This window comes from Equus przewalskii, chromosome 12 (assembly GCF_037783145.1).
Source record: "Equus przewalskii isolate Varuska chromosome 12, EquPr2, whole genome shotgun sequence".
NCBI classification, from domain to species: Eukaryota; Metazoa; Chordata; class Mammalia; order Perissodactyla; family Equidae; genus Equus; species Equus przewalskii.
Genome location: NC_091842.1, coordinates 8,080,415 through 8,224,593, shown reverse-complemented (window position 1 = coordinate 8,224,593; position 144,179 = coordinate 8,080,415). Strand labels below are relative to the sequence as shown.

General features: G+C 42.0%; 2 protein-coding genes and 2 pseudogenes across 14 annotated transcripts; 3 read left to right on the top strand and 1 right to left on the bottom strand.

The window, feature by feature from the left end:
• Positions 1-24,199: 24,199 nt before the first annotated feature.
• LOC103544533 (paired immunoglobulin-like type 2 receptor beta) lies at positions 24,200-72,165 on the top strand. 13 transcript variants are annotated; one of them, XR_011524348.1, is made up of 10 exons: positions 24,200-24,474; positions 24,775-25,164; positions 42,185-42,397; positions 45,781-45,811; positions 46,906-46,977; positions 64,591-65,559; positions 70,604-70,695; positions 70,978-71,253; positions 71,777-71,944; positions 72,031-72,165. XR_011524348.1 is itself a non-coding variant. In XM_070566272.1 (6 exons), exons 1-5 carry the CDS (start codon positions 24,339-24,341, stop codon positions 46,946-46,948), a joined length of 813 nt encoding a protein of 270 aa, XP_070422373.1. In that variant the 5' UTR covers positions 24,200-24,338; the 3' UTR covers positions 46,949-46,977; positions 64,591-68,747. The 13 variants fall into 13 exon arrangements, 6 of the variants coding, with proteins under 6 accessions (XP_070422373.1, XP_070422368.1, XP_070422372.1 ...); XR_011524344.1 differs by lacking the exon at positions 46,906-46,977; XR_011524347.1 differs by lacking the exon at positions 72,031-72,165 and having other exon boundaries at positions 70,978-72,017.
• On the top strand, positions 69,492-72,610 carry LOC139074968 (NXPE family member 3-like; annotated as a pseudogene).
• Positions 72,611-73,548: 938 nt separating this feature from the next.
• LOC103541895 (cytochrome P450 2G1 pseudogene) lies at positions 73,549-75,011 on the bottom strand (annotated as a pseudogene).
• Positions 75,012-98,691: 23,680 nt separating this feature from the next.
• On the top strand, positions 98,692-124,796 carry LOC103541894 (paired immunoglobin like type 2 receptor beta). The gene is made up of 6 exons (XM_008508806.2): positions 98,692-98,892; positions 99,212-99,601; positions 119,011-119,208; positions 122,806-122,836; positions 123,992-124,041; positions 124,469-124,796. Exons 1-6 carry the CDS (start codon positions 98,847-98,849, stop codon positions 124,471-124,473), a joined length of 720 nt encoding a protein of 239 aa, XP_008507028.2. The 5' UTR covers positions 98,692-98,846; the 3' UTR covers positions 124,474-124,796.
• The last annotated feature ends 19,383 nt before the right edge of the window (positions 124,797-144,179 follow it).

Here is a 144,179-nt window from a genome sequence, read left to right as displayed (position 1 = left end):
AATAAACAAGAAAAGTCTCAGATAAGCAATCTTAAACTACACCTAACAGAATTAGAAGGAGAAGAAACAAATCCCAAAGTCAGTAGAAGGAGGGAAATAATAAAAATTAGAGCAGAAATCAATGAAATTGAAACAAAAAACACAGTAGAAAGGATCAATGAAACAAAGAGTTGATTCTTTGAGAAAATAAACAAAATTGACAAACCCTTAGCCAGCCTCACTAAGAAAAAAGAGAGAAGACTCAAATCAAGAAAATTAGAAATGAAAGAGGAGAAATCACAAAGGATACCACAGACATACAAAAGACTATAAGAGAATACTATGAAAAACTATACGCCAACAAATTGGACAACCTAGAAGAAATGGATAAATTCTTAGACTCTTACAACCTCCTAAAGCTTAATCAGGAAGAAATAGAGAATCTGAATAGACCGATCACAAGTAAAGAAATTGAAACAGTAATCAAAAACCTCTCCAAAAATAAAAGTCCAGGACCAGACGGCTTCTCTGGAGAATTCTACCAAACATTCAAAGAAGATTTAATACCTTTCCTTCTCAAACTATTCTAGAAAGTTGAGGAAGATGGAGCATTTCCTAACACATTCTATAAAGCCAACATCACCCTGATCCAAAAACCAGACAAGGACAACAGAAAGAAGGAAAACTACATGCCAATATCACTGCTGAACATAGATGCAAAAATCCTCAACAAAATTCTGGAAAACTGAGTACAGCAATACATTAAAAAGATCATACACCATGATCAAGTGGGATTTATACCAGGGACACAGGGATGGTTCAACATCCACAAGTCAATCAACGTGATACACTATGTTAACAAAATGAGAAACAAAAACCACATGATCATCTCAATAGATGCAGACAAAGCATTCGACAAGATTCAACATCCATTTATGATAAAAACCCTCAATAAAATGGGTATAGAAGGAAAGTACCTCAACATAATAAAGGCCATATATGACAAACCCACAGCCAACATCATACTCAATGGGCAAAAACTGAAAGCTATCCCTTTCAGAACAGGAACAAGACAAGGGTGACCACTCTCACCACTCTTATTCAACATAGTAGTGGAGGTTTTGGCCAGAGCAATTAGGCAGGAAAAAGAAATAAAAGGAATCCAAATAGGCAATGAAGAAGTGAAACTCTTTCTGTTTGCAGGTGACATGATCTTATATATAGAAAACTTCAAAGAATCCATTGAAAAACTATTAGAAATAACCAACAACTACAGCAAAGTGGCAGAGTATAAAATCACTTAACACAAATCAGTAGAATCTCTATACTCTAATAAGGAACTAACAGAAAAAGAACTCAAGAACACAATCCCATTTGCAATTGCAACAAAAAGAGTAAAATACCTTGGGGCAAATTTAACCAAGGAAATGAAAGACCTATACAATGAAAACTACAAGACTTTCCTGAAAGAAATTGATGACAGCATGAAGAGATGGAAAGACATTCCATGCACGTGGATTGGAAGAATAAACATACTTAAAACATACCAAAGCAATCTACAGATTCAACGCAACCCCAATCAGAATCCCAATGACACTCTTCATGGAAATAGAACAAAGAATCCTAAAATTCATATGGGGCAACAAAAGACCCAGAAGTGCTAAAGCAGTCCTGAGAAAAAAAGAACAACGCTGGAGGCATCACAATCCCTGACTTCAAAACATACTACAAAGCTACAGCAATCAAAACAGCATGGTACTGGTACAAAAACAGGTTCACAGATCAATGGAACAGAATTGAAAGCCCAGAAATAAAACCACACACCTATGGACAGCTAATCTTTGACAAAGGAGCTGAGGGCATACAATGGAGAAAAGAACGTCTCTTCAACAAAAGGTACTGGGAAAACTGCACAGCCACATGTAAAAGAATGAAAATTGACCATTCTTTTTTATCATTCACAAAAATAAACTCAAAATGGATCAAAGACCTAAAGTTGAGACCTGAAACCATAAGGCTTCTAGAAGAAAATATAGGCAGTACACTCTTTGACTTCAGTATCAAAAGGATCTTTTCGGACACCATGTCTTCTGAGACAAGGGAAACAATAGAAAGAACACACAAATGAGATTTCATCAGGGTAAAGAGCTTCTTCAAGGCAAGGGAAAACAAGATTGAAACAAAAAAACAACCCACCAATTGGGAAAAAATATTTGCAAGTCGTATATCTGACAAAGGGTTAATCTCCATGCTATATAAAGAACTCACATGACTCAGCAATAAAAAATCAAACAACCCGATCAAAAAATGGGCAGGGGACATGAACAGACATTTTTCCAAAGAAAATATACGGATGGTCAATAGGCGCATGAAAAGATGCTCATCATCACCGATCATCAGGGAAATGCAAATCAAAACTACACTAAGATATCACCTTACACCCATTAGAATGGCAAAAGTAACCAAAACAAAAAGTAACAAATGATGGAGAGGTTGTGGAGAAAAAGGAACCCTCCTAAACTGCCTGTTGGGAATGCAAACTGGTGCAGCCACTATGTAAAACAGTATGGAGATTTCTCAAAAAATTAAAAATAGAAATACCATATGACCCAGCCATCCCACTACTGGGTATTTATCCAAAGAACTTGAAATCAGCAATTCCAAAAGTCCCATGCATCCCTATGTTCATTGAAGCATTATTCACAATAGCCAAGACGTGGAAGCAACCTAAGTGCCCATCAATTGATGATTGGATAAAGAAGATATGGTGTATATATATACAATGGAATACAACGATCAACCATGTGGAATGGGCACTCCTAGAGCTCTGATTATGGTCTTGAATTATTTCCCATCAAAAGCAACAGAGTCTTGTTGGAGAAATGCTTGATTCCAAGGGTGGGATGGAAAATGGAAAAGGTTTGCCTAGAACATCTTACCATGCATTCCTCAAAAAGTTACACATGGAATTATCATAGGAACCAGCAATTCCACTCCAGGGTATATACTCAAAAGAATCGCAAACAGGTACTCAGATACTTGTACACAAGTATTCATAGAAGCTCTGTTACAAGAGCCAAAAGATGGAGACAACCCAAACGTCTATCAACAGATGAATGGATACACAAAATGTGGTATCTATATCCAATGGAATATTAATCAACATAAGAAAGAATGAAATTCTCAGACATGCCACAACATGGGTGAACCTTGAAGACATTATGTTAGGTGAAATAAGCCAAACACAAAAGAATAACTATTGTATAATTCCGCTTATATGAGCTACCTAAAATAGACAAATGCATAGAGACTGAAAGTAGGTTAGAGGCTACCACAGACTGAGGTGAGTAATGGAAAAGTTTTATAAATAGATAGTGGTGGTGGTTGTACAACATTGTGAGTGTAAGTAATGACACTGAATTGTACACTTAAAAATGGTTAAAATGGATAACTTTGCTATGTATATTTTACCACAAGTTTTAAAAATTAATAATGTAATATGCCAAAAACCAGTCAATTGTACACTTTAAATGAGTGGAATGTATGCTATGTGAATTATATCTCAATAAAACTGTTTTTTTTTTTTAATGGGACCAAAAAGTCTTAACTATGCATTCTTAGAAATGAAGAGACACTCCCTTAATTAACTTGTGGATCAAAAAGAAATTAAAAGAGAAATAGTAAACCACTTAGAAAGTAACAAGAAGGAAAACATGTATGTCTACCATAACCTGGGGACACAATGAGAACTGTACGCAGAGAAAAGTGTCCTATCTTAAAGGCATTTGTGACTAAAGAAGAAAGACGAAAAATCAAATGAATGAAGAATGAAAAATGAAGTGTGGGGGTCTGGCAGAGACTGTTACATATTCCTCAAAACCTAGATTCTTTCCCACATGGTTAACCAAAATGAGCAGCTTTATGAGGCAAAAATGAAATTTTAATGAAAAAGAGGCTTTATTAAAACGTTTGCAAACCAGGGACGTACACCTCAATCAGCAAGTTGAGAGGTGAGTCTCTTCCTTGGTCTTCGGGTGGCTGGTTTTTCAAGGCAAAAAGCACAAGCTTTGCAAGGCTAAGGCTGGCTCCAGTTCTGTTTGGTCGCCCTTCCCAGCTACAGTGTATCTTGGGTCCAGGGCTTTCTAAATGTCCTAACTGCAGGGAAAGACTACTGCATTGTTCTCTGGCCATCTGGTGACAGTCAAGGTTAAAATGTAATTTTTTATTTCTGCCCATAGATCAGCCTTGATGTGGTCATGGTAACCATCATGTCAACTCTGGCCTCGTTATTTTCTTTTTCTTTTATCATTTTCCCCTTTCAATCATAGGTTCACCAAGGTGACACCTTTGATCAATTCAGGGAGTATTCAGGTGCCTCAAAGTCCAAATGCCCTCTTGGCTGCTTGGGCTCTATCTAGTCCCACATGAGCGGCATCAGAGTGTGGCATGGGCTCAACATAGCTGGTAGCTTGAACTAGCGTCATGTGGGTTTCCAGGGGTGGGGTGGCATCCAGATACTGCTGCACAATGTTTGATCAGGTGAGCAGGGGAACTGTCAGCAAGCTGCTCTCTTATCAGAGGTCTTCCTGTTGTTCTGCAAAACAAGCTCAGAAACTATGGTTAATTTGATTCCTATCTCAACCTTGTGGGCATGAGGCACGGTTTTACCCTAATCCAGGGAAAATTTTAACTCTTTCATTCTTGGTTTCAATCTCACTGTTTTATGATCCTTCCTCACTCTTGAGGAATGGGGGCAAAGACCTCTCTAGCTTCTTATTGCTGTGAAAGAGAAAAGATCAGAGGAATGAAATTGTTTTACCTTTATTTTAAAATATTTTGGATACCAGGTGGGGAGAGTGAGGAATGGTTTTATGACTAATATTTTAGTACTCTGATCAGTGGCTTTGGAGAAACACTTAAGTCCCTATTTTATAATTACACAGATGACCACATATATTAGCAAAATATCCCAAATTTTAGAATCCCTTCCATAATGGACCTCAATCCTTGGGGAATCCAGTAGGAAAGGCCTCTAAACTAATCAAGGTTAGGGCCTGGAAACTCAAGTGAAACCTTATGAAACAAAAAGAAAAACAAGGTTAATGGTTGGAGCATATTATAAATTAATTCTTGAGCCCAAGGGATAGCCAGCCAACAAGATTTCTAGCTGTCAGGGTCAAAGCATGCTTTGCAGTTTGAAATGTCTCTGATGTGATGTCATCAGAAGTTCAGGTAAACTTTTTCAGTCGCTTATACAGCAACAGGCATCAGATTGTCTAAACATGGGCCATCATAGTGATCTCTCTTAAGTTTATACCAAGCTGTCCAGTTTTAGTTCGCAGAGGCCTCAGGGAAAAAGGGTGGCCTCAGTTCTCAATGATTTCAAATGAAAAGGATGGAAAAAATTGAAAACATTAGTTTGGAGATTTCTACCAGATTTTTGAGGAAACTAGAAGAATTCAGGATCCAGTACAGTTTGCAGGTAGAGAACAAAAACCTCAAAGATAATTAATAGAACTAGAATCCATCATCTACAAATGTGTATTATACTTTTTCCTGAAACATAATTTTTTTCTCCATAAATTACACTAATTTTTAACAAAAATAGCCAAATTAAGACTCATGGGTTTGCAAAATGTCTAGTTTTAATAAACTTGGCCCCATTATTTACACAAGTACAGCAAGAAAAGTAATTGATCATATAGGATCTTTTAAATCTGCTTTCCTGGAACTTTTTATAAGGAATCTCAGATTGCACTTGAAAGGCTTCTTGAAGCTAGGAAAGCCAAGCCAAGGACTTGTCATCAGACTCCACCTATAATACCTACATATCTGGGGGCATTTCTCTCTTCTCAAGGTCCCCCAAATACCCTGAGGTTCTTGCAGCTGCCAGGGAAGTGACCTTCTTTAGTCACCAGGTAAAGTTGCTGGGGATCCTGTGAGCAAGGTACTTGGCAAATATTTTCCAAGTGCCTTTATTTGTTCTGTGAAGTCAATCCTTATTCCTCAAAGCTGTTTGGTTATACCTGAGTTTATGCATGCTTTTCTCAAATATGACATTTCAGTCAAAGTCTTGGTAACATCTCTAGTGTTTCCAATTGTGCTATAAGGAGAACAGATTCTTATTGAACTCGTGCAAACAATTCTATTGCCACGAAAATAAAGATACTCACTTATCAAAAGTTTTCAGAGCTAGCCCTGACAGCCTACTGGTTACGGTTCAGCACTCATCACTTTGGTGGCCCAGGTTCACTTCCCAGTCCTGGAATCACACCACCTGTCTGTCGGTTGCCATGCTGTGGCAGTGGCTCACATAGAAGTAATAGAATGATTTACAACTAGGATATATGACTATGTACTCGGGCTTTGGGGAGGGAAAAAAGAGAAAGATTGGCAACAGATATTAGCTCAGGGTGAATCTTTCCTTGGGAAAAAATAGTTTTCAAATTTTGGAGGGATCAGATAAGGAGAAAAAGACAAATGCTTCAATTCTGCTTACAAATTGCTCTAAGTCATAGTTAACAGGAAAGATTTCTTTAAATCTGGACAAATGAAACATTAGAGCATCTTTCCAAGTTCACATAGTCCCATGTAATTTAACACTTTTTTCTCCTTGAATTCAGTTCTTTCATTAGTGTTTTTTAACTTTATCTGATGATTGGGGATGACAGGAACCATGAAGTTTGAAAGTTTTTCATTACAGTTTGTATGATTCACTCAGTGATGTGGGTGCCTCAGTCGCTGGAGACTGTGGAAGGTATACCTCAATCTTTTAGTAATTTCTCTGCCATTGTGAGATTATCACCACAAGGGCAAGGGAGGGCTTTAATCCATCTGGAAAACATACAATAACAGAAACATAATAATAACCCATACTAGGTAGCATTTGAATGAAATCCAGCTGCAAGTGCTCAAAGGACCCAGAGGGAGAATTCTGAGGCCTCTGGGGACAGAAACAGTTTTTCTTAATGCACTGAGGTGAGTGAAAGAATGCAAAAACAAAAACAGGAAGAACCAAGTGGGCATCCTGGGTTTCCCATAGCCTGGAGTGTTTAATTTACATCCATGGTTCACCTACCTTAATTTTTCTGATTTAGGAGCAGACTGTCACCAGGTGACAAGGATATCAGGATGGCAAAAGTCCGGCAACGAGGGGTCGTTTTTGTGGGTTTTTTTGCAAGAGAAGCGGAATGGATTTTACCTATATGTGTCATAACCTTTATAGAGATTGTTGCTGCTGTCCTTGTATGAAAGTCTGCTGAGGAGGCTTCCCTGATGTTTAGTGGGAGCCTCACACTTTTGATGACAATGTTGTATACAAGGACATGTTAGATTTTCAGGAATTTCATATAATTTCTGGAAGTCTTATGACATACATTTATGAAGACATAAAAATGTAATTTAACATATCAAACGAGTCTAATTAGTATAATATTTCTCTTTTCATAGAAAGAGAGAACAAATTCTCTGAGAAGTCCCAGGGCTGATTGTAAATTTTCAAAGTTCACTTTTAAGTCAAAAGAAAGATTTTGCCTAGGACTTGAAGCCTGGGGGAAATTTGTTAAAAATATCAAAAGGTTTAAAAATATTTGATCGAAAAGGATCACAGATTTTTATGAAACAATACTTAATTATCAATTTAACCAAAGTGAGAAAGAGATTTGAAAGGCAAACATACCAAGTTGCATACTTCTGAGCAAAACCCACAGAGAAGCTTTGTTTGCTAGGCAGATTACATCAAAGGGAAAGAAACTTTGTTTCAATTTTTTGCTAAGAGGAGATCAGTAATCTGAGAAGACCTTGTCTTTTAAGAGAGAGAAAAAGCAAATTTTAATTTTTGTACCAGCTTATTTTTTATTTTAAAACTTTTTAAAAATAAATTTAATCTTAGCCAGTTTGACCATGCATAAAACTCTCTCCTCAGGGTTTTACTTCCACAAACCTTTTGTCACTAGGTTTTTACATTCAGAATTTGTCCCATGCCTTCTTTCCCTTTTTCTTCCCTAGTGCTTGGGAACAAATTTATCTTTCTTAACAAAATAAAAATATTTCCATTTTTTAAACTTTCTGACTGAAGACAAATATTTTATTGTCTAATTTTTATATGCAGTCATTTTTTCAATTTTAAAACTTAAGAAATTTACCTAGAAAACAAATAATGCATGGCAGTTGTTACAGAACAATTAAAGATTTTACTTTTAGAGGATAGCATAATTACCTATGCACTACATTAAATGAATATAAATTTCTCATATATAATATAGTTAAAATAGACCCAGGCTTTTTAGGAATAACAGTATAAGATTCACTTGTGTCTATAGGTTTATCCTGACGTTGCTCTGCTAAACTGGGCGTGATAGAACAGGCAGAGGCAAGAAGATCCCCACATTATTGCTGAAGGGGGTTGCTCTAAGCTGAGTAAGCAGAATAAAGACTTGAAAGATGGAATAACAGCTTTGACACTGATGGCAGAGCTACAAATATCTGGGAAGCCACCACCAGAATTTTTAGCTCTGCAAGTGGTTATAAGAAATGGGGGAAGTTCTTTTAAACAAAGATTATTGTTTGGCTGTAAATCTGAAAAGACAAGGCAAGAGAGTTTGAGCCTGCCAGAGAGTGATAACAGCCTGGCCTTGAGGAGTTACCATTGTGTGTACAGGACAGAAGCCTTGTATTAGTTTCGCCATTTGGCTGCATAGACCCTGCTGTTGCTCAATTTACTGTGGTGTAAGAGTAGTGGCTTTCAAACACGTTAGATCATTCCATAGCAAGAAATACACTGTATATTATGGTCCAGCATACACCTGTATGTGTGTGTGTATATATATATATTTATAAAATTATATAAGGTATATGATATATATATGTTATATATATAATTATAATTAAATAAATGTATATTATATATGTAATTATATATATAATCATATATGTAACAGAAACAAATATTTAATAAACTTACATGTATTTTTTATTTTACTACCTGCCATACATATATTTTATGCAATTATTTTCTTTTATTTAAATACACATATTTAATAATAAATTTATCTATGTATTATAACTAAAATGGAAAATATATATTATCCACTAGTCTATAATGATATAAATGTAGATGTCACATACTTTTTTTATTTAAATAAAGGTTATTTATAATTTCTCAATGGTCCGTGACTATAGTTTGAAAAATAAGAAGTTACAGTAAATCATTCCATAGTAGGAGAAAGCTCTTACAAGGATTCCATTGTTTTTTACCTTTTAAAGGAGCTCATGCTGCTTTGTCTGCACTCTCTCAGCATCAATGCACCCGGTTTGTATAGAGTCGATTTATGTTTATTACTCTGAGTTTTCACATTTTTTTCTTTGATTCCTTTTGTATCTTCAGCTCTTTTTCCAACTTTAAAAAATATTTTAACTATTCATAATCTTTGCTTTCCGATGAAAACTAGGAAGAAAGAATTGTGAACTCTCTATCATATATTAGCATCTTGTAGTAGATTAGCAAAGCCATAACCATATTTTATAGTTTCTAGAAGCATGTTTCTCCTGATAGAAAACTTTTTAATGTGGCACAAAACATGTCAATTGATAGATCCAAATATTTTTTGTCTCTGTAAAAAAAATTAGAAAGCCAAGACTAAACAAACTTATGTTTAGCAATGTTTCAGTATATCATTCTATCCAGAAATTATTTAGATGTTTAGTGAATATCCATTATTTAGTTTAAGTTGGTATAAGCTTATATCTTATTTACATTTACTTACACATTTGTTTTTAACAATTATGCTTGGATTAGACATTAAATAGTTAACCATCATCTCAAGTAATTTTTCCTGCCAACAAATTCCACAACAGAAACAGCAGGAGCCCATCCAACCAGAAACCCAGGTAGAAAAAGTTGTATGTTTGTTATCATATTTAACATTAATAACTCTGAAGACAAGCCCGTTTTTGTTAAACCAACAAATTTAAACAAGCTTTTATTTACCAAAGATCATTTTTATATCATGTTAACTTGAAAAACATCTGGGCTAACTTCTATTACATCTAGAAATAATTTATATAAGTGCTTACTTTAAGCCAATTAAATAGAGATCCTTTAGAAATTTTACCGTCCAGAGGCAGACAAACTTATAGAGAGAGAGACTTACATACATGAACATACACATCCAGATAGACACGGAGATCTTACAATTTTATCCATGTCTCAGGCCCAACACTCAAAAGAATAGTTGGAACCAAATTGCTCTCTGGCAGATGGACCTATTCAGATGGCCAAAGATTTCAGTAAAAATTTGACTTCCTTTTGCTGTAAGAATCCTTTTTAAAGCTGTTTGCGAAGTCATTTTGTCTTTTAGAAACATATGCATATTAATCAAAGAATGCATTCCTTTGTTTCTGAGAGGTTTTGAATCCTCTCTTTTCCAAATGAGTGCATAAATAAACCAACTGGGGAATATCGAAGGAGCTCCATTGTGGCCAGTGTAATTTTAGATCACCTCTAGTAATATGGACCTAGGTGACAAGGAACTTGCAAGTATTTGGTCCACAATTTTTGTATATAAAGGCCACAGGAATGGTGGTAAGTGGCTGGCCATTTGCTGTTTTTCTAGAGCAATCTTTAGAACAAAAGGTGCCCATCCTGAATGGAGACACCTCCCTGAAGAACCATCCCTGTAAACCAGCTGCTGCTGAAACTTATAAGGGAATCCCTCCTCAGAAGTTGAAGAAACCCCTTCCTTAGAAATTGAGGGGACGTCTTCCTTAGAAATTGAGGGAATCCCCTTCTTCAAGAGCCTCTAAATCTTTACCAAAGCATGGGAGCTCGAGTATGCCAGAGGGCCTTACCTTGGTGACCCTTCTGAGGTCACTGGAGATGTGGAGGAGCAGTCAAAGGGCTCTGGGCTGCACCGGCATGCAGTGTCCAGTCAACCCCCAGGAGGAGATCAGGTGGCTGCTTCATATCCCATCCTTGTCACCAGAAAAGTTAACCCAAATGAGTAGCTTTATAAGGCAAAAGTGAAAATTTAAAGAAAAAGAGGCTTTATTAAAAGGTTTGCAAACTGGGGAAATACATCTCAACCTGCAAGTTGATAGGTGAACCCCCCTTAGTCTTCGGGTGGCTGGCTTTTCAAGGCAAAAAGTGCAAGGTTTGCAAGGCTAAGGCTGAGTCCAGTTCTGATTGGTCATCCATCCCAGCTACAGTGTATTTTGTGTCCGGGCCTTGCTAAATGTCCTGACTGCAGGGAAAGACTACTGCATGGTTCTCCAGCCATCTGGTGACAGTCAAGGTTAAAACGTAAAATTTTACTTCTGCCCATAGTTCAGCCTTGAACTGAACTATGTGATCATGATAGCTGTCATGTCAACTCTGGCCTCGTTCTTTTCTTTCCCTTTTATCATACCAGACACACAAAACTGTGGGCTCCAATATACATATTTTCATGTATTTTTAATGATTAATTTTTAACAGAACATTAAAGAGTTGAAAATATATTGAAAACTTGAAAATGATGCCTATTAAAACTCATGATACTTTAAAATTTATTTTATTTATACCCAAAACAGAGTTTATTATAATTTTATTTCACTGGCTTTAATGGAAGCAAATTCGTCAATATTACTTTTTAAATCTACTAGGTTTTTTGGCATCCCCTTAAATCTTCCATCTGAGCGCAGTGCCTCATTGCCTAACCCTAATCCTGGTCCCACAAGGAAATGCACTTTCTGGCCTCTCTGGGACAGGTGGGGGTCAGACAACTGATTTCCGGCCAGCGCAGTGTGAGAGGAACTGACGTAATCACCTCCAGAGGAAGTGCTGTAAGACATCTTGTGCAATCTTCCACACTCTGTCTCCTCATTTGCCAGATGAATGGAGAGGACCCTTAGGAACTAGAGGAGATGAAGCTACGGGAGGGAAGAGCCTGGGTCTCCAAATCACTGATTGGAGGAGAGATGCCCAGGAAGCCTTTGACCAGGAACATCCACGCTGGAATGCTATATGGTCCAGGACTGAACTTTCACTGTGTTAAACCACAGGCATTAGGGTTTATTTGTAACAGCACAAGTAGGATTTACTTCATCCCGTGCACCTCAGGTCCGAGAATGAAAACTCATAAGATACAATTTCTTTTGTGGACTAGAAACCCCTTTTCTTCCCGTCCACATTTTCAAATCTGCCTTGTGGCTCTGCTCTCCTGTAGCAGGCGTTCCAGCAATAAATAGGACAAAGAGCCATGGAGCACTTCTCCCCTTATACCCACCACACGTCTGCCAACAGCGCACTCATACTCCGCGTGCCTTTGTCCAGTCATGAAGCAGGGCTGGTTCTGGTCGGAAGCAGATGGCTCTCTCAGATGAAGGCAATTGGAAGAGAGCTTAAGAAGGGGAGTACTTCTAGAGGAAGGAGTGGCCAGGGGGCAGGAACACTGTAAGGAAGAGAGTGGTGGCCCAAGGACAGTCCAGCAAGTCTGCAGTTACATCTCCAGGTCACAGTGCACAGAGAAAGAGGGGGAGGGGCAGCAGGGAGGGAGCACACTCTATGCAGAGAGGGCTGCTTGACAGGGGCTGCGACCAGCACTGCCCTTAGAGTCAAGCAAGAAGGACCCCACTCTGACCCCAGGCTCTAGAAGATCTTGGACATAAACACACAAGTGGATTTATAGAAGACACATGAACATCTGGGTCACCTGGTGTACAGCACCCAGTGCTGGCCCAGGGAAACCTGTCACCTATAAGGAAGGATCTCATGACTGACACCCTGCAATACCCAGAGAAGTGCTTCTCCCCACAGTAGCCACATGTCCTGACACAAAGGGGACTGAACAAAAATCCCATAAGGGTCTGGGAGTTGTGACCTTGCTGACATAAAAGACTGTCTTTGCATGGGCCTGTGTGAAGGAAACAAGCAGAGGAGGTACATACGTAACAGAAAAGACAAATTAATTAACTTGTGAAATCTTTTTGTCAGACAACTTGAATGCAGTAGATTTTTTACAACAAATAATTGTCTCCTAGTTGAGTCAAACATTCACTTCTTTCTTCTCTTCATGTTCCAATTCAGGGTTCCAGAATCACTCACAAATTAGCATCCTGTGCATAACAGTTGCAAATGGCAACTGCAGAACATTAAAAAGTCCTTATTACGTATCTACATATATGCATATGTGTGTGTATATATATATATACATCTTATAAGCATATATAATACATACGGGTTTGACATATGCATGAAGCAAGCTACCAATGTTGCTTTAAAAAGTGGTTAAAATCATGATAGAAGTGATAACAATTTAGATCATGAAATTAAAACACTGTGTAATATTTTCTGCAATAATAATATCTTATGATATATGACCCCACTGTGACACATCAATATGTTGTGTAAAATGCGTGACGTTTCCAAATCTAAGGATTCCTTTAAGAATAGAATTGACGGTTCGAGTTGTTGCTGCCTCAACAGAGATAAGTTTCTCCAAATGAAAATTAATAAAACACAGCTACCTCAGAACTACAATGATTCAAGAAAGCTTGTCTAATTTGACATTACCATCAATAGCAAACAAATTATGTGAAAACATAGATTATAACAATTTAATGATATTTAATGATTACTGATACTGAGATAAGGTAAAAAAATAATTTTTAACAAATAAATATATAATAATTTAAGAATTCATATGTCTTAAAAATCCTCCAAATATCACCAGCCCATTAACAGAATATCCAGTCTCCTGCAACAATATTTAGAAAGAGTTGTCTCTGTTTTGCTAACTTTCATTCGTATAAAAACACATATTTCTCAATTTTGTATTATAAAGGTGTACTTCTCGGGACAGACAGACAAGAGCATCTGATTAACCAGTTTGTGAAGTTGATTGGTAACTTTAAGATGTTTTGGAATAAGGCATGTATACCCCTAGCTGTGTTCTGGCAGGGTCCCACGGGTAGGGCAAGCCTACTGTCCGAAAGGAGGGTGGCCAGCCTGCAGTGACCCCAAGCACAATTCTGCTGTGCACACCCAGGGAAGGAGCCAGGAGACATCCCCTCGGCCACCTCCCCCCTCAACCTTCCTCTGATCAGCAGCCTGCTGGTTCCCATTGTCTGAGCACAATGTGGGGTGCGTCAATCCATCAGCCCCAGTAAGAGCAGGAGGGACAGGCATGCAGGGTGGAGGTGGGAGGGAAGATGGGCTACGTCCAGCACTTCAGGGCCAGCAATGTCATCCTGGGTCCAACAGGGGGACTTGCATCTTGTTTTGCTACAGGAGGCACAACGCTGAGTCATACCCAGTGATTTTGGCATCTTCTCCACCTTTAGAAACAAATCAGTACTGAGGAACATTGTTTTTCGTTTGTACCCAATACTTAATTTTCTACAGAGACCACAGTTTAATAAAGTCCTGTGACAGTTTATGTACAGGGGACAAGGATGGCAGCGGTGCTAACTTACAGTTTGCAGCGATCAGCCCTGGACTTTGGAGAAGACTTTGTCCTCACTCACTCGTCTCAGCAGACACAACCTCCCTCCCTCCGTCCTCTCCTGGTCTCAGTCACCGTCACCTGCATGGTGTTGTCTGCATTTCGGTGTTAACTATTTTCATCATTACTTTTTTTTATTTTTTATTTTTTCCTTTTGCTCCCCAAAGCTCCCCGGTACATAGTTGTTTATTCTTAGTTGTGGGTCCTTCTAGTTGTGGCATGTGGGTGGCTTGATGAGTGGTGCCATGTCTGCGCCCAGGATTCGAACTGACGAAACACTGGGCCGCCTGCAACAGAGCATGCAAACTTAACCACTCGGCCACGGGGCTGGACCCTCATCACGATTTCTATGTACCCTTCAGTGTACCGCCCTAGAGCCCTTGGTCCACTTTTGTGAACTGGGAATATAGTGAAGCCCAGTCGTAACACTAAGAAGTAGACGTGGGAGTGAGTGATGCATCTACAAGCCAAGGGACACCGAGGAGAGCTGCAGCCACCAGAAGCCAGAATAGGCAGGAAGGATCCTCCCCGAGAGCCTTCAGAGGGAGCATGGCCCTGCTGACACTTGACACCTTGATTTTGGACTTCTGAGCTCCAGAATTATGAGAGAATAACTTCTGTTATTTTAAACAAAACATAAATAAATACTGTGGGCCGGTGACAGGCAATGACATGAAGTTCTGTGGCCTGAGATGAGCTCACCTTCACCTCAGGTGAGATCGATTTGCCGGTTCAGGCCCCGTAAGCACATGCTCAGCCTTTCAGAGTGAAAGTTGACTAAAAACATATTACAAAAAAGAAAAGAAAAAGAAGGATTTATGCGTGAAATAATTCATCTTAAATTTGAATTCTGTGAAATGCACATAAACAAAATCATTTCACGGCTTTTCCTTCATAAAGTTGTCAAGCCACCTGAGGAACACTTAGGGGAACCCTAGGGAGAGGGGTGTGCTGGAGCCAATTGTTAAATTTTGTGTAATGTTGTGAACCAATTATTAAACAAAGCCGTTATTAAAAATCTAATAATATGTGCACAACAGTCTGAATATACTAATGCCAATGAACTGTACACTTAAAAATGGTTAAAATGGTAAATTTTATGGTATGTATATTGTACTATAATGAAAAATTTTTTTGATCACAAAGAATTTAAATAATATGTGGTTACAATTAAATAAATCATACAAAAAATGAAGGAAACATCATTTCCTACTTATTTTTCCATGTCTTACTATCATCTGTGACTTGAGGTTGTCATGCTCTTGTGTCTGTGCAGTGGGAACACTAGACAATGGCGTGTGCTGCGCATTTCCGCCAACTCCACATTCAGTGACTTCACACTGGTAGTTACATTAGTCTGCTCGGCTGCCATGACAGAATACCACAGACTGGGTGAGTTAAACAGCAGAAATTTCTTTCTCACAGTTCTAGAGGATGGGAATCCAAGATCAAGGTGCTGCCAGGGTAGATTTCATTCTGAGGTCTCTTCCCTCAACTTATAGGCGGCTGCCATCTTGCTCTGTGTTCACATGGCCTTTCTTCAGCGCCTGTGGGTGAAGAAAGAGAGAGCAGCGCTCTGTGAGATTTCTTATAAGGACATTAATCCTATTGGATCAGCACCACCTCCATGGCCTCATTTAACCTTAATTGTTTCTTTAGAGGCCCCATCTCCAAATGCAGCCACATTGGGGGTCTGGGCTTCAACATATGAATTTGGGGGGGACACAACATTCAGTCTGAACACGAGTCCTATCACTATTGTGGGAGTATTTACACCATGGAAACTGGCAGATCCTACAAATCAGGCCTTCTTTCTGGAGAGCTGTTTGTTGGACATTTGCCAGCACACCACTGCTCTGAGCAGAAGGGAGACAGAGATCTCCTGTTTCCATTCTTTGTGAGTATCCTTTCTCTTCTTTCAGCTGGGGGCTCAGCAAGGTCAGGGATAAGCCTTCCTTCCCAGTTCCCAGGCCTCTGCTCTCATCCCCTAGAAGCTCAGTTGGCATTTGTCAGATAGATCAGGAGCTGAAAGGCAGCCTGGTGGCATGAGAAGGAGGCTGACAGGTGAGGAGGTCTCACTTACATGAGAAATGAAACTTGTGAAGATGACAGAGGCAGAAACCACAGATGGCAGGCACTGGAGTCAGACTGCTGGGGAAATGACTTCCTTTCCCAGAGCCTCAGTTCTCTCATCTATAAACGCGGGATAATGACAGTACTTCCCTGAGAGGTTCTGAGTGAGGATAGAGTGAGGTGACAGAGAAAACACTGCCCACAGCCTGGAAAGCTACATGCATTGCCTTTGCCTGATACGCATCCTTTAAGGGCCTCTCCATTCTTTCTTTCCACACATATTCAGTCAGCACTGACTGCCCCACGCACTATGCCAGGTGACGAGGACACAAAGCTCCATGAGCCAGTGCCCCAGTCAGTCCTCAAGCATCTCCCTGTGTAGCAGCAAGACAACACAGAAAAGGGACACTTCATTGTTAAAGTGGCCCAGAGGGTTGCTGACTATTGTCACTGCACAGGGAAGTGGTCAGGAGCACATGCTCTGGTCTCAGGCCCCAAACCACAGCAAACATTTACTGGCAATGTGAATTCAGTCAAGCTTCATAATCTCACTTTCGACCTCAGTTTCCTCTTGCGTAAATGAGGACCATAACTGACCCTGCTTAACTCCTGGGCTTGTTGTTATTTTAAAACACACCCTGGATTTTTAAAATCAAGTATGGTATGACTCAGAGACACAGAAATGACTGTCATGAAGGAAGGAGTTTATACTCACAAATCCCTGGAAACAGGAGTCACGGGACTCCATGCAGGGCCATGTGGGGAGGTACCAGGATCAGGCAGAGGACAGAGGAAGCAAGGGGAAATGTGTGGAGGAGACTTTGCTGTAGTTTCTGGGGAAATCAAGGTGAGGATGAGTAGCAGGTTTAGGGTTAACTAGTTAGAATAGTTTATGTGTGTTCTGGGGCTGAGTGGCTCTCCCTGGTTTTTGGTACCTGGCCCTGGGGTGAACAGGGCAGAGGAATATTGCCCTCCTGTGGCATAAGAGCCCAATAGAGAAGGTGTTTCTCATGTGGGCTCTGGATGGATTGGTCTGCATAGGAAAGGCATGCTCCTGGGCAAGTAGCTTGCTATCTCTAAGAATTCACTAGCACTGGGAGGGGTGGTCTCTGCCTGGTCACTGAGGCCCCAGATGTCAGAGCATCAAGAATCAGCAAGTAAGAGGACACAGTTAATAGAATTGCAATGCACCCAGTGCACAGAAGTGGGAGATGTTATCTCTGCCTGTTTCAACATTAATTTTGTGAGGCCCGAGCCTCCCTCTACTTGTTTCACACGAGGGTCCTCCCTTCCCAGCTGGACTCTGATTCCTGGAGGGCCCGCTGCCTGCCTGCGCCCAACCAGGGGCAGGAGAAATTCTCTCTGGGCCCCTCCTCCAGGTGGAAAACAGGAGGAAGTAAACAGAGTGCTGATGTCAGCAGAGGCACCCAGACGGCCCACTTGTCTTCTTTCTGTGCCTCAGGTGGACTGCCTCATCTCAGGGGCCACACTCACATCCCTCCTGCCATTGTTTCCCTAGGCCTTGATAAGTGGCCTTCTGAATGAAGCACCGATGGACCACTCTCTCTAGGAAGGGCTGTGTGAGAAGAGGGGAAGGGAGAGAGGTTAAACTGTCAAGGGTGGGAGCAGTCATTTGGATAAGCACCAACCTCACAAAGCAGACAGACCTGAGTGTAACCCAAACTCTAGACTAGCCCAGTGGAGGGAACCAGAGTGAGTGAAGTGGCCTCTCTGAGCCTCAGTCTCTTCTTCTCTCAGGTGGGAATAAACTTCCTTCATCTCACAGGGTTGCTGTGAAAAGTAAAGGTAACACACAAGGCAGGTGTCCTCAGTCAATGTCAGTGTCCTTGACCCAGGACAGTGGTCCTCAAACTTCACCAGGTTGAGGTCAGGCCTGAGAATTTGCGTTTCTAACAAGCTCCCAGGTGATGTTGACTGCTGGTCAACACTGTGATACCTGTGTGTAGTATGACTAGGTCATATACTAGGTGTGGGTTTAACTTTGGAAGGAATGGCCGAAGTAGTTGTACTGTTTCACATTCCCACTAGTGGCATATGAGAGTTCCAGTTGCACCACATCCTTGCCAACAGTTAGTATTGTTGGTCTTTTAATTTTAGCCATTTAATAGATGTGTAATGATATCTCATCGTGGTTTTCATTTGCATTTCCCAAATGATTAGTGATGTTACATATCTTTTCATGTGTTTATTTATTACCTGTATATATTCTTTGATGAAGCATCTATTCAAATGTTTGCTCATTTTTTTTACATTGAGATTTTTTTTTTTCACTTGAGGAAGATTTTCCCTGAGCTAACATCTGTGCCAATCTTTCCCTGTTTTGCATGTGGGTCACTGCTACACCATGGCTGACAACGTTTGGCATATGTCCACCCCTGGGAACCGAACCCAGGCCACCAAAGCAGAGCAGGCTGAACTTAACCACTAGGCAACCAGGCTGGCCCCTTGAGTTGAGATTTTGTTTTATCAAATATTGAGAGTTCTTTATATATTCTGAATACAACTCCTTTGCTAGGACTTGAATACAAGTCTGAATACAAGTCCTTTGCTATATTTGCAAATCTTTTTTCCCAGTTTCCCCATGATTCATTTTGAGTTAATTTTGTATATCATGCAAAGTATGGATTGAAGTTCATTTTCTGTGTATAAATATCCAGTTGTTTCAGTACCATTTGTTTAGAAGACTATGCTTTTTCCATTGCATCTTTGTTGGAAATTAATTGACAAATATGTATAGGTCTGTTTCCGAATTCTCTGTTCTGTTCCATTGATGTATTTATCTATCTTGATGCCAATACATCTTTATTACAATACCTTTATAATAAGTTTTGAAGTCAGGGAGTATAAATCCTCCAACTTTATTCTCCATTTTCAGAGTTGTTTTGATTGTTGTAGGTCCTTGGAATTGCTATTGGAATTTTAGAATTTGCTTGTCAATTTCTAGAAAAAAGCCTACTAGAATTTTGATTGCGCTTGTGTTAAATCCACAGATTAGTTTGGGGAGTATTGACATCTTCATAGTATTCAGTCCACTCATAAGAATTTATGGTCTTTTTAAATTTGTCTCAGCAATGTTTTGCAGTTTTCAGTGTACACATCTTCACTTATTTGTTCCTAAACATTTCATATTTTTGATACTATCATAAACATTATTGTTTTCATTTCAATCTCCAATTCCTTGCTGTTAGTATTTGGGAACACAACAAGATTTTTGTATATTGATCTTGTATCCTGCAACCTTGCTTAAATTACTCATAATTCTAGTAGAGTTTTTGGACATTCCATTGGGTCTTCTACATAAACCATCTAGTCATCTGTGAATAAAGACAGTTTTCACTTCATCCTTTCTGATCTGGATGTCCTTTGTCTCAATTGTTGTACATGCAGGATTTTAATATATAGAGGCGACTGAGTGATGACACAGAGAGTCTAATGCCATTGAAAGAAGGCTTTTTTTTTATTTTATTTTTTTTTAATTGAGTTAATGATAGGTTACAATCTTGTGAAATTTCAGTTGTACATTAATGTTTGTCATTTGTGTTGTAGGTGCACCACTTCACCCTTTGTGCCCACCTCCCACCCCACCTTTCCCCTGGTAGCCACTAAACTGTTCTTAGTCCACATTTTTAAATTCCTCATATGAGTGGAGTCACACACAGATTATCCTTCTCTAGCTGGCTTATTTCACTTAACATAGTTCCCTCAAGGTCCATCCATGTTATTGCAAATGGAATGATTTTGTTCAGTTTCGCAGCTGAGTAGTATTCCATTGTATATATGTACCACATCTTCTTTATCCATTCATCTGTTGATGAGCACTTAGGTTGCTTCCATGTCTTGGCTATTGTAAATAATGCTGCAATGAACATTGGGGTACATAGGGCTTTTGGGATTGCTGACTTCAAGCTCTTTGGATAAATACCCAGAAGTGGGATGGCTGGATCGTATGGTAGTTCTATTTTTAATTTTTTCAGGAGTCTCCATACTGTTTTCCATAGTCGCTGCACCAGTTTGCATTCCCACCAGCAGTATATGAGTGTTCCTTTTTCTCCACAACCTCTCCAACATTTGTTACTATTAGATTTAGATATTTTTGTCATTCTAATGGGTGTAAGGTGATATCTTAGTGTAGTTTTGATTTGCAATTCCCTGATGATCAGTGATGATGATCATCTTTTCATGTGCCTATTGGCCATCCGTATATCTTCTGTGGAGAAATGTCTGTTCATGTCTCCAGCTCATTTTTTGATCGGGTTGTTTGATTTTTTGTTGTTGAGTTGTAAGAGTTCTTCATGTATTATGGATATTAAGCCTTTCTCAGATGTATGACTTGCAAATATTTTTTCCCAGTTAGTGGCTTGTTTTTTTGTTTCAATCCTGTTTTCATTTGCCTTGAAGAAGCTCTTTAGTCTGATGAAGTCCCATTTGTTTATTCTTTCTATTGTTTCCCTTCTCTGAGAAGGCATGGTGTCCAAAAAGATCCTTTCAATACTGATGTCAAAGAGTGTACTGCCTACGTTTTCTTCCAGAAGCCTTATGGTTTCAGGTCTCACCTTTAGGTCTTTGATCCATTTTGAGTTTATTTTGGTGAATGGTGAAAAGAATGGTCAATTTTCATTCTTTTACACGTGGCTTTCCAGTTTTCCCAGCACCATTTGTTGAAAAGACTTTCTTTTCTCCATTGTATGCCCTCAGCTCCTTTGTCAAAAATAAGCTGTCCATAGATGTGTGGTTTTATTTCTGGGCTTTCAATTGAAAGAAGGCTTTTATTAGTTACATTTCCTGAGGGCAAGGAGCACACCACACCATACAGGGTCCTCTGGGGAAGCAGTAGAGTCAGTCAGGAGACAGAAGCAAGAAGGAGAGGGAAGAGTACACTACAGCCTTTATTGTATTTTCCACTAGAAAGACAAGGCAGGACAGGGGAAACAGCTTAGGATTGGCCAATTTGACAAATTCTGGTGGGCTTTGGGCTATAGGTGCTGTCTCTAGTTGTCTGGTACCTGGCCCAGGGTTGATTTAGGGCAGAGGAAATATTGCCTTGGTGTGTGAGTTAGATAAAGGAGGTGGTTTAGAGTGTGGGCCCTGGATTGGTTAGTTTGCATATGAAAGGCATGCTCCCAGGAGAGCCCTATGCTGTCTCTAAGAATTGGCTAGCCCTTGGAGGGGCAGTCTCTCCCGTCAGTGAGGCCACAAATGCCAGAGTATGAGCAATACAAAACATAAGAAAAAATAGTTAATACAATTGGCCCTGCTTTGAATGGATGGCAAATACATGTGCACAGAATATTTTTTTTTCTTCCCTTATGGCATGGGCCACATCCTTCAACACAGTGAATGAAGGTAGTGAGAAGAGATGTCTTTGACTTATTCCTGATCTTGGGGGAAATACAGGAGCAGGTGAGGTACCACTGAGAGGCAAGGAGTTGGGGCAGTGATGGATGTGGCCAGTGAGGAAGGGAGAATGGTAGCTTGGGAGAACTTGGAGAAGATCTAAGACAGTGTTCTCAAAACGTAGTCCACAGCTCCTGCCCTCACTCTGTCCTGCTCCTGATCACACTGCTTCTGACTCCTTCCCCATGACCACCCACTGGGCTAAAGGGTTACTTTTAGGCTCTGCCCATCTTTGAATCACAAAACTCCAGGCCCTCCTCTTCCCAGAAGCCCCTCTGTGAGTAGAGCCACAGCTCAAGGCTCATTCCCAGACCCTCTCATTTCTGCTGGCAAAAGGAGGATGAACAAACCAGGAGACCACACACCATCCCTGAGCAGAAATCACACCTCACAACTTCTAGACTTATGGGCATCCAAATGGGTCCAAGGGCTTAAACGTGACATGAAATGTGCAACTTGCCTCTAAGGAGACCATATGGGGAAGGAGCAGAGCCCGAGGCACCTGAAAAGCTGTTACTATATGAAAGTTATCCAGAACCTCTTTTGTAAAAGTTTTCCGGTACTCAACAGAATGGGCAGTGACACCCCTGATGGGGTCCTGCACCCTTCTAGGACAGCCTGGCAAGGAGGAGACCAGCCAGCCAGGCTCCATGGCCAGTGAGATAAGGCAAGATTGGAACCCAGATGTCATGCCTCAGACAGAGCAGGCCACCCTCCAGAGGCCCTACCAAGGAGTCACTGGGTCCCTTGTCCTCTCTTCTGCCTACCATTCCAATTGTTTCCAATTCACCCAAGCACCTTTCATAGCCCAGAAGACACCATGCCATTAAGTTTCTGTGACTCTGTTTCCTCATGAGTAAAATGAAGATAATGATACGTCCACCACAGAATGTAAAGCTGAAAATGAGGCAATGGATATTTAAGACCTGACTCAGATAAGGGGACTCCATGAAAATGCAGAACCTCTCTTCTCAGGCCTGGGAGGAGGGATAAGAAAAGCAGACACAGAAAGAGAGCTGGGGCTGCTGGGCTGGCCATGGGAGAAGCAAGGAAGAAAACTATTAAGACGGAGGAGGAAACTGAGAAAAGGAGAAAGGAAGTCCGTCTGCTTGCTTCCACCTCCAGAAGACTCAGGCCAATTCCTCTGATGAAATCAAGTCCCCTCACTCCCACTGACTTCTCAGTAAGCAGATTCCAACCTCATCCTGGGACGGGGGTGAGGCAGAGCCTCCTACAAAGCCAGCCCTGTGGGCCACGAAAGGTCCCAGGCCCCAATCTTTCACTCCAGTCCTCCACCAGTCACAGGCTGGCAGTGTCCTCTATTCCAGATGGTCCCAGGGACTATCACCAGGATGACATTACTGCCGTGAGTCTTCATTTCCTGCTCTGTCCAAGGCAGGCCCTGGATTAGCCAGGGATCTCACAGCTGTGAGTGGAATCGCCTAAGCAGCATTGTAAAACTACAGCCTCCTGGGGCTCACCCCCGGAACACTCCGTTTAGAAGTTGAGGCCCAGAGATTCTGTGGTGCAACCATGTAGAAGTATCTAGAAGGAGCAGAAGGCTCTGTGGACTCAGCAAGACTGGAATGTGAGTCCTGGACCAGCAACTTGAGACCCATGGACCTGGGCAAGGCTTCTGTGAGCCTGGTCTCCTCATCTGTGGAGTGGCAAGGAAAGAGTGTCCTGCAGGTCCAGTCTTGCCTTCTGTGGGTCAAGGTGTGGCCTCCAGAAGGTCCACTCCCTGGGGAGGTGAGAATGTCAGCCCACCCTCACCTCTTAACCTCAGGGAGGGTGTGAGACTGCACGTAGGGAGCAGACCAGGGGCAGGAAGGGGTTTGGCCAGCTTTGGTTCTGCCTGGAACTGCAAGGGAGCCCCTGGTGGCACTGGGGCTGGGGCTGAGGGTGTCTGACCACCATCGGCGCCCTCCTCCTTCTCTCTATGGGGCTGCAGCTGGGTAGAGACTCATGGCCGCTTTCCTCTCACTGAAGACCCTGAGCTGTGCTGCTGCCGACCCCTCCCCTGGGATGAGAGAGAGAGACAGAGACTGGGAGACACTGAGGGAACCAGAGCAAAGGAAGAGAGTGAGAGACAGAGAGAGACAGAGACTGATGCCTAAGGAGATGCCAAGGGGGCTGGCAGAGGCAGGGAGTTGAGGTGGGAGAGGAGAGGCTCCAGCCAAGGTCAGGACCACGCCCTTCAGCATGAAGATGGGGGCTGGGGATCTATATCAGGCTCTCTTTGCACTGACAACAAGGAAGCCTCTTTTGAAACACAGGAAAAGGAGAAGCCAGACTGATGAAGGAAGTGCTGGTCACTTGGGGGTGGGCACGTTTGAGGAAGCCTCCCACCCTCCCTCTGTCCTGTAGAGAAGGCTGATCCTTGCTCTCCAGATGCCAAGATTTCCCTCAGGTGACCCCTCCATAGGGCCTCCCTACAGTGCTGCTTGTCTTCTCATCTCCCTGGAGGAGAGCAGGGCGGTGGGGCTGCCCCTGCTGCTGCTGCTGCTGCTGGCATCTTTGCAGGCTGGTGAGTAGCTGGGACCACCCTGGCTCTGCCTGAGGCCATGGGAGGAGTCCCTGGAAGGGGCTGTCTGGGGTTGCCAGCCAGGCCTCCCACCCCTAACTAAGGGCTGTTCCCGCAGTGCTGGGTCCCCTCCAGCCCCTCACCTCCTCCCTATCCCAAGCCTGGAGAGGGGTCATCCAGGCCAGAGGGCCTGTCCTACCATCTGTCACCCTAATGCCCGTGGGCGAAGGTGCCAGACCCCCTGGGGTTATCTTTGTCTCTCCCAATGGCTTCAAACTCTCTCCTCCTCCCTCTCTCCTCTAGGTAGCTTGCCAGGATCCAATCCAAAGACTGGCTATGGGGTCGACCAACCAGAGCACCTCTCAGCCCCCCAGGGTGGCTCCATCCACATCCCCTTCTCCTTCAATCGCCCCTGGGAGTTAACCGAGGTTCACAACTTGAGTATATCCTGGAGACGGAAGCACTTCCATGGGGAGTTCATCTACAACATGACCCCTCGTTTCATCCATAAGGATTATGAGAACCGGCTCTTCCTGAACTGGACGGAGGGTTCAAAGACCGGCTTCCTCCAGATCTCGAACCTGCGGAGGGAGGACGAGAGTATCTACTTCTGCCGTGTCCAGTTGAACACACTGATTGGCCGCAGGGAGGTGTGGCAGTCCATCCTGGGGACCAACCTCACGATCACCCGCGGTGAGTCCAGCTGCCCTGGCAGCTGCCACGCCCACCCCACTGAGGCTCCTGCAGGCCACAGACACCCTCATCCCCCAGGCCTGACCCAGGCCCTCTCTCCCTGACCCTTCTCTCAAACTCCTCTCCCTCTCTCCTCCAACACTCTTCCCCAGGCCTCTGACAACTTTACCCTTTTCACCTAAATCTTCTCCAAACCTGGGCTGCCTTCCTTTCCACTTCTCCTCATTGCCCCCTCCAGGTCCAGCCCCCATCCTCACTCCCCAGGCCTCAGCATCTCCCAGGCTCCCCAGTTATCCTCCTTTCTTGCTCTAAGCTGGGGCTCTAGCCCTGCCCCTTCCCTCCCCCTACAATGGGGAACATGAGTTCTCCAGATGTGCCATGCCTCCCCTTGTCTCTGTGTGGAACTCCAGTTTGCCCCTTATCGTCTCCCCACAGCCAGGAGCTCAGCCCAGCACACACAGTTGGTCCCTAGTTATGGCCCAAGCAGCCTCTGTCCCCTGGCAATGCCCATCACCTGTTTTCCCGACCTCCCAGCTTCCTCCACTCACCCGGCCCCACAGAACATGGCCCTCAACTCTCCTGCCTCAGTCCTTCCTCTTTTTTCTACTTTCCCATCTCCCTCTTCCCCTGTGTCCATCCTGTTTACCCTCCTTGCCTCCTGCCACCACCTCTCCTTGTGTTGTTCTACTCACATTGTCCCCATTGTCCACTGTGATCCTGTTCCTCTGTGCTGGTCACTAAGAGGCATGTCTGCAGCAGCAATAATGTTCTCAGATAAGAGGACTCAATGCTTGATGCACATAAAAAGCCAACGTATTATGCCACTGGCTTTTGAGAAAAGAAAAAGCTTTACTGGGAAGTCAATCAGCAAGGAGACAGGAAGCAAGGCTCTCACATCTGTCTCACCAGTCCAGGTTTGGGGTGAAGCTTAAGGGATTAAGGAGGGCTGGCTGGTATGTGGAAGCGCTGGCAGGATGAGTTTCAATGGGCGGGTCACAGTTTTCTCTTCTGCTCATGCTCCTGGCTGGCTTGCTGCCCCCGAAAATCAGCTTTAACACTCTGTTGTTGAGATGTAGTCAGTTATAGGAGGTTACCAGGAAAAGCACAATAAATGAGTGAAAAGTTGTTATACAGATTTCAGTCCTTGCCTTCTCCATGGGCAAGAGTTTCTAGAGATTTACCTCATCCTTCTCTTCCTGGCACAGGGAAGGAGACACCCTTACAAATGGAGATTTCTTTTATAAATGTAAATTTTCCTTACAAAAGGGTAACTTCTACTAGGTTTTCAGAGCTTTTTCTGTGTCTGCTATTTCTTAACAATCATCAGCTCAAAATAATCCTTATACCAAAGAGGCATATTTTGGGGTGGCAAATTCTGTTTCTGGTCCTGTGTTTACAAAAACGTCCCCTCCCGCTCACAGTGCACTGTGTCTGGCTGAATGCCTGGGTGTGCATCGCCCCAGTTAACCTGCACTGTGGCCCCACAGTAACAGCAGGTACTACTCTCCTCTTCCCTTTACAGATAGGGAAACCAAGGCTCCCAGAGCCTAAACACCTGCTCAAAGTTACCCTCAGGGTACAGGCGGGATCTGACCCCGGTTTAACCCCAGACCCTCCTCTCTTAACCAATTGCTTGGCCTTACCCACTGACTTGATCATCTTGTTGTCCTGACCTGTTTTAAACCTAATAATCCATGAGTTACATAATACATCTTCCTCTGTTTCTGGGTGGGGCGTGGGAACTTGAACCTGGGTTAACTGTCTCCAGAACAGTTGGGGAGGGATCTCTCCCAGGCGCTGGCAATAGGGGTGCATTGTCTGTAGAAAATCTTTTGGAAAACTAAAGATCCTCTAAGTCGGTTTGCTTTTTATAATGACTTGGGCTGGCAATTCTAAACAATGTCAGTGCTGCATATCTGTTCCCTTGGGAAGGATGCTCTCCATGCCTCCGCTTGTAAACTCCTGCCCCGTCTGCACCACTGGGCTGGTTTTAGGGCAAACAGAAAGTGGCTCATCCTGATTAAGCCTTGGATTTATACTGCCTGTCCCTCCCTGTGTTCCCTTAAGTGGCTTCTGAGAGATGTGGCCTCTCCTTAGGTCCCTCTGCCTCCTTCCTGAATCTTCCTCACTTTTCTCATTTCTCCTCTCAGTCACATTCACTATGAGATTTTTCATCAATAAATTCATTCTTTCAATTAATGCAATTCATTGCATATTTATGATCATTATTTTTAAAGAAATACAAGAAAGTAACAAAAAGACACGTTTTTAATCCAAGTGAAGTACCACCATGCAAGGACATCACACTAAAGGGATATTTGTACTGAATATAAATGATAAGTTTGTGGTTGGCTGATTGATTTTTTTTACATACAGATATTTTATTTTTGTGGCCGAATCAGTTGTTCTCCTTTGTAATTGTTCTCTTTTATTTCTAAGGCCCAAATTCCATACTCCACTGGGGGTTGAAGATATTTTAATTTCTTCTAATTTTTGTATGATTTGATTACTTTTCACAATAAAATTCTTTCATATAGTGAGAATTTCTATTCGTGTTATCGCACAAAATTGGGGTTCTCTGCCCAATGCACATAAACAAGCCAATTAATTAGGCAGCAGCCTTGGGAAAAGAGATCAGCTTTATTCTGCAAGATTGATCCGAATGGAGACAGGGGGCATGTGCCCTCAGATCTGTCTCCCCAGTTCAGGATTTGGGGAAAAATTTAAGGTGTTAGAGAGAACAGGCTGGCACATGGAAATGCTGGTGGGACAGGTTTTGATTGGTGGGCTTCAAGCATTTATGCTAAGATTTGAAACATTCATGACAGGGTTATAGACATTATGATGGGGCTCCAAACATTTCTGATGAGATGGGGAAGGAATTTTAACACCAGATCTTCCTGAATGAGGGACCCCTCGCTTTTGATAAGAGTCCGACTTCCGAGTTCTGGTCGTGTCCTGGTCCTTGGGTCCCATAGGGAGGAGAATCTTTGGTTCCAAGGGCGTTTCAGCTCAGGACTTCTTCTTTTGCACATGGCCTGGCTACAGGACTTTGCGTATTTTCTGAATCTTAACCACTCTGTTGATAAGAGATGGGGTCAGCTGAACTGGTCCTGACGGGCCTGCTATTACATAGGTACATGGTGTGAGGTAAAATTAAATTGATCTTTATATCAAGAAACAAATCAATTGTCCCCACCCCATTTATTGAATATTTTTTCTCTCCTCCATTGATTCGTAGGCCTGGCTTTTAAGTTCTTTTGTTGACCATTATCCATTTCTGGTCTGTCTGTCCTATTTCACTGGTCTGTCTTCTCTTAAATCACTCCCTCACTGTTATAGTTATTGTGACCTTATCATATTTCAATGGCTGATAAGACTATTTCCAACTTAACCGCATTACTTCTTCCTCAAAAGCTTTATTATTGTTGCCTGCCTGTTCTTTCACGTGGATGTTAGAATAAGTTTCCCCAGTCCTGAGAAAAACATTCGTGGGGGTTTTTTATATCACAATTACATTAAATCTATAAAGCAATTGACAAAAAATGGAAATCAGTGTAATATACAATCTTCCCACCCAGGAATGGGTCCCATTTTATTTCACTCAGGAGACCTTGGGGGTGTTCTTCCAAAGATTATGTAAATATCTCACAAGACTTTTCCTCCATATTCTTTCTTTGTATTAATAATATGCAACATTATTTTTGAATGTTTATTTTTTATAATTTTTATTATAAAGATAAGGCATAAATTCTGGCCAAGCTAGTGGGTTATGTGCACATGTTTACCTCCCTGCCTCCCCAAATTGACTAAAATGACAGCAAAGGCAATTTTTTAAGACAAATATCCACATGGACAGAACTATGTGACCTGGGTGGACAAAAACAAAATTTGGGAAGCTGGAAGCAGATAGACTAGTGTAACTGGCTTAGGAGACCAAAGGAGCTAAACCCTAAGCCATCAGTTGGGAAACCCTGAAGAAAGACGATTTATACTGCAAAACCCCCCAAAGGTCTAGGAATGGCGGCCACAAAGACTCCCAGAAGTGGGACAGAAAAGGGGTCTGAAAACTAGAGGACTAGTTGAAAATCACTTTAAGAAGCAGGAAACCTCCATCCCCCCATCTCCCACCCAGCGGAAGACTGGAGATGGGCTTTCCAGAAAGGATGAACTAGACAGACACTGGGGGGAGTACCCTGGGGATAGTGGGGGCAAGGGTTCAGTATTTAAAACTGGAGATTTGGTGAACTGATGAGATGCTACAGACTTCAACCCCCTCAGATGCCGCCCAGGACTCAGGCAGCCAGGCTGGTGTCCCCCCACCACGGGCAGAAGATCAGGGGATTCTTCTCTGGGAAATCTATCTGATGGGCCAAAAAAGACCTAGAAATCTAACCGATCACCCTACAGCCCACTAACTGACAAGCACTTTCTCCCACCCACACACACAGCTTCCAGTCAGCCGGCTCTCTGCATGCTGGGAGCCAAGGGCACAGGGAGAGTGGGGTCTTGGCCTCACACCAAATCCCCCAGCACTGTGGATGCACCAACGCCTCAGCTGTGTCTGGGATGCCGAGGTTAAACATCCCATTTTAAAATATGCTTAGACTAAACATTTAGGGAAAGCTTCTCCCATGAAAGGCAGAGAGCAAAAGAAACCAAAACAATGGAGGGAAAATAAAACTTTCAAATAACCATCATTGTCAGGAAGTTAAGAGGTCGCATACGTGTCACAAGAAAGAGTGCTTCACAAAGGAGCTTTCCAAACAGTAAAAGAGCACTTGGAAATTAGAGACGTAATAACACGGATGGAAAACTCAATAAAAGGATGGAAAGACAAATTTTTTAGAAATCTCGGAGAAAGTAGAATAAAAGCTCAAAGATTTAGAAACTGTAGCACGTTGAATTGAGGCCCCCAAAGATACGTCCACATCCGAATTTCCAGAACCTGTGAATATTACCTTACATGGTGACAAATGTGACTCAGTTAAGGATTTTGAGATAGGATTTTATCTGGGATGATCTGGGTGGGACCCAAATGCAAACGCCAGTGTCCTTAGAAGAGATGTGCAGAGGGATCTTGACACAGACGGAAGAGCAGGCAGTGTGGCCACGGAGACGGAGACGGGAGTGAGGCGGCCGCCAGGAGCTGGAAGAACAGGGAACAGACCCTCCTCAGAGCCTCCTGAGGGCGTGCAGCCCACTGGCACTCGATCCCCGGCTGCTGTCCTAGGCTGTGGGAGATTGAACTCTGTTGTTGTAAGTCACCCAGACTGTGATGGTCCGTTACAGCAGCCACTGGAAAGTAATACAGAAACTAAAAGGTAAGATAAGGAAAATTGAGGATTGGTCCAGGAGGTCTCACCTCTGACTTAACAAACACTGACTGAGTGCCTGCCATGTGTCAGGTGCTAAGCTGGGCACTGGGCAAACAGCAGTTAAAAACAAAACAAAACAAAAAAGGGCTCAATGATGGAACGTACACTTGAGTGTAGGAAGAAGACTAAAAAAAGCAAAGAAATTAATTCTGCCTGTATGTCAGCTGGTGGTAAAAGGAGAAAAGGAGGAAAAAGAAGCAGAATCAGTGGGATGGAGGTGGCTAGGGTGTTACTTCATTCAGATGGGACAGGGTAGGCCTCTGGGACATTAGTCAGAGTCCTGGCAGGAAAAACCACTCAAACTGGGTAACTGAGGAGAGTTTTGAGTTGGACACAGGGTAGGGAAACCAGTGGGGGATGGTGAGACTCCCGGGAGCAGCCACAGGCCTAAGGAGCAGGGGAGGGAGAAAGTACTGGTACCCAGAGAGGACTGGAGTACATGAGAGGGCCCCAGAGAGGAGCTGTGAGCCTCTAGGAAGATGGAGTCAACATGATGGTTAGTTCTAAGTGCCAACTTGACTGGACTAAGGGATGCCCAGATAGCTGGTAAGATATCATTTCTGGTTGTGTCCTAGAGTGAGAGTGTTTTCAGTACAGATGAGCAGTGGATGGGCATCATCTAATCTCTTGAGGGCCCAAACAGAACAAAAGGGTGGAGGAAGGGCAAACTTGCTCTCTGCTTGAGCTGGGACATCCATCTTCTCCTGCCGTCGGACATTGAAGCTCCTGGTCCTCTGGCCTTCGGAATGAGACTAAGACTTAGAACATTGGCCTCTCTGGTTCTCAGGCCTTCAGTTTTGCACTGGAACTACACCATGGGGTTTCCTGGGCCTCCAGCTTACAGATGGCAGATTGTAGGACTTCTCAGCCATCATAATTGTGTGAGCCAATCCCTCATAACAAAACTCTTTCTATATGTCTGTGTATCCTATTGGTTTTATTTCTCTGGAGAACCCTGACTAATACAGTGCCTGTCAGGAAGGGGGACAAGAGCTATGCCCTGAACTACCCTCCTCTCTCTTCTGTCTCCCACTGGTGACTACTACTGGCCACTGAATAGGAACAAGAAAGCAGGAGAGCCAATGAGTGGAGTCCACCAAGACCAGCCTCCAAAGGCACAAAGCAGGGTAGAGAGGGGTTGGGGGCTGGATCTAGAGAAGCCAGCAGAAAATTCCAGCCTAGGCACAGATCTGTAGGAAGTGAGGGAGAGATCTGGAGAAGAATATCTGGTCAAAAGGGAACAGCAAGGGCAAGGCCATGAGGTGGGACAAGTGTGGCTAAAGCAAGATGAAGACACTGAGGGTGGCAGGAGTTGAGATCAGAACAGGCAGTGGGGGCAGGTCCTGTGGTGGCTTTGAAAGTCAGGGGAAGAGCTTTCACTCTGAGTGTCACGGGAGCCTGTGAGGGTTTCCTGCAGAGGAGTGCCGTGATCTGATCTACATTGATCTGATCTACATTGTAAAAGTGTCCCTCTGGCTGTCTATGGAGAGTAAGACTACAATGATGAGCAAGATCAAGTGAAGGGAGACCAGTAAGAGATGATGTGGCTTCAACAGGGTGACAGCAAGGGCAGGTGAAAAGTAGCCAGATGCTGGTGATATTGTGAAGACAGAGCAGACAGGATTTGCAGATGATTGGATGTAGGGGGTGAGAAAGAAAGAAGAACCAATGATGATTCTAAGGCTTTTGGCCTGAGCATCTTGAAGAATGGAGTTGCCATTTATTGACAGGGAGAATGGGGGAGGAACAGGTCTGGGAGGGAATCCAGAGTTCTGTTCAGGACATTTTAAATTTGAGATGCTACTGGAGAAAGTAATGGAGGCCATGAGGCAGTGAGATGCAAGCAGTGAGATCTGAGTCTGGAGCACAGAGGGAGATATGGCTGGATGTGTAAATTTGAGGGTCATCAGCATATCGCTGGTAGTTAATGCCCTGGGACTGGAGGAGCTTGTCTGGGAAGTGAGTGTAGACAGAGAGGAGGTCCTAGGACTGAACCGTGACTGGTCCAGGTGGGAAGACAAGGAGGAGCCAACAAAGAAGACTCAGAAGGAGCTGCTAGGGGGGCAGGAGAAAAACCAAGAGAGAAAATATTGTCCCAGAAGCCAAATGAAGACCTGCTTCATGAAAGGGATAAAATTAAATGCTGAGAAGTTGAGTAAGATGGAGAAAATGTGGATGTAAGAGATCTAAATCCTCAGTTTCAATATTGGAAGTGAATAGATACCACCCAAAACAACAAAATCAAGCAACAGCAGTGTGTGCATGTCATTTAGAAATACGAGGTTAATGCCAAAGGAAATAGCTAAAGGTGCTGAAAATAGTTGCCTCTGGGGAGTGGAAAGGAGTGAGGAGGCTTATGCAGGGTCGCTGTTTTTATAAGCTGCGTGGAATTTGCTGACTCTGTAAATTATGTGCCTATACAACTTTGATAAAGATAAATATTGCATTTTGAAAATAATAAAGGTACTGGTAATACTTGCACATAATAAAAAAAAATGCTCAAACGACACAGACAGGAGTCAAATGAAAAGTAAAATCCTCCTTCTCAACTTTATCTCCCCGGCCACCACCTCCTTCCGTGGAAATGTTCACCTTACAGACATAGATACAGATGTAGATTTAGATGTAGATATAGACATATGACACAGTAGAATCAAACTGCACACTATTCTGCTCTAAACTTGCTGTTTCTACTTCCTGTACCTCAGGTATCCTTCCATTTCAGTACATAGGCATCTGTGCCTGTTTAAAAAATGGCTGCCGGTCTCCCATGTACAGTGTATCACATTTACCTAATCAGTCTCCTATTTAAGGACATTCAGGTTGTTGTCACATCACAAACAAAGCTGCAAAGAGCACCCTTGAACACAGACCTTTGAACACGTGCACAGCATTTCCACGGGATAAATTCCTAGCACTGAAATCACCGGGTCAAAGGGCATGCACGGATCTTTCACATTTTGATAGATAGTCCCACACACATTCCCAAAGGCTGTGCCAACTTATATTCCAGCTGTGTGAAGGTCCTCTTTCCCCAAATCCTCACCAATACTGGGGATTTTCCTCCTCTCAGATCAGTTAAAAAAACACCTATCCTTTGTTGTTTTAATCTGCATCTTTAAAAATTATGAATGGATATTAGCATCAGGGTTATGTTACCATTTTATGAAGTGAACTAGAATTACATAGTTTTCCATATTTCTCTCTGTTCTAGAATCTTCTATGTGGGAATAATCTGTTCCTTAAATTTTTACAAGAATTTACCCATAAAACCTCCTGAACTTAAAATCTTTATGAAAGATAGTTCTTTCATAGCGTTCTTAACATCTTCTTTGTCTACCTGTCAGTTATAGTTTACTATTGCTTAAATCAACTTTTTCAACTTTCTTATTTTTTTAATTGCAGTAACATTGGATTATAACATTATATAGCTTTCAGATGTTCATCGTAATATATTTCAAATTCTGTGTAGATTACATCATGTTCACCACCCAAAAACTAATTATAGTCCATTCCCTCACATGTGAACCTAATCATCCCTTTTGCCCTCCCCCTCTTCCTCTGTGGTAACCACCAATCCAATCTCCATTGTTATGTGTTTGCTTGTCGTTGTTTTCATCTTCTATTTATGAGTGAGATCATACGGTGTTTGATTTTCTCCCTCTGCCTATATTCATTCAGCATAATGCCCTCAAGTTCCACCTATGTTGTCACAAATGGCCAGATTTCATCATTTCTTATTGCTGAGTAGTATTCCATTGTGTATAAATACGACATCTTCTTTATCCATTCATCCCTTGACGGGCCCCTAGGTTGCTTCCAAGTCTTGGCTATTGTGTATAATGCTGCAATGAACATAGGGGTGCATGTATCTTTATGCCTTTGTGTTTTCAAGTTCTTTGGATAAATACCCAGCAGTGGGATAGCTGGATCATATGGTAGATCTATTCTTCATTTTCTGAGGATACTCCATACTGCTTTCCACAGTGGCTGCACCAGTTTGCACTCCCATCAGCAGTGTACAAGCGTTCCCTTCTCTCCACATCCTCTCCAACATTTGTTGTGTCCTGTGTTGTTATTATAGCCATTCTGACCGGAGTGAGGTGATACCTCATTGTAATTTTGATTTGCATTTCCCTGATAGCTAATGATGTTGAACATCTTTTCATATGCCTGTTGGCCATCCGTATATCTTCTTTGGAGAAATCTCTGTTCATATCTTTTGCCCATTTTTTAATTGGTTTGTTGGGTTTTTTGTTGTTGAGATGTGTGAGTTCTTTGTATATTTTGGATACTAACCCCTTATCTGATATATCGTTTGCAAATATCTTCTCCCAATTGTTAGGTTGTCTTTTCATTTTGTTGATGGTTTTCTTTGCTGTGCAGAAGCTTTTTAGTTCAATGTAGTCCCACTGATTCATTTTTATCTTTTGTTTCCATTGTCCGGTCAGACATGGTACTTGAAAATATGCTGCTAAGACCGATGTCAAAGAGCATACTGCTTATATTTTCTTCTAAAAGTTTCATGGTTTTGGGTCTTACATTCAAGTCTTTAATCCATTTTGAGTTGATTTTAGTGCATAGTGTAAGGGAATGGTCTACTTTTATTCTTTTGCATGTGGCTGTCCAGTTTTCCCAACACCATTTATTGAAGAGACTCTCCTTTCTCCATCGTATGCTCTTGGCTCTCTTGTGGAATATTAGCTGTCCATAAATGTGTGGGATTATTTCTGGACTCTCGATTCTGTTCCACTGATCTGTGTGTCTGTTTTTGTGCCAGTACCATGCTGTTTTGGTTGCTATGGCTTTGTAGTATATTTTGAAATCAGGGTGTGTGATACCTCCAGCTTTGTTCTTTTTTCTCAGGAATCCTTTGGCGTCCCAAACTGGCGCTCGGGGTCTTTTGTTGTTCTATATAAATTTTAGGATTCTTTGTTCTATTTCTGTGAAAAATGTTGTTGGAACTTTGATAGGGATTGTGTTGAATCTATAGATTGCCTTAGGAAGTATGGACATTTTAACAATGTTAATTCTGCCAATCTAAGAACATGGAATATCTTTCCATTTCTGTGTGTCTTCTTCAATTTCTTTCAAGAATATTTTATAGTTTTCAGGTTTTGGTTAAGTTTATTCCTAGATATTTTATTCTTTTTGTTGCAGTTGTAAATGGGATTGTATTCTTAATTTCTTTTTCTGCTAGTTCATTGTTAGTATATAGAAATGCAACCAATTTTTGCATGTTTATTTTGCATCCCACAATTTGATTGTATTCATTTATTGTTTCTAAAAGTCTTTTAGTGGATTCTTTAGGGTTTCCTATATATAAAATAATGTCATCTCCAAAGAGTGACAGTTTTGCTTCTTCTTTTTCAATGTGGATCCCTTTTATTGCTTTTTCTTGCCTGATTTCTCTGGCTAGGACTTCCAATACTATGTTAAATAAGAGTAGTGACAGTGGGTGTCCTTGTCTGGTTCCTCTTCTTAGAAGAATAGCTTTCAGTTTTTCTCCATTGAGAATGATGTTTGCTGTGGGTTTGTCATATATGGGCTTTATTATGTTGAGGTATTTTCCTTCTATACCCATTTTATTTAGAGTTTTTATCATAAATGGACGCTATATCTTCTCAAATGCTTTCTCTGCACCTATTGAGATGATCATGTGATTTTTATTCTTCATTTTCTTAATGTAGTGTATCACATTGATAGATTTGCAGATATTGAACCATCCCTGCATCTCTGGAATGAAACCCACTTCATCATGATGTATGATGTTTTTAATGTATCGTTGTATTTGATTTGCTAGTATTTTGTTCAGGATTTTTGCATCAATGTTCATCAGTGATATTGGCCTGTAATTTTCTTTTTTTGTGTTGCCCTTGTCTGGTTTTGACATCAGGATAATGTTGGCTTCGTAGAATGAGTTAGGAAGCCTCCCCTCCACTTCAATGTTTTGGAAGAGTTTGAGAAAGATAGGTATTAAGTCGTCTTTGAATGTTTGGTGGAATTCACCAGGGAAGCCATCTGGTCCTGGACTTCTAATTTTTGGGAGGTTTTTGATTGCTGTTTTGATCTCCTTACTGGTGATTTGTCTATTCAAATTCTCTACTTCTTCTTGGTCCAGTTTTGGAAGGTTGTGTGTTTCTAAGAATTTATCCATTTCTCCTAGATTATCCAATTTGTTGGTATATAGCTTTTCATAGTATTCTCTTATTATATTTTGTATTTCTGAGGTGTCCACTGTAATCTCTCCTCTTTCATTTCTGATTTTATTGATTTGAGCCTTCTCTCTTTTTTTCTTGGTGAGTCTAGCTAAGGGTTTGTCAATTTTGTTTATCTTTTCAAACTCTTGGTTTCATTAATTTTTTCTGTTGTTTTTTAGTCTCTATTTCATTTATTTCTGCTCTGATTTTTATTATTTCCTTCCTTCTGCTGATTTGGCCTTTGTTTGTTCTTCTTTTTTCCAGTACGTTTAGATGCACTTGTAGATTGTTTATTTGGGATTTTTCTTCTTTGTTGAGGTAGGCCTGAATTGCTATAAACTTCCCTGTTAGAACTGCTTTTGCTGTATCCCACAGATTTTGGCATGTCGTATTCTCATTTTCATTTGTCTCCAGGAATTTTTTGATTTCTCCCTTGATTTCTTCATTGACCCAATCATTGTTCAGTAGCATTTTGTTTAGTCTCCAAATTTTTGTGGCTTTTCTGGTTTTCTTCCTGTAGTTGATTTCTAGTTTCATACCCTTGTGGTCAGAAAAGATGCATGGTTTTATTTCAATCTTCTTATATTTATTGAGATTTGTTTTGTGACCTAATATGTGATCAATCCTGGAGAATGTTCCATGTGTGTTTGAAAAATAATATGTATTCCGTGGTTTGGGGATGGAATGTTCTGTATATGTCTATTAAGTCCATCTAGTCTAATGTGTCCTTTAAGGCCAGTGTTTCCTTACTGATCTTCTGTTTGGATGATCTACCCATTGGTGTAAGTGGAGTGTTAAAGTCTCCTGCTATTATTGTGTTACTGTCTATTTCTCCTTTTACGTCTGTTAATAATTGATTTATATCTTTAAGTGTTCCTATGTTGGGTGCATAGATATTTACAAATGTCATATCTTCTTGCTGGATTGTTCCCTTTATCACCATGTAGTGCCAGTCTTTGTCTCTTGTTACAGTTTTTGTTTTAAGTCTATTTTGTCTGATATAAGTATTGCTACCCTTGCTTTCTTTTCTTTGCCATTTGTATGGAATATATTTTCCCATCCTTTCACTTTCAGTTTGAGAATGTCTTTAGGTCTGAAGTGTGTCTCTTGTATGCAGCGTATACATGGATCTTGTTTTTTATCCAATTGGCCACCCTATGGTATTTGGTTGGAGCATTTAGTCCATTGACGTTTATAGCAGCTATTGATAAATATGTATTTATTGCCATTTTGTTACTTTTTTTCTGAGTGTTTTAGTAGTTCTCCTCTGTTCCTTTCTTTTTCTCTTGCTCTCTTCCCTTGCAGTTTGATGGCTTTCTTTAGTAATATGTTTGATTTCTTTTGTCTTACTTTTTTGCTTACTTATTATAGGTTTCTCATTTGTGATTACCATGAGGATCCTATTTAATATTTTATGTATATAACAGTCTATATTGAGTTGATAGACTCTTTACCTTGACCTCTAAGAGCGCTACTTTTTCACTCTCCTCCTGCCACACTTTATGTTTTTCAAATTATATATAGTCTCTTGTTTAGTGTGTGTCTATCCATTACCCTCTTATCATTGAAATAGGTGATTTTAGTACATTTGTCTTTTAACCTTCATATTGTCTTCACAGGTAGTTGACCTGCTACCTTTACTATATTTTTACCTTTACAAGTGATTTTATTGCCTGGTTTTTGTGTTTTTTTTAAATAATTTTTTAATCTCTATTTGTGGTCATTGCTTTCCCACTTAAATAAGTCCCTTCAGCATTTCTTGTAGAACTGGTTTCTTGGTGATAAACTCCTTTAGTTTTTTGCTTGTCTGGGATGCTCTTTATCTCTCCTTCAATTCTGAATGACAACCTTGATGGATAGAGTATTCTTGGCTGTAGGATAGAGTATTCTTGGCTGTAGGTTTTTTTGCTTTTAGCACTTTAAATATGTTGTGCCATTCTCTTCTCGCCTGTAGGGTTTTGGCTGAGAAGTCCGCTGATAGCCTTATGGGCTTTCCTTTGTATGTCACTTGTGGCCTTTCTCTTGCTACTTTTAGGATTATCTCTTTATCTTTAATTTTGGACATTTTAATTATAATATGTCTTGGTGTGGGCCTCTTCGGGCTTCTCTTGTTTGGAGCTCTCTGTGCTTCCTGTTCTTGGATGTATGTTTCCTTCCTTAGGTTAGGAAAATTTTCATCTATTATTTCTTCAAATAAATTTTCTGCTCGTTTGTCTCTCTCTTCTCCTTCTGGAACACCTATAATCCAAATGCTAGCGTGCTTGATATTGTCCCGGAGTTCCCTTAGACTGTTCTCATTCTGTCTAATTCTTTTTTCTTTTTTCTGTTCAGCTTGTGTGATTTCTTCCAGTCTTTTATCTGGCTCACTGATCCATTCTTCTGCATCCTCTACTCTCCTATTGAGTCCCTTTAGTGAATTTTTCATTTCCAGTATTGTATGCTTCATTTCTGATCGGTTCTTTTTTATATTTTCTAGTTCTTTGCTGATGAGCTCACTGTGTTCATCCCGAATTCTCGCAATATCTGTGACCCTCCTTATGATATTTTGTTTGAACTCTTTGTCTAGTAGGTCGCTTGTTTCTGTTTCATTTAGTCCTTTTTCTGGGGTTTTGTCCTGTTCCCTTGCTTGGAAAGTATTCCTTTGTCTCCTCATTATGCTTCTTTCTCTATGCTTATTTCTATGTATTAGGTGAGTCGGCTACATCTCCTGATCTTGGAGAAGTGGCCTTATGTATGAGATGCCTTATGAGGCCCAGAAGTGTGCTTGCCTCTCATCACCAGTCAAAATGATCTAGGAGTGACTCCTTTGTGGGCTACTTGCATCTTTCTGCTGTGGCAGGGTTGCTCTTACTTCAGGTGCCCAGGGAATCTAGTCTTTCCTTCCCTGGCCAACTGTTTGTAAATCCAGTTTGGGGAGCCTCAGCACCATTAGCTACAAAGTCTGTGAGCACATTCCTCTTTCAGTTTTCCTCTTAATTGGTTGCTAGGCTCAGGGGCTTACAGTTGTGATAGGCTTCAGGCCTACAAGGCTGTTGTCAGTTCTCTTAGGAGTGCAGCTGAGTGGGGCTGGCCTCAGGCATGGGAGCACTCAGTTGTTTCAGGCTTTGGAAGGTGGGGCTTATCCTTTTTATGGCTATTTGTGAAGCACAGGTCTGCTGCTGCTGCTAAGCCTCACCCCCCACAGGACCACACACACCTGTCAACACAGTCTGGTCTGTGTACACTTGCCAACTCCCTGGATTGTACCCTGATGCTGCACAGCAGAGGTCCCTGCCTCTCTACCAATGCCCCCCACAGTTCACCTGGTCCTCACACAGGCCCTGCCCCACAGAGGCAGACACATTCACCTGTCTGTAGAGGATCAAGGCACCCAGTCATTGCAGGCCAAAAAGTACCCTGAGGACTTGCTGTTGGGTGGGGCCGGTCCCTAGGGTGGGCTGCCTGCCCTGGATTAAATCTGTGCTCTACTGGGTGTGGCAGATCCCTGGGCTAACAGGCAAAGGGAAGAACCTCAATGGCGCCCACCTGGGGTCTGTGTCAGCACACCTGGACCAGCTCAGAACAATGGCCCCACCAATGTGTCAGTCTCTGGAGAGGTCCCTCCTCTCATCAAGATACCCCCAGAGCCCACCAGGTGAGTCTCATTTCACCAAAGGACTGTCAGCCTTCTCTCTGGTGATTTTAGTTTCCTGCAATGAGTGAGTTTGTGTGTGGGCCCTTTAAGACCCAGGTCTTTTCGGCTTTTGGCCGACAGCCTTTCTGAGGGTATCCTCGCTGCAGTTAATAGCCAGTGAAGCCAGACAGTAAGACCCTTGTCTCAGTTGGGCTGAGTCTGAAGGATGCTTATAGCAGTATCGGCCACAGCTCCGGACCTCACTCCTCCAGGGAGGGCTACGTACCTTAGGGTGGCTCCCGCCTGGCCAGCTGAGATGCTCCACTGCTCCCAAAGGTGGCTTTTTTCCTCTCCAGCAGGAATTTCTGCCTCTTCTAGCTTAGTCAGGGCTGTCACTTGTTCTGGGTGTTCTTTTTTCCAGTTTTCAGTTTTCTCTCCAGAGTAATTTTTCCAAAAATAGTTGTAACCTGGTTGTGTTCATGGGAGGAGGTGAGTTCAGAGTCTGCTTATGCTGCCATCTTAACGAGATCTCCTGTCAAATTTTTTATTGTTTCAGAAAATAATCCACTTCACAGAGGTCCTTAGACTTATCAACCTGTAACTGAGCACATGCTCAATCATGATTTCAATGGCCTCTTTCTTTCTCGTTAGGTTTGCAAGAGTCTTGTCAGTTTTTTTGTGTTTTTTCCCCTAAATAACCACTTCTTGCATTTATTATTCCTACCACTGTTCTACTTCCTAATAAATTTATTCCAACATAGGTTTTCATCACTTTCTAACTCTGAGTTTCCTTAGGGCTGGCTCCTCTCTGTTTTTGGTACATTTTCTCTGGAAATTGAAAATTTCACTTTTAATATTCTTTGCACCTAAAATAATGAGAGTGTTTACTACTGTGAAGTTAACTTTGAGTGTAGCTTTAGTTTTGTTTTGCTTTTAATATGCATTACTATCAGTTTTATTTTATCTGACATGTTACTATATTTTTTCTTTGATTATATTTTAATTTTTCAATTGAGGAATGGTATTAATATTTTTATTATTAATTTCTAGTAAGAGTGGACAGTGAATTCCATCCACACTGACCTGAAGGTAATATTGGAATTGGATCTTTTTTCTTTGGCTGAATATTTGGTCAATTTTTTATGGTCCATTAAAAGAAGGTACAATCTTTTTCTTGGACTTAAATGTGCATTTAACCTTAAAAGCACATTCTATATACACCAGGTGCTTTGTAGATGTTTTTTCACATATTAAAACAACCATGTTTAAAGGACAAATACTGTTTGTTTCCACTTATACGTCATCTCTAGAGTAATCAAATTCAAAGACACAGAAGGTAGAATGGTGGTTTCCAGGGGCTGGAGGAAGAGGGAATGGTGAGTTAGTGTTTAATGGGGACAGAGTTTTCAGTTTGGGAAGATGAAAACACTCTGGAGATGGATGGTGGTAAGGGTTGCACAACAATGTAAATGTACATAATGCCACTGAACTGTACACTTAAATATGGTTAAAATGGTACATTTTATGTTCTGTGTCTTTTACCACAATTTAAAAATTTTTTTTAATCCTGAGATTTAGCCATTTCATCCCGTGATGAAATGAGGTTCTGTGGTCACAACAGTGATTGGTGGGAGAGTCAGGATTTAAACTGCATGATCTGGACTCTAAGCCTTCAGCATTTCCCCTGTTACTCCCCTCCCTTGTGAGAGCTCCAGAGAGTTGCTCCCCACCCCCAACATTCCCCAAACTAGGGAACAAGATGTGACAGTTTCACCCAGATACTGCCACACCCCCAAGGGAGAATTTGCTTATATCTCATGTCTTTTCAGCCGTCAAGACAACCACCCTGGGCCCTACCACCACTGCTGCCACCACCACTGCCACCACGACCACAGTCGACTGCAGGGACTCAGGGGGCAAGAGGAACTCAGAGTCTCAGTCCCCGAGTCTGGAACCTGTGGTTGGGGTGGCACTGGCCAGTGCTGTGCTGAAAATCACAATTTTGGGACTGATGGTCTACCTCAGGTGGAAGAGAAGGAAAGGTAAGTGGTCCGGAGCCCCGCCCTCTCCCCTAGCTTCCCAGTTGGTGTTTCTCAGAACCCACCTGCATCAGAATGACCCCAGGTGCCCTTAAAAATGCAGATCCCTGCTGGGCTCGAGGTCAGGGGTCATGGGGGAGGATCTGAATCTGCATTTGTAACGGTCTCCTCAAGGGGAGTCTGTGCATGATCAAGTTTGGAGAACCACTGATCAAGACCAGCCCCTCTCCACAATCTGATCATTTTATGCTTCTTGTCTCTTGACTTAATCATTTCTCATCAGTCCTTACTCTTGGTTCACGGGGAGGGGAGGGTCTGCCCTGGAAAGGTAAGGAGAGAGCTGAAGGCACAGGAAGTTGGCTCTGCTCAACAAGTATTGGTTGAGTGCCCATTTTCCAGGGCCTGGCTTATAACTGGAGATAGAAAAGTAAATAAATCATAGGCCCTTCTTTCAAGGAACTCAGAAGGAGAAGAAGAAGGAGGTGGAAGCTGGTTCAAGGGCTAATTGCCTCAATTGGAAAGACCTATGCTAGATTGGGACAAAGGAGAGGTGATCAGGGAGGACTTCCCAGAGGAAGTGACACCTTCAAAAAGTCTCAAAGACTAAAAAGGCATTAGCCAGGCAAGTGGTGAGGGTTGGATAGAGGTCACTGTCCATCCAGGGGGAGGAAGCCATTCTGGGACCTATAAGTAGCTCAGTGCTGTGGAGCAGGCAGCAGCTGGAGGAGAGGACCTTGTAAATCATACCAAGAGCCTGTGGTCCAGAGGCAACGTGAAGCAGCAAAGTGGCAACCTCAGCTTCACCTTACAGATACATCAGTCTGTGGTGGAGGGGCCAGAGGTGGGCCAGGCTGGGGTCAGTCTAATGCCCTGGCCGTGCGGATGGAGGGAATGGCCAGATCCTGGAAAAGTTTAAGAGGGGAACCAGTAAGACTTGGTGATGGGCTTGATGTGGGGCAAGGAATTGGAAATAAGTCCCTTGTTTTCAACGTGGGTGAATGAGGCTATGATGGAACCATCAAGTAAATTAGGAAACAAAAGAGGTCAAGACCATGTTTGGAGAGAACGAAGATTCTCTAGTTTGGGTACTTTGTGTTTGAGATACCTGTGTGGCATCTGAGTAGAGATGTCCATCAGAAATTTGGATGTATGCACTCACAGCCCACAGAGAGGACAGGGCTGGAGGCATTGATTATTTATACCCCAACATCCTCCAAAATGGATTTGAAATTACTTTAAAGAGAATTTGCAACAAGACTAGATTAGCCTTATCAGATACTAAAGCACAGAGGTGATGAGCATAGAATGTGGATATAATTATATATATATATATATATTACTAAACATATATGACTGCCTGCCGTCAATCCTGTCTGACACCCGGGGTGGGCACACCCTGGCACATGGTACTATTATCTTTGCCTCAACTTACTCATCAATAAAATGGGAATAATAATAGTACTTCACTGGAGGTTGTTATGATGATTGAACGTAACGCACTTGGAATAGATTCTGGCACAGAGTAAGCACTAGATGAGCATTAGCACTTATAATTACTAAGCTACAATAATTAAAATGACTTGACACTGTCATATTAATACACAGAAAAGCCAATGGAAGGGAAGAGGAAAACCCAAATACAGGCAGGATGTAAACAGGCCCAAATACATGCAGAATTTAGTAGGTTAAAAGGTAGCGTTTCCAATCAGTGCAGAAATATGGTTAATGTAATAAATGGTGTAGAGGTGGAACAATTGAGTAGCCATCTAAGAAAAAATGATCTCCCTACCTCATAATTTGCACCAAAACAAATTCCATTTATTTTGGAAATCAAAGAATCAGATGAGGAGAAAACTAACCCTAGTGCTAGAAGAAAGCATGTGAGACTATTTTATAACTGTGGAGTGGCGAAGACCATCGTAATTATGAGATAAAACCCACTAGCACCAGAGACCAGAAGTGATAGTGGCTTAAATGACCTTGAGTTAATTTTTTCCCTCATATAAAAGCATCTGGAGGCAGACAGCAGAGGCCACTGTCCCTAGGCACTCAGGCTCCTATGTTTCTGCTCACTGTCCTGGATACTGGCTTCTATCCTGAAGGTTGCCTCATGGTCCAAGACGGCTGCGAGGACTCCAGCCCATTATTTCTGAATCCAGGCAGGAAACAGGAGAAAGGATGAAAGGATAAAAAGCGTATGCCCCAGCTGTCTGTCCTCCTTTTAAAGAGCCTTCCTGAAAGTCCTAGCCACGACTTCCCCTGACATTTTATTGGCTAAAATTTAGTCACACATCCCACATCTATCTGTAGGGGAGCACACTGCCACTACAAATAAAATCCAGATTCTGTAATTGAGTAAGAAGTGAATGGATATTGGGGAAGCAAATAGCATTCTCTGCCATGGGACACATCCAGGATGGGAGATTTGTCAGCTGGGTGTGGCCCAAGGACAGGGAACACAGGAGGCCAAGGAGCTAGTGAGAGCAGGATGGAGAGTGGAGGGCTCAGCAGGGAGCTTGGATAACCTGGAAGAGAGTGGATTATCAAGGGACAAGAGCTCAGTGAGGTCAAAGCACAGGTATAGCAGAGAGAGAGAGAAAGCTGGAAGGAAAGAAAGTTGTAGCATGAAAATGATACCAGCACTTAATATTTAGAGTTCTCAGTGCCAATAAATGAAAAATAAAAGTGCAGGGAATGGCTGAGTGGAGTGGAATTCACTGGAGTGTGTTCAGAGGGTTGTCACCATGCATGATGAGACCTCCAAGATGGTGATGGGTGGTGGAGAGGAGGTCTGTGGACCAGGGGCCCATTCCCTGGGAAATACTGCAGACAGACTTGAGGAGGATGTGGGGGGAGAGGGCACGGGGAGACAGCAGAGGGTCAGTGGAAGATGATGGAGAGGAACGGGCTGCAGTGCAAACACGGATTCCAGTCATGAGGTTCACAAGGTGGCAGAGAAAAACAGCCACAACCCAGAAGGAAAGCACAAGAAGCTGGTTTGTCAGGGCAGGAGTGAGGGGTGCCTGTGACAAGAGGAGGGAAGGAGCGGCCTGGGGGGGCCAGGGTTCGGCAGTGGAAGGAGCAGACTGGGGAATGCAGGGGAGTCCAAGGAAGGGAGAAAGAAACAGAGGGAACGGTTGGGAGAGAGGGCAAGGCAAAGGGGGCGCATGGTGCAGAGAAGAGCTGCTCTCCTCATGTGGTGCTGGGGACAATGGTAGAACAGATGTGGGCGCGGAGTCCCAGGCCCTTCCCAGAGGGGTTTCAGCAGAGCTGCTCGCTGCTCTGGTCTCTCCAAGGATGGTCTCAGAGTAGGATGGAGCAGAGAAGGCAGGAGGAGAGATGCCGTCCGTGGATGGCACACTGACACCCTGTTTGTCCCCCTACAGGTCTGCGGACTAAAGCCAGAACCCCAGACAGGTGAGTGCTTGTCCTCCAAGGTGGGGCGGGGTGGGCAGGGGGCGCTGGTTTGTGAAACAGGGAGTTTCCTATGAGAACAGCAGGAGTAAGCCTTTCACAGCTGCTCCCATCCTGACTCTCCAGTCTGCATCCTCAGGTGTCCGCAACAGGCCAGGCCCTTCACTTCCTGCGGCTCTGTCTCCTAAAGAAAACAAAAAACAAAAACGAAACCCTGAGAACAGTGGACCGAAGGGTCCAGCACTTTCTCTGATTCTTTCCCAGTAATGGCAGAATGCTTCCCCCTCATCCTTCTCTGGTGCCCGCTTTCCTCCGCCTTTAGTCCCCATTTCTGTTTGTCCTTCTGTGCCTCCTGGTTTCTCTCCACGTTGAACACCATGCTTCCCAAACACCTCCACCTCTTCCACGTTCTTCCTCTTTCTGCTTGTCGTCCAGTCTGTCCTTTCCCTGTGACCTGGGTGAAGGGCCACAGATCCTCTGCCTCCAGCTCCTCCGCTGCTGTCTTTTCTCAGAGCAGCTTCCCTCCTCAGCTCCCAGCCTCGCCTCCTCTCCTCTCGCCGGGCTCCCCTTCCATTCTCAGCCCTGGTCCTTCACACCCTCCAACCTCCTTCTCTTCTCCAGCCTCTGTTCCCATTCCCACATTCTCCCTTCACACAGACCTCTCCCTCCTTCCTCTCCCTCCCCTAATCTTGCCACTTGCCTTCCTTGGGTCCCCCCCACCCCCCACTCCATGGCATCTCCTCCCAGGACTAGGGCCTGAGCACCCACCCAGAGGACCTGAGATTAGCTTTGCTGCTTTTCATGCTGTAGATTTTAGGGAGGCAGTGCCAGCAGAGAGGACAGGAGCTCAGCCTGATGATTTCTCCTCTCTGCCCCTTCAATAAAAGCCACGTCACTAGAACAATCCGCCTTCAGTGCGCACTCAGCGACCTCTGCTGGGCTACACTGCAAATTGCTTCTCAGTCCTCTTCCTGGCAGCCTCCTTCTGACCCTACACCACTGCATTCATCTTCTGAGCCTCTCCAGGCAGGTCGCAGAGCCCCCCACAAAGAGAACCACCAGATGCGGGTTTTAACTCCTTCCTGCCCTGCCTCTAGGCACCCTCCTGTTCCCATGCAGGGGATCCTTCCAGAACACTGAGGAGAAGTATGAGAATATTGGGAATACAGGTAAGTCCTACCACCATCACTCCCCACTGTCCACCACAGTCTTCCTTCTTCCCCACACACTCCCTACCCACACAGGTGCCCCAGTATTTTCCTCTTTCCTCACCCACCATCCCACACGACTCTGATCCTGACGTAGCAGATAACCTCAGCACTGGAGCCCCCTGCCCATTTCTCTACCCTGGATGCCTTGCCACCTGACCCCAGCAGATCTTAGTTTGTTCCCAGCACAATATACAGGCCCCAAGCTAGACCAGAGATAAGCGGCTCAGACTAGGGCCAGAAAGAATTAAAGGGAAGCTTGGAGAAGGTGGGGTGGAAGGAATAGAGGGATGTGGTATCAGCAGGGCACTCAGGTGTGGGATCGCTGCTCTAAGATGGGGACAGCTCCCCACTTCACTGACCAACCCCCTTCTCTTTCACTGCCCAGGATGACATCATCCTCTACGTCTCCCTTGCCCTCTCCAGCTAGACCTCACCAGCAGCACCTCCCTGCCCCTCTCCCCATGGGAGCCCCCAGGAAGAGACCCTATACTCTACCTTGAAGGTCTAAGGAGTGGACTGAGTGACAAGCTCCTTAGAGTAAGCTCTGCAGAGGGTCTCAGCTTCCAAAAATAACCCTGGCCACACACACGACTCAGAAGCCAGCAGGTGTTGAAGGCCACCAGGGACCTGAGACAGAGCCATCTGCTCCAGTTCCCTCTTCAACTTCCTAGCCTTACCCACCAAAATAAAAGTACCCAGAGAATTTGCCTGAATGCATCTAAGGAGAAAACTGACATCCCCTTCACCTTCTGTCCTTCTCGCCAACAATGAATTCTAATCGATAGCTCACAGCCAAGATCCCTCCTCCAGTACTTTTGTTCAGTGACCGCCTCAGGCCAGGGAACAATAACCCCCAAAATCCCCTGTAGCCAGCCTGGAACTCAAAGACTGCCCCCAGTCGAACCATTCTCCTTCCCTAAGGAAAATAAGTAGCAGGTATCGTGTAAGTGCTTCACAAGCGTCACTTCATTTAAACATCATCAACGACCCTATCTGGTATTAGATGTTCTCACTTGAGGCATGAAAACAAGAACCAGAATGGCCACAGTGCTTTTCCTAAGGCCACATAGCTAGGAGGTGACTGAGCCAAGATTTGAACCCAGTCTCGATGTCCTTCTCCCAGGACTCAGGGGTCACTGCCTTCCCAGCTTCCTATACTGAGCAGGCCTCCCCCAAGAAACAATGATGTGACATGGTGACATGGAGGAGGAGGGAGCAAAGCCAAAAGGAAGCACCTGGTTAGAGATGAACCAAACCAATTAAAACAATAACCCGTTTTATTAACACATAAACTGTGCAACTCCAAATTTAGCCAATTAACCTTGGGGCCAATGAACAGCCCCAGCACTTATCAGCTTCTCAGGGAGCATCTGAGAGGCTGTCCCTCCTGCTCCCAGGGAAGGAGGGTGAGACAGCAGGAAGGAGAAAAGAGCGCACAACTATTCCTCAAAGAAGGCCATGATGAGCTCCTCTGCGTTGTCTCTATGTGGCAGCTCCTCCCGCTGCTCCCGCTCTTTTCCAACATCTTCCATGAGTTGGTCCAGGTCCAGATCACTGGAGGCTTCATCGTCAGGGAGGAAATTTCCAGCCTCCTGACGTGGTGGCTCCTGAGATCCAGGCCCTCTGTCCACACCGCAGGACAGGCCCTGCGATGAGCTGGTGGGGTCAGGCCCTTTGGCACCATTCTAGCTTCTTTTTCCTCCAAGAAGCTGGTTACCAAGGCCTTGCGTTCAGGAGTTCTGATTTTTTTCTTTCTTAATGAAAAAGTGATGAAACTGAGATTCCTGATAGATCATCTGTTCTTACCTTTTAGAAGGCAAACTCCTTAATTTCTACTCCCAAAAAAGTTTCTGGAAAAGATGACCTTTCTCGGTAGAAAGAATATGGCCTTTGGAGGGAGAAAGATTTGGATTCAAGCTATGGGTCGGCCATATGCTAGACATGGGTCTTAAGCCAATTTTACACCGTTTGAGCTTCAGTCTCCTTATCTTTAAAATGGCTCTAGTTATAGAGATTTTGAAAGAATTAAAGGGAACAAGCATGGAAGTCTTTGTCTACCAGCCCACAGCAACACTCCATAAATGTTAGCTCCTACCTCCTTAACATTCTCCTGTCTCTAGATCAAATCAAATCAGTAACCATTATGTTTCCATTGTGTGTACTGTGTTTATATAAAATGTTCAATGAAAACCCCAAAAAGCAGAAAAGGAGTAGAAGACAAAAACAGGAACAAAGAACAAGGGCAACAAATAGAAAATAATAACGAATATTATAGATATTAATCCAACTATATGAATAATTACTTTGACTGTCGGTGGTCTAAATGCATCAATTAAAACACAGAGATTTCAGATCAGATCAAAAACCATAGCCCAACTACATATTGTCTGCAAGAAACCGAGTTTAAACATAAAGACACATATAGATTAAAAGTAAACGGATGGAGGAAAATATACCGTACCAACACTGATCAAAAGAAGGCAGGAATAGGTATATTAACTTCAGACAAAGAAGACCTCAAAGTAAGAAAGTTATCAGGGGTCAAGAAGGCCATTACATAATGCTAAAGGAGTCAATTCTCCAAGAAGACACAGCAGTTCTTAACGTGTATGCACCTAACAACAGAGTGTCAAACTACATGAGGCAAAAGCTGATAGATCTGCAAGAAGAAATAGCTGAATCCACTATCACAGTTGGAGACTTCAACACCCCTCTCTCAGAAATAGATCCAGCTGGCAGAAAATCAGTAAGGACATAGTTGAACTCAACAACACCATCAATCAACTGGATATAATAGACATCTATAGACTACTTCATCCAACAACAATGGAATACACATTTTTCTTAAGCTCACATGGAACATTCACCAAGACAAACCATATTATAGGCTTCTAAACATACTTCAACAAATTTAAAAGTACAGAAATCATACAATGTCTGCTCTCAGACCACAATGGAATTAAACTGGAAGTCAATAATAGAAAGATAACTGGAAAATTCCAAAATATGTGATGATTAAATAGTATACTTCTAAAATGACACATAGGTCAAAGAAGAAATCACAAGAGAAGTTTGGAAATATTTTGAACTAAATGAAAATAAAAACACAACATATCAAAATTGTGAGATGCAGCAGAAGCAGTGCTGAGAGGAAAGTTTATAGCATGGGATGCACTTTTTTTTTTTTTTTTTTTTAAGATTTTATTTTCCTCCTTTTTCCCCAAAGCCCCCCGGTACATAGTTGTATATTTCGTTGTGGGTCCTTCTAGTTGTGGCATGTGGGACGCTGCCTCAGCGTGGTCTGATGAGCAGTGCCATGTCCGCGCCCAGGATTCGAACCAACGAAACACTGGGCCGCCTGCAGCGGAGCGCGCGAACTTAACCACTCGGCCACGGGGCCAACCCCCGGAATGCACTTTTTAGAAAGGAAGAAAGAGGGGCTGGCCCCACGGCCGAGTGGCTAAGTTTGTGTGCTCCGCTGCAGGCGGCCCAGTGTTTCGTTGGTTCGAATACTGGGCACGGACATGGCACTGCTCATCAAACCACACTGAGGCAGCATCCCACACGTCACTAGAAGGGCCCCCAACGAAGAATATACAACTATGTACTGGGGGGCTTTGTGGAGAAAAAGGAAAAAATGAAATCTTTAAAAAAAAAAAAGAAAGGAAGAAAGATATAATATCAATAATCCTAGTTTCAATCTTAGGAAACTAGAAAAAGAAGAGCAAATTAAATTCAAAGCAAGCAGAAGAAAAGAACTAATAAGAATTAGAGCAGAAATCGATGAAACTAAAAACAGGAAATCAATAGAGCAAATTAACAAAACAAAAAGATAATTCTTTGAAAAGATCAATAAAATCAACAAACCTCTAGCCAGGCTAACTAAGAAAAGAAGAGAGGGGAGACAGATTACAAACATCAGGAATAAAAGAGGGGATATCACTACAGATCACATGGACATTAAAAGGATAATAAAGGAATATTAGGAAAAACTCTATGCCCACAAATTTGATAACCTAGACAAAATGAACCAACTCCTTGAAAGGCACAATCTGCTAAAACTCACACAACAAGAAAGAGACAATCTGAGTAGGCCTATATCCATTAAAGATATTGAATCAATAATTAATAACCTTCCAAAACAGAAATTACCAAGCTCAGATGGGTTCACTGGTGAATTCTATCAAACATTTAAGGAAAAAATTATACCAATTCTTTACAATCTCTCTCAGAGGCTAGAAGCAGAGAAAATAATTCCTAACTCAAACTATGAGGCCAGCATTACCTTAATATCAAAATCTGACAAACACATTACAAGAAGGAGAAAAAAAAACAGATTGTGGGGCTGGCCCGGTGACATGGTGGTTAAGTTCACACGTTCCACTTTGGTGGCCTGGGGTTCACCAGTTCAGATCCTGGGTGCAGATATGGCACCACTTGGCAAGCCATGTTGTGGTAGGTGTCCCACATATAAAGTAGAGGAAGATGGGCACGGATGTCAGCTCAGGGCCAGTCTTCCTCAGCAAAAAAGAGGAGGATTGGCAGCAGATGTTAGCTCACGGCTAATCTTCCTGAAAAAAAAAAAACAGATTGTATCCCTCATGAACAGTGATGTACAAATCCTCAAAAAATATTAGAAAATTAAATCCAACAATGTACAAAAAAAAAAATTGTACACCATGTACAAGAAGAAGTTATCTAAGGCATGCAAGTCTGGTTTGCTTTTGAAAATCAATTAATATAACGCATAATATCAACAGACTAAAAATGAAAAATCACATGATCATATCAATAGATGCAGAAAAAGCATTTGACCAAGCCTACACCCATTCATGATAAAAAAAAAAAAAAAAAAAACTCCCAGTAAACTAGGAATATAATGGAACTTTCTCAACTTGATGAAGACTATCTACAAAAAACCTACAGCTAACATCATACTTAATGGAGAGAAACTCAAACCTTTCCCACTAAGACCAGGTACAAGGCAAGGATGTCACCTCTCACCACTCTTTTTCAACATTGTACTGGAAGTCCTTGATAATGCAATAAAACAAGAAAAGGAAATAAAATGTCTACAGATTGGGGTAGGATTTCATAAAACTGTCTGTTTGAAGATGATGTGATTGTCCATGTAGAAAAATTGAAAGACTTGACAAAAAAGAATCTCCTGGAACTAATAAATGATTATACCAAGGTTGCAAGAGACAAAGTTATTACATAAAAGTTAATTTCTTTCCTATATACCAACAAGGAACAAGTGGAATTTGAAATTAAAAACACAATACCATTGACACTAGCACCCCCAAAAATGAAATACTTAAGTATAAAACCAACAAAAGGTATACAACATCTATCTGAGGAAGATTACAAAACTCTGATGATTGAAATCAAATAAGAACTAAAGAAATGGAGAGGTAATTCATGTTCCTGGATAAGAAGACTCAAGATCACCAAGATGTCAGTTCTTACCAACTTGATCTATAGGTTCAATGCAATCCCAATAAAAATTCCAGCAAGTTATTTTATGAACATTGACAAACTTAATCTAAAGTTTACACAGAGAAGCAAAAGACCCAGAGTAGCCAACACAATATTGAAGTACAAAGTTGGAGGACTGACCCTAGCCAACGTCAAGACTTACAACAAAGCTACAGTAATCAAGATGGTGTGGTATTGATGAAAGAATAGACAAGTAGATCATTGGAACAGAATGGAGAGCCCAGAAATAGATCCCCATAAATATAGTCAACTGATCTTTGACAAAGGAACAAAGGGAGTATAATGGAGCAAAGATAGTCTCTTCAACAAATGGTCCTAGCAAGGACAACAGGATGGTCACATGCAAAAAAAAAAAAAAATGAATCTAGAACACAGATCTTACATTCTTCACAAAAATTAACTCAAAATGGATCATAGATCTAAATGTAAAATTCCTAGAAGATAACATAGCAGAAAACCTAAATTACCTTGTATGGGATGACTTTTTAGTTCTTTTTCTTTCTCCCCAAGGCCCAGTACATAGTTGTATATCCTAGTTGTAAGTTCTTCTAGTTCTTCTATGTAGGACACCACCACAGCATGGCTTGATGAACAGTGTGTACATTTGCACCCAGGATCCGAACTGGCGAACCACAGGCTGTCAAAGTGGAGTGCATGAACTTAACCACTGTGCAACCAGGCCAGCCCCTGGTGATATCTTTATAGATAAAACACCAATGAAATACATGCAACACTAATGATCCATGAAGTAAATAATTAATAAGCTGGACTTCATTAAAACTAAAAACTTCTACTCTGCAAAAGACAACATCAAAAGAATTAGAAGACAAGTCACAGACTAGGAGAAAGTATTTGCAAAAGACACAACTGGTAAAGCACCTGTTATCCAAAATACACAAACAACTCTTAAAACTCAACAATAAGAAAACAATCCAATTTAAAAATGGGCCAAATTCTTTAACAGACACCTCACCAAAAAATATATAAAGATGGCAAATAAGCATGTGAAATGATGCTCCACATCCTATATCATTAGAGAAATGCAAATTAAAACAACAATGAGAGGCACTACACATCTATTAGAATGGCCCAAATCCAGAATACTGACCACACCAAATGCTGGCCAGGATGTGGAGCAACAGGAACTCTCATTCATTGCTGATGGGAATGAAAAATGGTACAGCCACTTTGGAAGACAGTTTGATGGTTCTTATAAAACTAAACATACTCTTACCATAAGATCCAGCTATCACACTCATTGGTATTTACCCAAAGGAGTTTAAAACTTATATCCACACAAAAACCTGTGCACTGATATTTATAGCAGTTTTGTTCACAATTTGCAAAACTTGGAAGCAAACAAGATGTCCTTCAGGAGGTGAATGGGTAAATAAACTGTTTACATTCAGACAATGGAATATTATTTGGCACTGGAAAGAAATGAGGTAGCAAGCTATGAAAAGACATGGAGGAATCGTAAATGTATATTACTAAGTGAAAGAAGCCAATCTGAGAAGGCTATATACTGTTTGATTCCAACTATATGACATTCTGGAAAAGGAAAAACCATGGAGACAATAAAAATATCACTGATTGCTGGGGACAGGGGTTGCCAGTGGGGTGGAAATGAATAGACAGAGCACTGAGGATTTTTAGAGCAATGCCAATACTCTATATGATATTATAATGATGGATATATATCATTATACATTTGTCCAAACCAATGGAATACACAACACCAAGAGTGAACCTCAGGTAAACTACGGTCTTTAGGTGATTATGACGTGTCACTGTTAAAGAATATACCATCCTAGTGAGTGACATTGATAATAATGGGGGCGGGGGGTGCTATGTATGTGTAGAGGCAGGGGATATATGAGAAATATCTGTACTTCTCTCCCAATTTTCTTGTAAACCTAAAACTGCTCAAAAAGATACAATCTTTTAAAAAAACTATCAGAAATTTAAACAGTCAGTAGTTATTTGATATATGAAGGAATTACTGGTATTTTCTTGAAGTCTGATGATGGTATTGTAGTTATTTTTTTTAAAGGTTTTTTAGTATACACTGCGTATAACAAGCACACTAAATACACAAAATACAATGTACATCTAAGTATACATGGTGTATGCGTACTGAAATGTTCCAGATAAAATAATATGATTTCTGGAATTTGCTTTAAAATGATATGTGCTTCCACACCTAACTGAACTAGAGAAAAAAGAACAAATGAAGCCCAAAGTCAGCAGAAGGAGAGAAATAATAAAAATCAGAGCAGAAATAAATACTATTGAAATGAAAAAGGCAGTAGAAAGGATCAATGAGACAAAGAGCTGGTTTTTTGAGAAGATAAATAAAATTGACAAACCACTAGCCAGACTTACAAAGAAAAAAAGGGAGAAAGCTCAAATAAACAAAATCAGAAATGAGCGAGGAGAAATAACAATAGACTCTGCAGAAATACAACAGAGTATAAGAGAATACTACAAAAAACTATATGCCAACAGAATGGATAACCTAGAGGAAATGGATAAATTCTTGGACTCCTACAATCTCCCAAAGCTCACTCAAGAAGAGGCAGACAATTTGAACAGACCAATCACAAGGAAAGAGATTGAAACAGCAATCAAAAACATCCCAAAGAATAAAACCCCAGGACCAGATGGCTTTCCTGGGGAATTCTACCAAACTTTCAGAGAGGATTTAATACCTATCCTTTTGAAGCTATTCCAAAAAATTAGGGAAGATGGAACACTTCCTAACACATTCTATGAGGCCAACATCACGCTGATACCAAAACCTGACAAGGACACCACGAAAAAAAAGAACTATAGGCCAATATCACGATGAACATAGATGCAAAAATTCTAAACAAAATTTTGGCAATCAGAATTCAGCAATTCATCAAAAGAATCATACATCAGGATCAGGTGGGATTCATACCAGGGACACAGGGATGGTTCAACATCCGCAAATCAGTCAACGTGATACACCACATCAACAAACTGAGGAATAAAAACCACATGATCATCTCAATAGATGCAGAGAAGGCATTTGACAAGATCCAACAGCCATTTATGATAAAAACTCTGAACAAAATGGGCATAGAAGGAAACTACCTCAACATAATAAAGGCCATATACGACAAACCCATAGACAACATCATACTCAATGGGCAAAAACTGAACCCCATCCCCATGAAAACAGGAACGAGACAAGGATGCCCTCTATCACCACTCTTATTTAACATAGTACTGGAGGTCCTGGCCAGAGCAGTCAGGCAAGAAAAAGGAATAAAAGGAATCCAAATAGGGAGGGAAGAAGTGAAACTCTCGCTGTTTGCAGACGACATGATCTTATATACAGAAAACCCCAAAGAATCCATTGGAAAACTCTTAGAAGTAATCAACAACTACAGCAAAGTTGCAGGGTATAAAATCAATTTGCATAAATCAGTAGCAGTTCTATACTCCAGTAATGAACCAACAGAAAAAGAACTCAAGAATACAATACCATTCACAATCGCAACAAAAAGAATAAAATACCTCGGGGTAAATTTAACTAAGGAAGTGAAGGACCTATATAATGAAAATTACAAGCCCTTTCTGAGAGAATTGGATGACGACATAAGGAGATGGAAAGACATTCCATGTACATGGATTGGAAGAATAAACATAGTTAAAACGTCCATTCTAACTAAAGCAATCTACAGATTCAACGTCATCCCAATCAGAATCCCAATGACATTCTTTACAGAATTAGAACAAAGAATCCTAAAATTCATATGGGGCAACAAAAGACCCCGAATTGCTAAAGCAATCCTGAGAAAAAAGAACAAAACGGGAGGCATCACAATCCCTGACTTCAAAACATACTACAAAGCTACAGTAATCAAAACAGCATGGTACTGGTACAAAAACAGGTGCACAGATCAATGGAACAGAATTGAAAGCCCAGAAATAAAACCACACATCTATGGACAGCTTATCTTTCACAAAGGAGCTGAGGACATACAATGGAGAAAAGAAAGTCTTTTCAACAAATGGTGCTGGGAAAACTGGAAAGCCACATGTAAAAGAATGAAAATTGACCATTCTTTTTCACCATTCACCAAAATAAACTCAAAATGGATCAAAGACCTAAAGGTGAGACCTGAAACCATAAGGCTTCTGGAAGAAAACGTAGGCAGTACACTCTTTGACATCAGTATTGAAAGGATCTTTTTGGACACCATGCCTTCTCAGTGAAGGGAAACAATAGAAAGAATAAACAAATGGGACTTCATCAGACTAAAGAGCTTCTTCAAGGCAAATGAAAACAGGATTGAAACAAAAAAGCAACCCACTAACTGGGAAAAAATATTTGCAAGTCATATATCTGGCAAAGGCTTAATATCCATAATATATAAAGAACTCTCGCAACTCAACAACAAAACATCAAACAACCCGATCAAAAAATGGACTGGAGACGTGAACAGACATTTCTCCAAAGAAGATATACTCATGGCCAATAGGCACATGAAAAGATGCTCATCATCGCTGACCATCAGGGAAATGCAAATCAAAACTACACTAAGATATCACCTTACACCCGTTAGAATGACAAAAATATCTAAAACTAATAGCAACAAATGTTGGAGAGGTTATGGAGAAAAAGGAACCCTCCTACACTGCTGGTGGGAATGCAAACTGGTGCAGCCACTATGGAAAACAGTATGGAGATTCCTCAAAAAACTAAAAATAGAACTACCATACGATCCAGCCATCCCACTACTGGGTATTTATCCAAAGAGCCTGAAGTCAGCAATCCCAAAAGTCCTGTGCACCCCAATGTTTATTGCAGCACTGTTTACAATAGCCAAGACGTGGAAGCAACCTAACTGTCCAGCAACAGACGATTGGATAAAGAAGATGTGGTACATATATACAATGGAATACTACTCAGCTGCAAAGCAGAACAAAATCATTCCATTTGCAATAACATGGATGGACCTTGAGAGAATTATGTTAAGTGAAATAAGCCAGCGAGAGAAAGATAATCTGTGTATGACTCCACTCATATGAGAAATTTAAAACTATGGACCAAGAACAGTTTAGTGGATACCAGGGGAAAGGTGGGGTGGGGGGTGGGCACAAAGGGTGAAGTGGGGCACCTACAACATGACTGACAAACATTAATGTACAATTGAAATTTCACAAGATTGTAACCTATCAATAACTCAATAAAAAAATGGTAAAAAAAAAAAAAAAAAAAAGAATGGTTGATTTTCATTCTTTTACAAGTGGCTGTCCAGTTTTCCCAGCACCATTTGTTGAAGAGACTTTCTTTCCTCCATTGTAGGCCCTCAGCTCCTTTGTCAAAGATTAGCTGTCCATAGATGTGTGGTTTTATTTCTGGGCTTTCAATTCTGTTCCATTGATCTGTGCACCTGTTTTTGTACCAGTACCGCGCTGTTTTGATTACTGTGGCTTTGTAGTATGTTTTGAAGTCAGGGATTGTGATGCCTCCAGCTTTGTTCTTCTTTCTCAGGATTGCTTTAGCAATTCGGGGTCTTTTGTTGCCCCATATGTATTTTTGGATTCTTTGTTCGATTTCTGTAAAGAATGACATTGGAATTCTAATTGGGATAGCATTGAATCTGTAGATTGCTTCAGGTAGTATGGACATTTTAACTATGTTTATTCTTCCAATCCATGAACATGGAATGTCTTTCCATCTCTTTATGTCGTCGTCGATTTCTTTCAAGAAGGTCTTGTAGTTTTCGTTGTATAGATCTTTCACTTCCTTGGTTAAATTTATCCCAAGGTATTTTATTCTTTTTGTTGTGGTCGTGAATGGGATTGAGTTCTTGAGATCTTTTTCTGTTAGTTCGTTGTTAGCATATAGAAATGCTACTGATTTATGTATGTTGATTTTATACCCTGCAACTTTCCTGTAGTTGTTGATTGTTTCTAATAGTTTTTGTATGGATTCTTTGGGGTTTTCTATATATAAGATCATGTCATCTGCAAACAGCGAGAGTTTTACTTCTTCGTTGCCTATTTGGATTCCTTTTATTTCTTTTTCCTGCCGAATAGCTCTGGCCAAAACCTCCAGTACTATGTTGAATAAGAGTGGTGAAAGTGGGCACCCTTGTCTTGTTCCTGTTCTGAGAGGGATGGGTTTCAGTTTTTGTCCGTTGAGTATGATGTTGGCTGTGGGTTTGTCATATATGGCCTTTATTATGTTGAGGTACTTTCCTTCCATACCTATTTTATTGAGGGTTTTTATCATAAATGGATGTTGAATTTTCTCGAATGCTTTCTCTGGATCTATTGAGATGATCATGTGGTTTTTGTTTCTCATATTGTTAATGTAGTGAATCACGTTGATTGACTTGCGGATGTTGAACCATCCCTGTGTCCCTGGTATAAATCCCACTTGATCATGGTGTATAATCTTTTTGATATATTGCTGTATTCGGTTTGCCAAAATTTTGTTGAGGATTTTTGCATCTATATTCATCAGTGATATTGGCCTGTAGTTTTCCTTCTTTGTGTTGATCTTGTCAGGTTTGGGGATCAGGGTGATGTTGGCTTCATAGAATGTATTATAGAGTACTCCATCTTCCTCTATTTTCTGGAACAGTTTGAGAAGGATAGGTATTAAATCTTCTTTGAATGTTTGGCAGAATTCTCCAGAGAAGCCGTCTGGTCCTGGACTCTTATTTTTGGGGAGGTTTTTGATTACTGTTTCTATTTCTTTACTTGTGATTGGTCTATTTGAATTCTCTATTTCTTCCTGATTCAGTTTGGGTAGGTTGTATGAGTCTAGGAATTTATCCATTTCTTCTAGGTTGTTCAGTTTGTTGGCATATAGTTTTTCATAGTATTCTCTTATGATCCTTTGTGTTTCTTCGGTATCTGTTGTGATTTCTCCTCTCTCGTTTCTAGTTTTATTTATTTGAGACTTCTCTCTTTTTTTTTTAAGTAAGTCTGGCTAAGGTTTTCTCGATTTTGTTAATTTTCTTGAAGAACCAACTCTTTGTTTCATTGATCCTTTCTACTGTCGTTTTTGTTTCAATATCATTTATTTCTGCTCTAATTCTTATTATTTCCCTCCTTTTACTGACTTTGGGCTTTGTTTGTTCTTCTTTTTCTAATTCCGTTAGGTGTCGTTTGAGATTGTTTATGTAAGGTTTTTCTTGCTTATTGAGGTGAGCCTGTATTGCAATGAATTTCCCTCTTAGGACTGCCTTTGCTGCGTCACAAATAATTTGGTACTGTGTGTTTTCAATTTCATTTGTCTCCTGATAGTATTTGATTTCTTCTTTAATTTCTTCAATAATCCATTGTTTGTTCAGTAGCATGTTGTTTAGTCTCCACATTTTTGGCCCTTTCCCAGCTTTATTCTTGTAGTTGATTTCTAGTTTCATAGCATTGTGATCAGAAAAGATGCTTGATATTATTTCAACCCTCTTGAACTTATTGATGCTTGCTTTGTTTCCCAAGATATGGTCTATCCTTGAGAATGTTCCATGTGTGCTTGAGAAGAACGTGTAACCTGCTGTTTTTGGATGAAGTGTCCTATATATATAAATTAGGTCCATCTGATCTAATTTTTCATTTAATTCTATAATTTCCTTGTTGATTTTCTGTCTGGATGATGTGTCCATTGGTGTTAATGGGGTGTTGAGGTCCCCTACTATTATTGTATTGCTGTTGATGGCTCCTTTTAGTTTTGTTAATAGCTTCCTTATGAATTTTGGTGCTCCTGTGTTAGGTGCGTATATATTTATAACTGTTATGTCATCTTGGTGGAGCGTCCCTTTTATCATTATATACTGCCCCTCTTTGTCTTTCTTTATCTGTTTTGCTTTGAAGTCTACTTTGTCTGATATAAGTATGGCGACACCTGCTTTCTTTTGTTCATTATTAGCTTGGAGTATTGTCTTCCACCCCTTCACTCTGAGTCTGTGTTCGTCTTTGGGGCTGAGGTGTGTTTCCTGGAGGCAGCATGTTGTTGGGTCTTGTTCTTTGATCCATCCTGCCACTCTGTGCCTTTTGATTGGAGAGTTCAATCCATTCACGTTTAGTGTGATTATTGAAACGTGGGGGCCTACTGTTGCCATTTTATCACTTGTTTTCTGGTTCTTTTGCATTTTGTCCTGATGGAGAGCTGTTACTTTGTGTTATTGACCTTCTGCTTATCTCCTTTGTTTTGGATTTTGTAACCCCTTTCCTTTTTTTGATTTTTCAGGAATGAGTTTCTTCCTGAGCAATTCTTGAAGGGGAGGTTTTGTGGTGATGAACTCCCTTAACTTTTGTTTATCTGGGAAAGTTTTTATTTCTCCATCGTATTTGAAGGATATTTTTGCTGGGTAGAGTATTCTTGGCTGCAGGTTTTTGTCCTTCAGAGTTTTGAATATTTCATTCCAATCTCTTCTAGCCTGTAAGGTCTCTCCTGAGAAATCTGCTGATAGCCTTATGGGGTTTCCTTTGTAAGTTATTTTCGTCTGCCTGGCTGCCCTTAGTATTTTCTCTTTGTAGTTGACTTTTGCTAGTTTCACTGCTATATGTCTTGGGGTTGGTCTTCTTGCATTAATAAAGTTTGGAGATCTATTGGCTTCTGTCACGTGAAGTTCCATCTCTCTTCCCACGTATGGAAAGTTCTCAGCTATTATTTCTTTGAACAGGCCTTCTGCCCCCTTCTCCTTCTCTTCTCCCTCTGGTATACCTATAATCCTTGTGTTGCATCTCTTAATTGAGTCAGATAATTCTCGGAGAGTTTCTTCATTTCTTTTTAGTCTTAATTCTCTCTCCTCCTCTGCCTGCAGCATTTCTATATTCCTATCCTCCAGATTGCTAATTCTGTCCTCCATATTATCGACCCTACTGTTCAGAGAGTCTGGATTTTTCTTAATCTCCTCCATTGTGTTCTTCATCTCCAATATTTCTAATTGGTTCTGCTTTATAGTGTCAAGCTCTTTTGTGACATAGCTCCTGAACTCATTGAGTTGTCTATCTGAATTCTCTTTTAGGTCGTTGAGTTTTTTCATAATGACAGTTTTGAAATCATCATCATTTAGGTTATAGATTTCATTATCTTTGGGATTGTTTTCTGCATGCTTATCATTTTCCTTCTGTCCTGGAGATTTAATATATTTTTTCATACTGCTTGATGGCATGGATTTGTGCCTCCACATAGGGATAGAGTTTAGTCGCTGCTTCCACTTGTTGCGACTGGTGTGGGGGAGGGACAGCTTTTTAGACTGCCCCAACTAGGAAACCTGTCAGCTGTTACTGACTGGGCCTGGACCCCTCCTCATAGTCACAGTGGCCCTGTGGGGTCCCTCGTCAGTTGTGGGGGCAATTGCAAGGGGGCCTCAGGCTGCTGGTACCTACTGCTACAGCCCACCTAGACGCACACCCTCCTTGTGGTCTGCAGCAGTGTTGTGGGCTTTCCCATCAGCCAGGAGCAGGATCACCTATAATCTCTGATTTGTCCCTAACAGAGCCCACCAGATCACACTTGTCCACTATAGGTCCCAGCAGAGCTATGGGTATCTTCTGCAGTCTGTCGTTAGCTCACCTAGCTGTGCTACTTTTGCCCCAGGGCCTTCCCACCTTGTGATTGCCAGTCGGGACCTCTCCACTAGTGCTGTGCAGAGGCTTTCACTGAGGCTGCTGTAAGAACCTGGAGTTCCCCCCGGGCTACGTAGCCATTTCACTGGAGCTCTACTCTGCCCCACTTCACTCTCATGGGATCTCTGGGAGCCCCTTGCCTCGTCTGGGACACGGCCAGAGTCTGTGGGCCTGGCAGTGGCTTGTAAGCTGCTGCCTTGTGGGGAATTCTGCCCTAGGGAGCTTCCCTGTGTTCCAAATGCTGGGCGGAGCCTCCCTGCCAATGGTGTGCAGCGGCCCTCCCTGCTGGGGGGATGTGGGACCCTGGAGTGAACCCCTGGGCTGCAGAGCCGGGTGTTGGAGCTCCACCCAGTCCCCAAGTGTGTCCATGGGATGTCCAGGCACCCCCTGCAGCGACCCATGCACTGGAGACCGTGAGCCCAGTGGCAGCTTGTAGTCTGGACATGCCCCAGGGGATCCGCCCACCAGGAGCTCCCCTTTGTCCTGGATTCTGGGTGTGGCCTCCCTGCTAATGGCGAGCAGAGGCTTTCCCTGCTAGGGAGATGCGGGACCCTGGAGCCTTCCCCCATGCTGCAGAGCTAGGCACTGGAGCTCCAGCCGTGTCCCTAAGCAGGTCTACAGGAAGTCCAGGTGCCCCTGCACTGCACCGTGCACCTGAGACCGTGAGCCCAGTGGCAGCTTGTGGTCTGGAGCTGACCCGGGGGATCGGCCCACCGGGAGCTTCCCTTTGTCCTGGATTCTGGGCGTGGCCTCCCTGCTAATGGTGAGCAGAGGCTTTCCCTGCCAGGGAGGTGCAGGATCCCCGAAGCCTTCCTCTGCGCTGCAGAGCCAGGCGCTGGAGCTCCAAACGTGTCCTCAAGCATGTCTACGGGAAGTCCGGGCGCCTCCTGCACTGAGCCGTGTGCCAGAGACCGTGAGCGGTCTGGTGCTGTGCCAGGCCTGCCAGGAGCTTCTCTTTGTTCTGGCTTCTGGGTGGGGCCTCCCTGCTAATGGCAAGCAGACGCCTTCCCTGCTGGTGGGTGTGGGACCCTGGGGAATTCCCTCTGGGCTTAGGTGTGATCGCGGGGGGCTTGGGTAGGAGTGTTGTCACCTGTTTCCACCGTCGCTCTGCTGGTGAGTGCACACTCCTGCCCTTGGTGTGTGGCGATGCTATGGGGGAGTCTGCTGGAAGAGAGCCTCCTGCAGGAACTAGGCTGTCCAGAGGTTGGGGGTCAGGGTTCGGAGAGTTTTCACTTATTTCCACCTCCTCCCAGGGGGAAGTCCGTCCGCCTTCTGATGTGTACTAGCATGAGACTTTTAGGTGTCTTGAGATGCTATCTGGATATCCTTTGTTAATCGGTGAATGTCCAATTAGTTGTAGATTCAATGGGGGAGAGACAAAGAAGACCTCTCACTCCGCTATCTTGGTCCCGCCCCCTTGATCAATAATCTTTTGATAGAAAGCACTGCTGATCAAAATATTGTCTCTCGGTGCCAGAGTGGTTGTTGCCTGCCCTGGGTCCATCATGTCCCTTAGTGTTAAGCTTTTACTTTGTAGTAATGAAGTTTTCTATCTCCTTGTGAGTCGGTTTGTGCACAGTTATCTAGAAATGTGTCTATTCTGCTTAAATATTGAAATTTGTTGCCACAGACATATTATCATTTTTGTATCTGCATCAGCTATAGTTATGTCTCCTTTTCCATTTCTGAAATTGGCCCACTCCCGATTTCTCTCTTGTTATTTGAGAATTCTTGTCAGAAGTTTGTTAATTGTGTGAGTCTTTTCAAAGAGCCACATTTTGGCTTTATCTATACTTTCTATTTTATGTTTGTTTTCTATGAATCTGCTCATTTTGTCTTTATTATTTACTTCTTTCCACTTTCTGTGGGTTACTTGCTCTCCTTTTTCTAACTTTTTGAAATAGATATATAGCTCAGACCATTTCAACCTTTTTTCTTTTCAAATAGAAGCATTAAGGCTATAAAGCTTCCTCTAAGCACTGCTTTAACTGCATTCCCCAAGTTACCATGTGGTCACAATGTTACCTGATACCCATTTGGATTTCTGCTTTGATTCATGCATTTTTAGAATTCTGTTTCTTAATTTCTCCAAATGACTTTGTCTTGTTATCTTTTTGTTATTGCTTTCTGCAGGGGAGATGGAGATGTTGGAAAGCAAGAAGGCCATTCTTACAAGAAGGCAGAGATGATACCATTATTTTTTTTAACTTGGAAAAAAACCTATAGACATAAAGTTTTCCTTAAGGAAGAACAGTTTTTACCTTCAAATAGATGAGATAGTGACTCAGACACCAGGCTGATGAGTGACAGACAGCCTGGTGCTGGCAGGACAGAAATTCTGGGTCCTACCTGGCAGAGGGGACTAGCTTTGATGAATGGAAATCTCCTTCTGAGAACAAAGTGAGGGAAACACAAACCACTGATAGATTCTTCCTTCTCTACCCACAGATCTTCTGTATCAAGATGTCCTGACCTGACAGCACCATGCCTCGGCCCCCAGGGCCTCACCCTGCCTCTACATCTGCCTCCAAGTCCACAGAACCTTCCTCCCTCTTGGACCTTCTCCCCCAAGAGCTCTTGGATCTGACCCATCTTCTCTACTGGCCTCCAACCCCAGGGGATGAAGGGGACCTTTTGGCCTCCACCAGCCCCCAGACCTCCACCTACCACCTGAGAGGTCCTGCCCAAGCCAGCTGTGCCCTGGGAGGATTCCTGGAGGTTATCCTTGTGGCCAGAGACCACCAGGGCAGACCCAAGACCCACAGTGAGGATCTATTTTGGGCACAGCAGCTGACTCCTGATGTGAAGGTTGGATCCCTGGGGATGTCCAGGTTCTGGAGAATGGCACATACCTGTTGTCCTTCCCTCTGCTCTGGCCTGGAAATGCTCAGGTGCAAGTCAAGCTGTTCCACTCCAACAAGGCAGTTGGAATTTTTTGGAGAATCTGAAGAAAGCAAAGGGCCACAATAGATTTCATGAGGTATTTCCAGGGAATATGAAGATAGGTCAATAGAAAGTACCAAAACTGAAATACAAGGGCAGAGAGAGAGAGAACAGAACGTGAAAGAACTTTTGGTAAATACTCAAAGGTCTAGGATATGGGTAATTGGAATCCCAGGAGGAGAAGAGAGAGAAGAGTTGTGCAGAAGAAATATTTGAAAAGACAATGGGTAAAAAATTTCTAAAAATATAAACTATTAACCCACAGATCCAAGATATTGAGTAAACTCCAAGAAGAACACACACACACACACACACACACACACACACACACAACACATCCCCTTAAACAAATCACTTTTAAACCAATGTAAACCAAAGAGAAAGAGAAAAATCTTCAAGGTAGCCAGAGGAAAAATATGGCAACTTACATCAAGAGGAAGAAAGATATGAGTTACAACAGAATTACATCTTCAGGTAAGAGGCTAAAAGAAAATGGAATGACATCTTTCAAGTGCTAAAGGAAAAAGCTACCAACCCAAAATTCTATACTCAGTAAAAATGCCTTTTTCTGACAAACCAATGCTGGGGAGGATATGGGGTAACTGGAATTCTCAAACACTGCTGATGGGAATGCAAAATGGTACCGCCATTCTGGAAACAGTTTGGCAGTTTCTTATAAAGTTAAATATTACACTTACTATACAACCCAGAAATCATACTCCTGGGTACTTGCACCAAAGAAATGAAACCTATGCTCATACACAAAAGCCTGTGCATGAGTGTTTATAGTGACTTTATTCATAATCACTCAAAACTGGGAACGACCCAAATATCCTTCAAATACAACACCAATATAAACAAATTGATACATCCTTACTGTGGAATACTACTCAGTAATAAAAAGGAACAGACTACTGTTAGATTTAACAACATGGATGAATCTTTAACATATTGTGCTAAGTGAAAAGAAGCCAAACTCAAAAGGCCACGTATTCTATGATTCTATTTATATGACATTCTGGAAAAGGTAAAACTCTTTGAAAAGGAAACAGATTAGTGGTTGCTGGAGTCTGGAGATGGAGGGGGAGAAACTGACTACAAACGATCATGAGGGAAGTTTTTAGGGTCATGGAATTGTTTTATGTCTTAATTGTACTTGCAATTACACGACCATATATAAGTGTCAAAAGGTATAGTTATGACACTACAAAGAGTAAATTTTACTCTATGCAATTATACCTCAATAACACCAAAATTTTTTTAACGACAAAGATATTTTTAATATGTTTAAATCCATTGATAATCTGTCAACTTTTAAGGAATTATCAGAGGGAAAAATCTTAGTGAGCCTGGGAACCCAGAGACGAGGGTGGTAATAGACCACTGAAGCTTACTTTCCCCTTGGGGGCATTTGCCAAACTCAGCAAACTTGAGATGGGTGTTCAGGAAGCCAAGAGCAGGAGACAATGTGGGGAGCCTTGGACAATGTGGGTAGTCTTACAAGAGATTGCACACCGGCGTAAAGCCAGGGTCTCCAAGTTCTACACCTTCAAACTGTGTGAACTAGAAACCACCACCCTACATCTAACCAGAAGACAGCAAAGAACCTGACTGTCGTGGACAGACCATGGTCCAGAGTGGTCAGAAAAATGTCTTCCTAGAGAATTGATACCCACAAGCCAGCCCTCAGGTGGATGTGCAGCCCAAATTCACAAACCAGAGTGGTCTGGAAAATCTCAGGCTGTGTTAGCTTAACAGGGTCTGGGAACTTATTGGCCTAGATTTTTGGCAGAAGCAAATACTAATTTCTTTACAGAATCCCATTATTGCCTGGGATTCTTTCATGCCAGTTTCGTAACCTCTGAATCCAGTACCAAATTAATAAACAAGGGATCTTGTTTGTGTCACATTTAGATTAACCATAAGGTGTTAATACTAATAGAGGTAACTTACCAAGAACAAAACACATTTATGACTTAGATCCATTATCTGTTTTTTTACATTCTTTGTGGGCTTAAAACCATCTTTCCCATTGGTTACTTTTTGATCTTCCTCTTTCCAATTTCTTCTTTTATTTTTTTTGCTCTTGTTAGCAGCTTCAGCTTAACTTGTCATTCCAATGTCTAATATTAAATTAACTCTGACTCGTGCTTCTGTTTTTATTCTTTTTCCACCCAGCTTTATTGAGGTATGATTGACAAATAAAAATTGCATACATTTAGGTTGTACAACATGATTTCTTAATGTGTACAATATGATGACTTAATATATGTATACATTGTGAAATGATTACCACAGTCAAGCTAATTAACCCATTTATCACCCTCACAGTTACCATACTCTCATGTGTGGCAAGAACAAAGATCTCCTCTCTTAGCAAATTTCAAGCATGCAACATGGTGTTATTAACTTTAATCACCAGGCTGTACATTAGATCCCCGGAAATCATTCATCTTATAACTGGAAGTTCGTACCCTTTGACCAACATCTCATTTCCCCTACTCCTCAGCCCCTGGAAGTCACCATTTCATTCTCTGGTTCTATGAAGTTTTTTAGATTCCATGTATAAGTTAGACCATACAGTATTTGTCTTTCTGTGTCTGGCTTATTTCACTTAGCATAATGTCCTCCAGGTTCATCCACATTGTCACAAATGGCAGGATTTTCTTCTTTTTTAAGGCTGAATAATATTCCTCTGTGTGTTTCTACATACACACACATATATCTCACATTTTCTTTATCCATTCATCTGTTAATAAACACTTAGGTTGTTTCCATATCTTGGGTGTTATGAATAATGCTGCAATGAACATGGGAGTGCAGATATCTGTTTGAGATACTGATTTCATTTCCTTTGAATATATACAAGGAAGTGGGATTGCTGCATCCTATTGTAGTTCTATTTTTAATTTTTTGAAGAAAGTTCACATGATTTTCCATAATGGCTATACCAATTTACACTCTCACAAGCAGTGTACAAGGGTTCACTTTCCTCCGCGTCCTCTCCAATACTCACTGAATCTTGTCTTTTTTATAATAACCATCCTAACAGGTATCAAGTGATATCTCATTGTGGCCTTGATTGCATTCCTCTGAAGATAAGTGACACTGAGCACCTTTTCATGAACCTGTTGGCCGTTTGTATGTTTTCTTTGGAAAACTGTCTTTTCATGTCCTTTACCAATTTTTAAATTGAAGTATTTTTATTATTTGGCTATTGAGTTCTTTATATATTTTGGATATTAGCTTCTTATGAGATATATGGTTTGCAAGTGTTTTCACCCATTCCATAGGTTACCTTTTCATTTTGTTGATCGCTTCCTTTGCTGTACAGAAGCTTTTTAGTTTGATGTAGTCCTGTTTGTTTATTTTTGCTTTTGTTGCCTTTGCTTTTGGCGTCATATCCAAAAAATCATGACCAAAACAGATGTCAAAAAACTTTTTCCCTATGTTTATTTCTAGGAGTTTTACAGTTTCAGGTCTTACATTTAAGTCTTTAATCCATTTCGAGTTAATTTTTGCATATGGTGTAAGATAAGGGTACAATTTCACTCTTTTGCATGTGGATACCCAGTTTTCCCAACACTATGTCATTATTCATAAGACTGAGTACTATATGTGAAAATGAATTACAGCTATCCACAATAAATGAATAAACCTCAGGATCATAATTTTAAGTGATAAAAAGAAAGTTGTAGAAGAATATTTACAATATGATTTCATTTATTTTAAGTTCGAAAACATACAAAAATAATCCTTGTGTAGAAATGCAAACACATTTGGTAAGACTACCAAAAAATTCAAGGAAATAAAGAACCCCATTCAAGATAGTGGTTGCCTCTGAGGGGCCAGGAAAGTAATAGGATTGGAGAAAAACATAATGGAGACTTCAAAGTAATGATAATATATTTTTCTTAAATTGGGTGGTGAGTATGTTGCATTATGGTTCTTCATACCTTTTAGTCTAGAGATGTTCTCGTGACCAATCAACAACAAAAAAATTTATTTAAGGTGCGTGAAGAGAAAGAAGAGCCCTCAGTATGGACTGAGAGGGAAGTGGGCAGTAAGTGCAGAATGGAGCAGTGTATGGTCAAGGAAGCCAAGGGGGCATGTAAGTTTCAAGAAGGAATGTCAAGTGCTACTAGGCAGTCAGGTAAAATGAGCACTAAGTGTCCCATGGAGTTGGCAATTATGACGTTCATGAGCAACTTCGTCCAGAGCCCTTTCAGTGGAGTGGTCAGAGTGGGAGCCAGACTGAGCAAGACAGAGAATGGAAAATGCTGAAAAGGAATCAGCAAGGATATAAAGAAAATGTCTAGTAGGAGAGTGGGGGACTGCTTCTCTTCTGGAGGTGAGCCTGGGTGCAGATGCTGACAAGATTTCTGGTAAGGTGTCTTGAAGCAGAGATGGCTGGAACAACGGTCTTTGCTTTCTCTGTGAGGTTAGAAGTGCTTCCTCCTTCTGGGGCTGAGGAGGGAATGGTGTGGTGTGATTGACAGGACTGCCTTGGGGAATGGGAGAAGGCATAAAAAATGTGCATTTAAGACCTATCTACAACTGGAGATGGTGAACATTTAGCATCACCAATTCATGCACACACCCATTGTGGTAGATCGCAACCACGAAAATCTCCACAGATCCTTTACAGCTCCTTCCATCTAGAGCTGGAAGCTATCTCCTTATTCCTGAATCTGGACTGTCATTATGACTTGCTTTGACCAACGGAATGTGGTGTAAGAGATATTGTGTATTTCTGAGCCTAGACATCAACTGGCTTTACAGCTCCTGCTCGAGCACTGGGAACGCTTCTGCCACCATGTGAAAAAGCCTGAGCTGGCTTATTGGAGGTTGAGAAACCATACAGAAAGGGCCCTCAGCCATCCCACCAATTCCAGCTGAGGCCCCTGATGCATGAGTGAGGCCATGATAGACCACTCACCTCCAACCGAGACAGTCAGATATAAAGTCCAGAATTGTAAAAAATAATAAACGTTTGTGGTTTTAAGTCACTAGGTTTTGGGGTGATTTGTTATGCAATAAAAGCTAATTGGTATACCATCAGTTCACTCAACAATTTTTAAAGCACACTCATAACTGCCTGGTTATTTCTAGTCATTTTCCTTTTGTCTGAGTTTTCATCCACTCCTTGATCCTTTTAGAATGCAAACTCAAGAAAAAATTTCTCCAAACAAGCTCATATGTCTCCTATTACTAGAAAAGGAAAACTATGAAACATTATTTGTGAGTGTGTATTGCTAGGAGGTTTAGGGCCAAATATAGTTTTCAGTTTCAGGAAGTGTCCTGATAAAGCTCCCAAGTTCCTGATAAAATTATCTTTGCCTTCTACCTAGTTTCTAATCTCTCTTTTAATCTTTAATTATACCATATAGTATGCATATATCTATGGTGGCCACTTGGAATCCTTTTTGGAAAAAGGAGTAGTTAAAATTACGAATAATATTCTCGTACCTGAACTCAGGCTTTCAGCCCCTCACCATCACCTTCATTCTTGTCACAGACACTTGCCTCTTCAGGAATGTGACAAAGCTCTCCTTCGGATTCTTTCTCTGATCCACAGCCAGATGGCAGCCAAGAGAGGCAGCAGCTTGGGTGAGTGCATCTGGGATAGTTAGGGGTAGAGGTTAGCCCACCTGGAGGGTTCTGTCCATAACTGAGATTAGCCTCTCCCTGCAGTGGTTAAGGGATGGGCAGTGGAGTCTGGAAGCCTGCATTCACATGCATGCTCTGACATTTACCAACTCACTTCACTTAATTTTCCCATCTAATGTTAAGAGGATGGTTAAAGTATATGCATCTGGAACAGAGTAAACACTCAAAAATTGTTAGCTCTTTTGACTAATTTAGCCTGTTCCATTTTTCCCATTCCTATAGCCCTGTCCCTGTGGCGCCTGTGCAGCTCTGAGTTCCTGGTCCCAAAATTCTCTGGCTTCTATCACTGAGATGTGTAGTGCTCACTGTCCTGCTCTGGCCACTCCTCCTCCACTGTTGACAGCATCCTGGGCTGCCTGACTGACTGCTCATCCACATGGTGGGGGACTCCACACTTCGGCAGTGGTGGGAGTATCTGAAGGAGGGTGCAGGCGTGTCTGGAAGGCAGCAGGCAGTCCAGCCAAACTGGAGCGGAGAGTCTGCCTTGAGGAGGACTGGGTGAGAAAGTTTGGGTTATTCTGCAGGCCTTGTGGAGCCATTGAACATTGCGAGTAGAGGAATCTAATCATATGGGTCAAGTTTTCTTAAGAGGTTTCACAAAAAGAAGCTTGAAAGAAACTTCTAAGAGGACAATCGCTCTGAGCCCAGTCTCCTAATATCTTAAGCACTGCTTTCCCTGTCATCAACCCTTCTCCACACCGTCCTCACTGCCTCCCTGTAATGGATCATTTCCACCAGTGTTTGCATCCATTCAGGGCTATTCTTGTTGTAAGTAACTGAAGACACAGTTAAAGCAGCTCCGGGAGGAAACGAGTTAATTGGCCCAAGTGGCTAAAGAGTTAAGGAGTGAATCTGGCTTTCAGCAAAGACTGAAGCTGGTCATCAGGTCTGTTTCTCTTAACTGCTCACTTCTGCCCCCTTCTGTTTAGCTTCATTCCTGGTCTGCATTTGGTGGCCCAGCAGCAATGGGCTCTTCCAAGAAGGTGGCAAGATGACCCATCCTCCCATGTCTGTCTTGCAGGAAAGAACTTGACTTTCTTCCACTAGCTCCAGCAAAAACCCTCGGATTATCAAGACTGGACTAGTTTAAGTGACCCATCCATCCTGAGGACAATCAATGGGGCCAAAGCAATGTGTTGCTCTAGATGACGAGGCCTGAGTAATGGGCAGAATATCCATGTTCTGGAAAGTACGTCGAAACTGGAATTTTTGTTTGTACAGGTTGAGTGCATAGCTCTAAATAACCAGCTCCCTCCTCTGTCATCCTCCCCATAGCCCTGAAGCTGGTGGATCTACATGCCAGATATCAGATGGGGCCCCTGATGGCCGTGGAGATCACTCGGGGCATAGTGCTACACTGGCGAGCCCACAGCTGGCCCCTGTGCTGCCTCTGCACACCAGGGGCCTCTCTGCGCTCCATGGTCTGGGAGCCTGGTGACCAAGCTGGGGGCCCCTGCATGTGGTGGTGCTGGACCTGGGTGCCCACTTCACCACCTTCCCCACACCCATCTTTGTGCAACAAATGGCAGGGACTCAGGTTGCTGCAGCTGCACTGCTGGCCCAGGAACCCCGTACTCTTGTGATCATCAAACTGGCCAACAATGGCTACCAGTCTGTGTATAGCAGTGACTAGTTCACCTGCCAAATGAATTGGCTCCTCTCAGGTGCCTTTGCTGACCTCCATGTGGACTTTGTGGATACCTGGGAAATGACCTCCAGGCTGGCCCTGCCAGACAGCATCCACTCAAGGCCACTCATCATCCACAATGAGGTGGACTTCCTCCTGTCCTTCATCTGCACCCCCGCAGTGCTTCTGCAGGTACTGAGCTGGGTGGGTGGAGAGCTGGGGCAATGATCAAGCCTGGAAGCCCTTCCCCTCAGCTGACTGTACCTCTCCTCTTACCTCCACCTAATGCACAGGCAAAAAATCAACCAGCAAGAATTGGGATGTGGGTGGTGGCAGGAGAGGGAAGCCTGGAAGTGGTCCAATGCATCTTAAAAGGTTTAGTTCCCATGTGGAAAAGCAGTGCTGAGGGGATCAGAGGGTGGGAACAGAGTCAACAACATCTATCACATCAGTACATATGAGGACTGTGATATTCTGTGCCGGAGTCTCCATTGAGAGAGTTAACCAGCTTTGCAAAGATATAAGAGATGGATTCCATTCCAGTTGATCAGAGCCACCTTGGTGGAAAGCCTGCCTATATATATAAAGATTTTTATGGAATTATTTGTAAAATAAAATATTTCTCCTAGTTCTAAAATGTAATACATGTTTTTTGTAGAAAATTTGAAGTACCAAAAAATTAACAAACAAAATAAAAATCACCTAGAATCCCATGACTTGGAGATAATCACTTTTTTTTTCTGACAGTCTTAAGTTCTTTATTGCCTTTTTTGGGAGTGGTGAATAGACAATCAAGGAAAAAGAATTGTGACTCACATTTTGGTCGTTATCAAGGGAAAGACAAAGGAACAACATAAAGACATGGAATCTACAGCAAGCATTTGGTGGAGACAGAAAGCCTGGGTGGAGGTGATCAATGATCTAGAGGATGAGAAGAAATCCTCCAGATTGTTTCTGAAATCTTGGACAGGGCATTGTTTTTCCACTGGATGTAGAAGATACGCAGCTCTATATTTTCAGATGATCCCCCACTGACCTGTGGTCCCATGACAGTAGTAATTGTGTCTTCTCTTAGGGCTGTTGTGAGAATTTAGGGAGATGAGGTGGATGGGAACAGAACAGAGCTCTGTTCTCTGATTGTTCTTTCCACTCCCAGGAAGGGGCTCTTAGTGAACCATGAGGCAGAGCTCATAGATTGGTGGGATGTTGCCAAAGCCTGAGACCTTTGGTGTGATGTCGATGTCAGAAGGTGGCACCAGTGGGTGTAGGGAGAAGTTCTGTAAGATGGAGGTGAAGTAGAGAAAGAGTTCCATGTGGGCCATGGCCTCACCCCAGCAGATGTGCTTTCCAGGGGAAAAAGACACAAAGGCTTCACTCTTCTTGAAGTGGCCCTGGTCATCCAAGAAGTGTTGGGGATAGAAGGTGCCTGGGGTCTTTGAGGACTGAGCCAATCAGGGGAAACTTGTCACTACCCTTGGGCAGAAAGTAGTCTCAGAAATGAGTGTCCTGGATGACATTATGGGGAACACCCATGGGCATGATATCTGTCAGTCTCTGTATCTCGTAGATCATGGCATCTGTGTAGGGCATCTTGACCTAGTCATCCACACTTGGGATCTGGTGTGGTCCTATCACCTGGTCAATCTCTTCATGGATCTTGGCTTCCACCCCAGGATGCTTCATCATCAGTAGCAATCCATAGCATAATGTAGAGCTCACAGTCTCTGTGCCAGCAAAGAAGAGGTTGAAAGTGGTGAGGACCAAGTCCTTGAGGTTGAATTCCACGTGGGGTTTAATTATATCCTGGTACATCTTGATGAGGAAGCAATTAATGAAGTCCCGAGGATTTTGAGGGTCAAGGGATGCTTCTTTAATCTTGACCCTAGAGGCAACGAAGTCCTTGAGCTCCTCTACCAAGGTAGATGTGATTGTGTCTTCCTGGAAAATATTGCATAATTCTGGAATACATGTCATATAGCTGTGCCCACAATGTGCTCATCTCAGTGAAACTCTCACTGATCATCTGCAGCAGCTTTAGGAACTGCTTGTCCTCATAGTCAAAGCAGCTTCCAAAAATGACGGAACTGATGATGTTGGAGACAGTGTGGCTCAGGAAGAAAGTACGTTCAATGTAGGCACCCTTGGTCCTCCATAATTCCTCCACTAGGAAGCCAGCCTCTTCCTGGATTGGCTCCTCAATGTTCCGCTTTCTCACCCCAAGGTCCCGAAGGATGGTCAGGGAGAAGCATCAGAGAATCTTCCATCATTCTCCATTAGCCATAACTGCACCATGACCTTGGAAATTTCACTCTACCATAGCCAATTCTCCAGGGCCACTGAAATAATCTGCTTGGTCTACCAGCAGTAGACCACTTCATGTCCACATGAAACAACTACCGGCCCGGGGACCCAGGTACATGGTGAAGACTGGACCATATTTCTCCCTGAGCTTCATGAAAAACTGAAAGGTGGAAACAGTATGGACTTGCAACAGGTTCCCCAGGAAAGGTATTGCTGTGGGAACTGGGGGCAGCTTTCCTCCTTTGTTGATCTGTTTCCAAGCAATGAGGATGAGCAGACAAGACAAGCAGAATGCCAGAAAGATGGTGAAGGCTCCTCCCAGCTCCATGATGCCAGGTCAAAGGGCCGTGTTCGGGGCACCAGATCCTGTCTGGTAGGCTCTGGGTGCATCTTGGTGAGAGGTGAGACCTCTCTAGAGACTGAGACACTGGTGGCGGCCATTGTTGTAACACAGTACAGGCATGCTGACACAGATGCTGGCAGAGGTCACCAGAGCTCTTACCCTGGACTGGAGATAATCACTTTTTTTTTTTCTGAGGAAGATTAGCCCTGAGCTAACATCTGCCAGTCCTCCTCTTTTTGCTGAGGAAGCCTGGCCCTGAGCTAACATCAGTGCCCATCTTCCTCTACTTTATACGTGGGACGCCTACCACAGCGTGGCATGCCAAGCGGTGCCATGTCCGCACCCGGGATCCAAACTGGCGAACCCTGGGCCGCTGAGAAGCGGAATGTGCCCACTTAACTGCTGCGCCACCGGGCCAGCCCGATAATCACTTTTGAAGTACAGTTCTTTCCAAAAATTTTTCAATATGTGAAAAAAAATTTCTATCCTTCTTCCTTTTTTTTTTTTTAACTTGAGACATACATCATGGGGTTTTTCCAAGGTCGTAATGGACATTAAAGAGGATTTTGGTACGCCGGTTGGTCAGCCCAAGTCCTCCAAGAAGCAGGTACCAAAAGGATTAGAAGTGCAAATATGTTTGGAGGAAACGCCAGTGAGAGGTAATGCGGAGGTAGACAAGTAAGGCTGGGAGAGTTGTCAGACCATGATGCAAGGCCGACCTGGAATAAAGGAGAGAGGGAAGGAAGCTTGGGTAGAAGCATTCTAGGTCACTGTGCAGTCTAAGGAAAGATTGGCAAGATCATTGGGAAGTCCTTGAATCAAAGCTGAAAAGCATTTGAAATCAAAGCATCTCCCAGGAATGGCCAGCCTCAGTATCCCTGCCCCACTCGGTCACTGGATGGCAGCAGCCCATGGGAAGAGAGGCCTCACTAGGAGGGATTTCAGAGTATAGAAGCTGGGGCTCTTGGTCAAGTATGATCCCTGTAGTCAGATTGCAAAATGCATTCTCATGGCCACCAGGGCCCACCTCTTGCACTCGGCAAATCTACTTTTCCATACAGGGTCAGAAAGCACCTCCTCCGTGGTTCTCATGGGCTTTACTTCCTGAGAGAAGACTCAGAAGAGGAAAGTTAGTGAGATGACACACAGCCCTGATTGCTGCTGTGCATCTCAGAACTGCAACTGGTACTCATCTTCTCCTTCCTCCACTATTCATTCTACATCCCTTCACCCTTAACTGTCACACCTCAGCAGATCTTGGTGGCCTACCTGGTGGCGTGGCCCCAAGCTTCATTCCTGAGGGACGTGACTCATTGATAATCATGCCCTTCTCTGTCTGGGTTTGCTACACATGTTGGTTCCAAGTTACAATGGTGTGTGGGAGTACCAGGAGGTGGCCAAGAGGATCATTTGCATTTCACACAGATTCCTCTCTGCTCTCACACTGTGCAAGTAGATCTCTCTCCTCCTGCTAATCAGGATCAATTATCCCTGTCAAGTTGTTAACTCATCTTGTGCAAGGAGTCCAAAGGCACTGGTGGCAGTAGTCACTTAGTTCAAGGACATCCTTGCTGTATCCTCAAACAAGAGTGTGCCCCTTTGGGCATTAGAACCTCCAACCCTGGAGGAAGCACATATTCCCCCAGTGAGTCATTAGGTGTGATGCTTCCAACCCTTGATTCCTATTGGAGACACAGCATCATTTAGGGGTCTCTGATCTAACAAATAAATGAAGGAAGGCATGCCATCCTATTAGAGTGTTTCCACCAAGCTGGGGCTTCAGCTGCACCTTCCGAAGGCCATTCCAAGATGCTGTAAGGCTGGCTCCCTCTGACTGATGCAGTATGTGATAGGAATGGCAGGTTCCATGGTCAGGAATTTAGTCCCACTCCTCTGTGAGGTGAATCACCTGGTTGGATACTGACCTGCATGGGATTCCATGTCACTGGATCAAGCCATCAATAAGCCCCAAGATAGTAGTTCTGGCTTAGGCTCTGTGGCAGGAAAAGGAAACCCATACCTGGACTAGTATCCAAACCTGTGAGGATGAACGGCTGCCTCTTTCAGAGCATGGCCGTTGGGACCCTGGGTTAATTATGCTGTCTGTAGTTTGAGGTCTGTAGGCCATTTTCTCATGGCTGCCACAGTCCTCATGTAGCTGAATTATATTTCCTGATTTAAAAAGAAACACAAAGCAATGTTAAGCTTTTCCAAATGAACTTTTGAACCCTTTATTTTTTAAAGTTTGAATTAAAGGGATGATGTGGCAGATGTGAATACCTTCCCACTTTAGTCCATTCTTCCCTTCCTCCTTACTAAAAAAATCTTGATTTTTTTCCAGAGTAGCCAAGTTCTTGGTGAAAAAGCCACATTTCCCAGACTTTCTTGCAACTAGGGGTTGCCATGTGACATAGTTCTAGCCAATGACCTATAGAAGCTGACGTCTCTGAGTTGGGCTTCAGGAAAGTTCTTTAACAGGCAGAGAGACTTGGCTGGTACATGTCTTTTGCCCTTTTCTCTTTCTCTTCTTTCACCTACTAAGATGCAGATGTGGTGCTGGAGGGAAGCAGGCATCTTATGACCACAGGGAACAAAGCACGTTCTAAGGTTGGTTGAAAGGAAAAGATACAGGAAGCCAGGGTCCCTGCAGATCTGGTGTCACAAATCTACTGTGTCAGCCTTGGGCTGCCTACTTCCAGAATTTATAATGCTAATGAGTCAGGGTAGTTTTAGGATGTCTGGTGCTGAAGCAATCTGGGGAGGGGTGGTCTTCCTGCAAATGTGTGATTTCTCTGCAAGACAGCAACATCTGTAAAACAAGGACAGCAACTTCTGCAAAACAGAACACATAGTTCCTTTCTGTCTGAAAAACACTTGACAGATTATGTTAGTCATTAACCAGATCCTCAGTAACCCTTTCTTTGCCTGGTTCCTTGGTCACAATATGACCCAGCAATTTCACTTCTGGTTATTTATCTGAAGGAGAGGAAAACACTAACTCAAAAATGTATCTGCATCTCCATGTTCACAGCAGCATTATTTACAAGAGCCAAGACATGGAAACAACCTAAGTATCCATCAATGGATGAATTGATAATGAAAATGTGGTGTGTATACATGTGATGGAATATTACTCAGCCATAAAAATGAAATTTTGCCCTTTGCAACAACATGGGTGGACTTTGAAGGCATTTTGCTAAGTGAAATATATCAGACAGAGAAAGACAAATACTGTATGATCTCACTTATATGTCGAATGTAAACAAAAGAGAGATCATAGATACAGAGAACAGATTGGCAGTTGCCAGAGGCAGGGGTTGGGGGAAGGGTGGGCAAAATGGGTGAAGGTGGTCAAAAGTTGCAAACTTCAGTTATAAAATAAAGTCATGGGGATGTAATGTACAGCTTGGTGACTATAATTAGAACTACTGTATTGCACATTTGAAAGTTGCTAAGAGAGGAGATCTTAAAATTTCCCATTACAAGAAAAAAAATTTGTAACTATACCGGTGATGGATGTTAACTAGATTTATTATGGTGACCATTTCACAACATATAAAAATATTAAATCGTTCAAATCATTATGTTGTACACCTGAACCTAATATAATGCCATATGTAATTATGTCTCAATTTTTTTAAAAAAAGAGGGTCTTTCTTGGGTTAGTCATATGATAGACTTTCCCCAGTGATTTATTTCTATTCTTGCTACAACTTTTTAAAATAAATTCAAATTGATAGGAAAAAATACTGCCATGTAGCAATTTATGGATTCTCAGCCTCACTGATGAAGTAACGCTAAGGAATAAAAGTGAGCTGAATATGTAAAAGCTCGACATTCCACTCTTCCTCCTTCCTTATGAGAGACTTATTTTCCCATAACATGGTACAAAGTGTCACAGCCACACTCACCTCTTCACAGCTTGAGTCTTAAATGATGACTGTGTCAGCTTCAGATTCTTACAATTTCCTTCATAAGAACAAGGAATGTTTTAATTTATTCACAATTTTTGCCTGTCGACTTCAAAGGCAAGATTGCATATTTTTTTTGGAACTTGTAAAGGAAAGCTCCCAGTTCTCAACTACTCAGGACATAGAGAGCCCTGGGGCTTCCAATCTTCTGGCTGTCTCTGGCTTATACTCAACTACTCAAAAATATTTTCTGAGAATCTATTGTGTGCCAGGCTCTGTGCAAGGTGCAGGGAATGCCATAGAAAGCAAAAGCAAGCACAGTCTCTGCTCTCATGGAGGTTCAAGGCTAGTGAGGAGAGAGTGTTCAATCAAATAAACAGAAAGGGTAAACTGTGATGCCGTGATGACTGTTAGAAAGAAATAGCACCAAGTATCAAGAACGTGTGTCACAAGTTATGCTGATCTGGTTTTGGGGATCAGGAAAACTTCCCAGAAGAAGTGATGTTTGTGTTGAAGTCTGAAGGCGCTGTGGGAGTTAATGCAAAGGGAGAAGTAGGATTAGGGAGAAGCAGCATTTCAGGTAAGGCAAAGATCAGATAACTGCCTTGTGGTGGAAAGTTGTGCAGGAAGTTGGAGGAGCTGGAAGTAGAGCAGGATACCTGGACCCAGAGAGCAAGGCAAAGGATGGAGAGATGGAGAGAGAGGTCGGGGAAGGGGGAACAAGCATGACATGGAAGGCCATGTTTTTAAAGTTCTGCTCTCTCACATAATGGGACACCACTAAAGAGTTTTTAGCAGCAAAGTTGACTCTCATGCTCAGAACTCTCTGTCCTTTCTGATCAACTTTTTTGTAAACCTGAAACTGCTCTTTAAAAAATCTATTATTGGGCTAGCCCAGTGGCATAGTGGTTAAGTTTAGGTGCTCCACTTCAGTGGCCCAGAGTTTGCAGGTTCAGACCCCAGGAGCAGACCCAGCACTGCTCATCAAGCCATGCTATGGCAGCATCCCATATAAAATAGAGGAAGATTGGCACAGATGTTAGCTCAAAGCTAATCTTCCTCACACACACAAAAAAAGTGTATTTTTTTAAATGGGGGGGGAAACAATGGAATGGTGGATTTTATATTTGCTCCTCACCCCCTAAATCCAGTCTCCAACCTTCTCCACCCTGCATACCCCAGGAGGCTGATTCCTAGGACCCTATCACCCAGGTGCATTTGGCCTCTTGCTTCCTATTGGGACCTGCCAATGGGAGACCCCTGCTGACCAAGGGGAGGAGATCTCCTTGCTGAATCACTCTGGGTTGCTGTTTTCCTCTACTCCCTAAAACTATGGCTACTTATCCCAGATTCTGGTAATTGTTCCCTCTCTTTGCCTCTTCAGACCTATGGGTAACAAACACTCTACACCCTTGATAGCCTGATATGGTCCACCATCCCTGTTGGCATCCCATAATCCTTCCTGTTCCTTTGTAAATTGTCCCCTTATTAAACTCTCCTCCATTACCTTCACTTGAGAATGCCATCTGTCTCCTGCCCTGAGTGATACAAATAGAAACAAATCTCCCAGAATTGCCTGACATTATTTAATTATTTAATTTAAAAAGAGAAATGTCCCGACTGAGTGGGCCTGTTGAGTGCCAACTAGGAGAAATAAGGACAAAATTTACATGTGTTTTAATGAAAGGTAAGAATATCAGGCAAAGAAAAAACTCTTAAGAGTTTTCAGAGTAAGAGCAAGTCACATACAAAGGAGCAAGATTCAGATGGCTTTCACAGTCGTGACAATGAAGTAACACTGTTGAAGTATTGGGGGAAGAGAATTTTGAACCTAGAGTTTTGTATGTCACCAAATTGCTATTCAAATGTGAGAGTGTAATAAAAATACTCCCAGGCGCATCATGCATCAGAAGGTTTACTAGACAAAGATTCACTTTTAAAATCCTTCTTTATTATTCAAAAAGGATAGAACCAAATCCAGGAGATGCCACAAGAGATATGGGATGTAAGGTGTATTTTATTGTCCAAAATGTATTGTGAAACTGAAATCAATGTGAAGGAAAAAAGTGTGTCCATAACTAAAAACCCTATGTATTATCAACATGATTGGGCTCAAGAAGGGAAAATAAGGAACATGAACATGTGTTTAAGGTTTTGTATTATTGGGAAGAAGACATTAACCGGGAAGGAAGGGACGAAGGAATGAAGAAACAAAGGAAGAGAGGAAGGAAAGGGGAAAAAAAGGAGAAAAAAGAAAAAATAGCAGATCAAACTAAAATTTAAAAGTGAAAGAGTATAAACAATCCAAATATATAAATAATCACAAGAAATGCAAATTAGTTAAATTAATCACTAAATGGAAGACTGTCAGATTAGAGTTTTAGAAAAGCTGGTAAAATAGATGAGATTAAGTAAAAACCCTGTAATCTTTCACTTTAATTGGAAGTACCAGTATAAAGTCATGATGGCTTTTGAGTTAAAAGATAAAAGTATTTCATAGTTCTGTCCACTGAAACAGTGAAATGATAACCACATGGAATGGGCACTCATAGAACCAAGATTATGGTCTTGAATTATCATTTCCCACTAAAAGGAACTGAGGCTTGTTGGGGAAATGCCTGATTCCAAGTCTGGGATGGAAAATGAATAAAGTTTGCCTGGAACACCTTGCCATGCAGTTCCTCAAAAATTAAACGTGGAATTACCATGGGAACCAACAATTCCAATCCCAGATATATACCCCAAAGAATTAAAAACAGGTACTCAGAGAATGATGTCAGCATCATGGCAGAGTGAGCTTGCTTGGGACTCTCTCCCCTCCAACATACAACAAAAAGGAGCAACCATATTCCAACAGAAAATATCCTAATAGCACAGGAATCCTCGGAGAGTCACACAGCCACAAGATGGAGTGCGGAGAAGCTGGCACCCCCACCTCAGAGGAGCTGGAATGGGGTAAGAGAGAACTTCGCTCCCTCCCCTAAAGACTAGGTTTGCTGCCACGGGAGGCCCTGTGAGGAAAGGAGTCAGGGAGGGGTCGCACATCCACGGGATCACCAGGACTTCCACGGCCCTTGCAGCCTAGAGGGAAGCCCTCTAATGGGGTGAGACCTCACCAAGCTAAGACTCCGGGAGATCAGATAGTGAGAGCTGATTGGGAAACAGCGGGCTGCACGCAGGAGACAGTGCCCCTCCCCTGACCCAAACCACACCATCCTAGCTGATGGTGAAGGGCTCAGAATACATGGCTTTCGACCCCCATCCAGTGGCGATAGGCTGTAACTGCAGCCAAATATTATCACAATGGAAAAATTTCATTCTTCCAGCATCAGACAGTTCATCAAACCTCCAGAACAGAAAGAAAACAATAAATACCCTGAATTCAGTCCTGAGGACTCAGAAATACGTAAACTAAATGATGATGAATTCAAAATAGCTAGCATCAAAAAACTCAATGAGGTAAAAGAGAATGTAGAGAAACTATTCAACTAGTTCAGGGGCTACTTCACAAAAGAGATTGAAACTATAAAGAAGAATTAGTCAGAAATACTAGCGATGAAAGACACAATGGAAAAGATAAAACAAAATACGGATTCCCTGAATGCTTGTGTCAACACCATAGAGAAGCAAATCAGCATAATTGAAGATAGACATGTTGAATTGATAGACAGAGGAGGAGAGAGAACTGAGGCTAAAAAGAAATGAAGAAAGTCCCCAAGAAATATCCAACTCAGTTAGGAAGTGCAACATAAGAATTATAGGTATTCAAGAAGGTGAGGAGAAGGAGAATGGATCAGAAAGTGTGCTCAAAGAAATAATAGCAGAGAACTTCCTAAATCTAGGGAATGAGAGGGAAATGTGTGTGGAAGAACCTTTCAGATCTCCTAGATTTGTTGATGTAAAAAGACCTACTACAAGGCATATAGTAGAAAAACTGGCAAAAATGAATGACAAAGAAAGAATACTCAGGGCACCAAGGCAGAAGAAAATAATGTACAAAGGAACCCTTATCAGACTTTCAGCAGATTTCTCTGCAGAAATCCTACAAGCTAGGAGAGAATGGAATGACATATTCAAAACTTTAAAAGATAAAAATCTTCAGCCAAGAATACTCTATCCAGCTAAAATATCCTTCAGATATAAGGGAGAAATTAAATCTTTCCCAGACAAACAAAAGCTAAGGGACTTCGTAGCCACAAGACACCCCCCCCCCCCCCGCCAAGAAATCCTCAAGAAGGCCCTCACACCTGAAAAAAGAAAAAAGGGAGAAAGGGGTCACAAAACACAGAGTAAGGAGACAGATAGAATCAGAATAGGGTAGCAAATATTCAACTATCGCATTAGGCTAAAGGGAAGGAAAACACCAAAAAATAAAGACAATCTTGTCACTTTCACCACAAACTCACAACACAAGTTAGAATAAGATATGAGAGTAATAACTTAGAAGGAGAGGAGGAAAGGGACTGAATCAGTTTAGACTAAGGAAACAAGAGGCCATCAGAAAATGTACTATGTTATGCACAAGATTCTGAATACAAACTTCAGGGTAGCCACTAAACTAAAAAGCAGAACACAGAAACAAAAAATAAATAAGGAAAAACTAAGAAACACAGCATAAAGAATTGCATAATTCAATGGGTAGACCAAAACACACAGGATGAGAAACAAAGGAAATGCAGGAAAACTGGAAAATGAGTGATATAATGACAGCACTAAGCCCTCATACATCAATAATCACCCTCAATGTAAACAGATTGAACTCTCCAATAAAAAGACACAGAGTGGCAACATGCATTGAAGAACAAGATCCAACAATCTGTTGCCTCCAGGAAACACATCTCAGCTGCAATGACAAATACAGGCTCAGAGTGAAGGAGAGGAAGACGATAATCCAAGCTAATGGCAAACAAAAGAAAACAGGTGTCACAATACTTATATCAGACAAAGTAGACTTCAAGATAAGAGAGACAAAGAGGGGCAATACATAATGATCGAAGGGACATTCCATCAAGAAGAAATAATGCTTATAAGCATCTATGCAATCAACACAGGAGCACCAAAGTTCATAAAGCAACTATTAACAAACATAACAGAAGATACTAAAAATAACACAATAATAGTAGGGGACCTCAACACCCCATTCACATCATTGGACAGCTCATCCTGACAGAAAATCAACAAGGAAACAGTGGAATTAAATGAAAAGCTAAAACAGTTGGACTTAATAGACATATATAGAATACTTCACCCAAAAACACCAGAATACACATTCTTCTCAAGTGCACATGGAACATTCTCAAGAATAGACCATATGCTGGGAAACAAGGCAAGCCTCTATAAATTTTAAAACATTGAAATAATAACAAACATATTCTCCAATCATGACGCCTTAAAGCTAGAAATTAAGTACAAGGAAAAACCTGAGAAAGGGACAAAGATATGGAGACTAAACAATATGTTAATGAACAAGCAATGAATCATTGAAGAAATTAAAGGAGAAATCAAAAAATATCTAGAGACAAATGAAAATGATAACATGCCATACCAACTCATAAGGGATGCAGCAAAAGCTGCATTAAGAGGGAAATTCATTGCAATACAGGCACACCTCAACAAACAAGAAAAATCCCAAATAAGTAATCTCAAATTACACCTAACTGAATTAGAAGAAGAAGAACAAACAAAGCCCAAAGTCAGCAGAAGGAGAGAAATAATAAAAATCAGAGCGGAAATAAATGCTATTGAAACAAAAAAGGCAGTGGAAAGGATCAATGAAACAAAGGGCTGGTTCTTTGAGAAGATAAATAAAATCGACAAACCCTTAGCCAGACTTACCAAGAAAAAAAGGGAGAAAGCTCAAATAAACAAGATCAGAAATGAAAGAGGCAAACTAACAACAGACTCCGCAGAAATACAACAGATTGTAAGAGAATACTACAAAAAACTATATGCCAATAAAATGGATAACCTAGAGGAAATGGATCAATTCTTAGACTCTTACAACCTCCCAAAGCTGAGTCAAGAAGAAACATACAATCTGAACAGACCAATCACAAGGAAAGAGATTGAAACAGCAATCAAAAACATCCCAAAGAATAAAACCATAGGACCAGATGGCTTTCCTGGGGAATTCTACCAAACTTTCAGAGAGGATTTAATACCTATCCTTTTCAAGATATTCCCAAAAACTAGGGAGGATGAAACACTTCCTAACACATTCTATGAGGCAAACATCACTCTAATACCAAAGCCTGACAAGGATAGCACAGAAAAGGAAAACTACAAGCCGATATCGCTGATGAACACAGATGCAAAAATTCTCAACAAAATTTTGGCAACCCAAGTTCAGCAATACATCAAAAGGATCATACATCACAATCAAGTGGGATTCATACCAGGGACACAGGGATGGTTCAACATCTGCAAATCAATCAACGTGATACATCACATCAACAAACTCAGGAATAAAAACCATGTGATCATCTCAATAGATGCATACAAAGCATTCGACAAGATCCAACAGCCATTTATGATAAAAACTCTTAACAAAATGGGGATAGAAGGGAATTACCTCAACATAATAAAGGCCATATATGACAAACCCACAGCCAGCATCATACTCAATGGGCAAAAACTGAGCACCATCCCTCTGAGAACAGGAACAAGACAAGGATGCCCACTCTCACTACTCTTATTCAACATAATACTGGAGGTTTTGGCCAGAGTAATTAGGCAAGAGAAAGGAATAAAAGGAACCCAAATAAGGAGGGAAGAAGTAAAACTCTCGCTGTTTGCAGATGACATGATCTTATATATAGAAAACCCCAAAGAATCCATTGGAAAACTATTAGAAATAATCAACAACTACAGCAAAGTTGCAGGGTATAAAATCAACTTGCATAAATCAGTAGCATTTCTATACTCTAATAGTGAACTAACAGAAAAAGAACTCAAGAACACAATCCCATTCACAATCGCAACAAAAAGAATAAAACACCTTGGGGTAAATTTAACCAAGGAAATGAAAGGCCTATACAACGAAAATTACAAGACTTTCCGGAAAGAAATTGACGATGGCATAAAGAGATAGAAAAACATTCCATGCACATGGATTGGAAGAATAAACAGAGCTAAAATGTCCATACTACCTAAGCAATCTACAGATTCAAAGCCATCCCAATCAGAATCCCAATGACATTCTTCATGGAAATATAACAAAGAATCCTCAAATTCATATGGGGCAACCAAAGACCCCGAATTGCTAAAGCAATCCTGAGAAAAAAGAACAAAGCTAGAGGTATCACAACCCCTGACTTCAAAACATACTGCAAAGCTACAGTAATCAAAACAGCATGGTACTGGTACAAAAACAGGTGCACAGATCAATGGAACAGAATTGAAAGCCCAGAAATAAAACCACACATCTCTGGACAGCTAATCTTCGACAAAGGAGCTGAGGGCATACAATGGAGAAAAGAAAGTCTCTTCAACAAATGGTGCTGGGGAAACTGGACAACCACATGTAAAAGAATGAAAATTGATCATTCTTTCACCATTCACAAAAATATACTCAAAATGGATCAAAGACCTAAAGTTAAGACCTGAAACCATAAGGTTTCTAGAAGAAAATATAGGCAGTACAGTCTTTGACATCAGTATTAAAAGGATCTTCTCAGACAAGGGAAACAATAGAAAGAATAAACAAATGGGACTTCATCTGACTAAAGAGCTTCTTTAAGGCAAGGGAAAACAGGATTGAAACAAAAAAACAACCCACCAATTGGGAAAAAAATATTTGCAAGTCGTATATCTGACAAAGATTAATCTCCATACAATATAAAGAACTCACACAACTCAACAACAAAAAATCAAACAACCCGATCAAAAAATGGGCAGGGGACATGAACAGACATTTCTCCAAAGAAGATATATGCTGGCCAATAGGCACATGAAAAGATGTTCATCACCACTGATCATCAGGGAAATGCAAATCAAAACTACACTAAGATATCACCTTACACCTGTTAGAATGGCAAAAATAACCAAAACAAAAAGTAACAAATGTTGGAGAGGTTATGGAGAAAAAGGAACCCTCCTACACTGCTGGTGGGAATGCAAACTGGTGCAGCCACTATGGAAAACAGTATGGAGATTTCTCAAAAAATTGAAAATAGAAATACCATATGACCCCACCATCCCGCTACTAGGTATCTATCCAAAGAACTTGAAATCAGCAATTCCAAAAGTCCCATGCACCCCTATGTTCATCGCAGCACTATTCACAATAGCCAAGACATGGAAGCAACCTAAGTGCCCATTGACTGCGGATTTGATAAAGAAGATATGGTGTGTATATATATATACACAATGGAATACTACTCAGACATAAAAATGGATAAAATCGTCCCATTCACAACAACATGGATGGACCTTGAGGGTATTATGTTAAATGAAATAAACCAGATAGAGAAAGACAATCTCTGTATGACTCCACTCATATGTGGAAGTTAAATGTGTAGACAAAGAGAACAGATTAGTCGTTACCAGGGGGAAGCGGGGGTGGGGGGTGGGCACAAAGGGTGAAGGGGCCCACCTATACTATGAGTGACAAATAATAATGTACAATTAAAACTTCACAAGGTTGTAAACTATCAAAATCTCAATAAAAAGTTAAAAAACTATTACTGTGACAATTTGGGACATTTGAATAGGCACAGTACTATTGAGTCAATGTTAATTTTCCTGATTTTGATTATTGTGCTCTGAGTATGAAAGAAAATGTCCTTGTTGTTAGGAAACAGACACTAAAATTTTTGTGAGTAACAGGGCAGAGATATCTACAGTTTATTTTCAAATCATTATATATGTAGCAAATGTGGCAAAATGTTGCTAGTTGGCGAATCTGGGAAAAGGTATATAGGATTTTCTCGTTCTTTACCTGCGTGCTTCCTCTAAGTTTGAAATTATTTCAAAATAAAAATTAAAAGAAAAAAAAACCAGGTACACAGATCCTTGTACATGAATATTCATAGCAGCTCATTTACAAGAGCCAAAAGATGGCAACAACCCAAATGTCTATCAACTGCTGAATGGATAAACAAAATGTATCCATATCCAATGGAATATTAATCAGCCATAAAGAAGAATGAAATTCTGAGACATGCTACAACATGGATGAACCTTGAAGACATTATGTTAGGTGAAATAAACCAGAAACAAAAGAATAAATATTGTACAATTCCACCTAAATGAGATACCTAAAATAGACAAATTCAGATAGTAAAAGTAGATTAGAGGCTACCAAAGACTGAGGGGAGGGGAAGTGAGGAGTTATTCCTTAATGGCTACAAAGTTTTTGTTTGAGGTGATAAAATTTTTATAAATAGGTAGTGGTGATGGTTGTACAACATTGTGACTTTAAGTAATGACACTGAATTGTACACTTAAAAGTGGTTAAAATGGAAAATTTTATGTCATGTATATTTTACCACAAGTTTTAAAAATAAATAATGTAATGTACCAAAAACCGGTCAATTGTACACTTTAAACGAGTAGATTGTATGCTATGTGAATCATATCTCAATAAGACTGTTTCATTTTTTAAATGGGACCAAAGGTCATAACTACATGTATTTGGAAATGAAGAGACACACTCTTAAATAACTCTTGGACCAAAAAGAAGTTAAAATGGAAATAACAAACCACTTGGAAAGCAACAGGAAGGAAAACATGTCCTACCACAACCCAAGTCACGATGAGAGCTGTACACAGGAAAAGTGTCCTGTCTTAAAGGCAATCGTGATTAAAGATGATGTAACAGAAAAGACAAATTAATTAACTTGTGAAATCTCTTTCTCAGATAACTTGAATGCAACAGACTTTGCATAACAAACTATTGTCTTCTGGTTGACTCAAACATTCCCTTCTTTCTTCTCTTCATGTTCCAATTCAGGGTTCCAGAGCCACTCACAAATTAGCATCCTGTGCGTAACAGTTGCAATGGCAGCTGCAGATCTTTAAACAATTCTTATCACATATCTATATACATGCATATGTGTGTATATATATACATTATATATGCATATATCATACATATGGGTTTGACATAGCATGCATGAAGCAAGCTACCGATGTTGCTTTAAAAAGTGGTTAAAATCATGATATAAGTGATCATTTAGATCATGAAATTAAAACATTTTGTAATATTTTCTGCCATAATAACTTCTGATATGTGACCTCACCGCAACACATCAATATGTTGTGTAAAATGCACGACATTCCCAAATCTAAGGATTCCTTTAGGAATAGAATTGACAATTCCATTTGTTGCTGCCTCAACAGAGAGAAGTTTCTCCAAATGGAAATTAATAAAATAGAACTACCTCAGAACTACAGTGATTCAAGAAAGCTTGTCTAATTTGGCATTACGGTCAATAGAAAACAAGTTATATGAAAATGTTGATTATAACAACATATTTAGTGATTTTACTGAGAGAAGGTTAAAAAATAATTTTAACAAAAATATATAATAATTTAAGAATTCCATATGTCTTTAAAAGTCCTGCAAATATCACCAGCCCATTAACAGAACATCCAGGCTCCTGCAACAATAATTAAAGACAGTTGTCGTTGTTTTGCTAACGTTCATTCATATCAAAATACATATTTCTCAGTTTTGTATTCTGAAGGTATCCTTCTCAGACACAGAGCATCTCTCATTAAGCACATTATAATCTTGACTGATAACTTTTAAATATTTTGAAATAAGGTGTGTGGGCCTCTGGCAGCTGTGCTCTGGCCCATGTCCACAGGTAGGGCAAGCCTACTGTCTAAAAGGAAGGTGACCGGCCCGCAGTGACCCTGACCACAATTCTGCAGGGCACGCCCAGGCAGGGGGCAAGGAGATGCCCCCTCGGCCATCTCCCCCCTCAACCTCGCTCTGATCAGGATCCTGCTGGCTCCCATTGTCTGAGTGCAACGGAGAGTCAGTCTGTCAGCCCCAGTAAGAGTAGGGGGAACAAGCATGCAGGGTGGAGGTGGGAGGGAAAATGGGCTACATCTATCACATCGGGACCAGCAAGGTCATCCTGGGTCCACCAGGGGTACTTGTATCTTGTTTTGCTACAGGAAGCACAATGCTGAGTCACACCTGGTAATGTTGGTATCTTCTCCACCTTTAGAAACAAATCAGTATTGAGGAACATTGCTTTTTGCTTGTACCCAACACTTAATTTTCTACAGAGACTACAGTTTAATAAAGTCCTGTGACAGGTTATGTACTGGGGACAAGGATGGCAGGGGTGCTAACTTCCAGTTTGCTGACATCAGCCCTGGACTTCGGAGAAGCCTTTGTCCTCACTCACTCGTCTCAGCAGACACAACCTCCCTCCCTCCGTCCTCTCCGGGTCTCAGTCACCGTCACCTGCATGGTGTTGTCTGCATTTCAGTGTTAACTATTTTCATCACGATTTTTATGTTCCCTTCAGTGTACTGCCCTAGAGCCCTTGGTCCACTTTTGTGAACTGGGAACATAGTGAAGCCCGGTCGTAACACTAACAAGTGGACGTGGGAGTGAGTATGCATCTACAAGCCAAGGGACACCGAGGAGAGCTGGGAGCCACCAGAAGCCAGGAGAAACAGGAAAGATCCTCCCCGAGACCCTTCAGAGGGAGCACGGCCCTGCTGACACCTCGATTCTGGACTTCTGAGCTTCAGAATTATGAGAGAATAACTTCTGTTGTTTTAAACCAAAAATAAATAAATACCGTGGGCTGGTGACACGCAATGGCGTGAAGTTCTGTGGGCTGAGATGAGCTGCACCTTCACCTCAGATGAGATGGATTTGCCAATTCAGGACCCGTAAGCGCATGCTCAGCCTTTCAGAGTGAAAGTTGACTAAAAACATATTACAAAAAAAGAAAAGAAAAAGGAGGATTTACAAGTCAAATAATTCATCTTAAATTTGAATTCTGTGAAATGCACATAAACAAAATCGTTTCATAGCTTTTTGTTCTAAATTTGTCAAGCCACATGAGGACCACTGGGGGACCCAGGGACAAGGGCATGCTGGAGCCAATTGTTAAATTTTGTGTCATTAAAACATCCACTCATTAAAAACATTCCTTATTAAAAATTAAATAATATGTGCACAACAAGGTGAAAGTACTAATCATGCCAGTGAACTGTATACTTACAAATGGTTAAAATGGTAAATTTTATGTTATATATATTTTATCACATTAAAAAATGTTTTTAGCAAGAAGAAATTAATATAAATTTACAATAAAATTAATTATGTAAGAAATGAAGGAAACTCATCACTTCCTACATATTTTTCCACGTCTCACTATCATCTGTGACTTGAGGTTGTCATGCTCTTGTGTCTGTGCAGTGGGAACACTAGACAATGGCGTGTGCTGCACATTTCTGCCAACTCCACATTCAGTGACTTGACACTGGTAGTTACATTAGTCTGCTCAGCTGCCATGACAGAATACCACAGACTGGGTGAGTTAAACAGTGGAAATTTTTTTCTCACAGTTCTAGAGGATGGGAAGTCCAAGATCAAGATGCCAGCAGGGTAGTTTCATTCTGAAGCCTGTTCCTTTCGCTTGTAGGTGGCCATCATCTCGCTCTGTGTTCACATGGCCTTTCTTCAGCGCCTGTGGGTGGAGAAGGAGAGAGCAGCACTCTGTGAGATTTCTTATATGGACACTAATCCTGTTGGATCAGCCCCCCCCCCCATGACCTCATTTAACCTTAATTATTTCTTTAGAGGCCCCATCGCCAAATGAAGCGGCACTGGGGGTCAGGGCTTCAACATACGAATTTGGGGGGGACACAACATTCAGTCCGTACAGGAGTCCTATCACTATTGTGGGAGTATTTACACCATGGAAACTGGCAGATGCTACAAATCAGGCCTTCTTTCTGGAGAGCTGTTTGTTGGACATTTGCCAGCACACCACTGCTCTGAGCAGAAGGGAGGCAGGGGTCTCCTGTTTCCATTCTTTGCGAGTATCCTTTCTGTTCTCTCAGCTGGGAGCTCAGCAAGGTCAGGGGTCAGCCTTCCTTGCCAGTTCTCAGGCCTCTGCTCTCATCCCCTAGAAGCTCAGTCAGCATTTGTCAGATGGATCAGGAGCTGAAAGGCAGCCTGGTGGCATAAGAAGGAGGCTGACAGGTGAGGAGGTCTCAGTTACATGAAAAATGAAACTTGTGAAGGTGACAGAGGCACAAACCACAGATGGCAGGCACTGGAGTCAGACTGCTGGGGAAATGACTTCCCTCCCCAGAGCCTCAGTCCTCTCGTCTGTAAAAGGGGGATAATGGTAGTACATCACTTAGAGGGTCTGAGTGAGGACAGAATGAGGTGACACAGAAAACACTGCCCACGGCCTGGAAAGTTACATGTATCGCCTCCACCTGATATGCATCCTTTAAGGGCCTCTCCATTCTTTCTTTCCACACATATTCAGTCAGCACCGACTGCCCCAGGCACTATGCCAGGTGACAAGGACACAAAGCTCCATGAGCCAGTGTCCCAGTCAGTCCTCAAGCATCTCCCTGTGTAGCAGGAAGACAACACAGAAAAGGGGACACTTCGTTATTAATGTGGCCCCAAGGATTTCTGACTGTTGTCACTGCACGGGGAAGTGGTCAGGAGCATAAGCTCTGGGCTCAGACCCAGCACCAGGGCAGACATTTACTGGCAATGTGAGCTCAGTCAAGACTCATAAACTCACTCGGGGTGTCAGTTTCCTCTTGCGTAAAGGAGGGCCACAAGAAACCCTGCTTAACTCCTGGGCTTGCTGGGAGAGTTAAGTGCTATTTTAAAATAAATCCTGGATTTGTTTTAATTGAGTATGGTAAGACGCACAGACACAGAAATGACTGTCATGAAGGAAGATGTCTATACTCTCAGAGCTCTAGAAACAGGAGTCCTCGCACTCCACACAGGGCCATGTGGGGAGGCACCAGGGTCAGTCAGGAGGCAGAGGGAATGAGGGAAAACATGGACAGGAACCTTTGTTGTAGTTTCCATGGGAAAGGCAAGGCGAGGCTGAGTAACAGGTTTAGGATTAACTAGTTAGAATAATTTATGTGGGTTCTGGGGACTAGGGGATGTCCCTGGCCCTGGGGTGAACAAGGCAGAGGAATATTGCCCTCCTGAAGCATAAGAGCCCAATAGAGGAGGTGTTTCTCATGTGGGCTCTGGATGGGTTGGTCTGCATAGGAAAGGCATGCTCCTGGGAAGGTCGGCTGCTATCTCTAAGAATTCACCAGCTCTGGGAAGGGTAGTCTTTGCCTGGTCACTGAGGCCCCAGATGTCAGAACATCAAGAATCAGCAAGTAAGAGGACACAGTTAATGCAATTGCAAAGCATCCAGTGCACAGAAGTGGGAGATGTCATCCCTGCCTGTTTCAACATTAACTTTGTGGGGCCCCAGCCTCCCTCTACTTGTTTCACATAACGGTCCTCCCTTCCCAGCTGGACTCTGATTCCTGGAGGGCCCACTGCCTGCCTGTGCCCAACCAGGGGCAGGAGAAATTCTCTCTGGGCCCCTCCTCTAGGTGGAAAACAGGAGGAAGTAAACAGTGCTGATGTCAGCAGAAGTACACAGACAGCCCACTTGTCTTCTTTCCGTGCCTTATGGGGGTTGCCTCCCCTCAGGGGTCATGCTCATGTCCCTCCTGCTTAGTTTCCCCAGACCTTGATAAGTCGCCTTCTGAATGAAGCACCAATGAGCAGCCCTCTCTAGGAAGCCCTGTGGGGGGAAAGAAGAGGGAAGAGAGGTTAAATTGTCAGGGGTGGGGGTCATTATTTGGATCAGCACCAAGCTCACAAGGCCGACAGACCTGCATGTGACCCAAACTCAAGACCTGCCCAGTGGAGGGAACTGGAGTAAGTGAGGTGACCTCTGTGAGCCTCAGTTTCTTCCTCTGTCAGGTGGGAATAAAATTCCTTCTTCTCACAGGATTGCTATGAAAAGTACAGGTAACACACAAGGCAGGTCCTCAGTCAGTGTCAGTATCCTTGCCCCAGGGCAGTGGTCCTCAAACCTCAGCATGTTGAGGTGGGGCCTGAGGATTTGCATTTCTGACAAGTTCCCAGGTGATGCTGACTGCTGGTCAACACTGTGATACCTGTGTGTGGTATGACTAGGTCACATGGTAGGTGTGGGTTTAAGTTTGGAAGGAATGGCCAAAGTCGTTGTACTGTTTCACAGTCCCACCAGCAGTGTATGAGAGTTCCAGTTGCTCCACATCCTTGCCAACAGTTAGTATTGTCAGTCTTTTAATTTTGGCCATTTAATATGTGTTTAATGGTATCTCGCTGTGGTTTTCATTTGCATTTCCCTAGTGACTAATGATGTTACACATTTTTTCATGTACTTATTTCTTACCTGTGTATATTCTTTGATGACGTATCTATTCAAATCTTTTGCTTATGTTTTTAAATTGGGATTTCATTTTATCAAATTTTGAGAGTACTTTGTATATCCTGAATACAAGTCCTTTGCTAGTTACGTGATTTGCAAATCTTTTCTCCTAGTTTATAGCTTGTCCTTTCATTTTCTTAATAATGGCTATTAAGAATAAAAGTTGTTATTTATGATGAATTTCAATTTATCAGTATTTTCTTTAGGGATCATGCTTCTGGTGTTGAACCCAAGAAATCTTTGCATAACTCAAAACCACAAAGATTTTCTCCTACATTTTTTTCCCAGAGTTATATAATTTCAGGTCTTACATTTAGGCCTACTATTCATTTTGAGTTAATTTTTGCATAGCGCAAATTATAAATTGAAGTTTATTTTTGTGTATAAATATCCAGTTGTTCCAGTACCGTTTGTTTAAAAGACTGTCCTTTCTCCATTGCATCTTTGTTGGAAACTAATTGACCATATATGTGTAGGTCTATTTCTGAATTCTCTGTTCTGTTCCATTGATAATTGTCTATCTTGATACCAATACATCTTTATTATAATAGCTTTATGGTAAATCTTGATCTTAGGTAGTATAAATCCTCCAACTTTGTTCTTGATTTTCAAAGTTGTTTTGGTTGTTCTAGTCCTTTGAACTGCTATAGGCATTTTAGAATTTCCTTGTCAATTTCTACAAAGACCCCCCCCCCAGTAGGATTTTGGTTAAGACTGTGTTAAATCTACAGATAAGTTTGGGGAGAATTGACATCTTGATAGTGTTGAGTCCTCTCATGTAAGAATTTTTAGTCTTTTTAAATTTCTCTCAGCAATGTTTTGTAGTTTTCAGTGTTCAGACCTTGTCATATTTATTCCCAAGTATTTAGTATTTTTTATGCTATCATAAATGGTATTGTTTTCATTTTAGTCTCCAATTCTTTCTTGTTAGTATATAGAAACACAATGACATTTTTGTATATTGATCTTGTATCCTGCAACCTTGCTTAAATCACTTATAGTTGTGGTAGGTTTTTTGGACATTCCATTGGATCTTCTGCATAAACAATCTAGTCATCTGTGAATAAAGACAGTTTTTACTTCTTCCTTTCTGATCTGGATGCCCTTTGTCTCAATTGTTGTACATGCAGGATTTTAATTTATAGAGGTGACTGAGTGATGACTCAGAGAGTCTAATGCCATTGAAAGGTTTTTATTACTTACATTTCCTGAGGGGAAGGAGCACACCACACCATACAGGGTCCTCTGGGGAAGCAGTAGAGTCAGTCAGGAGACAGAAGCAAGAAGGAGAGGAAAGCATACACTACAGCCTTTATTGTATTTTCCACTGGAACGGCAAGGCAGGACAGGGGAAACAGCTTAGGATTGGCCAGTTTGACCAATTCTGTTGGGCTTTGGGCTATAGGTGCTGTCTCTAGTTGTCTGGTACCTGGCCCAGGGTTGATTTAGGGCAGGGAAAATATTGCCTTGGTGTGTGAGTTAGATAAAGGAGGTGGTTTAGAGTGTGGGCCCTGGATAGGTTAGTTTGTATACGAAAGGCATGCTCCCAGGAGAGCCCTGTGCTGTCTCTAAGAATTGGCTAGCCCTTGGAGGGGCAGTCTCTCCCGTCAGTGAGGCCACAAAGCCAGAGTATGAATAATACAAAAACTAAGGAAAATAGCAAATATAAGTGGCCCTGTTTTGAATGGATGCCAAATACATATATACAGAATACTTTTAATTCCATTTTCTTCCCTTATGGCATGGGCTACATCCTCCAACACAATGAATTGAGGTAGTAAGAGCAGATGTCTTTGGTTTACTCCTGATCTTGAGGAAAAAACAGGAGCAGGGTGAGGTGCCATGGAGAGACAAGGAGCTGGGACAGTGATGGATATGGCCAATGAGGAAGGGAGAATGGTAGCTTGGCAGAACATGAGGAAGATCTAAGACAGTGGTTCCTGAAATATGGTCCACAGCTCCTGCCCTCACTCTGTCCTGCTCCTGATCACACTGCTCTGACTCCTTCCCCATGGCCACCCGCTGGGCTAAAGGGCTGCAGTCAAGCTCTGCTCATCTTTGAATCACAAAACACCAGGGCCTTCTTCTCCCAGAAAGCCCCCTCTGTGAGTAGAGCCACAGCTCAAGGCTGATTCCCAGGCCCTCTCATTCCTGCTGATGGAAGGAGGATGAACACACCATCCCTGAGCAGAAATCACACCTCACATTTTCTAGCCTCATGAGTATCCAACTAGGTCCAAGGGCCTAAATGTGACATGAAATGTGCAACTTGCATCTAGGGAGACCATACCTGGGAGCAGTAGGGCCTGAGGCAGCTGAATAGCAAGTACTATGTAAAAGTTATGGGGAGCCTGTTATGTAAAACTTCTGTGAGCCAGCCCTAATGGCCTAGTGGTTAAAGTTCAGCACTTACCTCTTTGGCATCAGAGGTTCGTGGCCCAGGTTCGTGTCCTGGTTGCAGAACCACACGACCCATCTGTCAGTTGCTATGCTGTGGCAGTGGCTGACTAGAAGAACTAGAACGACTTACAGCTAGGATATACAACCATGCACTGGGGCTTCGGGGAGAAAAAGAGAAAGTTCTGTGCTGCTCAACAGAGTGGGCGATGATGGCCCTAGTGGGATTCAGCCCCCTCCTAAAACAGCCTGGCAAGGAGGAGAATGTCCAGCCAGGTCCCACAGCTAGTGAGGCAAGGCAAGAATGGACCCCAGTTGTCACCCCTCAGATTGGGCAAGTCATCCTCTGGAGGCCCTTGCCCAGAAGCCAGTGGGTCCCTTGTCCTCTCTTCTGAGCAATTCACCCAAACATCTTTCACAGCCAAGAGGACTCCATTACACTGAGGCTCCATGCCTCAGTTTCCCTATGGGGAAAATGGAGATAAGATATGTCCACCGCAAAATGTTGTAAAGTTGAAAATGAAGCAATGGACGTTTAAGGCCTGACTCAGATAAAGGGAGTCCATGAAAATGCAGAACCTCTCCTCTGAGACCTGGGAGGAGGGGTAAGAAAAGCAGGCACAGAGAGGGGGCGGGGGCTTCCTGGCTGGTGGTGTAAGAAGCGTAGAAAAAGAACTATTAGGATTTAAGAGGAAACTGACATGTTTCCTCCTCGGAAGAAATCACATTCTCCTTCCCCTACTGTCGACTCAGTAAGCCAATGCCAACCTCATCCTTGGGAGAGAATGAGGCAGAGCTTCCTTCAGAGCCAGCCCTGTGGGTCACCAAAGGTCCCAGGCCCCAATTTCTTACCCCAGGCCTCTACCAGTCACAGACTTGCAGGGTCTTCCATTAGAGACGGTCCCAGGGACTGTCCCCAGGGTGACATTTCTGCTATGAGCCCTTATTTCCTGCTCTGTCCAAGGAAGGCCCTGGTTTATTCAGGACTCTCACAGCTGTGAGATGGAATCACCCAAGGAGTGTTGTAAAATTAAAACTTCCTGGGGTTCACCTCCCAGAACTCTGCATTCAGGAGCTGAGGCCCAGATTCTATGGTGTAATCAGGCAGAAGCATCCAGAAGGAGCCAAAGGCTCTGTGGACTCAGCAAGACTGGTGCTCGAGTCCTAAACCTACCACTTAAGAGCCACAGAGCTGGGCAAGGCTTCTGTGAGCCTGGTCTCCTCATCTGTGGAGTGGCGAGGACAGAGGGCCCTGCAGGTCAAGTCTTGCCTTCTGTGAGTCAAGATGTGGCCTCCAGAAGCTCCACTCCCTGGGAAGTTCAGAATGTCAGCCCACCGTCACCTCTTAACCTTATTGAGGGTGTGAGACTGCACATAGGGAGCAGACCAGGGGTAGGAAGGAGCCTGGTGGGCCTTGGCTCTGCCTGAGGACTGCAAGGGGGCCCATGCTTGGAAGGGAGGGCCAAGAGCAAGCAGGGTGGCATGGTGCTGGGGCTGGGGACTGAGGACACATGACTACCATCAGTGCATACCTCCTTTTCTCTAAGGAACTGTAGCTGGGCAGAGATCTATGGCTGCTTTCCTCTCGAGGAAGACCCTGAGCTGTCCTGCTGCTACCTCTTCCTTTGGGATGAGAGAGAGATACGGGCTGGGAGACAGTCAGAGAACCAGAGCAAAGGAAGAGAGAGTGAGAGACAGAGAGAGACAGAGACTGACTCCTAAGGAGATGCCTAGGGAGCTGGCAGAGGCAGGGAGTTGAAGTGAGAGAAGAGAGGCCCCAGCCAAGTTCAGGACAATGCTCTTCAGCATGAATATGGGGGCTGGGGATCTATATCAGGATCTCTTTGTTCTGACCACAAGGGAGGCCCTTTTGCAACACACGAAAACAAGAAGCCAGATTGATGAAGGAAGTACTGGTCACTTGGGGGTGGGCCGGTTTGGGGAGGGCTTCCACCCTCCCTCTGTCCTCTGAAGGAGGCTGATCCTTGCTCTCCAGATGCCAAGAGTCCCCCAAGCTGGCCCCTCCCTACAGTGCTGCTTGTCTTCTCAACCCCCTGGAGGAGAGCAGAAAGATGGGGCTGCCCCTGCTGCTGCTGTTGCTGGTGACTCTGCAGGCTGGTGAGTGGCCAGGACCACCCTGGCTCTGCCCAGGACCATGGGAAAAAACCCTGTAGTCAGGTACCTGTAGAAGAGGTCTGCTGGGGTAGCTGGCCAGGCCTTCCATCCCTAATTAAGGTCTGGATCCATAGTGCTGGGCCCCCCTCAACCCCTCATCTCCTCCTTATCCCAAGCCTGGAGAAGGGGATAACCAGGCCAGAGGGCCAGTCCTAACATCTGTCACACTACTGCCCATGGGTGAGGGTGCCAGACAGTCTGAGGTTGTCTTCTTTGTCTCTCCCAATGGCTTCAAAGACTCTCTGTCTTCCTCCCTTTCTAGATCCCTGGGCAGAATCCAATTCAAAGGTTGACTATGGAGTCAACCAACCAGAGCACCTCTCAGCCCCCAAGGGTGGCTCCATCCACATCCCTTTCTCCTTTTATTACTCCTGGGAGTCAGCCAAGGTTCACAGCATGAGTATATCCTGGAGACGGAAGCACTTCCATGGGGAGTTCATCTATAGCACGACCCCTCCTTTCATCCATAAGGATTACAAGAACCGGCTCTTCCTGGATTGGACAGAGGGTTCAAAGACTGGCTCCCTACGGATCTCAAACCTGAGGAGGGAGGACGAAAGTACATACTTCTGCCGGGTCCAGTGGAACACGCTGAAAGATGGCAAGCTGATTGGGCAGTCCGTGCAAGGGACCAAACTCACCATCACCCACAGTGAGTCCAGCTGCCCTGACAGCCAACTTGCCCACCCACTGAGGCTCCTGGAAGCCACAGACACCCTCGTCCCCCAGTCCTGGCCCAGGCCCCCTTCCTCCTGACCCTTCTCTCAAAGTCCTCTCCCTCTCTCCTCCAATCCTCCTCCCCAGGCCTCTGACAAGTTTATCCTTTTCACCTTAATCTTCCCCAAACTTGTGCTGCCTTCCTTGCCACTTCCCCTCATTGTCCCCTCCAGGTCCAGCCCCCACCCTCACTCCCCAGGCCTCAGCATCTTCTGGGCTCCCTAGTTATCCTCCCTTCTTGCTCCAAGCTGGGGCTCCAGCCCTGCCCCCTGCCCTTGCCCCACTTCAGGGAACTTGACTTGTCCGGATGTGCCCTGCCTCACCTCGTCTGTGTGTGGAACCCCAGCTAGCCCCATATCTTCTCCCCACAGCCAGGAGCTCAGCCCAGCATACACAGTAGGTCCCCAGTGACAGCTCAAGCAGCCTCTGTCCCCTGGCAATGCCCATCATCTGTTTTCCCAACCTCCCGGCTTCCTCTTCCCACCCTGCCCCCAAGAACATGACCCTCAACTCTTCTACCCCATCCTTCCTCTTTTCTCTCCTTTCCCATCTCCCTCTTCCTCTGTCTCTATACTCTTTATCCTCCTATCCTCTCACTGCCCTCCCCAGCTGCCATCTCTCCTTGTTCTAGTCACATTGTCCACATTGTCCACCGTGATACTGGCCCTCTGTCCTGGTCATTAAGAGGCAAGTCTGCAGCAGCAATAATGTTCCCAGACAAGAGGGCTCAATGCTTGATGCACATAAAAAGCCAATGTATTATGCCACTGGCTTTTGAGAAAAGAAAAAGCTCTATTGGGAGGTCAATCAGCAAGGAGACAGGAAGCAAGGCTCTCAAATCTGTCTCACCAGCCCAGGTTTGGGGTGAAGCTTAAGGGATTAAGGAGGGCTGGCTGGTATGTGGGAGCACTGGCAGGGTGCATTTTGATCGGCAGGTCACAGTTTTCTCTTCTGCTCATGCTCCTGGCTGTCTTGCTGCCCCTGAAAATCAGCTTTAACACTCTGTTGTTAATATGGGGTCCGTTATGGGAGGTTACCAAGAAAAACACAATAAATGAGTGAAAAGTTGTTATGCAGATTTCAGTCCTTGCCGTCTCCATGGGCAAGAGTTTCTAGAGATTTACCTCATCCTTCCCTTCCTGGCACAGAGAAGGAGACACCCTTACAAATGGAGATTTCTCTTATAAATGTACATTTCCCTTACAAAAGAGTAACTTCTACCAGGTTTTCAAGAGCTTTTCCTGCACCTGCTATTTCTTAATAATCATCATCATCTCAAAATAATCCTTAAGCCAAAAAGGCATATTTTGGAGTGGCAAATTCTGTTTCTGGTCCTGTGGCTACAGAAACGTCCCCTGCCGCTTACTGTGCACTTTGTCCGGCTGAATACCTGGGTGTGCGTCACCCAAGTTAACCCGCACCGTGGCCCCACAGTAACTGCAGGTACTGCTCTCCTCTTCCCTTTACAGATAGGGAAACCGAGGCTCCCAGATCTAACACCTGCCCAAAGTCTCCCTCGTGGTGCAGGTGGATCTGAATCCAGTTTAACCCCAGACCCTCCTCTCTTAACCAGTTGCTTGGCCTCACCCACTGACTTGATCATCTTGTCCTCTTGACCTGTTTTAAACCTAATAATGGGTGTGTTGCATAACAGATCTTCCTCTATTTCTGGGTGGGGCGTGGGAACTTGAACCCGGGTTTATCTGCCTCCAGAGCAGTGGGGGAGGGGGTCTCTCCCAGGCGCTGGCAATAGGGGTGCATTGTCTGTAGAAAATCTTTTGGAAAACTAAAGATCCTCTAAGTCGGTTTGCTTTTTATAATGACTTGGGCTGGCAATTCTAAACAATGTCAGTGCAGCATATCTGTTCCCTTGGGAAGGATGCTCTCCATGCCTCCCCTTGTAAACTCCTGCCCCGTCTGCACCACTGGGTTGGTTTTAGGGCAAACAGAAAGTGGCTCATCCTGATTAAGCCTTGGATTTATAATGTCTGCCCCTCCCTGTGTTCCCTTAAGTGGCTTCTGAGAGATGTGGCCTCTCCTTAGGTCCCTCTGCCTCCTTCCTGAATCTTCCTCACTTTTCTCATTTCTCCTCTCAGTCACATTCACTATGAGATTTTTCATCAATAAATTAATTCTTTCAATTACGGCAATTCATTGCATATTTATGATCATTATTTTTAAAGAAATACAAGAAAGTAATGAAAAGAAACATTTTTAATCCAAGTGAAGTACCACCATGCAAGGATATCACACTAAAGGGATATTTGTACTGAATATAACTGATAAGTTTGTGGTTGTCTTATTGATTTTTTTACATACAGATATTTTATTTTTGTAGCCAAATCTAATCATTCTCCTTTATAATTGTCCTCTTTTATTTCTAAGCTCCAAATCCCATATCCCACTAAGGGTTGAAAATATTTTAGTTTATTCTAATTTTTGTATGATTTGATTACTTTTCACATAACTCTTTAATATAGCAAGCATTCCCATTGGTGTTATCACATAAAATTGGGGTTCTCTGCCCAATGCACATAAACAAGCCAATTAATTAGGCAGCAGCCTTGGGAAAAGAGATCAGCTTTATTCTGCAAGATTGATCTGCAGGGATACAGGGGGCATGTGCCCTCAGATCTGTCTCCCCACTTCAGGATTTGGGAAAAAATTTAACATGTTAGAGAGAACAGGCTGGCACATGGAAATGCTGGTGGGACAGGTTTTGATTGGTGGGCTTCAAGCATTTATGGTAAGATTTGAAACATTCATGACAGGGTTGTAGACATTATGATGGGGCTCCAAACATTTCTGATGAGATGGGGAAGGAATTTTAGCACTGGATCTTCCTGAATGAGGGAACCCTCGCTTTTGATAGGAGTACAGCGTCCAAGTTCTGGTCGTGTCCTGGTCCTTGGGTTCCATGGGGAGGAGGATCTTTGGTTCCAAGGACATTTCAGCTCAGGATTTCTTCTTTTGCACATGGCCTGGCTACAGGACTTTGCATATTTTCTGAATCTTAACCACTCTGTTGATAAGAGATGGGGTCAGCTGAACTGGTCCTGGTGGGCACGTGGTTACATTGGTACATGGTGTGAGGTAAAGAATTAAATTGATCTTTATATTAAGAAACAAACCAATTGTCCCCACCCCATTTATTGAATATTTCTTCTCTCCTCCATTGATTCGTAGGCCTGGCTTTTAAGTTCTTTTGTTGACCACTATCCATTTCTGGTCTGTGTGTCCTGTTTCACTGGTCTGTCTTCTCTTGAATCACTCCCTCACTGTTTTGTTTTGTTTTGTTTTTTTAAAGATGGGCACCTGGGCTAACAACTGTTGCCAATCTTCCGGGGTTTTTTTTTCTGCTTTATCTCCCCAAACCCCCCAACACCAGTACACAGTTGTATATCTTAGTTGCAGGTACTTCTAGTTGTGGGATGTGGGACGCCGCCTCAACGTGGCCTGAGGAGCGGTGCCATGTCCGAGCCCAGGATCCGAACCCTGGGCCACCGCAGCAGAGCGCGCGAACTTAACCACTGAGCCACGGAGCCAGCCCCCTACTCCCTCACTGTTTTAGTTCTTGTAACTTTATCGTGTTTCATGGCTGATAAGACTATTTTCATCTCAACTACATTACTTCTTCCTCAAAAACTTTATTATTGTTACCTGACTATTCTTTCACATAAATGTTAGAATAAGTTTGCCCAGTCCTGAGAAAAACATTCATGGGGGTTTCTTAAATCAGAATTGCATTAAACCTATAAAGGAATTGACAAAAAATGGAAATCAGTGTAATATACAATCTTCCCACCCAGGAATGGGTCCCAGTTTATGTCACTCAGGAGACCTTGGGGGTGTTTCTTCCAATGATTATGTAAATGTCTCACAAGACTTTTTCCTCTATATTCTTTATTTTTATTATTAATGTGCAACATTATTTTTGAATGTTTATTTTTGATAATTTTCACTGTAAAAGTAAGGCATAAATTCTGGCCAAGTCAGTGGGTTACATCACATGTTTACCTCCATGCCTCTCCAAATCTACTAAAATGACAGCAAAGGGAATTTTTAAGACAAAAATCCACAAGGACAAAAAATATGCGACCTAGGTGGACCAAAACAAAATTTGGGAAGTTGGAAGCAGATTAGTGTAACTGGCTTGGGAGACCAGAGGAGCTAAACCCTAAGCCAGCAGTGGGGAAACCCAGAAAAAAGGTGATTTACTCTGCAAAATCCCCCAAAGGTTCAGGAATGGCAGCCACAAGGACCTCTGGAAGTGGGACAGAAAAGGGGTCTGAAAACTAGAGAACTAGTTGAAAATCACATTAAGAATCAGGAATCCTCCATCCCCCCCTTCACTCCCCTGAGCAGAAGCCTGGAAATGTGCTTTCCAGAAAGGATGAACCAGAGGGACACTGGGAGGAGTGCCCCAGGCATACTGGGGGCAAGGGTTCAGTCCTTGAAACCAGAGGTTTGGTGAACTGATGAGACCCTACACACCTTGACCCCCTCAGATGCCGCCCAGGACTCAGGCAGCCAGGCTGGTGTCCCCCCACCACCTGCAGAAGATCAGGGGTTCTTCTCTGGGAAATCTATCTGATGGGCCAGAAAAGACTTAGAAATCTAACCGATCACCCTACAGCCCACTAACTGGCAAGCACTTTCTCCCACCCACACACACAGTTTCCGGTCAGCCGGCTCTCTGCTTGCTGGGAGCCAAGGGCACAGGGAGAGTGGGGTCTCGGCCTCAGACCAAGTCCCCCAGCACTGTGGATGCACCAACGCCTCAGCTGTGTCTGGGATGCCGAGGTCAGACATCCCGTTTTAAAATATGCTTAGACTAAACATTTAAGGAAAGCTTCTCCCATGAAAGGCAGAGAGCAAAAGGAACCAAAACAACAGAGGGAGAGTAGAACTTTCAAATAACTATCATTGTCAGGAAGTTAAGAGGTCACATGCAGCTCACAAGAAAGAGTGCTTTAGAAAGGAGCTTTCCAAACAGTAAAAAGCTCTTGGAAATTAGAGACGTAATAATACGGATGGAAAATTCAGTAAAAGGATGGAGAGGTGAAGTTTGAGGGGATCTCTCAGAAGGTAGAATAAAAGATCAAAGATTTAGAAACCGTAGCACTTGAATTGAGGCCCCCAAAGATCTGTCCACATCAGAATCCCCAGACCCCGTGACTATTACCTTACGTGGTGACAGATGTGACTCAGTTGGGGATTGTGAGATGAGGAGGTTGTCTGGGATGATCTGGGTGGGACCTAAATGCAAACACCAGTGTCCTTAGAAGAGAAAGGCAGAGGGAGCTTGACACAGACGGAAGAGCAGGCAGTGTGGCCACGGACGCGGAGACGGGAGTGAGGCTGCCGCCAGGAGCTGGAAGAACAGGGAACAGACCCTCCTCAGAGCCTCCCGAGGGCATGCAGCCGGCTGACACTTGATCCCCGACTGCTGTCCTAGGCTGCGCGAGATTGAACTCTGTTCTTGTAAGTCACCCAGTCTGTGGTGATCCATTACAGCAGCCACTGGAAAGTAATACAGAAACTAAAAGGTAAGACAAGGAAAATTGAGGATTGATCCAAGATGTCTCACCTCTGACTTAACAAACACTGACTGAGTGCCTGCCATGTGTCAGGTGCTAAGCTGGGCACTGGGCAAACAGCAGTTAAAAACAAAACAAAACAAAAAAGGGCTCAACGATGGAACGTACATTTGAGTGTGGGAAGAAGACTAAAAAAAAAAGCAAAGAAATTAATTCTGCCTGTATGTCAGGTGGTGGTAAAAGGAGAAAAGCAGGAAAATGAAGCAGAATCAGTGGGATGGAGGTGGCTAGGGTGTTACTTCATTCAGATGGGACAGGGCAGGCCTCTGGGACATTAGCCAGAGTCCTGGCAGGAAAAACCACTCAAACTGGGTAACTGAGGAGAGTTTTGAGTTGGACACAGGGTAGGGAAACCAGTCGGGGATGGTGAGACTCCTGGGAGCAGCCACAGACCTAAGGAGCAGGGGAGGGAGAAAGTACTGGTACCCAGAGAGGACTGGAGTACATGAGAGGGCCCCAGAGAGGAGCTGTAGCCTCTAGGAAGATGGAGTCAACATGATGGTTAGTTCTAAGTGCCAACTTGACTGGACTAAGGGATGCCCAGATAGCTGGTAAGATATCATTTCTGGTTGTGTCCTAGAGTGAGAGTGTTTTCAGTACAGATGAGCAGTGGATGGGCATCATCTAATCTCTTGAGGGCCCAAACAGAACAAAAGGGTGGAGGAAGGGCAAACTTGCTCTCTGCTTGAGCTGGGACATCCATCTTCTCCTGCCTTCGGACATTGAAGCTCCTGGTCCTCTGGCCTTCGGAATGAGACTAAGACTTAGAACATTGGCCTCTCTGGTTCTCAGGCCTTCAGTTTTGCACTGGAACTACACCATGGGGTTTCCTGGGCCTCCAGCTTACAGATGGCAGACTGTGGGACTTCTCAGCCATCATAATTGTGTGAGCCAATCCCTCATAACAAAACTCTATATGTCTGTGTATCCTATTGGTTCTATTTCTCTGGAGAACCCTGACTAATACAGTGCCTGTCAGGGAGGGGGCCAAGAGCTATGCCCTGACCTACCCTCCTCTCTCTTCTGTCTCCCACTGGTGACTACTACTGGCCACTGAATAGGAACCAGCCAGTGAGAGAGCCCATGAGTGGAGTCCAACAAGACCAGCCTCCAAAGGCACAAAGCAGGGTAGAGAGGAGCTGGGGGCTGGATCTAGAGAAGCCAGGAGAAAAATCCAGGCTAGGCACAGATCTGTAGGAAGTAAGGGAGAGATCTGCAGAAGAATATTCCAGTCAAGAGGGAACAGCAAGGGCAAAGGTCGTGAGGTGGGACAAGTGTGGCTGAAGCAGATGAAGACACTGAGAGTGGCATGGGGTGAGGTCAGAACAGGCAGTGAGGGCAGGTCCTATGCGGCTTTGAAAGCCAAGGAAAGAACTTTCAATCTGAGTGTCATGGGAGCCTGTGAGGGTTTCCTGCAGAGGAGTGCCGTGATCTGATCTACATTGATCTGATCTACACTGTAAAAGTGTCCCTCTGGCTGTCTATGGAGAGTAAGACTACACAAATGAACAATATTAAAAGTAGGGAGACCAGTGAGAGATGATGTGGTTTGAACAGGGTGACAGCAATGGCAGGTGAGAAGTAGCCAGATGCTGGTGATATTTTGAAGCCAGAGCAGACAGGATTTGCAGATTGGATGTGAGGGGTGTGGAAGAGAGAAGAACCAATGATGATTCTAAGGCTTTTGGCCTGAGCATCTTGAAGAATGGATTTGCCATTTACTGAGAAGGAAAGTGGAGGGGGGACTGGGGTGGGAGGAATCCAGAGTTCTGTTCAGGACATCTTAAATTTGAAGTGCTGCAAGAGAAACAAATGGAGGTGTGAGAAGGCAGTGAGATCTGAGTCTCAAGTTCAGGGACAGAGTTGGCTGGATGTGTAAATGTGGGGATCATCAGCATATCGCTGGTAATTATCGCCCTGGGACTGGAAGCAATTGTCTGGGAAGTGAGTGGAGACAGAGAGGAGGTCCTAGGACTGAACTGTGACTGGTCCAGGTGGGGAGACAAGGAGAAGCCAACAAAGAAGACTGAGAAGGAGCTGCTAGAGAGGCAAGAGAAGAACCAAGGGAGAGAATGTTGTCCCAGAAGCCAAATGAAGACCCGTTTCACGAAAGGGAGAATATTGATTGCTGAGAAGTTGAGTAAGATGGAGAAAACGGCAGTGTAAGAGACCTAAATCCTCAATTTCAATATTGGAAGTGAGTAGATACCACCTAAAACAACAAAATCAAGCAACAGCAGTGTACACGGATGATTTGTAAATATGGGGTTAATGCTAAAGGACGTAGCTACAGGTGCTGAAAATAGTTGCCTCTGGGGAGTGGAAGGGAGTGAGGAGGCTTATGCAGGGTCGCTGTTTTTATAAGCTGCGTGGAATTTGTTGACTCTTTAAATTACGTGCCTATACAACTTTGATAAAGATAAATGTTACATTTTAAAAATAATAAAGGTACTGGTGATACTTGCACAGTACAAAAAATTGCTCAAATGACACAGACGGGAGTCAAATGAAAAGTAAAATCTCCCCTCTCCACTTTATCTCCCCTGCCACCACCTCTTTCTGTGGAAATATTCATCTTACAGATGTAGATACAGACATAGATTTAGATGTACATGTAGATATAGATGTAGGTGTAGACATATAACACAATAGAATCAGCCTGCACGCTATTCTGCTCTAAACTTGCTGTTTCTATTTCCTGTACCTCAAGTATCCTTCTATTTCACTACATAGACGTCTGTGCCTTTTTAAAAAATGGCTGCTGGTCTCCCATGTACAATGTATCATATTTACCTAATCAGTCTCCTATTTAAAGACATTCAGGTTGTTGTCACATCACAAACAAAGCTGCAAAGAGCACCCTTGAACACAGGCCTTTGAACACGTGTGCAGCATTTCCACGGGATAAATTCCTAGCACTGAAATCACCGGGTCAAAAGGCATGCATGGGTCTTTTACATTTTGATAGATAGTCCCTCACGTATTCCCAAAGGCTGTGCCAACTTACACTCCAGTTGTGTGAGGGTCCTCTTTCCCCAAACCCTCGCCAATACTGAGTATTTTCCTCCACTCAGATCAGTAAGAAAACTGGCCTCTTGTTTTAATCTGTATTTTTAAAAGTTATGAATGGATATTGGCATCAGGGTTATGATACCATTTTATGAAGTGAATTTGAATTCATAGTTTTCCATATTTCTCTGTGTTCTAGAATCTTCTATGTGGGAATAATCTGTCCCTTAAATTTTCACAAGAATTTACCCATAAAATCTCCTGAACTTAAAATCTATATGAAAGGTAGTTCTTTCATGGCATTCTTAACTTCTTTGTCTACCTATCAGTTGTAGTTTACTACTGCTTAAATCCACTTTTTCAAATTTTTTATTGTTTTAGGAAATCATCCATGTCACAAAGGTTCTTAGGTTTATCAACCTATGATTGAGCATGTACTCACTCGTGATTTCAATGGACTCTTTTGTTGTTGTTAGGTTTGCGAGAGTCTTGTCTGGTTTTTTGGTTGTTTTTTCCCTAAATAACCACTTCCTGCATTTACTACTCCTCCCACTATTCTGTTTCCTAATAAACTTATTCCTATATAGGTTTTCATTATTTACTAACTCTGAATTTTCTTAAGCCTGAGTCCTTTCTGTTTTTGGTAATTTCTCTTTGAAAATTGACTATTTCATTCATTTTTTGAATCCTTCCCATTTTAAATAATAAAGCATTTAATACTATGAATTTAGCTTATAGAGTACAGCTTTAGATGTATTCCAGGAAGGTTTTTCTTTTTAACTCTGGTGTTTATTTTCTAAATAGTATGTTATTATATGTTTTTCTTTGACTAAGTAATTAAAAATTTTTATCTCAATTGAGACATGGTATTTACAGTTTTATTATTAATTTCTAATAAGCATAGACAGTGAATTTGGTTCCAACTATTGTGAGGATCTTATTGAAGTTTGATTTTTTTTTTTTGTGGCTCAATATTATGTCAATTTTTTATTATTTTCATTTTTTTATTTGAGTTCATAATAGTTTACATCATTGTGAAATTTCAGTTGTAAGTTATTTCTTGTCTGTCACCACATAGGTGCTCCCCTCCACCCCCTGTGCCCACCTCCCACCCCTCTTCCCCTGGTAACCACTGAACTGTTTTCTTTGTCCATGTGCTTGTTTGTATTCCACATATGAGTGAAATCATCTGGTGTTTGTCTGTCTCAGTCTGGCTTATTTTGGTAAGCATAATTCCCTCCAGGTCTTTCAATGTTGTTGCAAATGGGATGAATTTGTCTTTTTTTCTGGCTGAGTAGTATTCCATTGTATATATATACCACATCTTCTTTATCCAATCATCGGTCGATGGGCACTTGGATAGTTTCCATTGGCTATTGTGAATAGTGCTGCAATGAACATGGGGTGCATATGCTACTTTGGATTATTGATTTCAAGCTCTTTGGATAGATATCCAGTAGTGGGATAGCTGGGTCGTATGGTAGTTCTACTTTTAGTTTTTTGAGGAATTTCCATACTGTTTTCCATGGTGGCTGCATCAGTTTGCATTCCCACCAGCAGTGTGTAAGGGTTCCCTTTTCTCAACACCCATCCAACATTTGTTATTTTTAGTCTTAGTAATTACACTCATTTTAACAGGTGTAAGGTGGTATCTTAGTGTAGTTTTAATTTGCATTTCCCTGATGATTAGTGATGTTGAACATCTTTTCATGTGTTTATTGCCATCTGTATATCTTCTTTGGAAAAATGTCTGTTATATCTTCTGCCCATTTTTCAATCAGGCTCTTTGTTTTTCTGTTGTTCAATTGTGTGAATTCCTTATATATTATGGAGCTTAACCCTTTATCAGATATATGATTTGCAAAAATTTTCTCCCAATTGGTGGGTTGTCTTTTGGTTTTGATCCTAGTTTCCTTTGCCTTGCAGAAGCTCTTTAGTCTGATGAACTTCCAATCGTTTATTTTTTCTTTTGTTTCCCTTGTCTAAGAAGACAGGGTATTTGACAAGAACCTTTTAAGTTCAATGTCAAAGAGTGTGCTACGTATATTATCTTCCAGAAGTTTTATCATTTCAGGACTTATCTTCAAGTCTTTGATTCATTTTGAGTTTCTTTTTCTGTATGGCATGAGATAATGGTCTACTCTCATTCTGTTGCATGTGACTGTCCAGTTTTCCCAACATCATTTATTAAAGAGACTGTCTTTTCTCCATTGTATGTTCTTGGCACCTTTGTTGAAGATTAGCTGTCTGTATATGTGCAGTTTTATTTATGGGCTTTCAGGTCTGTTCCATTGATCTGTGTGCCTGTTTTTGTACCAGTACCATGCTGTTTTGATCACTATGGCTTTGTAGTACATTTTCAAGTCAGGGATTGTGATGCTTCCAGCTTTGTTCTTTTTTCTCAGTATTGCTTTAGGAATTCGGGGTCTTTGGTAGCCCCATATGAATTTTAGGATTCTTTCCTCTATTTCCATGAAGAATATCATTGGGATTCTGATTGGGATTGCATTGACTCTGTAGATTGCTTTGGGCAGTATAGACATTTTAACTATGTTTATTCTTCCAATCCATGTGCATGAAATCTCTTGCCATATCTTTATGTCATTATCTATTTCTTTCAATAATGTCTTATAGTTTTCATTGTATAAGTCCTTCACCCTCTTAGTTAAATTTATTCCTGGGTACTTTATTCTTTTTTTGAAATTGTAAGTGGAATTGTATTCTTGAGTTCTCTTTCTGTAAGTTCGTTATTAGAGTAGAGAAATGCAACTGATTTTTGTAAGTTGATTTTGTACCTTGCAACCTTACTGTAGGTGTTAATTATTTCTAATAGTTTTCCTATGGATTCTTTAGGGTTTTCTATATAGAAGATCATGTCGTCTGCAAACAGCAAGAGTTTCACTTCCTCACTCCCTATTTGGATTCCTTTTATTCCTTTCTCTTGCCTTATTGCTCTGGCCAAAACCTCCAGTACTATGAGAATAAGAGTGGTGAGAGTGGGCATCCTTGTCTTGTTCATATTCTCAGAGGCACGGTGTTCAGTTTTTCCCCAATGTGCATGATGTTGGCTGTGGGTTTGTCATATATGGCCTTTATTATGTTGAGGTAGTTTCTTTCTACCCCCATTTTGTTAAGAGTTTTTATCATAAATGGCTGTTGGATCTTGTCAAATGCTTTCTCTGCATCTATTGAGATGATCATGTGGTTTTTGTTCCTCATTTTGTTAATATGGTGTATCACATTGATTGATTTGCGGGTGTTGAACCACTCCTGTGTCCCTGGAATAAATCCCACTTGATCGTGATGTATGATCTTTTTGATGTATTGCTGTGTTTGGGTTGCCAACATTTTGTTGAGGATTTTTGCATCTATGTTCATCAGCAACATTGGCCTGTAGTTTTCCTTTTTTGCATTGTCCTTGTCAGGCTTTGGAAACAGAGTGACATTGGCCTTGTAGAATATGTTAGGAAGCATTCCATTTTCCCTAAGTTTTTGGAATAGCTTGAGAAGGATAGGTATTAAATCCTCTCCAAAAGTTTGGTAGAATTCCCCAGGGAAGCTGTCTGGTCCTGGGCTTTTACTCTTTGCGATGCTTTTGATTACTCTTTACTTTCAATCTCTTTACTTGTGATTGGTCTATTCAGATTCTCTATTTCCTCTTGATTCAGCTTTGAGAGGTTGTAAGAGTTTAAGAATTTATCCATTTCCTCTAGATTGTCCATTCTGTCGGCATATAGTTTTTTGTAGTATTCTCTTATAAACCATTGTATTTCTGTGGTATCCATTGTTATTTCTCCTCTTTCATTTCTAATTTTATTTATCTGAGCTTTCTTTCTTTTTTTTTCTTTGTAAGTCTGGCTAGGGGTTTGTCAATTTTATTTATCTTCTCAAAGAACCAGCTCTTTGTTCCACTGATCCTTTCTACTGCCTTTTTTTGTTTCAATAGCATTATTTTCTGCTCTGATTTTTATTATTTCTCTCCTTCTGCTGAGTTTGGGCTTTGTTTCTTCTTCTTTTTCTAATTCAATTGAGTGTACTTTGAGATTGCTTATTTAGGTTTTTTCTTGTTTGTTAAGGTGAGGCTGTATTGCTATGAATTTCCCTCTTAATATGGCTTTTGCTGCATCCCATATGAGTTGGTATGGTATGTTTTCATTTTCATTTGTCTCTAGATATTTCTTTGATTTCTCCTTTAATTTCTTCAGTGATCCATTGGTCATTCAATAGCATGTTGTTTAGTCTCCACATCTTTGTCCTTTTCTTAGCTTTTTTCTTGTAATTTATTTCTAGCTTTATAGCATTGTGATTGGAAAAGATGCTTGTTATTATTTCAGTCTTCTTAAATTTATTGAGGCTCGCCTTGTTTCACAACATATGATCTATTCTTGATAATGTTCTATGCGCACTTGAGAAGAATGTGTATTCTGTTGTTTTGGGATGGAGTGTTCTATATATGTCTATTACATCCATCTTGTCTAACTTTTCATTTAATTCCACTGTTTCCTTGTTGATTTTCTGTCTGGATGATCTATCCATTGATGTGACTGGAGTGTTGAGGACCCCTACTATTATTGTGTTATTATTAATGTCTTCTTTTAGGTTAATAGTTGCTTTATGTACTTTGGTGCTCCTGTGTTGGGTGCATAGATATTTATAAATGATATTTCTTCTTGATGGAATGTCCTTTTGATCATTACATACTGCCCCTCTTTGTCTTTCTATACCTGTCTTATCTCAAAGTCTACTTTTTCTGATGTAAGTATTGCAATACCTGCTTTCTTTTGTTCACCATCAGCTTGGAGTATCATCTTCTATCCCTTCACTCTGACCCTGTGTCTGTCATTGGAACTGAGATGTGATTCCTGGAGGCAGAATATTGTTGGGTCTTGTTCCTTAATCCATTTTGCCACTCTATATCTTTTTATTGGAGAAATCAATCCATTTACATTTAGGTGATTATCAATATTTGAGGGCTTAATGCTGCCATTTTATCACTCATTTTCTGGTTCTCCTCCATTTCCTTTGTTTCTCATCCTGTGTATTCTGGTCTACCAATTGAGTTGTATAGTTTTTTATGTTGTGCTTCTTTGTTTTCTCCTTATTTATTATTTTTGTCTCTATTCTGCTTTTTGGTTTAGTGGTTATCCTGAGGTTTGTATTCAAGATCTCATGGATAAGACAGTCCCTTTTCTGATGGCCTCTAATTTCCTTGAACTAAACCAATTCAGTCCCTTTCCTCTTCCCCTCCTAAGTTGTTTTTCTCACATCTCATTCCGTCTTGTGTTATGAGTTTGTGGTTAAAATGACAAGATTACCTTTGTTTTTGGTGTTTTCCTTCCCTTTGCTTTTAATGCTATATTTGAGTATTTGCTATCTTGCTCTGATTCTGTTTACCTTTTTAACTCCTTACTCCCTGTTTTGTAACCTCTTTCTCCCTTTTCTTACAGGAATGAGGGCCTTCTTGAGGATTTCTTGTAGGGGGGTTCTCGTGGCTATGAATTCCCTTAGCTTATGTTTGTCTGGGAAAGTTTTATTTCTCCATCACATCTGAAGGATATTTTCGCTGGATAGAGTATTCTTGGCTGAAAGTTTTTGTCCTTCAATAATTTGAATATGTCATTCCAGTCTCTCCTAGCCTGTAAGGCTTCTGCAGAGAAATCCACTGAAAGCCTGATGGGGCTTCCTTTGTAGGTTATTTTCATCTGCCTTGCTGCACTTAGTATGCTTTCTTTGTCATTCAGTTTTGCCAGTTTCACTACTATATGCCTTGCAGTAGGTCTTTTTACATTAACATATTTAGGAGATCTGGCAGCCTCTTCCACATGGATTTCCTTCCCTAGGTTTGGAAAGTTCTCTGCTATTATTTCTTTGAACAAGCTTTCTGCTCCATTCTCCTTCTCGAATACCTATAATTCTTACATTGCATTTCCTAATTGAGGGATATTTCTCAGAGACTTTCTTCATTTCTTTTTAGTCTCAGTTCTCTCTCCTCCTCTGTCTGGAGCAATCCAACATGTCTATCTTCAATTATGCTGATTCAGTCCTCTATGGTGTCCACACGAGCATTCAGGGAATCCATATTTTGTTTTATCTCTTCCATTGTGTCTTTCATCTCTAGTATTTCTGATTGATTCTTCTTTATAGTCTCAATCTCTTTTGTTAAGTAGCTCCTGAACTTGTTGAATTGTTTCTCTACATTCTCTTTTACTTCATTGAGTTTTTTGATGATAGTTTTTTTGAATTCTTTGTCATTTAGACTACATATTTCTGCGTCCTCAGGACTGACTTCTGAATACCTGTCATTTTCTCTCTGGTCTGGAGATCTAATATAGTGTTTCATATTGCTAGAGGCAGTGGCTCAGTTCTTACGCATCCTGATATTATTTGGTTGCAGTTACCACTTATCGCCACTGGGCAAGGGTCAAGAGCTGCATATTCTGAGCCCTCTGCCTTCAGCTGAAACCCCAGGGGCTGGAGCTGGGGTTGGGCAGGTGGGGGTAGGAGCGCTTTCTCCTGTGTGCTCTTCAGGCTTTCTTGCTCTGCTCTCCTGGGGTGTTGGCTTGATACGGTCAACCCCTGCAAAAGCTTTCACCCCAGTAGAAGACTTCCCTCTAGGCTGCAAGGGCCCTTAGGAATCCTTGAAGTTCCTGTGAATGAACATCCCCTCCCTCATTCCTTTCCTCTAGAAGGCCTCCCATGATCCTGTTCGCAGTCTTTAGGGGAGGGAGCAAAGATTTCTCTTACCCCATTCCACCTCCTCCGAAGGGGCTCCAGCCTCTCTGCCCTCCATTGAATGGCTGCATGGATCTCTCCAACATTTTCTGTGTTTGTTTGGATGTCGTCTGTTGAAGTATGGATGTTTTTTTCATTGTATATTGGAGAGGAAAGATTTCTGAGAGACCTCACTCTGCCATGATGCTCATGTTAATTTTTTAATGCTGCATTAAACTTCTATGAAGGTGTAATCTGTTTGTAGGACCTAAAGTCCAATATACATTAATTTAATCTTAAAAATGTATTTTCAATATACACTAGGTGCTTTACAGATGTTTTCCCATATATTAAAACCATCATGTAAAAGGACAAATACTGTTTGATTCCATTTATATGAAGTACCTAGAGTAGTCAAATTCAGAGACAGAAAACAGAACGATGGTTGCCAAGGGCTGGGTGGAGAAGGGAATGGGGAGTTAGTGTTTAATGGGGACAGAGTTTCAGCCTGGGAAGATGAAGAAGTTCTGGAGATAGATGATGGTGGGGGTTGTACAACAATGTGAATGTACTTGCTGCCACTGAACTGTACAGTTAAATATGGTTAAAATGGTACATTTTATGTTACATACATTTTACCACAATAAAAAAAATTGCTTTTGTAATCCTGCAATTTAGCCATTATTATCCCATGATGAAATGCGATTCTGAGGTCACAGCACCGATAGGTCGGTGTGATTTGTGATTTACACTGAGTGATCTGTGTCTTTTGATTGGTGAAATCAATCCATTTACATTTAAAATGATTATTGATACATGAGGGCTTAATACTGCCATTTTATGTTTTGTTTTCCGGTTGTTCTATACCTCTGTTGTTTCTTTTTCCTTGTATTTCTGTCTGCCACTTCAGATTGGTGGTTTCATGTGATGTTTTTCTCTATTTTCTCTTTATTTATGCTTTATGACTCTGCTCTTTATGATTCTTTTGTTGTGCAGTTACCATCAGATTTGCAGAAAAGATCTCATAGATGAGATACTCTTTTTTCCGATGGCCTCTTATCTCCATTAGCCTGTGCAGGTTCTGTCCCTTTCTTCTTCCCCTTCTATGTTTTTGTTGTCACAAATTATTCTTTGTGTTGCGAGTTTGTGACCAAACTGCATTGGTTATAGTTATTTTTGATGCTTTCTTTCCCTTTAGCTTTCATGTTATAATTAAATGTTTACTAATCTAGTCTGAGGTAGAGCTGCAATTTTCTGATTTTGTCTGTCTATTTATCTCCTTGCTTAATGTTTTGTAAACCTTTGCTTTTTAATTTCAGATAGGAGAGCTCCTTTCCATGTTTCTTATAAGGCAGGTCTAGCAGCAATGAACTCCCTCAGCTTTGTTTGTCTGGGAAAGCTTTTATTTCTCCATCATATCTGAAGGATCATTTCACTGGATAGAGTATGTTTGGCTGATCATTTTTATCTTTCAGTATTTTGAATATGTCATTCCACTCTCTTCTGGCCTTTAGGGTTTCTACTAAGACATCCACTGGAAGCCTGATGGGTGTTCCTTTGTAAGTTATTTTCTTCTGTCTGCTGTCCTTAACATTTTTTCTTTGTCATTGACTTTTGGCAATTTTAATATTATATGCCTTAGAGAAAGTCTTTTTCCTTTGAGGTAATTAGGAGGAATTCCTGTCCAGTTCCCTCCCCAGATTAAATACCTATAATTCTTATCTTACTTTTCCTAACTGAGTCAGATATTCTCAAAGAATTTCTTCATTTTTTAAAAACCTTAGTTCTTGGGGCCATCCCAGTGGTGTAGTGGCTAAGTTCTCATGCTCCATTTTGGGAGCCTGGGCTTCATAGGTTCAGATCCCGGGCACAGACCTACACACTGCTCATCAAGTCATGCTGTGGCAGTGTCCCATGTACAAAACAGAATATTGGCATAGGTGTTAGCTCAGAGACAATCTTCCTAAAGTAAAAAGAGGAGGATTGGCAACAGATGTTAGCTCAGGGCCAATCTTCCTCACCAAAAAAAAGAAAAAAACCTTAGTTCTCTCTCCTCCTCCACCTGAATCATTTCTAGGTTTCTATCCTCAAGCTCACTAATTCTTGCCTCCATATAATCTGCTCTATTTTTAATGCTGTCTCATTATTTTTCATCTCATTAATTGTGTTCTTCATCTCCAGAATTTGTTTGATTTCTTTTTAAAGTTTCAATCTCTTTGGTGAAGTATTCTTTCTGTTCATTAATTTTGTTCTTGAGCTCATTGAACTGTCTTTCTGAGTTGTTGTGTTTTTTTAAAGATTGGCACCTGAGCTAACAACTGTTGCCAATCTTCTTTTTTTTCCTGCTTTTTCTCTCCAAATCCCCCCAGTACATAGTTGTATGTTTTTGTTTTTAGTTGTGGGTCCTTCTAGTTGTGGCACCTGGGATGCCACCTCAGCATGGCCTGATAAGCGGTGCCATGTCCACACCCAGGGTCCGAACCAGCAAAACCCTGGGCTGCCAAAGTGGAGTGCGCGAACTTAACCACTCAGCCATGGGGCAGCCCCCTCTGAGTTTTTTTTGTAATTCGTTGAGTTTCTTTATGACAGCTATTTTGAATTCTCTGTCAGTCAGATTGCAATCTTCTGTGACTTCAAGTTTGGTTTCTGGGGAGCTGTCATTCTCCTTCTGTTCTGCTGTTACTGTGGTTCTTCATGAACTGATCCTCTGCTGGTGCATCTGTGGCAGTAACCACCTTCCTTATTTGGGTACAGCTTTGGTTACTTTGGTTCTGGGCTGCTTTTGGTTGTATTTGAGAGCCTGCCCTTTCCACCCTCCACTGCCTCTGCCAGGGGCATCCTCAGTGCCCTCCTTGTGACACTTGTGCCTCTGGGGCTGCTGGTGCCTTTCTGCTTATGATGTTGCTTCAGTCTCAAGTATCAACACCAGGGTCACAAGCTGTGAGCACTTCTACTGCTTCTGGGGTCACCTCGGTCTCTTGTTCCTCCACTGACTCTCTGCGGGCTCTCCATGGGCTCAGCTGCTGCTGCCCTGTGCACCACTTGTGCTGCTGCTCCTGGGTTATCTAGGGGTACTGGTTGCACTACTGCCAGGGGTGCTGGGTTCACGGGTGTCACTGTTGCTGCTGAGGGCTGGAGGACTCTGGGAACTGTATGCAGCTCCCACTTCTGGTGAAGTTGGCGTCAGAGGTGCTACCACTGGGGGCTGGGTCACCAGTTCTGCTGTGGTTCCTGAAGCCTCTGGTCAGAAGTTCCACCTGCCACAGCTGGGGTAAACAGGGGCTAAGCAGGGAGAGCCTTTGTTGTTGCTTGCAGTGCAGCCTCTGGTCTCTGGCGCTAGCTGGTGTGTGTTGAAAACTCAGGTCAGAGAGCCCTGCCCCAGCCAGGAAAATCTGAGTTTTGTATACGATCCCCACTGTTGGAAAGACCTGGCCACTGCCACAGGAGGGGGAGAGGGCGTGCACCCTGGATCTGCCAGGAGATAGGCAGGGTGCAAGCCACCCCCTTTTTCTACCCCAACCAGGACCACTCACGGGCTAGCAGGCTGGGTCCACTGGGAGGGGGCAGGCCGCACCTGTTGCAGGCCAGTGTGAGGATTTGTGCCCTGGAATGCTGCTGCTGCCAGGGGAGGGGGAGGGGGTTGCCCCCCTAGTTCCACTGCCTCCCAGTGGTCCAGTCCACCCACTTTCAGCTGTATAGATGCCTGGATCTCTTCTGCATCCTGTTGTGCCATGTAGGGAATCCTCTGTTGGTGAATGGAAGGCCTCTGGTTGTAAACTAGAGGGGAGACACAAAGGGAACAAACAACTCACTCCACCATAATGCTGACATCACTCCTTAAACTGAGTGATCTGGATTCTAAGCCTTCAGCATTTCCCCTGTTACTCCCCTCCCTGTGTGAGAGTTTTAGAAAGTTGCCCTGCACACCCAACATTCCCCAGACTAGGGAACGAGATGTAATAGTTTCACCCAGATACCTCCACACCCCTAAGGGAGAATTTGCTTATTTCTCATGTCTTCTCAGCTACCAATATGACCATCCTGGAACCTACCACCACTGCCACCACCATAACAGCTGACCTCAGTGTCTCAGAGGGCAAAAGGAACTCAGAGTCTCACTCCCTGAGTCTGGAAGCTGTGGTTGGGGTGGCACTGACCAGCGCTGTTCTCAAAACCACAATTTTGGGACATACGGTCTACCTCAGGTGGAAAAGAAGGAAAGGTAAGTGGTCCAGGAGACCCAGCCTCTCCCTAAACTTCCCAGTTGGGTGTTTCTCAGAGCCCACCTGCATCAGAATGACCCCAGGTGCCCTTAGAGTTCAGATCTCTGCTGGGCTCAAGGTCTGGGGATCTGAACCTGCATTTTTAACAGTCTCCTCAAGTGGAGTCTATGTGTGATCAAGTTTGAGAATCACTGATCCAGACCAGTCCCTCTCCACAATCTGATCATTTTCCAGTTCTTGTCTCTTGACTCAATCATTTCTCATCAGTCCTCACCTCCTGGTTCATGAGGGTTAGCCCTGGAAAAAGCAAGGAGAGAGCTGAAGGGACAGGAAGTTGGCTCTGCTCAGCAAGCATAGGTTGAGTGCCCATTTTCCAGGGCCTGGCTTGTAACTGGAGATACAAAAGTAAATAAAGCATAGGCCCTGTTTTCAAGGAACTCAGAGGGAGAAGGAGAAGGAGGAGAAAGCTGCCTCAGGACCTCATTTGGAAAGAGCTATGGTAGGTTGGAACAAAGGATAGGGAAGTCAAGGAGGACTTCCCAGAGGAAGTGACACCTTCAAAAAGTCTCAAAGACTAAAAAGGCAAGTGGTGAAGGTGGGGAAGAGGTCACTGTCCATCCAGGGGGAGGAAGCCATTCTGGGACCTGTAAGTAGCTCAGTGCTGTGGAGGAGGCAGCAGCTGGAGGAGAGGACCTTGTAAATCATACCCAAGAGCCTGTGGTCCAGAGGCAACGTGAAGCAGCAAAGTGGCAACCTCAGCTTCGCCTTACAGATACATCAGTCTGTGGTGGAGGGGCCGGAGGTGGGCCAGGTTGGGGTCAGTCCTGGCCATGGGGATGGAGGGAATGGCCAGATCCTGGAAAAGTTTAAGGGGGGAAACCAGTAAGACTTGGTGATGGGCTTGATGTGGGGCGAGGGATTGGAAATAAGTCCCCTGTTTTCAACGTGGGTGAATGAAGCTATGATGGAACCATCAAGTAAATTAGGGAACAAAGGAGGTCAAGACCATGTTTGGAGAGAACGATGATTCTCTAGTTTGGGTATGTTATGTTTGAGATACCTGTGTGGCACCTGAGTAGAGATGTCCATCAAAAATTTGGATGTATGTGCTCACAGCCCACAGAGAGGACACGGCTGGAGGCATTGATTATTTATACCCCAACACCCTCCAAAATGGATTTGAAATTATTTTAAGGAAAATTTGCAACAAGGCTAAATTAGCCTTATCAGATACTAAAGCATAGAGGTGACGAGCATAGAATGTGGATATAATTATATATATACATATTACTAAATATATATGACTGCCTGCAGTCAATCCTGTCTGACACCCCGGCTGGGTACACCCTGGCACATGGTACTATTATCTTTGCCTCAACTTACGGATCAATAAAATGGGAATGATAATAGTACTTCACTGGAGGTTGTTATGACGCTTGAACGTAACACACTTAGAATAGATCCTGGCACAGAGTAAGCACCAGATGAGCATAAGCACTTATAATTACTAAGCCACAATAATTAAAATGACTTGACACTGTCATATTAATACACAGAAAAGCCAATGGAAGGGAAGAGGAAAACCCAAATATAGGCAGGATGTAAACAGACACAAATATATGTAGAATTTAGTGGGTTAAAAGATAGCATTTCCAATCAATGCAGAAATATGGTTAATTTAATAAATGGCGTAGAGGTGGAACAATTGAGTAGCCATCTAAGAAAAAGTAATTTTATCTCCCTACTTCATTATTTGCACCAAAACAAATTCCATTTATTTTGGAAATCAAAGAATCAGACACGGAAAAAACTAACCGTAGTGCTAGAAGAAAGCATGTGAAACTATTTCATAAATGTGGAGTGGCGATGACCATCATAATTATGACATAAAACCTACTAGCACCAGAGACCAGAAGTAACAATGGCTTAAATAACACTGAGTTTATTTTTTCCCCTCATATAAAACCATCTGGAGGCAGACAGCAGAGGCCACTGTGCACTCAGCAGAGGCCCTTATGCACTCAGGCTCCTATCTTTCTGCTCACTGTCCTGGATACTGGCTTCTATCCAAAAGGTTGCCTCATGGTCCAAGACGGCTGCGAGGACTCCAGCCCATTATTTCTGAATCCAGGCAGGAAACAGTAGAGAGGAGGAAAGGATAAAAAGGCTATGCCCCATGGGGGCTGGCCCCGTGGCTGAGTGGTTAAGGTCACGCGCTCCGCTGCAGGCGGCCCAGTGTTTCGTTGGTTTGGATCCTGGGTGCGGACATGGCACTGCTCATCAAACCACGCTGAGGCGGCGTCCCACATACCACAACTAGAAGGACCCACAACGAAGAATACACAACTATGTACCGGGGGAGCTTTGGGGAGAAAAAAGGAAAAGAATAAAATCTTTAAAAAAAAAAAAAAAAGGCTATGCCCCAGCTGTCTGTCGTCCTTTTAAAGAGCCTTCCCAAAAGTCCTACCCTTACATTTTATTGGCTAGAATTTAGTCACATGTCCCACATCTATCTGTAGGGAAGCACACTGCCACTACAAATAAAATGAAGGTTCTGTAACTGAGTAAAAAGTGACTGAATTTTGGGTGAGCAAATGGCATTCTTGCCATGAGACACATCCAGGATTGGAGATTTGTCAACTAGGTGTGGCCTGAGGACAGGGGAACAGAGGAGGCCAAGGAGCTAGTGAGAGCAGGATGGAGAGTGGAGGGCTCAGCAGGGAGCTTGGATAACCTGGAAGAGAGTGGATTATCAAGGGACAAGAGCTCAGTGAGGTCAAAGCACAGGTATAGCAGAGAGAGAGAGAAAGCTGGAAGGAAAGAAAGTTGTAGCATGAAAATGATACCAGTACTTAATACTTAGAGTTCTCAGTCCCAGTGAATGAAAAATAAAAGAGCAGGGAATGGCTGAGTGGAGTGGAGTTCACTGGAGTGTGTTCAGAGGGTTGTCATCATGCATGATGAGACCTCCAAGATGGTGATGGGTGGTGGAGAGGAGGTCTGTGGACCTGGGGCCAAATCCCTTGGAAAGGCTGCAGAGAGACTTGAGGAGGATGTCGGGGGAGAGGGCACGGGGAGACAGCAGAGGATCAGTGGAAGAGGATGGAGAGGAACGGGCTGCAGTGCAAACACGGATTCCAGTCATGAGGTTCACAAGGTGGCAGAGAGAAACAGCCACAACCCAGAAGGAAAGCACAAGAAGCTGGTTTGTCAGGGCAGGAGGGACGGGTGCCTGTGACAAGAGGAGGGAAGGAGAGGGGTGCTTGGGCCAGGGTTCAGCAGTGGAAGAAGCAGGGTGGGGGAAGCACGGGGAGTCCAAGGAAGGGAGAAGGAAGCAGAGGGAAAGGTTGGGAGAGAGGGCAGGGCAAAGGGGGTGCAGGGTGCAGAGAAGAGCTGCTCTCCTCATGTGGTGCTGGGGACAATGGTAGAACAGGTGTGGGCACGGAGTCCCAGGCCCTTCCCAGAGGGGTTTCAGCAGAGCTGCTCACTGCTCTGGTCTCTCCAAGGATGGTCTCAGAGTAGGAGGGAGCAGAGAAGGCAGGAGGAGAGATGCCGTCCGTGGATGGCACACTGACACCCTGTTTGTCCCCCTACAGGTCTGCGGACTAAAGCCAGAACCCCAGCCAGGTGAGTGCTTGTCCTCCAAGGTGGGGAGGGGTGGGCAGGGGGCACTGGTTTGGGAAACAGGGAGTTTCCTATGAGAACAGCAGGAGTGAGCCTTTCACAGCTGCTCCCATCCTGACTCTCCAGTCTGCATCCTCAGGTGTCCCCAACGGGCCAGGCCCTTCACTTCCTGAGGCTCTGTCTCCTAAAAAAAAACAAAAACAAAAACGAAACCCTGAGAACAGTGGACTGAAGGGTCCAGCACTTTCTCTGATTCTTTCCCAGAATGGCAGAATGCTTCCCCCTCATCTTTCTCTGGTGTCCGCTTTCCTCCGACTTTCGTCCCCATTTCTAAGCTTTTCTTCTGTGCCTCCTGGTTTCTCTCCACCTTGAACCCATGCTTCCCAAACACCTCCACCTCTTCCACGTTCTTCCTCTTTCTGCTTGTCGTCCACTCTGTCCTTTCCCTGTGACCTGGGTGAAGGGCCACAGATCCTCTGCCTCCAGCTCCTCCGCTGCTGTCTTTTCTCAGAGCAGCTTCCCTCCTCAGCTCCCAGCCTCACCTCCTCTCCTCTCGCCGGGCTCCCCTTCCTTTCTCAGCCCTGGTCCTTCACACCCTCTAACCTCCTCCTCTTCTCCATCCTCTCTTCCCATTCCCACACTCTCCTTTCCCACAGACCGCTCCCTCTTCCCTGTGCCTCCCCCACTCTTGCCACTTGCCTTCCTCTGGTGTCTATCCCTTGTTGTTCCCTCCCCTCCACCCTTTCCCACTCCCCCCAACCTTGGCGTCTCCTCCCGGGACCAGGGCCTGAGAACCCACCCAGAGGACCTGAGATTAGCTTTGCTGCTTTTCATTCCCCAGATTTTAGGGAGGCAGTGCCAGCAGAGAGCACAGGAGCTCACCCTGACGATTTCTCCTCTCTGCCCCTTCAATAGAAGCCACGTGGCTAGAACAATCCCCCTTCAGTGGACACTCAGCGACCTCTGCTGGGCTACACTACAAAATGCTTCTCAGTCCTCTTCCCGGCAGCCTCCTTCTGACCCTACACCACTGCGTTCACCTTCTGAGCCTGTCCAGGCAGGTCGCAGAGCCCCCCACAAAGAGAACCACCAGATGCGGGTTTTAACTCCTTCCTGCCCTGCTTCTAACACATTTTCCGCACTCTCGTTCCCATGCAGCGGATCTTTCCACAACACTGAGGAGAAATGCCAGAATATTGAGACTAAAGGTATGTGCTACCACTATCACTCCACACTGTCCACCTCAGTCTTCCTTCTTCCCCACACACTCCCTACCCACACAGGTGCCCCAGTATTCTCCTCTTTCCTCACCCACCATCCCACACGACCCTGGTCCTAACCTAGCAGATAACCTCAGTACTGGAGCCCCCTGCCCATTTCTCTACCCTGGATGCCTTGCCACCTGACCCCAGCACATCTTGATTTTTTTCCCAATACAATATACTGACCCCAAGCTAGACCAGAGATAAGTGGCTCACACTAGGGCCAGAAAGAATTAAAGGGAAGCTTGGAGAAGGTGGGGTGGAAGGAATAGAGGAATGTGGTATCGGCGGGGCACTCAGGTCTGGGATCACTGCTCTCAGATGGGGACAGCTCACCCTCCACTGAATAACCCCCTTCTCTTTCCCTGCCCAGGGTGACGGCATCCTCTACGCCTCCCTTGCCCTCTCCAGCTAGACCTCACCAGCAGCACCTCCCTGCCCCTCTCCCCATGGGACCCCCCAGGAAGAGACCCTATACTCTACCTTCAAGGCCTAAGGAGTGGACCAAGGGACAACTTCCTTAGGGTAAGCTGTGCAGAGGGTCTCAGCTTCCAATAATAACCCCGGCCACACACACGACTCAGAAGCCAGCAGGTATTGAAGGCCACCAGGGACCTGAGACTGAGCCATCTGCTCCAGTTCCCTCTTCAACTTCCTAGCCATGCTCACCAAAATAAAAGTACCCAGAGAATTTGCCTGAATGCATCTAAGGAGAAAACTGACATCCCCTTCAACTTCTGTCCTTCTCGCCCACAATGAATTCTAATCTATAGCTCAAAGCCAAGATCCCTCCTCCAGTACTTTTGTTCAGTGACCGCCTCAGGCCAGGGAACAATAATCCCCAAAATCCCCTGTAGCCAGCCTAAAACTCAAGGACTACCCCAAGTCGAACTATTCTCCTTCCCTAAGGAAAATAAGTAGCAGGTATTGGGTAAGTGCTTCACAAGCGTCACTTCATTTAAACATCATCAACGACCCTATCTGGTATTAGATGTTCTCACTTGAGGCATGAAAACAAGAACCAGAATGGCCACAGTGCTTTTCCTAAGGCCACATAGCTAGTAAGTGACTGAGCCAGGACTTGAACCCAGTCTCGATGTCCTTCTCCCAGGACTCAGGGGTCACTGCCTTCCCAGCTTCCCATACTGAGCAGGCCTCCCCCCAGAAACAATGATGTGACATGGTGACATGGAGGAGGAGGGAGCGAAGCCAAAAGGAAGCACCTGGTTACAGATGAACCAAACCAATTAAACTAGTAGCCCGTTTTATTAACACATAAACTGCACAACTCCAAATTTAGCCAATTAACCTTGGGGCCAATGAACAGCCCCAACACTTATCAGCTTCTCAGGGACCGTCTGAGAGGCTGTCCCTCCTGCTCCCAGGGAAGGAGGGTGAGACAGCAGGAAGGAGAAAAGAGCGCACAACTATTCCTCAAAGAAGGCCATGATGAGCTCCTCTGCGTCGTCTCTATGCGGCAGCTCCTCCCTCTGCTCCCGCTCTTTTCCAACATCTTCCATGAGTTGGTCCAGGTCCAGGTCACTGGAGGCTTCATCGTCAGGGGAGAAATTTCCAGCCTCCTGACATGGTGGCTCCTGGTGTCTAGGCCCTTCTTTCCCCACCGCAGGACAGGCCTTGCAATGAGCTGGTGGGGTCAGGCCCTTTGGCACCATTCTAGCTTCTTGTTCCTCAGATGAGCTGATTACTGAGGCCTTACTTTGGGGAGCTTCAAATTTTTTCTTAGGGCCTAAGTGAAAAAGTGACAAAGCTGAGATTCCTATTAGGTCATCTGTTCTTACCTTTCACAAAGCAAACTCCTAAATTTCTATGTCCAAAAAATCTCTGGAAATGATGACCTGTCTCAGCAGAATGAATAATGGGCTTTGGAGTCACATAGACCTGGATTCAAGCCATGGACAAGCCATATCCTAGACATGGGTCTTAAGCAGATTTTACACACTTTGAGCCTCAGTGTCCTTATCTTTAAAATGGAAAATATCTAGTTATAAAGATTTTGAAATAATTAAAGGGAACAAACATGGAAGTCTTTGTCTACCAGCCCACAGCAACACTCAATAAATGCTAGCTCCCACCTTCTTACCACCTTTCTGTCCCTGGGTTAAATCAAATCAATAACCATTAGGTTTTTATAGTGTGTACTGCATTTATATAAAATGCTCAGTTTAAACCACAAAAAGCAGAAAAAGAGTGGAAGACAAAAACAGGAACAAGGACAAGGGCAACAAATAGAAAACAGTAATGAATATCGTAGCTATTAATTCAACTATATGAATAATAACTTTGAATGTCAATGGTCTAAGTGGACCCATTAAAAGACAGAAATTTCAGAATTGATCAGAAAACATACCTCAACAACATATTGTCTAAAAGAAACTCACTTTAAACATAAAGACACAAGTAGATTAAAAGTAAATGGATGAAGAAAATATATCATACTAACACTAATCAAAAGAAAGCAGGAGTAGCTATATTAATTTCAGACAAAGAAGATATCAAAGTAAGGAAACTTTCAGGGATAAAGAAGGCCATTATATAATGATAAAGTGGCCAATTCTCCAAGAAAACATAACAATTCTTAACATGTATGCACCTAACAATAGAGCATAAAATTACAAAATGTAGGGCTGGCCCAGTGGCGAAGTGGTTAAGTGTGCACATCTCGCTTCTTGGCAGCCTGGAGTTTGCCGGTTCGGATCCCAGGTGCGGACATGGCACCACTTGGCAAAAGCCATGCGGTGGTAGGCATCCCACATATAAAGTAGAGGAAGGCAGGCATGGATGTTAGCTCAGGGCCAGTCTTCCTCAGCAAAAAGAGGAGGATTGGCAGTAGTTACCTCATGGCTAACCTTCCTAAAAAAAAAAAAAAATACACAAGGTAAAAACTGATAGAACTCTAAGAAGAAATAGTTGAATCCATTATCATAGTTTGAGACTTCAACACCCCTCTCTCAGAAATGGACAGATTTAACAGGCAGAAAATCAATAAGAACATAGTTGAACTCAACACCACCAACAATCAACTGGATATTATAGATATCTATAGATTACTTCATCCAACAACCATAGAATACACATTCTTCTCATGCTCACACAGAACATTCAGCAAGACAGACCACATTATGAGCTACTAAACACACCTTAACAAATTTAAAAGAATAGAAATCACAATGTCTGTTCTCAGACCACTGTGGAACTAAACTATGGAAGTCAATAACAGAAAGACAACTGGAAAATCCCAAAATACATGAAATTAAACAATATACTTGTAAATGACACATAGGTCAAAGAAGAAATCACAAGAGAAGTTTGAAAATATTTTGAACTAAATGAAAATGAAAACACAACTAATCAAAATTGCGGGACACAGCAGAAGCAGTGTGTAGAGGAAAATTAATAGTATTGAATGGGTTTATTAGAAAAGAAGAAAGATATAATATCTATAATCCAAGTTGCAATCTTAGGAAACTAGAAAAAGAAGAGCAAATTAAATTCAAAGTAAACAGAAGAAAATAAATAAAAGAATTAGAGCAAAATCAATGAAACTGAAAACAGGAAATCGATAGGGAAAATTAACAAAACCGAAAACTAATTCTTTGAAAAGATCAATAAAATCAACAAGCCTCTAGCCAGGCTAACTAAGAAAAAAAGAGAAAGGATACAAATTAGTGATATTAGAAATAAAAGAGAAGACATCACTATACATTTCATGGACACTAAAAGGATAATAAAGGAATACTAGGAACAACTCTATTCCCACAAATTTGATAACCTGGATGAAATGGACCAATTCCCTGAAAGGCACAATCTGCCATAACTCACACAATAAGGAATAGATAATCTGAATAGTCCAAATCTATTAAAGAAATTGCATCAATAATTAATAATCTTCCACAACAGAAAGCAAGAAGCCCAGATTGGTTCATTGGTGAATTCTACCAAACATTTAAGGAAAAAAATATAACAATTCTCTACAATTTCTTTCAGAGGATAGAAGCAGAGGTAATACTTCCTAACTCATTCTATGAGGCCAGCATTACCTTAATTTCAAAACCAGACAAACAGGGCCAGCCCCGTGGTTGAGTGGTTACAGTTCTGCATGCACTGCTTCGGTGGTCCAGTTTTGTAGGTTTGGATTCCAGGTGCGGACCTACTCCACTCATCAGCCATGCTGTGGAGGCATCCCACATACAAAGTAGAGGAAGATTGGCACAGATGTTAGCTCAGGGCTAATCTTCCTCACACACATACACACACCAAAAAAACAGACAAACACATTACAAGAAGGAAAAAAAAGAAAACTACAGACCTATATCTCTCATGAACAAAGATGTGCAAATCCTCAACAAAATATTAGCAAATTAAACCCAACAATGTATTTTTAAAAAATTATACACCATGAACAAGTGGAAGGTATCCAAGGCATGCATGTCTGGTTCAACATTTGAAAATTAATTAATGCAATTCTCACATCAACAGGCTAAAAAGGAAAAATCACATGATCATATCAATAGATGCAGAAAAAAGCATTTGACCATATCAAATACCCATTCATGATAAAAGAAAAACTTTCATAAATTAGGAATCGAGTGGAACTTTCCCAACTTCATAAAGACTATCTACAAAAAACACCCTACAGGTAACATCATACTTAATGGAGAGAAACTCAAACCATTTCTGGTAAGATGAGGTACAAGGCAAGGAAGTCCCCTCGCACCACTCTTTTTCAACATTGTATTGGAAATTCTTGATAATGCAATAAAATAAGAAAAGGAAATAAAAGGTCTAAAGATTGGGGAAGATGACATAAAACTGTCTCATTGCAGACGTTATGATTATCCATGTACAAAATCTAAAAGACTTGACAAAAAGTAAAAACTTCATGGAACTAACAAATGTTATACCAAGGTTGCAGAATACAAGGTTAATACACAAGAGTCAATTGCTTTCCTATATAACAACAATGAACAAGTGGAATTTGAAATTAAAAACACAGTATTATTGACATTAGCACCCCCAAAAATGAAATACTTAGGTATAAATATGACAAAACATATACAAGATTTATATGAGTTACAAAACTCTGATGAAGATTTCGCAGAAGAACTAAAGAAATGGAGAGGTATTTCATGTTCCTGAATAGGAAGGCTCAAGATCATCAAGATGTCAGTTCTTACCAAATTGATCTACAGGTTCAATGCAATCTCAATAAAAATTCCAGCAAGTTATTTTATGAATATTGACAAACTTATTCTAAAGTTTATATGGAGAGGCAAAAGATCCAGAGTAGCCAACACAATATTGAAGAACAAAGTTGGAGGACTGACCCTAGCTAACTTCAAGACTTGCTACAGAGCTACAGTAATCAAGACAGTGTGGTGTTGGTGAAAGAATAGACAGGTAAATCATTGGAACAGAATGGAGAGCCTAGAAATAGATCCCCATAAATATAGTCAATTCATCTTTGAAAAAGGAGCAAAAGAAACACAATGGAGTAAAAACAGTCTCTTCAACAAATAGTGCAGAACAACCAGATAGTCATGTGCAAAAAAATGAATCTAGAACACAGACCTTACACTCTTCACAAAAATTAACTCAAAATGGATCACAGAGGGGCCGACTAGGTGGCATAATGGCTAAGTTCGTGCGCTCCACTTTGGTAGCCCAGGGTTCATGGGTTTGGATCCTGAGTGCAGACCCACACGCTGCTCATCAAGCTGTGCTGACATGGTGTCCCACATACAAAATAGAGGAATATTGGCATAGATGTTAGCTCAGTGACAATCTTCCTCAAGCAAAAAGAGGAAGTTTGGCAACAGATATTAGCTCAGGGCCAATCTTCTTCACCAAAAAAAGAGGAGGGATAATAGACTTAAATGTAAAATTCGTAGAAGACAACTTAGGAGAAAACCTCAATGACCTTGTATGGTGATGCCTTTTTAGATACAACACCAAAGACATGATGTATGAAATAAATAATTGATAAGCTGGACTTAATTAAAATTTAAAACTTCTGGAGAGTGGTGTCAGCAACACAGAGGAATGAGCTTTTCCCTTTATCTCTCCCTCTTTGAACTACAAGTAAATGGGCATTCATTGACCAATGGACGATACCCACATAGAACAACAGGATGCCTGAGAGACCCACACAGCTATACATCTGAAGGTGGATGGACTGGTTCCCTAGAAGTGGTGGAGCTAGATGAGCACTCTCCTACCCTTCCCCAGCAGTCCTGTGTGCATGCCTGAATGCTTTCCCAGCCAGTGAAAGCACCCATAGTACCACTGCAGCCCCAAAACTCAGAATGTGCCTCAGTGTGACAGTGGGAAGGGGTGGCAGCAGCCCTGGGACCACAGGTGAATGCTTTCCTGGCCAGTGAGAGAGCCCACCCTGCTCCTACAGTCCCAACATGTGGCCCAGGCTTGGGCTCCATGAGGAAGCCCTGCCCACCAAGCACAGTGCGCAGCATGACCATAAGAAGAGGTGGCAGCAGATAAACACATGCACACAAACACTTTCCCAACTGGCACAAATGCCTACAGTACTGCTGTAGCCCCACAAGTGGGAACATGCCTCAGCTCAGTGGAAGCCCTGTGCCATGTGTGAATGCTTTCCCAGATGATGAGAGCACCCACTGTACCCGGACAACTTCCAGTAGATGGGGTGGGATTGGAAAAATAGCTCCTGCTTCCTCCCAGTGGTAGCAGGTGAAATCTGCAACCCGATACTACCACAAATGTGCTGGCAAAAGATTAGTTCATCAAACATCATGAGAAACTACAGCAACAATTCAGAACAGAAGGAAAATGACAAATCCAGAAACTAACCTTGAAGTTACAGAAACTTACAATCTAAATGACAGAGAATTCAAAATAGCTGTCATAGAGAAACTCAACAAGCTATAAGAAAACTCAGAAAGACAGTTCAATGAGCTCAGGAATAAAATTAATGAGAATAAGGAATACTTCATCAAAGAGATTGAAACTATTAAAAGCAAAAAACCAAAGCAGAAATTCTGGATATGAAGAACACAATTAATGAGATAAAAAAAATAATCTAGAGTCCTTAAAAAATAGAGGTGGCATTATGGAGGAAAGAATTAGTGATTTAGAGGATAGAAATATAGAAATGCTTCAGGTGGAGGAGGAGAGAGAACTAAGATTTTAAAAAGAAAGGAATTCTTTGAGAAATATCTGACTCAATTAGGAAAAGCAACATAAGAATTATAGGTATTCAAGAGGGAGAAAAAATGGAGAAAAGAGCAGAGAGCTTGTTCAAAGAAATAATAGCTGAGAACTTCCCAAACCTAAGGAAAGAACTGGACTTAGAAATACATGAAGCCAATAGAACTCCTAATTACATCAATAATAAAAGACCTTCTTCAAGGCATGTAATAGCAAAGCTGGCAAAAGTAAATGATGAAGAAAAAATATTAAGGGCAGCAAGGCAGAAGAAAATAATCTACAAAGGAACCCCTATCAGGCTTTCAGTGGATTTCTCAGTAGAAACCTTACAAGCTAGAAGAGAATGGAATGATAGATTGAAAATACTGAGAAACAAAAACTTTCAGCCAAGAATACTCTATCCAGTGAAACTGTCCTTCAGATATCATGGAGAAATAAAAGCTTTCCCAGATAAACAGAAGCTAAGGGAGATAGCCAGTAGACCTCCCCTACAAGAAATGATTTAGGATGCCCTCATACCTGAAACAAAAGGGCAAAAGTCTACAAAGCTTTGAGCAAGGAGATATATAGGCAGACAAAATCAGAAAACTACAGCTCTCTATCAGAACAGGGTAGCAAATACTAATTATAACTTAAAAGATAAAGGGATGGAAAGCATAAAAAATAACTATAGACACTTCAACTTAGTGACAAACCAACAACATGAAACAGAATGATTTGTGATAACAATAACTCAGAAGGGGAAGAGGAGAGGTATGGAACCTACTTAGGCTAATGGAGATAAGAAGCTCTCAGAAAATGGCCTATCTCATCTATGAGATCTTTTATACAAACTTCACGGTAACCACTAAACAAAAAATCAGAACAGAAATACAAATGATAATGAGAAAACCATCATAGAGAAACATCAAACTGAACTGACAAAAATACACAGGACAAGAAACAAGGGAAATATAGAAAAACCAGAAAACAAGTGATAAAATGGCAGTATTAAGCCCTCATGTACTAATAATCACTCTAAATGTAAATGCATTGAATTCTCCAATCAAAAGACACAGAGTATCTGGATGGATTAGAAAACAGGACCAAACAATATGCTGCCTCCAAGAAACAAATCTCTTCTCTAAAGACAAAAATAGGCTCAGAGAAAAGGGATGGAAGATGATACTCCAAGCAAACGGCAAACAAAAGAAAGCAGGTGTTGCCATACTTATATCAAACAAAGCAGACTTCAAGATAAAAAATGAGAGACAAAGGGGGCAGTATATAATGATATAAGGGACTTTCCACCTAGAGGGCATAATACTTATATATGCAGCTAACACAGGATCACCAAGTATATAAAGCAGCTATTAACAGATATAAAGGGAGAAATTAACAGCAATATGATAATAGTAGGGGACCTCAACACCCCACTTACATCAATGGATAGATTGTCCAGACAGAAAGTCAACAAGGAAATAGTGGATTTAAATGAAATACTTGATCAGATGGACTTAACAGATATATAGATAGCATTCCATCCAAAAACAGCATAATAAACATTCTTCTCAAGTGCACATGGGGCATTCTCAAAGACAGACCATATGTGGGAAACAAGGCAAGCCTCAACACATTTAAGACTGAAATCATGTCAAGCATCTTTTATGACCACAATGCTATGAAACTAGAAATGAGTTACAAGAAAAAGGCTGAAAAAGTCACAAATATATGGAGATCAAACAACATACTACTGAACAACAACTGGATAAATAAAGAAATCAAAGGAGAAATTAAAAAATACCTGGAGACAAATGAAAATTAAAATACAATATACCAACTCCTGGGATGCAGCAAAAGCAGTCTTAAGAGGGAAATTCATGGCAATAAAGGCCCAGCTCTACAAACAAGAAACATATCAAATAAGTAAGTAATCTTAAACTACACCTAACAGAACTAGAAAAATAAGAACAAATGAAGCCCAAAGTCAGCAGAAGAAGGAAAATAATAAAAATTAGAGCAGAAATAAATGAAATAGAGACTAAAAATCAGTAGAAAGGATCAATGAAACTAAGAGCTGATTGTTTGAGAAGATAAACAAAATTGACAAACTCTTAGCCAGACTCACTAAGAAAAAAAGAGAGAAGGCGCAAATAAATAAAATTAGAAATGAAAGAGGAGAAATTACAATGGATACTGCAGAAATACAAAAGATTCAAGAGAATACTATGAAAAACTATACGCCCATAAATTGGATAACCTAGAATAAATGGATAAATTCTTAGACTCATACAACCTTCCAAAACTGAATCAAGAAAAAATAGAAAATCTGAATAGATCAATCTTAAGTAAAGAGATCAAAACAGTAATCAAAAAACATCAAAAAAAAACAAACATCCAGGACCAGATGGCTTCTCTAGAGAATTCTACCAAACATTCAAAAAAGATTTAACACCTATCCTTCTCAAACTATTCCAAAAACTTGAAGAAGATGGAATGTTTCCTAACTCATTCTATGAGGCCAGCAAAACTAGGCAAGGACAGCCCAAAGAAGGAAAATTACAAGTCAACATCACTAATGAACTTAGACGCAAAAAATGCTCAATAAAATATTGGTAAACCAAATACAGCAATACTTTGAAAGGATCATACACCATAATGAAGTGGGATTTATATGAGGGATGCAGGGATGGTTCAACATCCACAAATCAATTGATGTTATACACAACATCAACAAAATGAGGAATAAAAATCACATGATCACCTCAATAGAGAAAGCATTTGACAAGATCCAACATTCACTTATGATACAAACTCTTTCAATAAAATGGGTATAGAAGGAAAGTATCTCAACGTAATAAAGGCCATAAATGACAAATCCACAGCCAACATCATACTTAATGGTGAAAAACTAAAAGTCATCCCTCTGAGAATAGGAATAAGACAAGGGTGCCCACTCTTGCCGCTCCTATTCAACATAGTACTGGAGGTTTTGGTCAGAGTAAGTAGTCAAGAAAAAGAAATAAGAGGAATCCAAACGGGAAAGGAAGAAATGAACCTTTCATTATTTGCAGATGACATGATTCTACATATAGAAATCCCTAAAGAATCCATCAGAAAACTATTAGAAATAATCAACAACTACAGTAAAGTTGCAGGGTACAAAATCAACTTACAAAAATCATTTGCATTTCTATACACTAATAACGAATTAGCAGAAAGAGAAGTCAAGAATACAATCCCATTTACAATCACAACAAAAAGAATAAAATATCTAGCAATACATTTAACCAAAGAGGTGAAAGACCTATACACTGAAAACTATAAGACATTATTAAACGAAATCAAAAAAGATATAAACAAATGGAAAGATATTCTATGCTCATGGATTGGAAGAATAAACATAGTTAAAATGTCCATATTACCTAAAGCAATCTGAAGATTTAATGCAATCCCAATCAGAATCCCAATGACGTTCTTCACAAAAATAGAACAAAGAATCCTAAAATTTATATGGAACAACAAAAGACCTCGAATAGTCAAAGCAATCTTGAGAAAAAAGAACAATGCTGGAGACATCACAATCCTGGACTTCAAAATATACTACAAAACTATGGTAATCAAAACAGCATGGTATTGGCACAAAAACAGACACACAGATAAATGGAACAGAATTGAAAATCCAGAATCAAAAGCACACATCTATGGTCAGTTAATCTTCAACAAAGGAGCCAAGAATCCACAATGGAGAAAGGAAAGCCTCCTCAATAAATGGAGTTGGGAAAACTGGAAAGCCACATGAAAAGAATGAAAGTAGACCATTGTCTTGCACCATACACAAAAATTAACTCAAAATGGATTAAAGAATTGAATGTAAGATCTGAAACCATAAAACTCCTAGAAGAAAATATAGGCAGTACACTCTTTGATGTCAGTCTCAGCAGCATCTTTTTGAATACTATGTCTGACCAAGCAAGGGAAACAAAAGAAAAAGTTAACAAATGGGACTACATCAGATGAAAAACTTCTGCAAGGCAAAAGAAACCATGAACAAAACAAAAAGACAACCTACCAACTGGGAGAAAATGTTTGCAAATAATATATCCAACAAGGGGGTAATTTCCAAAATATGCATTGATATTTTGATATCACACTGATATTTTATAGCAGCTTTATTCATAATTTGCACTACTCACACAACTTAACAACAACAACACACAAAACAAAACAAACAACCCAATCAAAAAATGGGTAGAGGATATGAGCAGACATTTTTCCAAAGAAGATATACAGATGGCCAACAGGCACATGAAAAGATGTTCAACATCACTAGTCCTTAGGGAAATGCAAATCAAAACTACGATGAGATATCACCTGACACGTGTCAGAATGGCTAACGATTAGCAAGACAAAAAGTACCAAATGTTCTCTTTTCTGTGGAGAAAACCCCATACACTGCTGGTGGGAATGCAAATTGGTGCAGTCACTATGGAAAACAGTATGGAGATTTCTCAAAAAATTAAAAATAGAAATACCATACAATCAGCTACCCCACTACTGGGTATTTATCCAAAGAACTTGGAATCAACAATTCAAAGAGATTTATGCACCCCTATATTCATTGCAGCATTATTCACAATAGCCAAGATATGGAAGCAACCAAAGTGCCCATCAACTGATGAATGGATAATGAAGAGTGGCATATATAAACAGTGGAACACTACTTAGCCACAAAAAAAGACAAAATTGTCCCATTTGCAACAAAATGGATGGACCTTGATGGTATTACATTAAGCAAAATAAGCCATACAGAGAAAGACAAACATTGCATGATTTCACTCATATTTGGAAGATAAACATATACATGGATAAAGAGAACAGATTATGGTTACCAGAGAGGAAGGGAGTTGGGGTGGGCAAAAGGGGCAAAGGGACATATATATATATATATATATATATATATATATATGGTGACAGATAAAAATTAGACTATTGGGGGTAAGCACGATGCAGTCTATATAGTATAGAAACTGATAAATAATAATGTACACCTGAAATTACACAATGTTATAAACCATTATGACCACAATAAAATAATTGGAAAAAATAAAGAAAAACAAATGACACATCTGATAAAGTGACCGTTATCCAAAATATACAAATAATTCTTAAAACTCAGCAATAAGAAAACAATCCAATTTAAAAATGGACCAGGGGCCGGCCCCGTGGCCAAGTGGTTAAATTCACATGCTCCGCTTTGGCGGCCCAGGGTTTCACTGGTTCGACTCCTGGGCATGGACATGGCACCACTCATCAGGCCATGCTGAGGCAGCGTCCCACATGCCACAACTAGAAGGACCTACAACTAAAAATATACAACCATGTACTGGGGTGCTTTGGGGAGAAAAAGGAAAATTTTCTTTTTTACTCTTTAAAAATGGACCAAATAGGTCAGCGAAATGGTGGAGTGAGGTGGTGGACTCTCTCCCTTCCAAACTACAACCAAAACCGGGAACAACTGAATTTCAACCAATAACTCTAAAAATACAGAGATTGTCAGAGACCCACAGCAGCAAAACGACAGAGGGTGGAGAGGCTGGAGCTGCCCTCAGAGGAGTTGGAATGGTGTAAGAGAGAACTTCGCTCCCTCCCCTAGAGACTGGGATCGCGGCCACGGGGGAGGGAAGGAGTGGGGGAGGGGTCGCGCATCCAGGGGATGTCCAGGACTCCCACTGCCAGTGCAGCAGAAACCTGCTAACGAGGGAAAGCTTCTGCATGCAGGGACCCCATCAAGCCAGGGCCCCGGGAAACCAGAGAGTGAGAGCTGATCGGAATCCAGGTTGGCACGCGAGAGAAAGTGCCCCTCCTCCCCAAACCTGCGCTGCACGCCGCCATTGCAGCTGAAGGCGGAGGGCTCAGAACATGTGGCTCTTGATGCCCATCTAGTGGAGACAGGCTGTAACTGCAACCGAATAATACCATCATGCACAAAAACTTTTCCTCTACCATTCAGCAATTTATAAAAGCTCCAGACCAGAAGGAAAACAATAAAAACACATAATTAAGTCCTGAGGACTTGGAAATAGGTAAACTAAGTGAAAATGAGTTCAGAGTAGCTATCATCAAAAAGCTCAATGAGGTAAAGGGAAATATAGAGAAACAAGTCAACGAGCTCTGGAGTTACTTCACAAAAGAGATTGAAACTATAAAGAAGAATCAATCAGAAATACTAGAGATAAAAAATACAATGGATCAGATAAAACAGAATACGGATTCCCTGAATGCCTGTGTAGACACCATAGAGGAGAAAATTAGCATAATCAAAGATAGACAGGCTAAATGGCTCCACACAGAGGAAGAAAAAGAACTAAGAATTTTTAAAAAATGAAAATAATCTCCGTGAAATAACAGATTCAATGAGGAAATCCAATTTAAGAATTATTGGAATCCCAGAGAGTGTGGAAAAGGAAAATGGAGCAGAAAGTGTGCTTAATGAAATTATGGAAGAGAATTTCCCAAACCTAGGTATTGAGGGAGAAATGTGTGTGGAGGAAGCTTTCAGATCTCCTAGATTTGTCAATGTAAAAAGACCTACTGCAAGGCATATAGTAGTAAAAATGGCAAAAACGAGTAACAAAGAAAGAATACTCAGGGCAGCAGGACAGAAGAAAATAACCTACAAAGGAACTCCTACCGGACTTTCAGTGGATTTCTCTACAGAAACCTTACAAGCTAGGAGAGAATGGAACGACATATTCAAAACTTTAAAAGATAAAAATCTTCGGCCAAGAATACTCTATCCAGCAAAAATATCCTTCAGATATGAGGGAGAAATTAAATCTTTTCCAGACAAACAAAAGTTAAGGGAATTTGTAACCAAAAGTCCTCCACTACAAGAAATCCTCAAGAAGGCTCTCATACCTGAAAAAAGAAAAAAAGGGAGAAAGGGGTCACAAACCACAGAGTAGGGAGACAGATAGAACCAGAATAGGATAGCAAGTATTCAGCTACAGCATTAGGATAAAGGGAAGGAAACCACCAAAGCGAGGATGATCTTATCACTCTAAACACAAACTCATAACACAAGTTGGAATAAGAGATGAAAATAATAATTTAGGAGGGGAAGAGGAAAGGGACTAAATCAGTCTAGGCCAAGCAAGTAAGAGACCACCAGAAAATGGACTATGTTATACACGAGATTCTGAATACAAACTTCAGGGTAGACACTAAAATAAAAAACAGAACAGGGACACAAAACATAAATAAGGGAAAATCTAAGAAACCCAGCATAAGAAATTGCAGAAGTCAATGGGTAGACTAAAACACACAGGACGAGAAACAAAGGTAACGCAGGAAAACCAGACAACAAGTGACAGAATGACAGCATTAAGCCCTCATGCATCAATAATCACCCTCAACGTAAACGGATTGAGCTCTCCAATAAAAAGACACAGAGTGGCAAAATGGATTAAAGAACGTGATCCAACAATTTGTTTGCCTCCAGGAAACACACCTCAGCCCCAAGGACAAACACAGGCTCAGAGTGAAGGGATGGAAGACAATACTTCAAGCTAAGAGCAAACAAAAGAAAGCAGGTGTCACAATACTTATATCAGACAAAACGGATTTCAAAATAAGGCAGGTAAAGAGAGACACATAGGGACAATATATAATGATCAAAGGGACACTTCATCAAGAAGAAATAATGCTTATAAATAGCTACGCACCCAACACAGGAGCACCAAAGTTCATAAAGCAACTATTAACAGACCTAAAGGAAGATGTTAAAAACAACGCAATAATAGTAGGGGACCTCAACACCCCACTCACATCCATGGACAGATCATCCAGACAGAAAATCAACAAGGAAATAGTGGAGCTACACAAAAAGCTAAAACAATTGGACTTAATAGACATATATAGAACAATTCATCCCAAAACAGCAGAATACGCATTCTTCTCAAGTGCACATGGAACATTCTCAAGGATAGACCATATGTTGGGAAACAAGGCAAGCCTCTACAAATTTAAAAAAATTGAAATAATAACAAGCATCTTCTCCAATCATAATGCTATAAGGCTAGAAATTAATTACAAGAAAAAAGCTGAGAAAGGCACAAGGATGTGGAGACTAAACAATACACTATTGAACAAGCAATGGATTATTGAAGAAATTAAAGAAGAAATCAAAAAATACCTGGAGACAAATGAAAATGATAACATGCCATACCAACTCATATGGGATACAGCAAAAGCTGTATTAAGAGGAAAATTCATTGCAATACAGACACATCTTAACAAACAAGAAAAATCCCAAATAAGCAATCTTAAACTACACCTAACTGAATTAGAGAAAGAAGAACAAACAAAGCCCAAAGTCACCAGAAGGAGAGAAATAATAAAAATCAGAGCGGAAATAAATGCTATTGAAATGAAAAAGGCAGTAGAAAGGATCAATGAAACAAAGAGCTGGTTCTTTGAGAAGATAAATAAAATTGACAAACCCCTAGCCAGACTTACAAAGAAAAAAAGGGAGAAAGCTCAAATAAACAAAATCAGAAATGAAAGATGAGAAATAACAACAGACTCTGCAGAGGTACGACAAATTATAAGAGAACACTATGAAAAACTATATGCCAACGAAATGGATAAACTAGAGGAAATGGATAAATTCTTGGACTCCTACAATCACCCAAAGCTCACTCAAGAAAAAGCAGACAATTTGAACAGACCAATCACAAGGAAAGAGATTGAAACAGCAATCAAAAACATCCCAAAGAATAAAACCCCAGGACCAGATGGCTTTCCTGGGGAATTCTACCAAACTCTCAGAAAGGATTTAATACCTATCCTTTTCAAGCTATTCCAAAAAATTAGAGAGGATGGAACACTTCCTAACACGTTCTATGAGGCCAGCATCATGCTGATACCAAAGCCTGACAAAGACACCACGAAAAAAGAGAACTACAGGCCAATATCACTGATGAACATAGATGCAAAAATTCTAAACAAAATTTTGGCAACCAGAATTCAGCAATTCATCAAAAGAATCATACATCATGATCAAGTGGGATTCATATCAGGGACACAGGGATGGTTCAACATCTGCAAATCAATCAACGTGATACACCACATCAATAAACTGAGGAATAAAAACCACATGATCATCTCAATAGAGGCAGAGACAGCATTTGACAAGATCCAACAGCCATTTATGATAAAAACTCTGAACAAAATGGGCAGAGAATGGAACTACCTCAACATAATAAAGGCCATATATGACAAACCCACAGCCAACATCGTACTCAATGGGCAAAAACTGAGCGCCATCCCTCTGTAAACAGGAACGAGACAAGAATGCCCTCTATCACCACTCTTATTTAACATAGTACTGGAGGTCCTGGCCAAAGCAATCAGGCAAGAAAAAGGAATAAAAGGAATCCAAATAGGGAGGGAAGAAGTGAAACTCTCGCTGTTTGCAGACGACATGATCTTATATACAGAAAACCCCAAAGAATCCATTGGAAAACTTTTAGAAGCAATCAACAACTACAGCAAAGTTGCAGGGTATAAAATCAATTTGCATAAATCAGTAGCATTTCTATATTCTAATAACGAACTAACAGAAAAAGAACTCAAGAACACAATACCATTCACAATCGCTACAAAAAGAATAAGATACCTCGAGGTGAATTTAACTAAGGAAGTGAAGGACCTATACAAAGAAAATTACAAGGCCTTTCTGAAAGAAATGGATGACGACATCAAGAGGTGGAAAGACATTCCATGCATGTGGATTGGAAGAATAAACATAGTTAAAATGTCCATTCTACCTAAAGCAATCTACAGATTCAACGCTATCCCAATCAGAATCCCAATGGCATTCTTTATAGAATTAGAACAAAGAATCCTAAAATTCATATGGGGCAACAAAAGACCCCGGATTGCTAAAGCAATCCTGAGAACAAAGAACAAAACGGGAGGCAACACAATCTGTGACTTCAAAACATACTACAAAGCTACAGTAATCAAAACAGCATGGTACTGGTACAAAAACAGGTGCACAGATCAATGGAACAGAATTGAAAGCCCAGAAATAAAACCACACATCTATGTACAGCTTATCTTCGACAAAGGAGCTGAGGACATACAATGGAGAAAAGAAAGTCTCTTCAACAAATGGTGCTGGGAAAACTGTAAAGCCACATGTAAAAGAATGAAAATTGACCATTCTTTTTCACCATTCACCAAAATAAACTCAAAATGGATCAAAGACCTAAAGGTGAGACTTAAAACCATAAGGCTTCTAGAAGAAAATGTAGGCAGTACACTCTTTGACATCAGTATTAAAAGGATCTTTTTGGACACCATGTCTTCTCAGAGAAGGGAAACAATAGAAAGAATAAACAAATGGGACTTCATCTGACTAAAGAGCTTCTTCAAGGCAAATGAAAACAGGATTGAAACAAAAAAAAAAACCCACTAACTGGGAAAAAATATTTGCAAGTCATACATCTGAGAAAGGCTTAATACCCATAATACATAAAGAACTCACACAAGTCAACAACAAAAAATCAAACAACCCGATCAAAAAATGGGCTGGAGACATGAACAGACATTTCTCCAAAGAAGATATACGGATGGCCAATAGGCACATGAAAAGAGGTTCATCATCGCTGATCATCAGGGAAATGCAAATCAAAACTACACTAAGATATCGCCTTACACCCATTAGAATGACAAAAATATCTAAAACTAATGGTAACAAATGTTGGAGAGGTTGTGGAGAGAAAGGAACCCTCATACACTGCTGGTGGGAATACAAACTGGTGCAGCCACTATGGAAAACACTATGGAGATTCCTCAAAAAATTGAAAATAGAACTACCATACAACCCAGCTATCCCACTACTGGGTATTTATCCAAAGAGCTTGAAGTCAGCAATCCCAAAAGTCCTATGCACCCCAATGTTTATTGCAGCATTATTCACAACAGCCAAGACATGGAAGCAACCTAAGTGCCCATCAACAGATGAGTGGATAAAGAATATGTGGTATATATATACAATGGAATACCACTCACCCTTAAAAAAGAACAAAATCGTCCTATTTGCAACAACATAGATGGACCTTGAGGGAATTATGTTAAGTGAAGCAAGCCAGATAGAGAAGGACAATCTCTGTATGACTCCACTCATATGAGGAATTTAAAAATGTAGACAAAGAGAACAGATTAGTGGTGACCAGGGGAAAGATGGGGTGGGAGGTGGGCACAAAGGGTGAAGGGGTGTACCTACAACACGACTGACAAACAATAATGTACAACTGAAATTTCACAAGATTATAACCTATCATTAACTCAATAAAATTTTTTTTAAATGGACCAAATACTTTAACAGACATCTCAAAGAAGATATAAAGATGGCAAACAAGCATAAGAAATGATGCTCCACATCATAGGTCATCAGAGAAATGCAAAGTAAAACAGCAATGAGACACCACTACACACCTATTAGGATGGCCAAAATCCAGAACACTGATAACACTAAATGCTGGCAAGGATGTGGAGCAACAGGAACTCTCATTCATTGCTGGTGGGAATGCAAAATGGTACAGCCACTTTGGAAGGCAGTTTGATGGTTCTTATAAAACTAAACATACTCTTACCATAAGATCCAGCTATCACACTTCCTAGTATTTACACAAAGGAGTTTAAAGCTTATGTCTACATAAAAACTTGCACACTGATACTTATAGCAGCTTTATTCATAATTTGCAAAACTTGGAGGCAAGCAAGATGTCCTTCAGCAGGTGAATGGGTAGAAAAACTGTGGTACATCCAGACAGCGGAATATTATTCAGCACTAAAAAGAAATGAGGTATTAAGCCGTGAAAAGACATGGAAGAACCTTAAGTGTATATAACTAAGTGAAAGAAGCCAGTCTGAGAAAGCTATATACTGTTTGATTCCAACTTTATGACCTTCTGGAAAACGTAAAACTATGGAGACAATAAAAAGACCACTGGTTGCAGGAGACGGGGTAGCAGTGAGCAGCAATGAATAGGCAGAGTACAGAGGATTTTTAGGAAAGTGCCAATACTCTATATGATATTATAATGATGGATATATATCATTATACATTTATCCAAACCAATGGAATGCACAACACCAAGAGTAAACCTCAGGTAAACTATGGTCTCTGGGTGATTATGATGTGTCAATATGGGTTCATCTTTGGTAAATGTACCATTCTAGTGAGTGAATCTGATAATGAGTAGGGGGAGCTATGCATGTGTGGGGGCGGGGGGTATATGGGAAACCCTGTACTTCCCTCTCAGTTTTATTATAAATTTAAAACTGCTCTTAAAAAATACAGTCTTTAAAAAAACTATCAGAGAAATTTAAACAGTGAATAGATATTTGGCGATATTAAGGAATTATTGGTAAATCCTTTAAGTGTGATAATGGTATTGTGGTTATGTTTTTTTAAGGTTTTCTTAGTGCGCACTGAAGTATATGCTTGTTACACGTGTATATGTAAGTACACACAGTGTATATGTACTCAAATGCTTCCAGATAAAATAATATGGTTTCTGGAATTTGCTTCAAAGTAATATATGCTTCCAGATAAAATATATAAATATTACATGCTTCGGGATAAAATAATCTGATGTTTGGTATTTGCCTCAAAATAATATAGAGAAGAGGGAGAGGAAGTGGGTAGACATATAAATGAACTGAGATTGGCCTCAATTGATAATTATTGAAACCCGTTGATGGTGGCTCATTGAATTATTCTTTCTTTATTTGTATATCATGAAAATTCCATAATAAAATGTTTGGAAAAGAATAGAGCTATGTTTTGTTTACAAGAGACAAACAAACTGCATAAAAAGAGAGAA

What these genes read in the sequence shown, in the direction of transcription:
- LOC103544533 (XM_070566267.1), top strand. Translation starts at nt 24,339, where the DNA reads ATGCCAAGATTTCCCTCAGGTGACCCCTCCATAGGGCCTCCCTACAGT. An exon ending in GCTGGCATCTTTGCAGGCTG is followed by an intron (nt 24,475 to 24,774) that starts GTGAGTAGCTGG and finishes TCTCTCCTCTAG; the next exon opens with GTAGCTTGCCAGGATCCAAT. An exon ending in CAACCTCACGATCACCCGCG is followed by an intron (nt 25,165 to 42,184) that starts GTGAGTCCAGCT and finishes ATGTCTTTTCAG; the next exon opens with CCGTCAAGACAACCACCCTG.
- LOC103541894 (XM_008508806.2), top strand. Translation starts at nt 98,847, where the DNA reads ATGGGGCTGCCCCTGCTGCTGCTGTTGCTGGTGACTCTGCAGGCTG. An exon ending in CAAACTCACCATCACCCACA is followed by an intron (nt 99,602 to 119,010) that starts GTGAGTCCAGCT and finishes ATGTCTTCTCAG; the next exon opens with CTACCAATATGACCATCCTG. An exon ending in CAGGTGGAAAAGAAGGAAAG is followed by an intron (nt 119,209 to 122,805) that starts GTAAGTGGTCCA and finishes GTCCCCCTACAG; the next exon opens with GTCTGCGGACTAAAGCCAGA.